Consider the following 144,179-nt stretch of genomic DNA (forward strand, 5'->3'; position numbering starts at 1 on the left):
GACAAACCTAAAAGTATGCAACGGAAATTGTTTAAAAAATGTAAAAGTAATAAAAAAGAAAATCAACTGTATCTCGGTCATTTGATGGAAGATCGCGATGTCCTTTGCCACACGGATTACGCCCTCAAATACAAACTGGTTTGTGTATTTAAAAGGACGAAACTTCTTACAGGACTCGAGATAAATTGAAGTTTTCGTATACAGAAAAGTGCGAATATCTCAGTCCTATTCTACTTGATCCTTGCGGGTTCTGTTTGAAATGAAGACCTTTCGTGAGACTTATCCACAGGCCAAAGGACTTTCAAATCATCCTTGCGGCTCACAAGTTATCCTTGGCCATAAAACTGAAAAATTACAAGTTTTGAATCCTTAGATAACTCCATGTTTTTTTAATGCCATCCGATAGAGTTAGTCCTTGTGACTCTAACAATACGTGTCCTTTGAAAATCCGTCAGGATATGGCCGAGATATAGCTTGTTTTCGAAAAAATACCATTTTTACACCCTCAAAGTATGCAATAAAAATTTATTTTAGCGCCAATATCAAATTTGAAAGTCAATGTGAACGTCAAAAATTTGCTCAGTCAACAGACGAAATACCAGGCGAACATAAATCAGTAGCAGGCAACAATTGCACCTGTGGAGTGGTGTCATCTGTCGGTACATCATGTAACTACAAATGACGTTGTCGCCATCTATCGTTCCACCGTGCAATGTCAATCGGAGTTTCCATATATCGTTTGATCGAGCAACGACAATTTAAGCCGACGCCATCTATCGTTCGATCGTGCAATGATAATCGCTAGGCGGCATCTTTCGCTTGATCGCGAATGACAATTTAAATTAACGCCACCTGTCATTCGAGCGCGCAATGACAATTAAAAGGCTCCATCTGTCGTTTGATCACGCAATGATAATGTATGCCGACGCCTATCTTTCGATCGCGCAATGTCAATCGGAAGTCGCCATCTATCGTTTGGTCGCGCAATGACAATTTAAACTGGCGTCATCTATCATTCGATCATGCAATGACAATCGGAAAAGAGGCATCTATCGTTTGATCGCCCAATAACAATTAAAATAAAAGCCATCTGTCGTTCGATCGCGCAATGACAATCTGAGTGTTCCATCTATTGATTGAATGTGTAATGACAATTGAAGCGCCATCTAACTTTCGATCGCGAAATGACGATCTCAATTGGCGCACCCTAAAAGTATACAACAAAAAATCTATATTTGAAAGTGGCGCCTGCCCGCTAATTTCAAATTTAAAAGAATTTCAGTGCGCTAAATTTTTATAAGGGAGAGGTTGCAAAAATCGAACGGACCTTTTTGAAGATATTACAATACTTACGATCATATAGGAGCTCGTAATCATTTAATAAGCACACACTTTTATATATCGCTTTCAATATAATTGTTTCAATTGAATTTGTCGAATTTTATTGTATATAATTGTTTGCCTTGTCGGTTATTCATAATAGTTGTTGGTATCTGATATCTGTAGTATACGAGTATATATGTATGTATATATATATAAGTACTATATAATTGGTATTTGTATATAATATTTTCTCTTTTGCTCAAGCAAACAATACAAAAGAAATATTATTATACATACTATGTAATTAAAAGTTGTTGCTTTCGCTTTTCGTCCTCAGCTCAAATATTCGTAGCATTCAATATGTAAAATACAATTTGCCAAATAGTAAATTTTATGTATACACATCTGTACATATCTGTATGTATATTTTTTGTATGTGTGTGTTGTTGAGTAGTACCCTTTGCATTTTGGAACACGTTTTAAACAAATTTTTTGCATCAAGGGTATTCCATGGCTTAAAGAATGATGATAATTTATGGTAATTATGAGAAATTGTCAAGTGTCTTGCACAATTTTTGATTTGTTTGATAAAATTAGCTAAATGTGTCTTACAACACTAGATCTAAGAGGATTAAAAACACTGAACATAGTGTTGATAAATAAAGTAAAGTTGCACAATTGACAAAGAAATACGATTTGGAATACCCTTAAACTACATACTTATAAATAGAGAAGTACACCAAATAAGTTTGTGTATGTGTGTATGTATATATGTTTGTGTGTGTGTGTATATACAGCTGCAATTGTTTGTTTATAAATATTTCATAGATGAGTTTAACAATTGGTTTCTTTCTTTTGCTAGTTAGTTTAATTAGTTGTTCCGCAAGGTTTTAGTATAAGACTTTAGTTAAGAATCTTAAAATATATATATTTTTAAGTAATATATATTAATTTACTCAGTTTGGATGGGTTGTTCTTTGTTTTTAATCTTTTTTGTTTTCTTTTTTTTTGAAAATTTAAAGCTTTCGTTAGTTATACTTTGGTTGTAGTTGTTCATTTAGTTGTTTGTTCATTCTTTGGTCGAAATTCCATACAGTTACTTAACAATTTAAAGAGAGTTTTATTGTATTGTAGTATTGGAGAGAAAGAACAGCGGTTAAGCGACAGTTTGTGTAAGTATGTGCAGCATAATATCTATGAACTATGCAAATGAAGTTAAAGGAGGGAGAACCCATTGAATTGACTCGTTCGAAATGCAAACACTTTGCGTTGCAGCATTTGCAATTGAGATGACAGATGATAGATAAGGTTAAAGTTAAAGATACAAGATATAGATAGGGATAAAGATACTAGGTTAAACTTCTAGTTAAACATAAGTACATATAGTTTATATAGGTTTCATATATTTAGATATACATAGAATAGAAACGGGATATATATACTTGTATGTATGTATGCACTCGTTTATGGTTTATTTGAGCTTTTAGCAACTAAATTTCTTTTTCTTTTTGTTTTTTTTTTGTGTTTGCTTTTTTCTTTGCACTATATAAACATTGAGAAACATTGAGATGCAATTGTTACATAACTTATGAATTAAAAATTGTTCACTATATAACGCAATTAACTTGTGTGTCGTTAGCTGGGAGACGGTTACGAGTATAACATATACATTACATATTTGCAGTTGTTGCATTTGCCAAGTACTCTACTAGTCAGAGTAATAACATAATTTGTGGTGACGCAGCGTGACAGAAGCTAAATGATGTGTCATAGCTGACAGCTACGTGTCAAGCTAGCTGCAAATGGCGTGTCGTAGCTGTCAGCTGCTTGTTGAGAAATTTGCTTTGATCAAGATTTATGGAGGGAAAGTGAAAGAGTCGGAAAATATATTCTTTATACTACTTATTAAAATCTCACGCTGCGTTCACGTATACTTAATATGCATAATTACAGAGCCACTAAGAAGAGACTTGAAGTCAGACAGATTGGACAGCGAAAAAGAGAAAGAGAGGGAGAAGGGGAAGGGGGATGTTAAAGCTTATTTTCTGTCTCGATGTTAAGCATTGCGTGGCTTTAGAGTTTTAGAGTGTAATCACGTTGTAAATAGTTTGCAAATTTGTTGGACAGTATTGTTCGCTTCATCTTTTTCTTTTTTTTGTTGTTGTTGGTATTCTTCTACTTCTTTTCAACTCTCTACTTTTATAGTAACTCTTCTTCCACTCTTGCTTTGCTACTCTCTACTTACTTACTCACTGACTTACTTAATGTCTCTCACGCACACTCGCACACACCCCCTCACACACACTCTCGCACACTCGCTCGCACACACACCCCTCTCTTATGCTCTACACCTGCTCGGCGCTCTCGTCCAACACCATCGAGTGCAGATCCATCGCTGAGCGCGTCTTCCGCGGCGGCTTCGGCATCAGATAATGACTCGTGCTCGCTCCCACAAACACCGAATTCTGTCGAGGCCTCGACACGTTCGAGACGTGCGAGGCGTAACCTGAAATAAACATATAGAAGGAAGAAGACTTGAATGACCCAATTGTGTTTTGGTAGGAGACAACATACAAGATGTCTTCCATCCACGTCATCATGACGTGAAAAGAATTTATCCTTTCAGTTTGCCGTATACGCGCAACTGATTTTCTACAAGAAACGTCATGTATAAATTCAGCCAAAGGCAAATTTCAATTTCCCTCGACTGCTGGCAGAATTTGTACTTGACGTTTCTAGCAGAAAATCTGTGCTTAGATTCTAGTGCGTAGTTCGGAATATGCAAAATAAAAATACGCTAAAAAATATATGCAGTACTCGAGTTTCTTTCTAGACAAAATCTCAAGCAGCGTTCTGCGTTGTCAAGCAGTCAAATGAGCGGAAATTTGAACAAGCGTTTATGCGCAGCACTTAACATGATAATTGTCCAGATGTGTAAAAATGATTCCTTTTAACTAATATGCTTATATTAACCCTTTCATGCTCAAATTAAAATGGGGACATATAGAAAATATTATTTCCATAAATGATTAAAAGGAACCCCAAGTATCTTTCATTCCGATTTTCGATACTCTAAGACCCTTGGTATGTCATTACTGCAATATTGCCTTTTAGGCAACATTTCTCCATCCATAAACATAAATAAATACGAAAATGTAAATGTTAAATGTAAAGTCAATGTACATATATGCAACAATGGGCATGAAAGGGTTAAACGTTCTACATATTTGGCATATTCAGTCTAATAATCTATGTTATACTTTTGTTAATAATTGAGTGGCATTATCATAATATAATAATAGGATTCGTGGATCATAGTTTTCAGAGTCTGTGCTTGATTTATTTATTTATATTTTACTCAATTATTTACTCGTATATCGATTACTAGACTGAATATGTCAAATAGAACTTTTAATATAAGCATATTGGTTTAATAATGTTCGATGATTATGATTGGGATAAGCGTGCACGCATAAACATTGCACTTCATCAGCATAAATGTTGAACGAGTGTTGACACACACACACACACACACACACACACACACACACACACACACACACACACACACACACACACACACACACAGACGCTTACGCACACACATGCGTGTTGGGTCATAAACACAGGAACATGCCTCTTAATTCTTTTTGTAGGCAAGCTGAGCTTCCATTTTCATTACAATTTGCCACTCCTCCGCCTTCTTCTCTCCTCTCTCTCTCTCACTCCCCTCTTTCACATGAATGAGTGTACATATGTGTGTGCGTGTGTTTGTGTGAGTTGTGTGCGCGTTTCCACAAGATTTAATTGCAGAGCCAAAGTCAGAATGAAAGTCGCTGCGTGGCAGCAGCATCAGCATCCATCCATTCACTTCTCTCTCTCTCTCTCTCTCTCTCTCTCCTCTTCTACTCGAACATTCCCAAAGTGAACCAACAAATGGCATTAAAATTGTATTGTTATTTGCCTTTCCCTCCACTCCCCTCTTTCACTCTACACAATCCAACACATGCGACGCCTGCAGCCATCGCTTCTCATCTCTCATCTCTCATCTCTCATCTCACGTAGTGTCGTGCGGTTTAATTGTCTGGCAACTCATTAAAAGTCCGACTAAATGCTGCACTTAAAGCGAGGCACGAGGCACGCCCCAACTAGTTGCCATTAAACATATTTATAAGCATTTTACATGTCTTTCCCTACGTGATGTCGCTCATCGACTCTTTCCCCCTTTCTCACACACTCTCTCCTTTTCTCTTTCTTTCTTTGGCTGTCTTTCTTTCATTTGCAAAGTGCAACTTGGACTGAAACTGAAAAGCATTAAGATTGTAGTGATAATGCAAAAAGAGTGTTTATACCCGTTACCTATAGAGTAGAAGGGTATTATAACAGCCAGGAAAGAGGAGGCTTCTCTTCTTCATTGGAATAAAGTATATAAATTCTTGATCAGTTTGTCCGCATTAGCACCTAGATCTTAGAACTAGAATTTGAATGCGATCGGATAAAAATTTTCAGAATTTGTTTAAGAAATAATTTTGTATAAAACTCCTACTTCAATTGAAGTTTCTGCGTTATATTATTTGGTATATTTTAAGTATAATACCGCACTGTTTTTGAACTCTGATCTTTCTATTAGTAGTAGTATTTATAGTATTTCATGTCTCGAAAAGTAAAATATATGTTTAAATACTCCAAGTTTAATAAATTTCAAGTTAATTAGCAAACCCAAAAAGATCATCTCTAACTAACTCGCAATTACAAGTTTAAATTACTTAAAGTAACTCTACGAAAATGAGTGAAAATTGATGCCAAAGATACACACATTTCGCTTAATTGTTTCATAGTTGAAATTAGTTGCTTAACTTTTCTAGAATTTCGTTGAGAACTACGTGCAGTCAATGTGTTGCGAATAGCGCGTATTTCCAGCTCAAACTTTAGTTTGCAGCGCAGCGCAACGCAACAAAAAGTTGACAACTCTTTGGATGGCGCTCAAAAGTATGCAACACAAATTGCCGAACAAGCTGCGCATTAACACCCACCCACACACACCCACACACATACACATAGACACACAGACAGCAACTGACATGTGAAGATGTTGTTCGACATTTTCGTTCTCTTTTTTTTCTGTTTGGTATTCGTCCGCATTTTAATTGCATTTGCATTTTACACGAATTGCTGGTGAAGCGCGTAAGCAAAGTAAAAGAGAAGGAGACAGAGACGGAGACGGAGGGGAAAAAAGAAATTGGAAGGAAAGAAGCTTACCCTTCGCATAGAGGCTGGGATTATAGGCCGCAAATTGACACGTTGGCATATTCAAATTGTGGTTGTGGACCATGCCCATCGACATGCGGGAGACGGAGGCGCGCTAAACGAGAACGAAACGGAAAAAGAGAGCAGAGAAAAGGGGAAAGAGGAAAGAAATAGCAATTAATTGAAATATTCAATTCAACGAGAAAGAGATGAATATCTCTCAGTATATCAACATCTATATTATAGATGCCATTATAGCCTATATTTTAATAGTTTTAAAATACATAGAGAGAAAAAATGGTATAATGAAAAATAGATTGGAAATCTTGATTGAGGATTTTTTCGATCTTCAAAACAAATCTTGAAAATCTTAAATCAAGATTTGTATGCCAAATTTGCATGTTAAGATTAAAAACATCCTATTTTTTTCTTTCTGTGTATAATAAAATATTTTCAAATATGTAATTTAATAACATCAAAATAAAATTAAATTTTTCCTAAAAATTCTACATTTTTAAATTTTCACAAAGTTTTAAAATTATAAAAATTCAAATTTCTCTTTTAATTCATAATTACAAAAAATTTGTTATTCAATAAATCTAAAATTATATAATATTTCAAATCTGTGAAACTATTTTTGGTATACAATTCTTGTATTCAAAATTGCAATAATTCAATAAATGTAGAATCTTCAAATACTTTAATGTAAATGCATATTTCATTCTTTCTACGATTATTTGAAAATTGGAATATAAATCTTTTACAATTTAATACACCAAAAATGTAAGTTTAACTTTGTAACATAACTTTAAATTATATAAGATTCTATTACTATAAGTATTCAGTTCTAACGCTCTCTAATTTCCTCAACATTTGCTGAATACTCTAATTCCAGAATTCTGTAATTTCACAATTCGTTAATTCAAAATGTGAATAAATGAATTCTACAACATTCTAGAATTGTCTAAAATGTAATAATTCGTATGTAACACATGGGCTGAAAAGTCCCGGGCCTAACAAAGAAAACACGCTTTTTTTGGATCAAAATTGGCGTTACTCATTAATTTAATCTTTATCAAGAGCATCGCAATCATTCCAGAGCCGCTGTAACATTTCAATATAAATTTTTTAGAACGATTTTTTTTTTGCCTCAAAATAGGCTTCAATTTCAGTGATAACCTCTTCATTCCTACGAAATTTTTTACCGGCGAATATTTTTTCAGGACTGCGAACCTCCAGAAGTCGCTGGGAGCCTAATCCGGCGAATACGGTGGATGTGGGAGCAATTCGAAGTTAAATTCATGTAGTTTTGTCACTGTCATTGAATCATGAACACATTCTTGTTGATGGTCAAAAGTGAGCAAACGCGGCAGCCACTTTGAAGAGAGCTTTCTCATAGTCAAATGTTCATGCAATATTAGGCCAACATGTTCTTTTAATATCTTTACGATGTTAGTTAACTCATGCAAATTTAAATTTCGATCATTCAAAACGATTTTTTGGATTTTTTTGATGTTTTCTGGTGTGACCTCCCCATTTGGACGTCCACTGGGGTCTGCATCATCGGTGTCTCTACGACCACGTTTGATTTCAGCAAACCAACGTTTAATTGTTGTTTCTGATGGAGAGGAGTCCCCATAACACTATTCAAGCCAAAACTGTGCTTGAACGGTATTTTTTTCCATCAAGAAGCAGTGTAAGATTAGAACACGAAATTGCTTTTGATCCATTGTTTTGAATATAGCAAAAGTAGTGTCACTCTTAGCTCAATAACTTACAAACTAATGAATAGAATATCATGAAATTTTAGCAGCTGTCTTCTGAAGGATTGTATTAACTGAAAAAAAGGTGATTGCAATAAAAATAGCGCCACCTATGTGTAAGGCCCGGGACTTTTCAGCCCACGTGTTAATTCTATTCATATTCTTTGAAGCTGCTTTTAGCTTCCCAATTGTGTTTTGGTAGCAGACAACATACAAGATATCTTGTATCTATATCTTAAGAATTCTCACCTGATGTGCGGAGACGGCTTCCATGTCGACGAGGGGGCAGGAGCTGCGATGCTGCTGCTGAAACTTTGGCTGATAAGGCTCGAGCATTCGTATTTTGCCCCAGCGATTGAAGAAGAGCATAATGGCACCGACCCAGAGGATGAGGACGAGACCCACAATCAGGACTTCTTCGGTGCGTACTATGATCTTGGGACCTGCAAGCAGTAAGAAAGTAAAAACAAAATAATGATGACAAACCGCACAACAACAAACAATATTTATTTGTGGATATTTATTTTACATTTTCGTTGGTTTTTAAATCGTCGCGCACGTACGACGCATAAATAAATCAAGAGATTCGGATTGGAATTCAATTATCGCAGGGCTTCAGACACGTTCATTCAGCTGCTGCTGTTGCTGTGGCTGATGCTGTGGCTGCTTTCTAGTCAGCTCGACACGAGCGAGTAAAAGCGGCAATTGGATTACGGTTAAGGCCATAAACATTCAATTATCTGCATTAGTTGCATGTGTACCAATAAATCCTCGCGGCTTTACGTACATTTAAGCCTTCGAATTTATTACGCTCACTGAAATTCACTTTCTCGTTTTTTGCGTTCACTTTGTCGTGGGAGTTGCCACATTAACTGTAATTGCACACATAGTTGTGACGATCTGGCAACACTGCGTGTCCAGTTGGCGGCTCCTCAGCTGTTGATATCGATAACACTCCGAATCTTATTAATCGATTATGAGCAGTTATTATTTTGTTAAATATACGGACTTAAAAGAACTTCGAATTTCTTCATTTTTAACCCTTTCGATACAAGTTCTGTTCACTTTTCTTTTTATATTTACTTTATATAAATTGTTAAAGTTCTTAAGTTTAATTCGAATATAACAAGATCTCATTTAAATTTTGTTAAATTTGTAATTTATCACGATACTAATCAAAAATATTGGCATTTACACCAAAATGCTTTTAGTGATGTGTTAAAAGTTATGCTAAATGTTTCTCAAATTCAAATCTGTTTGTTTTAACATAGAAAACACATTTTTGATAATTAACAATTGACGGACATAAATAATATAAACTCATTGAGAAGCGGAGCGTTAATAATTCTCAATTATTTTGTGCAGCAGACTCAGATCCAACTGCCTTTAATATTATTTTCAAGAGATCAAATACGAACACACTGCGACAGTCAATTTAACGAACCGCAGTAATCAGCTTATGGTCACACAAAAAAAAGAGAAGGAAACTCACAAACGAATGCGATAATTTGAGTGCAGCAGCAGTTAAACGGTTTGCCCAAAAGCTGGCCACACCTCAGCCCCATTAAGTTGGCTGCGGCTAATAATAGTTTGAGGTTAAGTGGCAGCAGAATGTGCCTGTTTGATTTTACACAAAAGTGGCACTCGATGAGCATTCGAAGGGGAAATCTCAGGGTCAGGTTGACTGAGGTTGACTCTCACCTGTTTCGATAGCTGTGCCATTGACGGTAATTGTGGCACCTGTGGTGTCCTGGCTGAGTTGAGAGTCCTCTTGGCTGGTCAGTTCACCGATGTAATCATCGGATGTCTTGTTGCCACCACGTGCAACATTTGGCGGCGACATGGCAGCTGTCTCTTCGACCTCAACCAGAAAGTTCGTACCGCTGCCGCCCTTCCATCCCGAGCCCCATTCTGCAAGTGAATTTTGATGAGACGAGTCCATCAATCGTGTGGTTATGCGTGTGGTTATGCCACAAGTTTATACTCACCTTCCGAGATGCCCGTCGAAGTGCTGACCTCCTCAGCGAATGCTGCCAGCTTAGCAACTGCAAAGACAGAAAGTAATAGAGAGAGAGAGAGACAGAGAATTAGAGCGAGAGGCAGCAAGACAAAACGATCAACTTCAACGTGTGGCAAGTGGCAAATGTTGACTTGGCCACTTTTGATTTGCTTTGCTTTGCTTTCATCTTGGCCAACAGCCAAATGGCGAGAAAATATAAAAGTTTGTCTGCCTAGCTTTTCTTTTCTCTTTTTGGGCTTTGCCAACTCTGTCATCTTGACTGCAAGTTGCAACAACAGTTGAGAGCGATACATCAGCTAAGATAGTTGCATCTTGACAGACACACACACACACACATCGAGTGTCATCTCTTGAATAGTCAAGAGTGTGCTTCAAAAAGTGGGCACACTTGGCCAATATATCGTTGACCAAGTTTATGCCCATATTTGATTTTATTCTCACAGCACATTTGCCTTGCTTTTCATATAAAGTTGCAGCTATATGTTTTGATAGACTTTTTCTTGCAAATTAAACAAAAACTCTGACCACTTATGAATGAAATTTTCAATGGAAGAGCATAATAATAGAGTAGAAAATATGATTAAGAAGGGAAGAGCACACTCGACCGTGACATACTCGCTACTCATTTTCAATAAAAGCAATAAATATACCAAATTAATATACGGAGAAAATATTTAAGAAAAAACCGACGCCAATATTTGGTTTATGACATTAAGATCGGCAAAATATTTGACATAAGCAAATCAATGCGGTAATATTCTTAAAATATACCAAAAAATACCTTTCAGTATATTTTTGTATTTTTTGTATATTTTAATACCCTTCAGTATATTTTTGTATTTTTTGTATATTGTAAGAATATTAACACATTGGTAAATATACCAAAAAATACCATTCAGTATATTTTTGTATTTTTGGTATATTTGAAGAATATTACTGCATATTTCGAATGTTTAATATACTATATGCCAAAAATACCCTTCAGTATATTTTTGTATTTTTTGTATATTTTAAGAATATCACCACATTGGTAAATATACCAAAATATACCATTCAGTATATTTTTGTATTTTGGTATATTTTAAGAATATTACTGCATATTTCGAATGTTTAATATACTATATACCAAAAATACCCTTCAGTATATTTTTGTATTTTTGGTATATTTTAAGAATATTACCGCATATATACTGACGGTATTTTGACGGTATATAAAAACATTCGAAATACATTCAACTAAAATTAAATTCATATACAAAAATATAGTTAAGGGTACTTTTTGGTATTTATAAATACTACTCTTTGGAATATAACTCTACATTAAAAATACATTGAACTAAATAGATTATTATATATTATTTGATGACCCAACAATAAAATGTTAAAATTACACTTGCTATACACTTGGTCGAAGTTGGTCTTTCTGTATGATTATACAATTATATTCTTTGAAAGTATATTATTAGAAATGACTTGAAGTAAATACTGCAAATGTTTCTCTCTATTCAAATTGCATTTGTATAATAGAGAGAAACATTTGCAGTATTTACTTTAGCATTTCTTGCAAATTTCTTGTTGTAATTTATAATGCCATCAAATTTCAAAGCTACCAAAATAAATTAAACTCTAACAACTGCAATTTATTTGCCAATTCAATTACTTTTTCAACTGCAGTCGAGTGTGTGTGCTTGACTAATTGATACCCGATACTCAACAAGTTGCAGCACTCGAATTTTGTTGGAGTCTGATTCTGTTTCCGTTTCCTTGCCCCTTCACATTCCCATTCCCATTTGCAACAGCAATTTTATTTTAGCCATTTCCAATTGCACTTTCAATTACAATCAAACGCAATTTGGCTTGTAATCTGAGGTAAGCATTTGAGCTCTGCAGCATGTGGCATGCAACCTGTGTGTGTGTTTGTGTGTGTGTTTGTGTGTGGCATAGAGAGTGCTTCATCAAAATTGTAGCGAGTGAGTGCCACGTGCCACACATGCTACACATGCCACACACACTAACTGGCATTTCACATGTGCAACATTAAGTTGCATGTGGCGTGGCTGCAAAATAAGCAAAATAACAACTCAAGTGACTCTCATGACTATATCAGAGAGTTCTCGTGCTCAAACTTGCAAAGTGCTTGTGTCAAGACACCAGCAGCAAATGTACAAGGAGTTTAAGACAAGGCAAATACCCTGTAAATGGTGGCGAGTAAAAAATGTTAAGGATTGTATAACTATATTTATTTATAACGAATATAACACTTTGGAAAACGTTTCATTTAAACATGCTTTGAAAAGCTATCAACAGATATAACAATCAACAAATTGATTTATTTAGAAACATACCTCAATCATATCATATTTTATAATATAATATATAACTCAAATTTGTAGTTTTATGACCATATAAATGAATAAACAAGAAAAGAAGAGAATCAAGTAATCTACAAGCGAATAGATAACTAAAGAGATTGTTGCAGATATATAAATAAAACGAATAGTTTATTTATAGTTACTTTAGTAATTAAGAGATGCAGTGTCAAAAGTTTTATAATTGGATATACAATATGATGATGATATGAAGATGATACAAGCGAGTAGAAAGTATAACAATGGAAAACAAATAATTAAATAGTGGATATAGAGTTAGAGTGCACGGCAGTGAAAATAACATAAACTGAAACAATTTTAAAAATAAGTGAATGTTATTCTAAAAGCTCTAGATAAGCACTATATTTAGAGCTAAGATTGATTTTAGGAACTTGATCTGTTTTCCGATAAAATATATAATTTCGTTCATTTTTTGGTTATGCGTTGGTTAATTTTTGCAATTATCACAATAGAAAACAAAACAAAGAAAATTCCAAAACCATTCTTAGCTCTAATTAAAGTACTTATCTAGAGCTATAAAAATAAACTTTTCTTATTTTCAAAATTGTTTCACTTTATGTTGTTTTCAATGCAAATTCCGTCATGGAATTACCCATATACAATATGATATGATCTGATAATGAAACAACAATACAAATTTTAATAGACATACAAAGCTCTAATTAAATAGTGAATAGAGAGTTAAATATATTGGAAGAAAAATAGTTAGATCGATATAAGAACAAGTAAGAAAACTAAAGTATTCTAAAAATATACCACAACAAATACTGAAATATACCGAAGGATATATTTGGTATATTGATAGAGTTCTACATTAAAAATATACCAAAGAGTACGAACAGACGGACATTGCTAAATCGTCTCGGCTTCTAAAGCTGATCAAGAATATATAGTATATAGGATATGGGGTCGAAGATGCTTGGATTACATTCAATAGCTGATTTTGCTTGCAATCCAACTTATAGTCGAGCATACCCTTGATGTTATTGAGGCCCTTTGTGGATACATGTTAAACTTGAGGCGCAACTTTTGGCACTTTGTTTAGTGCATTAAAAGTTACAGCGCAGTTTGGCAAAATGAGCAAGAAAAACGAGAGAGCGAGAGAGAGAGAGAGAGAGAGAGAGAGAGAGAGAGGGGAGAGGGGAGGCGTGGCAGTGCTAAGTGGCGCAGTGTTGTGATGATGATTTATGAGGCAACCACAAGAACAGCAACAGCAACAGCAGCGAAATGCCATCAATTTCAGTGGCGGGGCTGAAACTGCAAAATGAAGTCAAAGGCAGACTTGGCCTTTGAATTTGACTCGCTCTCGCTCTTGCTCTCAGCGTTTCATTGACCTTGTCCAGTTATACAATATATATATATAAATACACTGAAGAAAATAAAGATCTAAAATTAAGATTTCAAGGAAGAATTTTGATGTCCTATATTAATCACTCCTCTACTTAAGGAAATTCTTTAATAGATTTCTTTATTTTTGGTTTTCTTTTGAGAAATTGACATTTTTAAATATAATGTTTTTTGTTATACCCGCTACCCATAGGGTAGAAGGGTATTATAACTTTGTGCCGACAGGAAATGTATGTAACAGGTAGAAGGAGGCATCTCCGACCCTATAAAGTATATATATTCTTGATCAGCGTCAACAGCCGAGACGATATAGCCATGTCCGTCTGTCCGTCTGTGTGTCCGTCCGTCTGTCCGTATTAACGCCTAGATCTCAGAGACTATAAGAGATAGAGCTATAATTTTTTTCGACAGCATTTGTTATGTTTGCACGCAGATCAAGTTTGTTTCAAATTTTTGCCACGCCCACTTCTGCCCTCGCAAATCAAAAAAATCGAATAACAAGCGTAATTTTAAAGCTAGAGTTGCGAATTTTGGTAAATACAATAATATCTATAGTAGTTATGATTCCTGAAAATGGTTGCGATCAGATAAAAATTGTCGAAGTTATTAAAGAAATACTTTTGTATTACTGGGGGTCTTAGTTGATTTGGCTGACAATCAATATACCAAGCCGTCTATGGTATATTTTGAATGGTGTACTATATCGATATACCAAACATATCATTTGGTATATTTTTAGTATTTTTTTAGTATTTTCGGTATATTTTGAAAATGATACCGCAATATTTTGCCTTTATTAAAAATGGGTAGCGGGTATCTCACAGTCGAGCACACTCGACTGTAACTTTCTTACTTGTTTATTTTTGGTTTTCTTTTGAGAAATTGACTTTATTAAATATAATGTTCTTTGTTTTTATTTTGTTTTTAAAGTGGTCTTATTTTAAGAGCGCAATTCTTAAGAGGAATGTTTTTGATTTCAGAAATTGTTTTTATCAGTGTATAGATATATTAGTTTGCCTTTAAGTAGTCCCCATATACATATGTGCGGTAGTGAGTATTTAATTTATTTATTTACTTGCTGCTCATTTGGTTAATTTGCTTAATTTGCTTAATCTACGCACAAAATGAGCTAATTAACATGCACAAATTATGCGCAATTCCCTCACGGCACTCGGCACTCGGAACTGGGCTAAGAAGGATTTGGCCAAGCGGCAGACAAGATAGCACACACACACACACATACATTCACATGCACACATGGTCATAGCATTAGCATTAGTTTCGTGGAAAAACCTCTTCAGGCACAATGAAAAATTCCTCGTAATTTATGAATGAAAATGCGCATAAAAATGCAAAGTGTAAACGAAAAAAAGCCAGAGCACAAAAGGCCAACTAAAAAAAAAAAACACAAGACAGACAGCGAGAACAAGTGCAAGATAAGATAGAGAAAGAAAGAGAGAGAGAGAGAGAGAGAGAGAGAGAGAGAGAGAGAGAGAGAGAGAGAGAGAGAGAGAGAGGTCAGAGAAAGTGCAGCTAAGAAGAACAGAACAGAAGCAGCAGGAGCTCGGAAAGTGCAGTAAAAGTGAAAATCATTTGATAAGTTGAGGCCAAAATAAAGGGTGAACCGGAACGGAAGTGCAGGTATGAGTGTGTGTGTGTGTTGTTGTTGTTTGAGTTGTTGTTGTGGTGTGTGTCACCAAGGGTAAACCTGGCAATTAAATGCTCGTTAAGTCAAAAACCAGCAGCAAAACAGCAGCAGCATGTTGAGCTCCTTTCTAATTACTTAACGCAATTGCAGAGCAGCCAAAAGTAATGACAAAAACAAAAACAAGTACAGCAAATGGTTAAACGAAACAAAAAGCCACCAGAGAACGATGTTGCGACTTGGGCTGTAAAATGCCGCACAGAAGCAATCAGAAATGCAGCAGCAAACAAAAAATAACAAAAATGAATAAACTAGAAAGTTCCACAACTAACAAGAAGGAAAACACTTTAAAAATTTACGAAATTGATGCTGCATAAAAGTTGGCTTCAATTGAGAAATATATACATAAAAATCAAAATAATTGATTAAATTAAAAGTGCCTTCTAATGAGTGTAAAATTCATTCGATTTTTTTTCAGAATGTTTAGCTCATAACTTAACAAGTAAGAAAGTTACGGTCGAGTGTGCTCGACTGTGAGATACCCGCACCCATTTTTAATAAAGGCAAAATATTGCGGTATTATTTTCAAAATATACTGAAAATACTAAAAATATACCAAATGGTATGTATTCATAGTACCAGATTATCGGCCAAAGCAACTAAGAGCCGTAGTAAGTAGGCGTTTTTGCCCATACAAAAGTATTTATTTAATAACTTCCACATCTATTACACATTATCTGAGCGCAACCAAATTTTCAGGAATGTAGTTATGATTCCTGAAAATTTGGTATAGTAATTATTGTATATACAAAAATTCGCAACTATAGCTTTAAAATTACGCTTGTTATTCGATTTTTTTGGATTTGCGGGGGCGGAAGTGGGCGTGGCAAAAATTTGAAACAAACTTGATCTGCGTGCTAACATAACAAATGCTGTGAAAAAAAATTATATCTCTATCTCTTATAGTCTCTGAGATCCAGTGTTTCATACGGACGGACGGACAGACGGACATGGCAAGTTATAATACCCTTCTACCCTATGGGTAGCGGGTATAAGAATTTCAGAAGTTATTTAAGAAATACTTCCCAGTGGCAATTTCGACTACTGCAGTCAGGTCTTATATCTACATTGATAATCTGGTATATTTTGACATCTAAAGTATATTTCCATCGGAGTACTTCTTCGATATACCAAACATAAAATTTGGCATTTTCTAGTATTTATGTGGTATATTAATTAGTATATTTTTAAAATAATACCGCAATGTTTTGCTTTCTCACAATAAACTGTAGATTTCTTACTTGTTACTTGCTTTTGAATAATGTTGAAAACAAAAAGTATATTGTAATGTGTTTAGTTTTGATAAAGCTTGATTTGTACAAACTAAATAATAATAAGTCTAAATAAATGTCACAACTTATGAGGCAAATCTTCAATAATATGTTCGAATTTATCTAAAATTTAAAAACACAAAATAATGTAGATAGTAAACAAAAATGCTGGCAATAAAGTTTTAATCTATAAAGTGATAAGGGTTTAATTCTAAGGGATCTTGGATTAAACTATAAATAAATATCACAACTTGGCACTGGGGCAACAATTTTGTTTATCGAATTATTTATGTGAAATTTGCAGAGTATTATTTTTGTTTATGAAGATAAGTTGAGTTATGAAGTTAAGAGATTATCCCCAACTACAAAATTTGTTTAGAAATGTACAAAATGAAGAGTGGAGAGCTTAGTGTTGGTGAAGCTTGAGCTTTATATAGTTTTAAAGTAGAAATAAATGTCAAAATGTTGGTTTATCAGAGAATCATAGTTAAATGTTCAGAATAGTTAGCTAAGTTCAACAAGCTGTATTTAGTTCACATCAATACAAAGTTTCAATACATTTTGAATGCAGACTTAAAGAATAAGCCATAAGTAAGTAACAAATTACAGGGTATTTCAACGTATAAGTATATCTATATAGAGAGGAAAAGCAATTACATTTTTGCGCAATTCAGAAATGACAAATGAATTGTGACTCGGGCGAATCATTCACATTCATATTCACAAGTGGCTGTCACACGTGCATAAAAACTTATTATTTCCCTCTCCTTCGCAATGGACACACACACACACACATACCTACACATATACGCATACACTAACCCCAACTGCCGCGGTGTCTTAATCGAAATGTATCGATACAAAAGGTATCGACTACAGATTGTCGTTTCAATTATGAGTAAATGTACTCGAGAGGCAGACAAAAGCGAGGGAATCCATTGCCGTTTAATAATTCATAAAGAACGCAGACACAAACATGGATACACACACACACACATGCACACATATACACGCATGACAGACACACATAGGAAGGGAAAGTAAGAAATAATATTGATTTTCTATGTATTGCTGCAATACTCGGGACTTTACTTTACTTGCGAGCACTCTCGCCTCGGCTCAGCTCTGAAACTTTCAACATCAAGCAAACAAATACAATACAACAAACACACATACACACAGTCGCACACAACTTATGTGTTGTTAATTCCACATGACACATGCAAAAGTTACCAAACTGGGAAAAGAACAACCAGAAACATGAAAGGAAATTGTCAATCAACGATCAAACCGAACTCCAAATGCACTTCAAAGTGTGATCAAAGTTAATAATCGAATTGGTATACAAATAAATTGATGGAGAATGAATAATAAAAGATTAGAATAATAATAAATAATAATGAAAATACAGTAGAGTATTTATGTAAGTAAAGACAACAATAACTTGCATTAATTTCAGCTGCACTTGCAATAATAATTATAACAAAATAAATGTATTCAAGTCAAATGCGAACTTGCAAAAATAATTCATGAAATCACAAAGTTGTCTCTTTAGTTGCTGCACAAACTATAATATTTTGAATTGATTGAAGTTGTAAGTGAAATCAAGAATATTATTCTTAAAATATACCTATTTGATATACCGCAAATATACAGAAACATACCGAATGCTAAATTTGGTTTATAAGTATTATTATTATTACAAAATATTTTTCTACTCTATAGATTGCAGGTATAAATTCAACAAATATTAAGCTTTTCTTAAATTGCTGCACAATTTTTAAGGTATTTTTATAGAAAAATTGATCGAATTTAGCAAGGCAACTTCCAGTAAGTTTATTTAAGAATAAAATATATAAGAATTGCCTACTATATAACTTCAACCCTTTTCATAGGCTGCCTCAATAATTGAGTTACTTTAAGTGAGGTTGTGAGGTTTTAAATAATTCTTATCTGTAAAGTTAAAAATGGATGTGTGGATTATTCATTTAATAAATAAATAAATAAAGTAAAGGTATTTCGTCAAGTGTTACTTGTTACTTCCAAAGTCGCACATGCTCCGTTGTTCCCTCTCTCATATGCCGTATTACCTTTCACATTGATTTAAGATGATTTCGTGTATGCCGAAAATGTGAGTGAATAAGCAGATATTAGTCGAACAGTTGTAACAGAGTATTGAGTGCTAAGTCAGTTGGCCATCAAAGAGTCTTTCACCTGTCTCTCCCACTCCCCACTACCCACTCCCCTCCACCCCACACACCATTTGATTGAAGTCCTCTGCGAGTCACAGCTGGGTAGAAGCAAAAGAAAAAAAAGTGTTGCATACCCAAAAGGCGCGCGCCGCTTTTACTTTAATGGGACAGCCAAAAAAAAGTAAAATAAAAAGCAGCAGCTGCGTTGAAGCATCGTAAAACGAATCGACTCGACTAAGTGGTCACCCAGTGGGAATGGGCGTGGCATGCGCCCACGTTGGCTTAATTAAAGTTGCTGTTTGCTGTTCGCTGCTGCTCATAAATTGAATTTCGCTAAACACAACTGTACTTGGAAAAGAGCATTGAACAGCATTGAAGAGCGTTTAAGCACCTGGATTAATGCAGCGTCTCTCTGGCAAATCCCGAAGGCTATGGCACATGCCACAAGCCACATGCCACATGTACTGACAGCACTTGCCACGCAGCCACTTGTCGCATTTAACTGCGTTTTGATGAGCCGCAGCGATGTCAAGGCAAATTAACAGCTAAATAGTTGCGCCCCGTTTATCCAGCTTAGCTCGCTGCCACATCATATGTGGCACATATGTGCGCATTTCGCTCTTGATTTTAGCCACACAGTCAAGGCATTTCCCAATGCGGAAATACCATCGCATCGGGGCATTTCCGATTCTCGATTCCCGATTTCCCCGTCGCAGTCGCAGTCGCCAAAAACTTGCCAGCAAATCGCTGGAATCGCCCGTCCGGATCAACAAGTGGACAGCGAATAAAGATGGCAATGATGACAGCAGAAAGAGAGAGTGAGAGAGAGAGCGCGAAAGAGAGATAGCTAGAGAGTGTGCTCAACAGTTACCTGATGAGGTTTTATGGCCGCAAGGAGTTGCCCTAACTATGGACTAAGGACATTCCGCAAATGCATTTCGTAAACAAAGCTGCAGGCAAATCACAAAAGATTTTCGCGGCAACGCGACAAGCAAATGTTTTATGGATTTGTTTTTGCATTTCGCGCGTCCCTTTTTTTCAGGAAGTGAGCCACAAAAAAATAAAATTGAAAGGAAAAAAATGTAAATAAACAAACAATCAATCGAGCTGCCCAGATGTGCACCAAGCAAATTCTCTCTCTCTCTCTCCCTCTCTCACTTTCGCTCACTCTCCCTCTTTGTTGCAACCGCAACGTTTCCCTTTCGCTTAGAAACACGTCCTGGCAGGATCGCTCTGCACTTGTCCCTTGTCCCAAAAAAAAAAGTTACATATAAAGTCTCAATAAAAACGAAATTTCTTCCCATTTACTTTTTGCATTTGTTTTTCTAGCGCTCTGGGCACGTTCCTTGAGTGTCCTGCGTCCTGCGACCTGTATCCTGTGTGTGTATCAAGTGGCCTTCTTTTGCATCTGTGATTCCTGCTTCAAGTGTGCGTCCGTCCGTCTGTCCATCCGTCTGTCCGTCTGTCCGCCTGGCTACCCAGCACAAATTACCACGAAAAGGGTGTGACACATTTGCTTACAGTGGGCGTTCTGCAGCAAGTTGTTGTTGATGTTATTCATTCGAGCAGCTTCGAGCAGCTTCTTTTTGCCCATCATATTATATTTAGGTGTCTCATTTAATGCTATTTATTGCGTTTTTTCTTTTCTTTTTTTCAATGATATGCAACTATTCCAACACAAAGTTTACTAGGTACCTTACTTTCTAATTCTCTTGACTTCTTGTAAAAAAAAAACCATATCCATAACATGATAATAATTATGTGGTTTATAATTTGAAATATTTGTTGAATTTGTTATCATTTTTAAAGTGTTTAATGAAGCTAAATGCATTATGAAATTGTTGACACGAACTCCACGAATACTTTAAAGTACTTTATGTTTCATTTTAAGGCTTCTATTACGTTTCTTTTGCATGCTTTGAGAAATGTTCATAAATGAAATGTGTATAATATTATATAAGATATAATAATATAATATAAATCAAATGTGCAAAATATTATATAACAGCCGAGACGATATAGCCATGTCCGTCTGTCCGTCTGTGTGTCTGTGTGTCTGTCCGTCCGTCCGTATGAAATACTGGATCTCAGAGACTATAAGAGATAGAGCTATAATTTTTTTCGACAGCATTTGTTATGTTTGCACGCAGATCAAGTTAGTTTCAAATTGTTGCCACGCCCACTTCCGCCCCCGCAAATCAAAAAAATCGAATAACAAGCGTAATTTTAAAGCTAGAGTTGCGAATATACAATAATTACTATAGTAGTTATGATTCCTGAAAATTTGGTTGCGATCAGATAAAAATTGTGGAAGTTATTAAAGAAATACTTTTGTATGGGCAAAAACGCCTACTTACTAGGGGTCTTAGTTGCTTTGGTTGTTAATCTGGTATATTGTGCCGTGGTATATTTTGAATGCGGTACTATATCGATATATCAAATATACCATTTGGTATATTTTTAGCATTTATATTCATTTTATTCAAAATGGGTCGAGTACACTCGAATGTAGCTTTCTTACTTGTTTAACCTTTGATTCGTTGTCAATCACAATAATTGATTACTTTATGGTAATCTGATTAATTACTCTCAAATTTGATTCTTTAGATTTTTCAAAATTTAAAGAGTATCTCACAGCTGGTTGCTCGCAGCTTTGTTTCAATTGCTACCCCTGAGTTGAGCTTGTGTCAATGGCATTTCAATTTGTTGGTTCGTGCTTTTGGCTTCAAGGCTGTCAGTGCAACAGTCGCAACATGAACTTGCGGCTGACGTTGCACTGCAGCTCGCTGCACCAAATTGGTTTTCGCCTGCTGGCTGCCAAAGGGGGGAGTAAGAACAGGTCAGTTGAGGGGGCAGTTGAGCAGCGAGACATTGGATTCAGCTGGCGTTACTAATTGACAGGCAATGGCAAAGGGGCAGTAGATAGAGAGAGAGAGAGAGAGAGAGCGAGAGAGAGAGAGGGGATGATAAGAAGAGAGATAGCAAAAGCAGTTGTTGCTGCATTAGTTGAAGCCCTGTCGTTTAAGCAAAACCATTGGCAAGTCTTTGTAACTAAATGCGACTACCAAATACCCATTGAATGAAAGAGCAAAAGAAAAAAACAAATTCAATCAATAAAGAAAATTAAAAAGCATACTAAATCCAAACAAAAGCTTACTTTCGAGTGTGCTTTTCTGCGACTAAAATATATCGATTATATATAATATATAATTGTAAAAATGAATGCCATAGCAGCTAATCAATTAGTTTGAAAAATAACTAAAAAGCGTGAAATACTTTTTTACTATGATATACCACAATTACCTTCGTTCCATATACCAAATATTATACTATAGTAAATAAATATGAATTTGCGCTAGATACAAAAAAAAGGGTAAACTTTAAAAGACTTTGTTGATGAAAAAAGGTGAACAAAAATAATTGTTGAGATAGGTATAAATTTCCTCACCAAACTGATAGAAATTTGATTCAGTATTTTAAGGTACTTGTGGTATTAAGTTGATCTTTAAATATGCAAATTCAGTATTTTAAGGGTACTTCTGGTATTAAGTTGAACCAAGTAATAACACACACAAATAAATGCAGTGCGTAGTCGAGAACTAAGCTAGAAATTTGATTTAGTATTTTAAGGTACTTGTGGTATTAAGTTCATCTTTAAATATGTGCATATAGTATGTGAATACGTAGTAACAAATTCAGTATTTTAAGGGTACTTGTGGTATTAAGTTGAACCAAAAAAAAAACAAATTTTCTTCATATTACTTCCCACAAATAAATGCAGTGCGTAGTCTAGAACTAAGCTAGAAATTTGATTCAGTATTTTAAGGTACTTGTGGTATTAAGTTGAACCAAGTAATAACAAATTTTCATCAGATTACTTCCCACAAATAAATGCATAGCATAGTCGAGACCTAAGCTAGAAATTTGATTCAGTATTTTAAGGGTACTTGTGGTATTAAGTTGAGCCTTAAATATGTGCATATGTGAATATGTAGTAACAAATTTTCTTCATATAGTATTACTTGCAACAAATAAATGCATTGCATTGAGAAGAACTAAGCTGCTTACATTGTTTACAAGTTATTTGGCTTTGGCTCATTTTGAGTTGGCTTTAACTGAATGGGAATTGAAGTTTTGCGATAGTCTCAAAGCGTTCACATTGAGCTGCTTCCGTTTCAGCTCGTCCCTTGCTATTGGAGGAGGGGGGGACACAAAGTCAAATCACGTTTCTGGGCAGCACACAAAGCAAACAATTGTGAAATATCGGAAAATGTGCAATTGCAACTGCAGATGTTTGGATAACGTGAGAAGAGAACTCGGACACAGTTGAGCAGCGGAGTGGAGAGTGGAGAAGCGATGAAGGGGGATTCCCTCGACGATTATGCGACTATGCTGTGCACTCCACACAAACACAAACACACACATAGAGAAATGGAGAGAAACGCGATAGTAAAAACCCGGAATGAAGCTGAAAATTCGGAATAACATTTTGTGGGATTTCGAAATATGTGTGCATAAAAATTTAAAAATTGTCAACCACACGATGAGTTTGCCTCATAAATTGAAAATGCGTTAAAGAGCGAGAAAGAGAGACGGGAGGAGGAAGAGGAAGAGGAAAAGCGTGTAAGTCGGGAGGGGGAAATACCATTTGGCCTGGGAAAAATGTTGCGATTGCGTGTGAAAATGCAACAAGAGCGACAACTGCGGCGCGTTGCACGTTGCACATTCCGCATTCCACATCAAATGTGCCACTGTCGGGGAATCGAAGTTGCAGTTGCATTTGCAGCCAAGGAGTCACTCGAGAGAGAGAGAGAGAGAAAGAGACCTTTTGACACCATACAAGGACAACACAAAGGGGCAGTAACAAGCCATCATCAGCGACGTCGAGTGTGGGAAAGTAACGCCTTAACCCTTCACTCTTCACTCTTCTTTCTCTGCCAATTGCCATATACTCTTAGTACTAGACTAACTGTTGTGTTCTTCTCTCTGGGTGTGTTTGTGTTTACCCACACTTCTGACAGGACAGCCAACGTTAGTTTGTCCAGTTTGCTAGTTTGCTAGTTGCGAGCGAAGGGTTTTTGCCACAGACAAGGATTTATTGCCTTCCTAGAAGCAAAGTGGCTAAAAGCAGCCTATGCCAACAATGCCAACTGCTCAAAGATTCTCTTCCTCTTCTTCTCAGTCTTAGTCTCCACTCCATTATTGCAAGTTTGCTTTTCATTTACAGTTAAGACTTCAAGACGCCAAGCTCTGGCAACTTTAAAGCAGTTTAAGCTGAGCTTTAGAGGAGAAACTTTAACACATAAAGCTCATTTAATTAAGTTGTGTAAGCTTTATAAAGCAAATTTCATTGAGCTTTATGTGATAATGCTGCAATTTGGATTACAAAGCTTGCAGAGTTTTCAAAGTTTGGCTCTTGTCAAAGTTTAGTTAACATAAATATTTCAGCAAGCAGCTTTGAAAGCTCTATTCGAAATTTAAGACGTAAAACAAGACTAAAGCGAAAGTTCTCTCATTGAAGTGCTTTGTTATTAACGTAGAAATAAAAATTCTTTAAATTGTTTGAAGTACATTCTAATAAATTTGTCAATTCAATATTTAGAAATTGTATATCGATAAAGCACCTTTAAGAACTGTATTGGAAGGTTTAAATTGAGTTTCTAAATGTAAATATTGTTCTGCCTTTTCTGACTTTGTAAAGCGACAGTTCTCTTTGAGCTAAAAGCTAATTGAAGTGCATTATTATTAAGAATTTAAATATATCTAACCAAAGAGCTAATATTAAATACTTTGAAATTTTAAAAAGGTCTTCAACAACTTATTTCTTAAATCCATTGAATGTTTCCTACAAATCTTTAATCTTAATCCAAGCTTATTATGGTGTCAATTGCAAACGAATTTTTGGATTGCAAAACAAGAAATTCCGTGATTAGCATAGCTTAAGTTAATGGCATTAAATTTGTGTGTTAATAAACTTTGAAGCTGATTGCTGAGCTGAGATCATGTTAATGAAAGGATTTCGAAATGAATAAAATGTAATCATGTGATTTAAAATCTGTGTGTGATTCGGAGTTTTCCAAAATGTAAAGCTGTGAAGGATTTAATGGGACGTATGATCATGTGATTAGTTTCATTTGAGCTGGAGTTATGCAAGGTTTAGTAGTTGAGTGCTCACGATTTCGATTTCGTTTTCGTTTTCATTCTCATTCTGAATTTCATTGTCTTTGGTATTTCGTGTAAATTGTTGTTCAGCCTTGAGGCTGAGTCGCAGTGATAAGTACGTGTAGTTTATTTTGGGCTAAATGCAAAGGGAGAATGAGATGTTCTTCTCCATTCAGAGATTCAAGTGAAAATAGCTGTCAATAAAATCAAAAGTTGTTTGCTTTCGAAAACTCTGATCGCAGCTGTTACTTCGTCCTCATCCTCGTCCTCGTCCATTGTCCTGTTCCTGGTCGTGCACCTTGTGCGCCGTCTGCGGCGTCAACGGCGTTTGCACAACAATGGCCCAACAATATCGTTTGGCCCAATGGGCCAAGGTTAGGCGCAGTGTTTGAGCGCCGATCACTCTCGCTCTCTGTTCTCTACGCTCTCTACTCTCTCTCTTAGCTCAATTTATGAGCAATATCAAAAAAGAGTATTCGGAAATATTGACAATAAAAGTAATGAAAGCAATTTCCATGTGGGAGCTGAAGGGTTACTTTTTGCATTTTGGGTTTTTAAACTCAACTCAACTTTTCAAAATATTCAAAATGTAAAAATGTGAAAATGCAAAAATCCATAATGCATAATCCCAAAAAAATAAAAGTAAAATTGCAGTTTCTACAAATGTAATCAAGGTCAAATAGAGGACACACAACGATAGCGATAGCAGGTAGCAAAAGCGTGTGTTGTTGCTTTAAGCCAAAAACAGCCGCGAAAATGTCCCGAACCCGAGTAAGCCATAAAATGCGACGCGGATTAGCATGCGCAGGTAACGGTTGAACACGGTTGAAAACAGTTTTCCGTATTTCTAGGAATTCGCGAAAATTCAGCGACTATCTCTCTCTCAACTACCTGCTATCTAGCTAAGTCTGAGACTATATAAGAGGCAGACTACAGAAGTGGCAGGCAACAGTCGCAAGGACAACAGCAAACCGAGCAGATCGACGCGTGAAAGTGAAGAAGAAGTTGAAAGAAGAAGTTTTGAAAGAAACGTGTTCTAAATTGTAATAACGAAACATAATATTCTAAGATGGGTTGTTGTGCGAGCAACTTAAAGATGGATATGCAGCGCAGCCTGGACGGCAGCATTTATGCCTCGAAGCGCAGTCGCAGTGGCAGCAACAGCAGCAACGGAAGTGGCAGCGCCAGCGTAGCAAGTGGCAGCCCCAATGGCAGCAACAGCAGCGGATTGGGCAGCGCCTGCAGCACACCACAACGCAGCAGCAATCGCAGTATTTGGAGTCGCAGTGCTAATCAAACGCGTCCCATTCCCATTTGCGATGATTTCGCCGAGCAACCAACTCAAGTTCTTGATCGCTCTTATGGCTATCACACTTGCAGCACAAGCACAAGCAGCAGTGCGTGTTCTACACCCAGCAAGCGGCAGCTGCGTTGCACCCAAGAGATGGACAACTACAACAGTCAGAACAACAGTTGTGAGGACGAGGAGGAGCAGGAGGAGGGGGAAGTGCCTGCTGTGGGCAATCTGGAGTGGGAGATGCATATGATGCAGCAGGCACAGCCCATCATGTGCAAGACATCGTCACCGCTTTGTCAGCGTCGTCTACAGTCTCCGCCAGTCGGTGGCAATCGACAACAGCAGCTGCAACATGATCCCAACTCGCGTTCGTACCACAAGTGGCGCAACTATTTGCAGTGCACACCGGTTCACATGCTCCACAATGTGAGTCACATTCCCGAGGCAATTGCGGGTCAGTTTTGTCCCATCGATTTTCCCGCCTTCAGCGATTTGGAGGAGATGGAAAGTGCCGCCAAGCGTTACAAGGTCGACAGGGGACATCATCAGGATCAGCATGAAAGCAGAGACTATCAACAGCTTCGCATGCAACAGCAGTTGACACACACGATTAGCACAGATCTGTGAAGAACTGAAGCAAAGCACTCAAAACTCGACGACTTCGCTTGGCCTGAAGACGTTTTGTGAAGTTTTGTGGTGTCAAACTGCGCTGGCAACAGGTGTGTCAGGCAGTCAATCAATCAATTAGCCAGTCAATCGGTCGCTCAATCATTGTACATAGTCAACAGAGAACAACTTCTGCTGTTCAGCAAAATTGCCAAGCAACAATCAAAAACAACAACAATTCATTCCTTTCGTATTCTAAGCATACCAATTTTTTTCTTTTTTTTTTCTAAATATATTTTTAAAATTTAAAATCAAATTTTAAAAGTTTATAATATCAAATAAAATGCGCAACATGTTGCCAATCAAAAATGCAATCTAAAATCGTTTTCTTTCCTTGGTCAAGTTAACAATCATTGGCAGCTACTGCAGTTGGGTTAAAGGTCACTTCTTTGCAAATTTTCCTTCTTTGGATTTTGCATTTTCATATTTTATGCATTCGCGGAATTTCCACGGCTGCATTTGTCCCTAATCCTTTTTCTACATTGCATTATGCTGTGATCATTTCGTTGCCTTTCTTTCACTTCATCTACCTGCTTTCGTTGGTTACTCTATTGGTCTCTGTCTTTCACGTAGGCTTAGAGTATCTAACTGTCTTTGTCTAATCTTTAATCTCTAGAAATTTACTCGCAAGCTGTGATCATAAGTCTTACTTTATCACTTTTCTTGCATTCCTTTCTTTTCTTTTATTTTGCTACAATTTGTGTCTCTTTTCTTTCTTTGCAATTCTCTATTTCACATAAAGCACTTGTTGTGGTCTCCCTCTAACACTTGCTAATTGCAAATGTGACACACTATAGATGTCTCCTTCGCCAAAGTCAATAAAATTCAATTGATTTGTTTGCTCTAATCAAACTAAGGCAATGATTACTTCATTATTTTGGGGGGGGAATCGTAAAAGATTTTTAATGTGATTAGCTGGCAAAGGAAATCTAAAATAGTTTTCCACAACCGCAAACAAAATCAGCAATCACAATCAGCCAAAGAAATTGTCAAGCGTCGTCGCAACAGCGAAAGTTCAAGGTAATTGTAAAGCTAACAACTTGCTGCAACTTGCAACTAACAATAATTTCATATTTGATGATTTGATTGCTCTGCACAAAGCCAGACAAAGTGCTGTGAAAAGTGTTGTGCGGTACAAAAGGGGAAGGGGAAGCGGGTGTCAGGGGAATTGCACCGCAAACTGACCAATGAGAAAAATCAATGCGCATTATGAATAATGCCAGCACATAACCAGAAAAAGAGCTCGACCACAGTGTGATCGACTCACAGATACTACGTAATTATTTAAATGGGAATTTAAATGTGGAAAATCGATTCATAATAAGAAGTTCAATGTTCGAAATTGTGAGAGACAACTTTTTGCAAAAAATATTAAACAGCAAAATCTAGAGAAAAGAGAAAATCAATTTGCAAAGCAAGAAATTCATTTTAATTAGCTAAAAAAAATGAATAACAATAAAAGAAGTACTACAAAAATTATAAGAGACTTCGAAGAAATACCAAATTTAAAAAAAAAAACCAAGTTTAGTACTAAACAAGTAAGAAAGTTACAGTCGAGTGTGCTCGACTATGAGATACCCGCTACCCATTTTTAATAAGGGCAAAATATTGGTATTATTTTCAAAATATACCGAAAATACTAAAAATTATAGCTCTATCTCTTATAGTCTCTGAGATCTAGGTGTTCATACGGACAGACGGACAGACGGACAGACACACAAACGGACAGACGGACATGGCTATATCGTCTCGGCTGTTGACGCTGATCAAGAATATATATACTTTATAGGGTCGGAGATGCCTCCTTCTGCCTGTTACATACATTTCCTGCCGGCACAAAGTTATAATACCCTTCTACCCTATGGGTAGCGGGTATAATCAATGCGCATTATGAATAATGCCAGCACATAACCAGAGAAAGAGATTGAATACAGTGTGATCGACTCACAGATACTACGTAATTATTTAAATGGGAATTTAAATGTGGAAAACCCGATTCATAATAAGAAGTTCAAAGTTCGAAATAGTGAGGGGCAACTTTTTGAAAAAACAAATTTAACCGCATAATCTAGAAAAAAAGAAAATGAATTTGCAAAGCAAGAAATTCATTTTAATTAGCTAAAAAAAATTAATAACAATAAAAGAAGTACTACAAAAATTATAAGAGAGTTCGAAGAAATACTAAATTTCAGAAAAAATACCAAGTTTAGTATTATAAAATACTGTATAGACTAAGGCAAGTTTAAGAAATTTAAGTTTCAGCAAAGTACGAAGTGAATATGAACGTTGGAGAAGTAAAAATCGTATAGAAATTTGCTGTTCCGAGAAACAAATACTAAATTCAGTATAATAAAATACTATATACTACTGCTTATATGAAAATATTTAACGCAATGTTATGACAATGAATGAACAACTTTTATACAGCAAACTCAGTACTTTAGGGTATTGGGAAAAAGGGCTGCACACAAATGGATGGCACGCTGACCACAGAGCGTATGCGTAATATTAAATCAAAACTATATATAAAATGTACATAAATGCGCAATAATTAATTATGACAGTAATGCCCAAAAATAAGCCGTAGATTTATGTGTGCAATTTGCAATTTGCAATTTACACAAAATATACGACGACGCAAATACATTTTGTGTGGAAAATGTGACACAACACAAAGCAAACTTGCAACAAGAATGACGCTGACAATTCGCCTTTGATTGTCCATAATTTAAAGCCTGGAATATTGATTTTAGCAAATGCCTTTCGGCTCAACTCGCAACTCGCTCCCAACAATTGCCTTTTGCGCTACCTGTTAACCGAATCGAAACCTTAAGGGCATGTCAAGTGTCTGTGGGCGATTTCGACTTTCCGACTTTCCGACTTCTTGGCCTCGTCAAGCGTTATCGATGGCCCAATGCTGACAGGCTGCCCTGCCCCTCCCCTGCTCCTGTTGCTGTCGCTGCCCTCAACTCAATTGGCATACGGCAAAGCTCTTCACTCGTCGCTCTCCTCTCTCCTCCGTCTGTTTTAGCCATGACTTTGTGGTAAGCAAAAAGCAGTTGGCATTTTTCGATGCCAATGTGTTGGCCATAATTGTGAGTTCGTCATTCAGTCAATCCGTCAGTCAAACCAACACCCGTCTCTAAGCCTGCCTAACCAACCAGCTGTCTCTCCTCATTCCTCCTCTTTCCCTTCCCCCTCCCCACTAGACACCTCTTCAATTGTGCGACCTGTGCAGAGGTGGAAAGTCGCGTTCTAGGTTACAACATGGGGTCAGGTCATAATGCAATTTCAGTCGCGTGGCAGCTGGATACACTGAGAGAAAAGCTATGCAACATTTATGTATATACTAATTATACTAGAAATTGAATTTCACATGAATTCAATTTATATTTCGTTTTCAATACATTAAAGAAGAAGCAAAAATAATTACGACAATTAAAAAAAAAGATTGGACATACTTTTACAAGATTCTCGATAAAAAAAAAACAAGTCTGAAGCAACTACGAATCTTTGTTTTTTATTCTTTTTAAATGCATTTATTTAGATAATTGTATATAGGATTTTTAGACAGACCTCAAGCTTGCAGTTTTAGAGTTTCAAGTGAAGTTTTTTGATGACATACAGAATTTAATAAATATTAAACTCACTGTTTGAGGCTATAAATTATTTAAAAGCAATACGATATTACTTACATTAACATTTGTACAAATTGGCAAATTACCTGCAATTAAATCGAAAGAAATCAATTTAATATTATATACAATTTAATATGAGCAGTCTTAATAATAAACTATGAGCATTAAATAATGAACTCTTTGAAGCAGCTCGTAAGTTTAATATAAAGTAAAGAGTGAAGATCTGACGAATTTTGTAAAAATTTGGTTATTAGTTTAATAAATGTTGTAATTTAAATATAATTCTAATTTTGATTCTTCTTTAGATTTAAATTCCAATAAAATTGTAGTTCATCTTTGCAATAGTAAACAAGTAAGACAGCTACAGTCGAGTGTACTCGACTGTGAGATACCCGCTACCCATTTTTAATAAAGGCAAAATATTGCTGTAGTATTTTCAAAATATACCGAATATATTGCAAAAATACTAAAAATATACCAAATGGTATGTTTGGTATATCGATATAATACCACATTCAAAATATACCATAGACGGCACAATATACCAGATTCTCAGCCAAAGCAACTAAGACCCCTAGTAAATAGGCGTTTTTGCCCATACAAAAGTATTTCTTTAATAACTTCGACAATTTTCTGATCGCATCCAAATTTTCAGGAATCATAACTACTATAGTAATTATTCTACATACAAAAATTCGTTACTCTAGCTTTAAAATTACACATGTTGTTCGATTTTTTTGATTTGCGGGGGCGGAAGTGGGCGTGGCAAAAATTGGAAACAAACTTGATCTGCGTGCAAACATAACAAATGCTCTCGAAAAAAATTATAGCTCTATCTCTTATAGTCTCTGAGATCTAGGTGTTCATATGGACAGACGGACAGACGGACATGGCTAGTTCGTCTCGGCTGTTGACGCTGATCAAGAATATATATACTTTATAGGGTCGAAGATGCCTTCTTCTACCTGTTACATACATTTCCTGCCGGCACAAAGTTATAATACCCTTCTACCCTATGAGTGGAGGGTATAAAAAGCAAGACATTGTATTTAAAGTATAGCAGATTATTAAGAAAAGCCTAAAATACTAAAATATAACTAAACTTTTTGAAACTTTAACTGTTTGTATCTTCTCGGGATCTACTCGTGAGCGTGGCTCACCTTTAAATCTACAGCTAATTATTCTTAATTATGAATTTAAAAGTTAGTAATACATCTGTAAAGTATCAAGTGAATTTCTTCGAGTGTCGCTCAACTTAATCGTGTCTATACACATTGCACTTTGGGAGCCATCAACGAGCGCAGTCCTCAACTGAAGGTAACTTGCAGTGCCACTTGACCACACCTCCTCCCGCCCCTCGGCGTTGGTTGGGCATCGAAACAATTACGAGCATTTTCAGTGGGCAAATTGCAGCACATTTGCACCTGTGACGTGGCACAGAGCGAGAGAGAATGAGAGAGAGAGAACGGGAGAGAAAGCAGAGGACACTGCCTCGATTATTGTAAAACTTTTGCGTTGCGACAGAGCGAAAATAAAGTTTGTTTTTTTTTTTTTTTGTTTTTTTTTTCTGTATTATTAAAGTGCAGAGTGCAGAAAGATGGCGGGCGGTGGCTAATAATATGAAATAATAATTTTCAGTTGGCGAAAACGCACAATTTAACAATTTTATGTGAGGCAACTTTTTGTGCGCCGGACAGCAAATTGTTTATGCGAGTGTGACACAAAAGTTTCGTCCTTTCTCTGTGTGTGTGAGTGTGTGTATGTGTGTGTGTCTGTCCATTTCCAGCAGTCACACACTCATAAAAATGATATAGAATTATTAACTTTCTGGGGTCTCGAATTGGGCGATAAAAACAACAACAACAAAAAACTGCCCTGAGGCCTTTCATTGTTGGCCCAACAGATGTGTGGACGTAAGTGAAAGGGGGCGAGTGTGTGTGAGGAGGGGGCGTGGCACAGCACTTGGTGCTGGGCAAAAGGTCTGTGAACAGTAATAAATAGTAAATCGAGCTATTTTCTATGGAATTTATGCGAAAAATGCGACACATGAAATGGAAATAAAAGGTTCAGTCTAAAAAGGACATAGAGAGAGAGAGAGAGAGAGAGAGAGAGAGAGAGAGAGAGAGATAGAGACAGGAAGAGGGAGAGGGATGCCCCTCAAATTTAAGGGGCGGTAGGTGTTTCGTCCTTTGATATTCACGGCTGTTTTGCATTATGCAAATGCCATAAATACAAAATATGATTATGAATTAAATACAAGTTGCGCCTTTAAAGCAGTTGTAATTGTAGAAGATAGCAGCAAAGAAAAACGATTAAAAATGCATTAAAAATGTAATTGAGCATTAAAGTGGAAAATGCAAAACCAAAAGCAAAATGCCGAGAGATAAATCACAATAGAAATGGGCAAGAAAAAAAGCTAAATTAATTCCCATTTGGGAGACGGATTTGTGAAGATAACATTTAATATTATAATACGACAGTTGATTTATGGCCAGCAAACTCAGAGAGCACTTTATTCTCTAGCTTAGTTAAATCATTTATGGGAGAGATAAGTTTAGCACAACATTTTCAAGTTCAAATGGAATACCGCAAGCGAATCAATAATTAATAAGTAAAAAAATTGAATAATATTAGAACAAGCAAAAAAGTTTGGTATTATTCTTAAAATATACTGAATTAATATACCAACAACATTAAAGTATACTCAAGACTATATTTGGTATATCAATATACTACTACATTTATAGCGAGTATAATAAAAATATAACCGAAAACTACAAAAATATACTGAAATATAAAATATACTGAAGAGTAGAATGTTATAAAGTCACACCGTATTTTAATTACGCTGACTAAATTAAATTCAGTTAAATCAAATCTAATTTCTGATATCGTTGAAAAAAATCAATAATGAAAAATATCTAATGATACTCTAAAAGTATTTTTTAAAATGTAGTAGTATATTAATATACCAAAAGCGTTAATATTGTGAACCGAGTGTAGAGAACACACGTGGCAAAACAATAATCAAATAAATACAAGTACAGCGAGCACATTTAAACTATGTGGCATAAATATTTATGCTTTGAAATAGTTTAAGTTGATTGAACAACGAATAAATAATGATATCTCTCTATCCGACTGCGATATGGCGATATGGGGAAAATTGTGGAGTGCGCTCGCTTGACTCTTTTCCCTACATAATACATGACTATTTCGACTGGTTTGCCATGAACTTTAAACTGGCTGTTGACTTGCGAGGCGAGAGGCGAGAGAGAGCGAATGAAAAGGGGAGGGGGCTCAGAGTGTGGTTGGTCTATCTATTAGTTGGGGCTCTATGCATAATTCAGGCACTCTAATGGTAGCCGCGGGCACCTGAAAACATTGAGCTAGCTACACATAAAAAGCAAGAAGGCTACAGTCGCGTATGCTCGACTGTGAGATACCTGCTACACATTTTCAATAATTTGAAAACAATGCAGTAATATTCTAGTATACAATAAAAACTGAATAATTCGGAAATATACCGAATGCTATAATTGGTATATTGATATACTATTAAAACAATTCCAAAACAAAACTGAAAAATACTGAAAGATACCGAATGCTAATTGGTATATTGATATACTATTAAAACAATTGAACACAAAGCAGTATTATTCTTCAAATATATAAAAAAAAAATAGGATAACTTTAAAATACTCAAGTGTACTAACATTCGGTACATACTTGGTATATCGATGTATGTACTATTTAAACAATTGCAAAACAATGTAGTATTATTCTTAAAATATACTAAAATAAGAAACTGAAAAATACTGAAAGATACCGAATGCTATGCTTGGTATATCGATATACTATTACATTTAAAACATACCAGATTATTAAGGACAGCCACTACAACGCGACTTTTTGCGGACGGACAGACAGACAAACGTCATAGATGTTGACGCTGATCAAAAATATATATACTTTATGGGGGAGATGCTTTCTTTTGCCTGTTATCAGATAAAATACCCTTCTACCCAATGGCAAGAGGTTATAAAAAGGCAGCTAAAAAAAGAGTAAATGGTGCGACATTTTAAAAGGGCAGCTAGAGAAAGAGAGAGGGAGAGAGCAAGAGAGAGAGAGAGAGAGAGATGTGTAGGTAGTCAACAGCTAAGCTGGGCAGGACAATCAATTTGAGGCAGGCAGGAAAAAATGTGAAATAATTGTTGCAACTGCTGCCGAGCTGAGCTGAACTGAGCTGAGATGAGCTTAGCAAGTTGCGAGTAACAGCTACTTAGTAGTTGCAAGATATATGTGGATGTAGATGAATTTAATCTGCTCTAATTACTAAATGCAACACTTGAAACTTCAAGTGTATCGCGTATCGCGTAGGGTACGAAACGGATTTAAATGCTTAAATCCCACATGAATGTCGCGTGCGCTCGCACATTTTGTGGCCAAGATTAAGGCTGTGCCCAATGATAACCGCAAGCGAAGAGATAGAGCAAAGGACAAAGCCACAGAGATTAACCAGTCAGACCCACATATGATGATTATATGCATCTGTATCTGTGTGTATTTAGATCTCTAGGTTTATAGCACTTGCCACTTGGCGGCACAAGCGACACTTGAGTTTTATGGAAAAACGTTGCCTGGGATTGAGTTTTAATTCGCTCATCGCGTGAGGCGTTGTGAGGGGATTGTGTCGTTTCACGGGATTATGTCTCATGTTGCGGTTTTATATATACATTCTCTATCTCGCTACCTTTTAGCGCCCTGATGAATTTATGGCCCAGCCTTAAAGCCGTATATTTCGCATTCGTAGTCGTCTCGTTTCCTTTTAATTCCATCGCTCAGACTCCATTTTGCTGTGAGTGAGTGAGTGAGAAAAATGGCTAAACAAAAGCCCCAAAAGGGAAGCTGCTGGAATTCGATGCGTGTAAACACGCAGAGGGAGAGAGAACTAAAAACGTTGGGCAGCCGGAGAGTGAAAGGGAATTCTCCTTTCCCAAAAAAGCAAAAACCAAACAAACCGAAACCGAAACGTTTTGTGTTTAATCAAATTCAATTATGAAAAATACACAAAAAAAATGTTTGGAAGAAAGTCAGAGCACAAAATGTACACAGAGAAAACAAAAGCCGTGTTCCCAAATGGGAAAGGGCTGCAGAAAATTAAATGTAAAACTAATTTTAGGTAACAGTGCACCTTTCTTGTTATCATTTCGTTATTATTTTAATAAAAAAAAAAAAAAAAAAAAACTAATTTTGCACAGCACTTAAACAACACGAAGAACTCCCTAAAAAGTTAGACGAGCACTTTCACTTGCACATTCGTTTTGTAATATTATGACTCGAGAATAGTTTGAGGCTAATTTGCAAATTAACCAGTTATTTCATTGATAATGTACAGATCAAGATCAAAAAATACTTTAACTTTCTAGCAAAATAATTAATTGATTATTAGGTTTTGACTGTGGTACAGATAGTGCGAGAGTGTGCTCGACTGTGAGATACCCGCTACCCATTTTGAATAAAAGCAAAACAGGACGGTATTTTTCATAAAATATACTAATTTAATATACCTCAAAAATACTGAAATGTCAAATCGGGTATAATTTGCACATTTCGGTATATTTTAATATACTATATCAATATACCAAATATCACCTTCGGTATATTTTTAGTATTTTTTGGTATATTAATTTGGTATATTTTAAAATTAATACCGCACTGTTTTGCTATTTTAGTATTTTTGTGGTATATTAATTTGGTATATTATAAAATTAATACCGCACTGTTTTGTCATTTTAGTATTTTTGTGGTATATTAATTTGGTATATTATAAAATTAATACCGCACTGTTTGACATTTTAGTTTTTTTGTGGTATATTAATTTGGTATATTTTAAAATTAATACCGCACTGTTTTGCTATTATTTGAAATAGATGGCGGGTATCTAACAGTCGAGCACACTCAACAGTAGCTTTCTTTCTTGTTTTTCGACTTTTCTTAATTAAATTAACTAAATTTAATAAATGTACTTACACTTAAAGAAGTGTTAAGTTATGTAATGTTGTAATGAATTAAAAATGGCAACTATTTTAAAGGGTATCTGTGGATCGTGTTGAATAACTAGAAGCACTTTGTTTAAGCTTGTTGTTCTGTTCAACTCAAGTGACAACATTGCCGCAGAGTATTCTCGAATCAAATTTGCGTTAAGCTGCTGTTGTTTTTCGCCCAGTGTATTGGTAGGCGAGCCTATGTATGTGTGTGTGTGTGTGTGTGTGTGTTGTTATCTGTTAGCAAGTGTGTCAAAATCACATTAGATGCTGTTAACTTTAGCCACTGGCTTTTTTTGCCATCACTTTTGTCGTTTTGTTTGTTTGCCGCTGCTGCGTGCAAATTGATTGATTGCTATTGATGCGTGATTTGTCCTTAACCCTGACACACAAACACACACACATACATTGTAGTTGATGCTGTGTGTGTGTGTGTGTGTTTATTATGAAGCTGACTTTGGCTTTATCTCTGCTTTTCTTTGCCTTTATCTTGGCTGCGATTTCAGGGTCGCTCCACCAACAAAAACAGTTTCGGGTGAACAAATAACTTAGGGTGTACATTATTAACTTTTGCTTACAGTTGACTTTGCTTTGTGTAAACTTTGTTATCACGGCCACTTATCATTTATCCAAGGCCAAGCTAATCGACCGACCGACCGACCCACAGAGGCGACTTTCAACTTTGAGTTTGTACAATATTAGTAATTGATTAAACCAAATGCTGGCGACTTCTAATTGCGCTTTACAGCTGAGAGGCTTCTCAAGTGTGTTCCTCTATTCTACTTCTCTTTCTCTTTCTCTATTTTTCTATAGTCATCTCTCTTCATTTGCTTTCTTCTTTAGTTGTCGCGCAATCCCCATTTGAATTTCAACTCGGGTTTCTTTCATGTTGCCCAAACAACTTGGACAGCAAATTTCAAGGCTACGCTCCTAAGGGAACTCACACCTAGCCAACACACATAACTATATGTGTGTGTCTATATCTACATATATATTTATACATATATACATATACATATCTGTATGTCTATACCTGTAGCGCAAGCTTGCAAGAAACTTTGATTTTGCATACTTTATCTCTATTCGCTCGAGGGCCCAAAGACAAGCGAGAACTGCGCATTTGATCGACGAGCACATACTCTGCATTTAGTTTACAGAGGCGATAATACAATTTTTTCCCAATTTAACTTGGCATTAATTGTAAGCTAATTCTAATTAGTTTCAATACTAATGTTTTGAAATTTTATTTAATTGTCGAATCTGAACAAAAATTTAAAACACACTCTAAGAATCCATGGATGAAAATTGTGAAAACCTCGTTAATAATTTTTTGAAATCTTGTAACAATACATTTACTTCATATAAGCCATAAAATTCAAACTAAAGAGTTGAATTGAATTCAAATGCAGCGTACTGATCCATGCAAAAACGTTCAAATATACTGAATACTATATTTGGTATAAAAAACGAATTGAATTCAAATTATGCTCACTAATCTATGCAAAACTAGTAAACAAGTCTTAACCAATCGATTCAAGCTAAGCCTATTATTTTAAAGCTACCCTCTTGCGACACTTTGAGGTTTACAGGGTATACAGCCAACTGAAACTTGTCCAAAAATTCGCTTTGTCAGCTTTGCGCCAGTAGCCACAAAGCGCAGAGCGTCGAGCTGAACCTTTTGTGGCCTAACTAACTAGGGAGCTGACACATTGACACTTACACACACACACACAGACACAAGCTAAAACACACACACAGAGAGCGATACTTCTCTGGCAATTTGACAATCGCTTTGGTATCTGCTTTTTTTGGCCAATTGTTGCGCATGAGAAACTGCATCGCATCAATAAACAACCATTTTTGCTTGGCATTTGCAAAAAAAGAAAAAAGAACCAAATAAATAAATAAATAAAAAACGGAGGGAGGGAGTGCTTAAAATATATAATATAGTATTCCCGGAATGCCAGACGGACGATTGTCGCTGCCATTTGCAATTGCAATTGCTATTGATGCGTTTTTTATGCGCCTACTCTAGCGGTTGCAACACAAATGCTGAAAGGGTTATAGTAGCGGGTTATAGTAGCGGCAGTAAAAGGGTTAAAAAACAAGAAAAGCCAAAAACACACACAAAAAAACAAAAAAATGAATTCGTACATAATAAACAATTTTTCATGGCCCTTTTTATGGCATTTTATGTCTACACACATGTTGGCCTGGCCCATGGGTCATAAACACGAGCTGTAAACGCTTTAGATGCTGTCGCGGCACTTTCGTTCAATTCCATTCCATTCCATTCCATTTCGTTCCGCAGGCCAAATGCCTTTGACATTCCGACATGCCAACTAGAGATGGCAAAGGTTCAAAAGTGCAGTTAAGTAAATAGAGATGGTAAAATAGGAATATCGAATAGTGAAAGGAAAGGATAAATAAAGAGAGAGAGAGAGAGAGTGCATTTATGTAGAAGACAGAAACAGCGCAAAGGATGCTTAGAAGATAATCATAATATAAACAGATTTGAACACTTGCTCGAGATCAACTCGAAAAACTGTCTTGTAATATAGTGCATCAAAAGATATAAGATCCATCTTTTGGTATATGTTTTTTCCTCACTTTAAATAGTGTCACACGCGACATTTTTGTCAATGCATTGACTTTACTTATAATATATTTAACGAGAGAAGAGCTTCACAACTAATGTTGGAAAATGCCAAACAAATATATAAAACTAATTCAAAATTAAGTTTATATTATTTAAGTTGGAATAACTATATTATTGATAAGTTCCAGAAAATGAATAGAAATATTTCTGTTATTTAAATTTTTGTTAATTTTACTTAATTCGAATTTAAATTCAAATTAAAATTTGAAATACTTGTTTCATATTACTATTTTTTTGGATCAATACATAAAGAGGTATGAATGCATTCAAGCACTCACGACTCACGCTCATCACTATTAGGATAACAACTACTGGGGGTTAATAATTGCTTATTAATTGAAAAGATTCTATAGAAGTGGTTATTAATAAGAACACTTAAACTAACACTTTATAAATTTCAAATATTTGGATTATATTACAATTCCTTTAAAATAATATACAAAGAGAAATGCATGTTTTTAAGTACTCACGACTCACGATACACGCTCATCACTATTAGGATAACAACTACTGGGGGTTAATGATTGTTTATTCATTTAAAAGATTCTATAGAAGTGGTCATTAATAAGATTTGTGTACACTTTATAAATTTCAAATATTTGGTTTATATTACAATTATTTTAAAATAATATATAAAGATAAGTACTCACGACTAACGCTCATCACTATTAAGATAGCGTGTGAGGGTGGGAAGTGTGAGAAAGAGAAAGAGCATGCAAATGGCAGCAAGTGGCTTTAAAATTGAGTCACAGGCGGCGCTGCTGCTGTTGAATTCAGCTGGGACACAAACCAAATGAAAAGGCATTGGCTGACAATTGCACCTGTGTGTTGATGTTTTTGTTGCAACTTTAGGCATGCCATAACACACACCTCAACAAAGCCCACACACATACACAAAGATTCCTCTCTACCTCCCTCGCATTTCAGCGGTCGAGTTTAATTGAAAAACTTTTGCAGCCATGTAATGCCATTCGCAAAGGGAACACAAAATAAAAAAAAAGATGTCAAAAGAGAAAGAGAAGCAGACAGGCAGGGAGCAAATCGAATGCGAGTTGGCTGAATTATTTGCGCTGTCATCGCGGTCAGCGGTCAGTCGAAATCAATTAGAAATTATTTGCTCGACATATTGCGAAATAATGCAATAATTATTATAAGGGCAGGCGGCAAAATGCAACTTCAATGCATGAAAGCATTTGAAATGCCGCAACAACCAACACAACCCAACAACATGCAACAGTCATGCAAGCCACGCATCATGCCGCATGCCGCATGCACTCGCTGCATGTAACATGCAACTTAATTAAAAAGTTCAAAGTTCAAAGAGAGAGAGAGAGAGAGATACAGGCGGGCAGAGCAGAAGAGAACACACACAACGCCAGAGGGGATTGAATTGATAAGTGCTCCATGATGGACGAGAAAAATGGAATTAAGTGCGAATTATGAGCCCGACCATCGCAGCAATTAGAGATGGGCACAGCGCGTGTCACGAGCTGAAAACGATAGGTAGATGGTAGTCAAAAGGCTGAGCATTCGAAAGTGTAGCAAAGAATGTTGACTGTACACTATAAAAATTCCAAAAACACACTTTTAAAATTACAGCCATGAATCAAATTAGAGATGTGCGTGAGTCACGAACCGCCAACAATAGCTTAAAGTAGTTGAAAGTTGGAAGTTGATTAATAAACTTTAAGACGTATATATTAAATCTATAGAATCATACTGTAAGAATACAATACAAATTTTAATGTTAATTACTAAAACTAGAGGTGAGCGTGAGTCACGAGCAGCTAAAAACAGCTGATAGTAGTTGAAATTAAATGAACGCTAGAGGGCTCCACAAAGAGACGGCCACCAATCGGTGATTTTCTACAAAGTTATCGGTTGTATCGATAATAAAAAGTCGTCGATACTTCTGATCAACAAACAACACACTTTTCATGTAACTCTAGCATTCTTTAATAAAGAATATTAAGATTAGTTAACTGCTAATCGTGCCTGCTAAATTTACAGACTTCTTGTATACTTTGAACTTATAAACTTGTTTGTAATAAACTATAACCTATTTGTAATAAAACTGTTAAATACTGTAAGCGAATGTATTAAGAAGTCAAAGGATATTTTCAGTGTTGGCAAACACACAATATTTGAAAATAAGAATAAAAACCATACGATATCTGTTGGCCTCGCTGTGAACTTTGATGACATGCCACGTATGTTATGTAGTGTGAATTTTGAGTAACTTCTTCGCTTTTGTGTATATTACATTCCTTTTGCCACATCCTCTGCATGTCAGCTAACTGCAGCTGCTGTTCAACACTGGCTTTACCACTCAACAGAAGTGCCCATCACTGGCAGAAAGCAGCAAGCAACAACAAAATAAAATAGCCTTGTGCTGCACTCACAGTCCATTTGATAGCAACATGAGAGTGCAGACTGGATAAAACGGCACTAGAGATGCCCTACACACACATCAACACACACACACACACACACATAGTCCGAAGGTCGGAGAAAATATGCAAAATACTTTACTTTGTGGTGGGACTGAAGTTCTTTAATTAGAAGCATCAAATTGATTAGATAATATTTAACAAAATTTCAACACGAAAGTTAAACAAAATCCAGAAAGAGCTAGAGAGAGAGGAAAGGGTGTTCGTTGGGGCTTGCGGCTGCTGCAGTTTTTCCGCATGTGTGTTTTCCTTTATCTAGCATGTATGTATGTGTTGGGATTTGCAAATGAATTTTCAGCTGGGACCGTTCCCAAGTTGGCACCAACAACTCGTCGTGTGGCAAGTTGAATGATGTTGACGGCTGCCTCTGCCTCTGTTACAGTTGCTACTTTTCACTTCACACATGCCACAGACATTGCAGCAAACCGCAACAATTCCCCCCCCCCCCCCACCCACGTCGAGTTGAGTTACGAGTTAACGATTTGCAACCTAATTATAGCGCATCCATAAAAATGACAAAATTGAAACATCGAATGCGAGTGCGAGTGCGAATGCGAAATGCAATTAAACTGCGCTCATCACAGCATTCGATTTCGATTCCCATGTGAAATTCGATATTTTTGACAGCTGACCATCTATTAAAGAACTGTCTGTCTGTCGATTTAAATCACGCTAAAAAGCAATTAAAAAAAGAGAAATCATTGATATTAAATTTGTAGTCAGAGTAACATTTGCACTTTAACGTTTTAGTAAGATTCCATAAATATTAAGCAAAGTTTTTTTTAGTTGACAAAGAGCTAAGTGAGTTTTTTTTATAGTGCTTCGCTTAGCTCAATGATAAATGGTTAAAAGTCGCTTAACACATTTTCGTTTTAATGCATTGAATGAGAAATGACTTTGCTGCTTCTTGTTGCGGCACATTCGACACAATTTGAGGCAAGCATAGAGATGAGTTTTTTTAGTGGCAGGATACAATTTCAAAATGTCATTTTCAATTGTCAAGCGAAATTGAGTCAACGTTAAAAGCAACTAAGTATAAAGATTGTAGCTTTCAACTAAAAATATATGCACTTGCTTTTAACACTATATGAATAAAGTTTGTTATTCAAAATTAATGATTTAGATTTCGCTATATTTGTATGTTATTTTAAAAGTATGGAAACTAATAAGCGATATAAATAAAGTTATTTATGTTTTATGTTTCTGCTCTTCATTTTGTATTAAAAATTCGTAAACTTATTCAAATAAAAGAAAACATTTCTTTGTCTTTAAAAAAAAGTGTTTGCGTTCGTTCCTCTTTAAATAAACTTAATGTCTTCTAGCTTGTATTAATTTATTTGAACTTGAAACAACGTTTTTGAAAGTAAATATTCACAATTCTTGCATAAATAATATACTAAATTCTTAAATAAATGAAAGCCAAATAAACTATAATAAAAACCAACTTTTATTTATATGATAAAGTGATAAAAGTTAAATTAGAGAAATTCGCAATTTTTGTAATTCGCTGCTGAAAGTTCGTGACCTTTGTGAGTTCTTATTTCTGAATTAAATGGATACCATTAAGCAGCATCTATCTGCAGTTATCTGTATTGCATATTAATTTTAATGATTCTAGGAAATATCATGCAATAAGCCGTCAACTTCTTTCACTCACACGAGCGCATCATCAACGTAAATGTAACTAGCAGAAAAAAAACGTTGCCTACTTTTGCGCGCACAATAAATATTCCTGTTGAAAATGGCTGAGAGCTGCTTTTGAGCAATTACTGCTTCGCTGCTTGCTGCTGAGTGGCATTTCGACTTTAATTGGGCATATCGAGTTGAGCATATCGAAACATGCACTTTGTGCACACACAAGCTGCTCATATATACAACACAACGGGCCATAATAATAATAATAATAATAATCTTGATGTTGATGTTGATGATGACGCTGATGACGATGTTGTTGATGGCAGGGCGGGGCATTTGCTGACACGCAAAAGCCACGTTCATGTCGCCTGATTGACATACAAAGCTGCTTGTTAAAGTGTAGGCGGATGCAGCAGAAGAGAAAAGAGACGAGAAGAGAAGAGAAGAGAAGAGAAGAGCGTGAATATGGCTTAAACTCTGCTGTCCTTTTCCCCTCTTGATGTGCTCTTGGCATCCGCTTTGCTGTCATTGCAACGTCACGAAAAGCTTCATCATCATTGCCATCATCGTGCTGTGTGGGGCGTTAATAGCTCGACTGCAATTCATTAACAATTTCCAGTCATGTCTTAAGTGGCGCCCCAAATGTCCTTGGCCAAACACGCTTGTGTCGGTGTCGGTGTCGGTGTCTGTGTCTGTGCCTTGTGCCTAGCCGCAATTACAACTTGAGCATGTTTTCTTGCGGCTGCCAAAATGACAGGCCATTAGGCCAAGTCAGCGAGGCAACGAAAATCACAATGCAACAACCAACAACCCAACAACATGTGTGTCATATAAAATTGTGAGAGCAATCACGCAAAATGCCAAACAACACACAAATCCCACTTAGCCAACAATATAGATTTAAATGCAAAGCCGCGACAGATTTGCTGAGAAACCCAAAAACTAAATGACACCCGCCATAAAAACATGTCGCTGCAAAAACGCAAAACCAGCATAAGGTGTCATAAAAGCTACCGCAAGGGACGCAATAACTTTCGACCAATTCTACCTGACCGAGGGTTACCTGCTTCATCTGGCGTTACCCAAAAAAAAAGGCTTACCTACGCATAATATTCGTATTACCTAAGTTTCAGAATATAAATAGGCCGCGTTTGACGTAGCATAATCACAGTAAGCAATCAGCATTCAAGTGAAGCAGACACACGTCGAGAAAAGTGCAACAAGTTGATAAGTGACAGAAAGTTCTCAAAGTGAAGCATCGAAATTGACTTCAGTTAACAGCAAAAATAGTGCAACGAATTCAAGTTAACAGCAACTGCAGTTAAGTGCAGAGGCAAATAAATCTGTGACTATATTTAACAGTCGAAGAGTGCAAGATATTAAATTGCAACTAACAGCAATAAAGTGCTCCATTCAAGTTAACAGCAACTGCAGTTAAGTGCAACAATTGCTGCTAAAAGTGATTTCAGTTAATAGCAAGACTGCAACTAACAACAATTAAGTGTTGCCAACAGCAAATAAGCAACTGCAGCTAACTACGATAAGTGCAAGGCAACTGCAAAGAGTGCTAGTAATTGAACTGTAACTAACTGCAATCAAGTTAAGAGCAAGGCAACTAACTGCAAAGAGTGCTAGTAATTGAACTGCAACTAACTGCAATCAAGTTAAGAGCAAGGCATCTAACTGCAAACTAAAGTGACTACACAGAAGGCAAGTTAACAACGCTTAAGAGTCACAAAAGCAGCTTCAACTTAAGAGCCACAAAACCAGCTTCAACTTAAGAGCCACAAAAGCAGCTTCAACTTAACGGCAACAAATTCATCGTAAGCCAACAATCAAAATGGGCAGCTCAACCTCAAGTTCCAATGGCAGCTCCGACTGCAGCTCATCGGCAACATCATCAACCACGGGCAGCAGCAGCAGCTCGATGCCAAGCAACTGCAACTGCTGCGTGGCGCCACGCTTCGGCTTCAAGCGTCTGCTGCAGAAGTTGCAGAAGTTGCGACGCTCAATCAAGCGTCATTTGCGGCCACGCAAGAATCGCTGCGGCTTTCAGCGTCGCTATGGGGCACGCACAGCGCTGTTGCGTCCGATGCCCCGTTGCAGCTCCTTTGGCAGCTGCGGCACTCTGCTGACGCCCACAAAGCGTGCCAAGGCCACGCCCACCGACACTCATTATGCACAATGGAAGTGCACATTCGAGCATGCAAGGGGCAGCAAGAAGTATGGCGCAACAGCAGCTGCAACTGCGCCACACGACATCAGCGAAGCGCTCTCCGGCCAAACGACACCACGAGGCTTCCCCTCGCACACCGATGCCCGACGCTGTTCGCAACAGTTGCAACAGTTGCAGCAACAGCAGCAACAACAACTCCAGCCTGTGGTCGAGCAGCCACTCTATGAGCAGGCCCAGGTGCGTCGTCGTCTCAGCTTCCGTCTGCCACTGAGCCGCAACAGCAGCAGCAGCGGCAGCAGTGGCATCGGTGGCAGCAGCAGCGGCGGCGGCGGCGGCACCGTGCGTCGGTTGACCGCACGCCAGAGGGCGGCACAGGCCAAACTGGAGGCGCAGCTGCAGCGAGAGCTGCGCGATTTGGAGGATTACTACGGCGGATTTCACTATGCACGCCGCAACGAGCGACGCATTTGAACTGGACACAGAAAGCAAAACGGAAGCACAGCGGAGCAGCAACAGCGAAGAAGAAGAAGATGGAAGCAACATCCACATTGTGATAGCTTTTCAGCTAACATACTCTTTAAACAACAACGACAACTGTTTTAGTTAGAATTCAATTCAGTCTTTAAGTCCATCTACATACTACGTCAATCTACTACGTCAATCAATTAATGTTTATTCCCTATTCGAACACACACATTGTGATAGCTCATAAAATTAACCTTAAGTATTGTTTAAGTTAGAATTATTTAAGTTTAAGTTAGAATTCTTTCAATAAATATATTTACATCAATCAATTAATCAATCTATTTTGTCGATTACACCCAAATTCAAACTCAGCATAACATACTCTTGTTTTAGTTAGAATTCAATTCCGTCTTTAAGTCAATCTACTTCGACAATCAATCAATCAATCAGTGATAGCTCATAAAATTAACCTTAATTTATAGTATTTTAAGTTTAAGTTAGAAGTTAATCTATTCTTATAATAAACATACATCAATCAATCAATCAATTTATGTTTTTTTTTCCCCAATTCGAACACATATATTGTGATAGCTCCTTAGCTATATACCTTAAGTTAGAATATTTAAAGTTTAAATTAGAAGTTAGTATATTCATATAATAAACATATTTACATCAATCAATCAATCAATTTTATTTCTTTGACTCACATTTGAAACTAGCATACTCTTTAAACAAAAACGACAACTGTTTTAGTTAGAATTCAATTCAGTCTTTAAGTCAATCGACTACGACAATCAATCAATCAATAACCTTAAGTTAAAATATTTAAAGTTTAAGTTAGAAGTATATATATATTCTTATAATAAACATATTTACATCAATCAATCAATCAATTTTATTTCTTAGACTCACATTTGAATCTAGCATACTTTTTAAGCAACAATTCAATTCAGTCTTTAAGTCAATCTACTACGTCAATCAATTAATGTTTTTTCCCTATTCGTACACACACATTGTGATAGCTCATAAAATTATCTTTAAATATTTTGTAAGGTAGAATTTTTTAAGTTTAAGTTAGAATATTTTCAATAAACATATTTACATCAATCAATCAATCAATCTATTTTGTCTTTTACACCCACGTCAATCAATCAATCAATTTATGTTTATCTACCAACTCGAACACACACATTGTGATAGCTCATAAAAATATCATTAAGTATTGTTTAAGTTAGAATTATATTAATAAATATATTTACATCAAGCAATCAATCAATCAATCGCTTTGTCATTTCAGCTTTTAAATTTATGCATGAATCAATCAATTAATAGAAAAGCCAAACAGCCAAGAAGTAGCTATAGAGATTGAGAATTTTTTTTTCAGTAAAATTAAACAAACGAAGATAAAATGAAATCAATCAGTCAACAATAATAATCATCTGTGAATAATGATGTTGATGTACGTCAATCAAAATAAGATAAACTAACAAAATTCACACAGCGCGAAGCGTCGCCAAAAAACCGAGAGCGCATCAATAAATAAATTAATGACAATCGTATGAGAATTAATAGTAATAATAGGTAGTAAAAAAGAAGAATGCAAATTACGAAATTTAGCCACATAATAGCTGTCATTGAATACGCTATGCGATTGTTTCTTGTGCTAGAGATGTGCCCCAAAAATGGGGCAGGGTCATTGGCGCTAATTAATCAGCATCAACTTGGCCATGGCAGGCAGCCATAAAAGAGAAAACAACAGACAACCAAAGCGAAATTGCAGCCAAAAACTGAAACTAGAACGCATTTAATATGAACTGTGTATGTGTGTGTGTGTGTGTGTATGTGTGTGTGTGTGTGTCGCGCTTGTGGCACTTTCGTTTGTTCCTAATCTGCAGCTAAAGCGAAGTGTGTCTCTTTGCGATTGTCTTGCGGCAAAGATGTTTTTCCATTCAGCTGACAATTGCGCAGCGCTTGTTCTACACTAAATTTTCAAGTTATAATATAATATAATATAATCAAATTAACTCTTAAGATTAAACTTTTTCAAGAAACTAGTTGGTATACATGATACGTATACGTAATAATTTAATCATAATATGCTCAGCAAGCGAAATTAAAAAGAGGAACACAATGAAAATCGTGTTTTTGTAAGAATATGTAATGTAAAGTTAATGCATGAAGCAGGGAAGTAAAGTATAACAAGTAAGAAAAGTACAGTCGAGTGTACTCGACTGTAAAATACTCACTATCCATTTTCAATGAAAGCTAAACAATGTGGTAATAAAGTAATATACCGAAAAAACAGATGCGGTATTGTTTTTAAAATATACCAAATAATTATACCACAAAAATGCTAAAATATACCACATGCTATGTTTTGGTATATCTATAAAGTACGTACTATACTTAAAATATACCACAAAGTACAAAATATACTAAAGCTGTTCCCACACAAAAGAATTCCTTAAATAACTTTAACAATTTGTATCTGATTGCACCCAAATTTTCAGGAATCATAAAAACTATAGTTATTATTGAAATTGTTGTAAATTCGATTTTTATTCGATTTTTGGGAAACAATTACTAATGCTGTCGAATAACATCTGTAGCTCTATATTTTATAGTCTTTAAACGAACTGTTTACGCCGATCAAGAATATAAAGTATATATTATATAGTCGAAGATGTCTCTCTCTGCCTGTTACATACATTTCATGATGGCACAAATTTATAATACCCTTCTACCCTATGTGTAGCGGGTATAAATTTGAACTGTCTAAATATCAGAGATAATGATTGTAAATGAATGATGGGAATTTATTGATTTAACATTTATAAATTCATTGAAGAGAATTTTGATGTTTTTGCTGCCTCTAAAGTAACGTAAAAGTTGAATATATACTTTTGGGTTGATTCAAATATAATAATAATTATAAAAGCAAAAATTGTGAAGAGGAAGAGTATTAAGAACACGACCTAACACGCACAGTTTTATGCATTTTATTTTTCTTTTGATTTTTCGCGGACTTTTCAATCAGCTAATTTAGCTGCAACAACATTTTTTTTTTCTTTGACTGTAGAATTAATGATGTGTTGTTGTTGTTATTGTTTTTTTTTTGGCAGCTGTCGTTGCTGATTTAAGTTTGATTGAGCAGAAAAAGTGGGAAAAATGCGAATGAAATTCATTCATTAGACAAAAGAGGCAAAAATGCAGAAGGAGAAGGAGAAGAGGCACGAGGCAAATATGTGTTGACGTCTGTCTGGCTACAAAGCAAAAAAAGCAAAAAAGAAGAAAAGAAGAAAAGGGGACACAAGATTTATGAGACTGCCAAGTGGCAAATGGCGAAAAATGCCACAGACATGGCGCACATAATGCAAATGTCTCAATGAAATATATTTTGTGGCACTTGTGGCGCCGCGACACTACAAACTAAATGATCATGATCACCATGACGATGATGATAATGATGATGAGGACAACAAGTTGAATGAACCGCTAAACTGACCAAATTTCTAACCCAAATTGGGTTCAAGTGCAGAACGTGGAGGAGAAAGAGGAAATCAATTAGCTCAAGCTATTTTCGTGGAAATAACTGGTGCAAGGTCAGCGACGACAAAGAGAGAGAGAGAGAGAGAGGAAAAGAGACGGCTGCTTAGACAATTAACTGAATCAATTTGGGGGGAAAGCAAAACATTAAAGGGTCCTACTTAAATCACAGCGACAATGACAATCAAGCGACATGTTTCTCGACGCGCGTCATATCAGCGACATTTATCGACAAATGCCACGCCCCCCGCCACGCCCCCACCCCTGAACATGGCTCAATTGCAAATCGATAGGCAAAAAGCAAAAGCCACACAAAAACGAAGCGCGTCACGTGCGTTTGGCCAAGCAAACAAAATCAACAAATGAAAACTAATAGGCAATTATATAGCAAATGTGTACGAGAAGAAACACAGAAAACATACACAGAGAAAAACACACATACACACACACACACACTCAATGAGTGACGTGAGGTTGCAGACACAGACAGTGTGGCAGTCAAATTTAGCATGCAACATGCGGCGGCTAACCACACGCATACACACAGTGCGGCACACGGGGCGTATGAGTAACGAGTCGCAGTCATTCTACCAAATATTGTACAGCTAATAAGAGCAGCTGAACAAACAGCAAGAAACCGTTTAAGTTGCCGCAATACGAACTGCAGATGCTCTAAATGTGTGCCAAGGATGCTCAATAAAAATAACTATTGGCAAAACAACATATAAAACCCATAAAAATCAGCTCAATTGCTGTTGATAAAAATAAATATTCGAGCGACAGCAGATTCACAAATAGAAAGTAGAGAATAAATATTGCAAATCAGAGATAAAATGTGTGTTGATTAAAAGATTTAAATGACAGAAATGTAAATTCAAATAATATATAAAAAAGAACAAACAAATTTAGTTGATAAACAGATATAGAAATAGATATCAAATAAGGGAATAAATAATGACAAAAATAAAATAAAATGAAGAATGATAAAATTAGAGAAAAAGATTAATTGAAATAAAATATAAAAATTAAAAAGAATGAATATTGAGAAAAGTATATTAAACAAAGAAAAAATGTAGTTGACAAACACATACGTCACTTTGTATAATTGTATATAAAAATGGGCAAAATATAGTAACATAAAAAAAGATACAATTTTCAGAAGTAATAGAGCCGCAATCCATTTTGGAATTATGTTTAAAATGCACCGAAATAATATATCGCAAAAATACAAAATACCAAAGGCTATATTTGGTATATTTGTATGGTATAGTACCCCATTTAAAATAGATCATATTGTCAGCCAAAACAACTAAGACAGACGGACATACCTATATAATACCTTCCGCCTGGAGGATCAGTAAGGAAATAAAAAGAACAAGAGAATGCTTTATAACAAAGTAAAAAAGAGAGAGATATATAGATAAATACTGAATACAAAGAATATTTGATTTATTAATGATTGATCTCGAAAAAATATAGACAACAAAAAGGATCTATTGTATAGATGAGAAGAACTGGATAAATGGCGAAAGTTAAAGCGAGCTACCTCTATAAACTTTTGTAACTTTTAAGAATGCGATGCAAAGCAGAAGACAAAACGTGAATGCTCTCGCTAAAGTACAAGTTAATAAGCTGAGTTTGTGGCGATGTGATTGCGATAACGCATTGATTTACTACGAACGAGCGAGACAAGGAGTGTAATTAACCAAGGCAGACAGAAGGAGCGAAAGGAGCGACTTTCATATGTATGTTAATTGAATATTTATGGAACAATTACAGAGTGCGAGTGACACGTTAATGCTGAGATGCTCAGCTGCAGCAAAGTTAGAGTATTAAGAAGATGTAACAAGACGTGTAAACAGACCAGAAAAACTGCCCAGTGAAAGTGAAGCACAAGAGTAAAAGAGAGAAAGAGCGAGGACAGAGGTAAGGTTGCTGAGATTTTAGCAAGAGAGAACAGCAAACAACAAGGACAACGACATAAGAGAGAGAGAGAGAGAGAGGGAGAGTAGGGAACTGGCAAGATAAACAACGGGGCATACTTTTCAATTTTGTTCATGAATCACACTCCCAGACATCGTGTGTTGTGCTTTCGCCTTCGCCTTCGCCTTCACTCTCCACTCTCCAGCACTCCACTCGCTCGCTTTGCGCCTCTCTCTGCGCTTCTCACAGCGGGTAATGGCAATTACGCAGCACTTAAGCCGCGGCAAAATGATTGCATACGTGTTGTGCAGAGGCGCTTCAGCGAGGCCAGCCCCGAAATTAGCTAATCAAATAAATTTGTCAGTTTATGCGAGTTGGCGCATTTCACGCATTTTAAGTGGATCATCGCATCGCATCGCATCGCATCGCCCTTTGCTCAGCTTTACGATTCTCTTTGAGCCAATATGCACCTCTCGCTCTCTCTCTATATCTCTCTCCCTCTCTCTCTCTCTTCGTCTCTCCTTGGCAATGCTGCTTCATCAACTTGCCACATTCATTCATTAATTCATTTAGAACCCAGCTGCGCTCTTGCGGCTCTATTTTTAGACCGCAACACTTAATCATTAGATAATTTGGAGTTTTCCCAAACCCCACAACACTTGAATCATTTAAAATAGGGTAGCTTAAATTGCAAGACAAACATGGTATAATAGACAGAAAGAAAAATAATAAAGAAAACGAAAAAAAATTATAATAATATAGATACGCAAATAGTAAAAGAAATAGAAAATAAACAAGTAAGAAAGCTACAGTCGAGTGTACTCGACTGTCAGATACCCGCTACCCATTTTAAATAAAAGCAATATATTTTGCGGTATTATTCTCAAAATATACCAAATATACTACAAAAATACTAAAAATATACCAAATAGTATATTTGGTATATCGATACCGCATTCAAAATATACCATAGACGTCACAATATACCAGATTGTCAGCCAAAGCAACTAAGACCCCTAGAAAGTAGGCGTTTTTGCCCATACAAAAGTATTTCTTTAATAACTTCGACAATTTTTATGTGATCGTAACCAAATTTTCAGGAATCATAAATACTATAGTAATTATTGTATATACCAAAATTCGCAACTCTGAATTTTAAAATTACTCTTGTTATTCGATTTTTTTGATTTGCGGGGGCGGAAGTGGGCGTGGCAACAATTTGAAACTAACTTGATCTGCGTGCAAACATAACAAATGCTGTCGAAAAAAGTTATAGCTTTATCTCTTATAGTCTCTGAGATCCAGTGTTTCATACGGACAGACGGACAGACACACAGCGACACAAAAAATATATAAATAACAATAAAAATAGAAGTGCAATTAATAGTAGCAGCAGTGTTAATAAAAGTCAAAGTAAAACAAGTACGTGAAGTAGAAAAAAATAGTAGTAGATCAATATATAGATTAGATGCTTCAAAAACACAAATATTGGTGCCATTTAAGCGAATAGAAGTGAACAAAACACTATTATTCGATAGTATTCCGATAGTGTAGAAAAACTTCATTACTGTAAATTATTTTAAAGCTGCAAAAAATACGCTGTAAAATATTATCATAAGCTGCTAGCTTTACTTTCAAGCTTTTACGCTACTTTACCACGTAATATGAAATAACATTAATAAGACAGCTGCTAAAGAAGTAATACGATAGTTATGCAATATAAATCGAAAATGAAGTCGGTACAACATTCTATATGTTAAAAGGAAGCCATGATCCCGGATTAATTATAATCTGCTCTTCAATTAAACTCATTAAACTAATAGAAAAAGGTTTCAAAGAGTCGACCCAACAGATTTGTCCAAAGGAGGAATTTTGTTGATAATATAAATTTTCTTAAGAATAAGCTTAAGATTGAGTAAGATTTCTAGATATAATATAATTTTGTTTTCTTGTTTGTTCTTCGTGTTTCTTTCTTTTAACATTCAGCTTAAGATTAATTATATAAATATGTATTTACTAATTTGAAATTGCTTATTAAATAACTTTTAATTAAAGTAAATTTAGAAAAACTTTTACATTTACCAAAACTAATAAAAATTAAAAAAAAAACCTTATAGAGGGTATTCAGCTAGCAAAGCATTTGCAATTAGCATCACAAGCGTGCTGAGTTCGTTTTTTAGAACAGCTCATTGAAGCGTGAGGTGTGAGGCGGGGGTCGAAGTCGCAGACTCAATATGTGTGTGTGTGTGTGTGACCACAAAATGAATAGAGGGTGTGTGTATTGTTGTATTGTTTTGTACTTGCTTGAAGGCTTGAAGGCATAAGCTGAAAGTGAGCATTTTGTGGCAAGCGGCGAGCACTTCGATTTATAACCAGCTGAGGTTGCGACCCAGCAGAAACAAACACACACACACACACATGCACACACTCTCACACACAGATAGAGCGACCCTCCCACACACTGTGACGTATTCAATTTGTTGCGGGAAATTTGATTTTGTGCTATTTATTAAAATTTTATTTTCACTTTATCTGCAATTTTCGCACTCAAACTCTCGACATCGATGGCATTGACAACAGCTTCCCTGTCTCTCTTCCTCTCTCTCTCTCTCTCCCTCTCTTTGTCTGTCTGTTTTCTTGCTCATCTCCTCTACTCAATCTCATCCTTGTTTGTGGTTGGCAACAACGTCAGTCGCAGCCGCCGCTATCAACGTTGGCAACGCTATCAACTGCTTTTATTTCCTTTTTGACGCTTCCGGCAATGGCAGAAGCAACGACGATGGCAGCGGCCACTTGCCACATGCCACATGCCTCATGCATATATTACGCCCTGGTTCCCCTTCCCCTTCCCAGTCCTCGTTTGTAGTCTGCTGACGCTGATTGTGTGCAAATGATAGCAATATGGTAACAATCTTTATGCCGCTTTCCACCTTTGTCATTCCCCTCCACTGCCCTCTCTCTCTTTCTGTTTCTGTTTTGCTACTCATTCTCATCATCATCACCTCAGTGAGTTGTTCGAGTTTCTCCCCGAGTTCATTTACAAGTACAACTCAAATTGCCAATCGGAATTTATCAAAGAACTAACCGAAAAAACTTGCAGTAATAAAGAAAAAGGTTTTTTCTACCACATTTCCATGCTAATTTTAAAGCTCTTGCAGCTGGCTGAAGTTGCCAAACTCAAACAGTTGATTTAAAATGCAGCTTACCACAAAACTTTACAAATTAATCTCAAGTTTTGAAATGCCACAACTATGAAAAAGAAAATTGCTATTTTTTGCTACTTAAAAATGCAAAACTTAAATGAGAAAACCAAACTCTTTCTAAACTTTTTATTATAACACATTTTGATTGTATTAATTAACGTATAAAAAATCACATTTAAAAATGTCATCAAAATTTGGCATAAAAATTTCAAGTTTTTTGTGATTTAATCAAATTGAATATTAAATTCTTATTTTTAGATAATAAATTGTTTAAAATCACCAGCTGAATTTTAGTGCATAATAAAAATGGAATATTATATGTTGTGCCAAGTTTATGAAATGAAGAAAGCTTTAAAATGAAAACTTATTTTTAGTGATCGTATAAAAAATAGTTTTGAGAGCTTTTTAAAGCTTTAAATCACTCGCATTTGGAGCTTAAGATCATTTTCATAATAGAATATTACAAAACACGTGTTGTACTTGAACAGTTTAAGTATTAAAGAAAAAAATGAAAAACTTATAAGATATTCCTAAAAACTGTTTAAAAAGATTTTAAAATTTAATGTATTATCAACAAACGGACAGACGGACATCTGCATTTGACTCTGATCAAGAATATAACATATGTATATACTTTATGAGGTGCCTCCTTCTGCTTGTTACATACATGCACACAATGTTATAATACCTTTCTACCTCATGGGTAGCGGGTATAAAGAGACAAATAATTCAATGAATATATGATGCTCTTTAGATTAGCTTACAATATTTAAGGCGTAATTTCATAGGTACAAAACTAAATTTAAAAATATAAACAAGTTGCATTCTTTAGAACAAGTCATAAAATGGATTTTTATACCCGCTACCCATCGGGTAGAAGGGTATTATAACTTTGTGCTGGCAGGAAATGTATGTAACAGGTAGAAGGAGGCATCTCCGACCCTATAAAGTATATATATTCTTGATCAGCGTTAATAGACGATCTAGCCATGTCCATCTGTCCGTCCGTCCGTATGAAACACTGGATCTCAGAGACTATAAGAGATAAAGCCATATTTTTTTTTCGACAGCATTTTTTATGTTTGCACGCAGATCAAGTTTGTTTCAAATTTTTGCCACACCCACTTTCGCCCCCGCAAATCAACAAAATAATAACGAATAACAAGCGTAATTTTAAAGCTACAGTTGCGAATTTTGGTATATACAATAATTACTGTAGTAGTTATGATTCCTGAAAATTTGCGATCAGATAAAAATTGAGGAAGTTATTAAAGAAATACTTTTGTATGGGCAAAAACGCCAAACCATTTGGTATATTTTTAGAATTTTTTGATATTTTCGGTATATTTTGAAAAAAAATACCGCAATATTTTGCTTTTATTCAAAATGGGTAGCGGATATCTCACAGTCGAGCACACTCAACTGTAACTTTCTTACTTGTTTTCTATTACAGTTCAGATTTTATCAACCTTAATATATCTAAATTTGGCACGGAAATGTCAAAAATGAAACATTCATGTATGAATATAAATTGGAATTATCCTATTACAGGGTGTTTGCTAGTCGATCTCATACACAATTCGATTGCGTCAGCTTTATTTGTTGTTGTTACTGTTTTTGTTGTTATCATGATTGTTATTATGAAGATTTTTGCGCTTTTGCGCTGCCCTCGTCGTCTTGGCATATACTTTTATATGCAAAATTTTCTGCAAACAAATCATTTGCATGCATGTGAGGTGTGTGTGTGTGTGTGTGTGTGTGTGTGTGTGTGTGTGTGTGTGTGTGTGTGTGTAGTGACAGAAACAAGTTCATCATGTCATAAATTATTACATGCTGTGTTTTGTATGCGCACTCACAAAAGCAAATTAGATTCTTGCTTCGTTCTTACGTCGCTGTGAAGTTGTCCAAGCTTCAAGTGAAGTCAAGGCAAGGTCTGTTCTTCTTCTTCTTCTTCGTTTTTCATCTTGCAAGCATCTCGAACTGACTTGGAGGAGTCTCATATATGAAGTTGGCGCTTAATTAAATTTTAATGACACTGCACACAACACTAAATCATGCCACAAATCCCGCTGGATTTTAGCTGGCAGCGGCAAATTGAGATAATAAAAGCGCCACATGGACACGCACATAAATTGAGCGAAGTCGCCGCCAAAAAGGCAGTTCCATCACCAGCGGGAGGAGGGGGAGGACTCGCTATTGTCTAAGACCCTTGTCTGCAGCAGCAGTCATGCAGTCAAAGCCCACTTAAGGCATACGCGGCGTATGCGTTACGCAATTAGCTGTAGCCAGGGCCAGAGGGAAGAGGCAAGAGGGAAGAGGCAAGCGTAGCGAAGCGAAGGAAAGTCGTATGACAAAAGGATAAAAAGCATTTGCCGAAAAAATAAATTAGGCAAGCACAACACAACCAGAGGGGGAGGGGGAAGGACGAACAAGGACACGACTTGTACCTAAGCCCTAAGCGCAGCAAGTGCCAATTAAAAAGCTAACAAAAAAGCAAGCGAAAGAAAGAAAGAAAGGACATAAGTAAATGATAATGAAAGGGCATGCTAAATAAGCGTAGACAAGCAGCAATAAAAGTAGGCTGCCCCTCCCCCTCCCCCTCTCTCTATCCATCTCTCTCTCTCATTTCCCCTCCCTGTGAGTAAAGTGTACGCAAGTTTTCTGGATTGAGCATATTAAAAGGCAGGATTTATGCTTGGATTACCGTTGAGGAACTGGCAATAAAGTGCTTAAAGCACAACTTAAGCACACCACAGTGCAGCAAAGCGAATTTTCTTTTTTGCTTTTGCCTTGCAAATACATTTCATAATGTTTCCCCAAACTCACGATTTAGTGCTCCAAATTATCTAATTATAGGGATCAACGAAAATTTCAGAAATGTTAAAGCATTAAAAAGAATAAAAAAGAAAATTGTAAGAAATTTAAATTTGTCAAAAATATTCCAGGATTAAACATTTAATTATACTTAACGTAAGAAACTAAATTCATTACTCTAAATTGACATACGACAAAAATGATTTATGTTTCGACAATCAATTAATTTTCGTTTTGATTTAGGAATCTATGCAAATCAGCTGATAGTCTGTCTGTCTAATTACCACTTGACTAACAGCACACAGAAAGGTTTAAAGTCAACAGATCCGGCAAATGATTAAATTTGAAAGTCATCTTGGCTTACCTGTAAGTGAAAAGAATGAAATATTTTATTAGTTCTAATATTTAAATGATTAAATTTCAGAAAATGGTCGTACATATAAAACAAGTAAGAGGGCTAAAGTCGAGTGTGCTCGACTGCAGTGTACTACAAAAGAGGCTATACTTGGTATATTACTATGATACTACATTTCAAATATACCATAGAGCGCAAAATATACCATATTGTCAGCCAAAATATACCATAGATATCCGTTACTTATTTAGAATAAAAGCAAAGCAGTGTAGTACACAAGAGGCTATATTTTATATATTACTATGATACCACATTTTAAATATACCATAGAGCGCAAAATATACCATATTGTCAGCCAAAATATACCATAGATATCCGTTACTTATTTAGAATAAAAGCAACGCAGTGTACTACAAAAGAGGCTATACTTGGTATATTACTATGATACTACATTTCAAATATACCATAGAGCGCAAAATATACCATATTGTCTGCCAAAATATACCAGATTTTATTGTATTCGATATTTCATCGATTTGCGGAGGCGGAAAACAATTTGAAACAAAATTGAGTCACGTTTTGTTGTTGTAAACTTTACAACAAACTATTTGCAAAAGCTACATAAATGAGCTATGTAAATGCTCTGCATCCGCATTGATGACATCATTGTGGGCGTTGAGACATTAATCGCATCGAGCAGCCATTAACTGCAAAAGGCCATTAAAACTGTTAACATTTAACGATTCGGATTGCAGTCGAAAAAGAAGAAAAGACAACGAGAAAAAAACGAAATCGAAGCGAATGAAAGTGCCTTCGGCTCATCAATTTCGAAGAGCATTTATCATTGCAGAGCTGCAACAACAGCTGCAAGTGCGATTGCTTAAGCATATACGCACACACCCACACACAGTCATATTGTTGGGTTTGCTTTAGGAAACGCGCTGTTAAGAACAAAGAAATTGAAAGAAAATGTGTAGCATACTTAGCAGCGCGCTTGAGCAAGCAAAGTGGCATTGAAATAACAATAACAATAACAATATAACAGCAAAAAAAAGCAACAAAACAAACACAAGCAGCTGCAAATACTTTGTACGCTGGGCCAAAACGTTTGCCAACTTGTAGAAGGAGGCGTGCCATGACAAAGGGGGCGTCAAGGCGCAAGCATTTTTCTTCAAGGCAAAATGTAAATGACGCCATAATTGCAGCCATCAAATGAAGCAGCAGCAGCAACAACAGCGTGTTGAAAAGAACAGCAGGTCAGAATCCCAGCGACTTTCTAATCCCATCGTTAGGCTCCGTTTTCTCCTCCCTCCCTTACACTCCCTCACTATCTCTGCTGCCAATGAATGCGTGCAACTGAGCGTTGCAAATCGCGCCGCATCCCAAAAACACACAGAAAACTTGCCTCATTGCCCCATTACATTACCAATCCTTCCACATTTCCTTCTCCCCCTCCCACCCACCTTCTTCCTTTAGCTCTCCACTTCGTAAAGTTTTCTTTCCCTTTTTTTTTTGGGGGAGCTCAGTTTTCTGGGTTTGCGTTTTAGATTTGCCGTCGGACCGCGCAACTTTTGCGGTTTTTCGGGTTTCGTTTTTCACTTGCCACCTGCCCACTATACTTCGCCTCCTTCTCCCCTCCCCCAAACCTTCTTTCGTGGTTAGTTGGCTGTTGTTTGATTGTTTACCCAAAGGATATTAAGTCAATTGCAGCCAGCCATCAAACCCGCTCCCGCCCCCCAAAAAGTATGCTACGCATATTTAATTTTATGATTTCTTTTGCGCCCCTGAAAATAAAGGCAATCTGAACAGCACATTTAAAAGACAATCTCGTGAACACTTTGCGCGGATGGCAAAGTCGCCTAGCAGTTACCCTCAGAACAGGGTTGAAGTGAGGGGAAGAAAGTGTATCAGCTCTCCTATAAGTCCATATTTCATAAATATACTGAAAATGTACCACAAAAGTACTAAAATATACCGAATGCGTTTTTGTACTACATTCAAAAAATACCACATTTGGTATATTGATAAAGTACTTCATTCAACATATACCATATACTAAAAATATACCACAAAAGTACTAAAATATACCGAATGCGCTTTTGGTATATTTATATAGTACTACATTCAAATAATACCATATACCGCAAAAGTACTAAAATATACCAACGGCTTTATTTGGTATATTGATAAAGTACTTCATTCAGCATATACCATATACTAAAAATATACCACAAAAGTATTAAAATATACCGAATGCGTTTTTGGTATATTTATATAGTCCTACATTCAAAAAATACCATATACCGCAAAAGTACTAAAATATTCAAAAGATTTTATTTGGTATATTGATAAAGTCATTCAACATATACCATATACTAAAAATATACCGAAAAAATACTAAAATATTCCAAAGATTCTATTTGGTATATTGATAAAGTACTTCATTCAATATACTATGGTGTATATTATAAATGTATACTAAAAATGTACCGCAAAAGTAATAAAATAAACCAAAGGCTTTATTTGGTATATTGATATAGTACTACATTCGACCATAAGTTAGCTATGCTGTGAGGTATAATTAATAGATTCAACATAAATTAGAAACTCAATAGATTCTGCTTACAATCCAAATTCAAATTAATTATATATTTAATCATTCGTAGATTAAACTTACATTTCATTTTAAATCAAAAGTCAAATTTTAACGAATTACCTGGCTATGCGGAATTAGTAATATATAACAAATAAATAAGTTACTCGCAATGAAAATTTATTATATAACTTAACATATATTGAAGAGTAGATATCAAATCTTAAGTTGAGATCTTTTGGTAACTTTTGACATCATATTCAAGATTTTATTTTTTAAAATTTTGAATGAAACTAGAATTTGCTAGCAACTAAAGATTTGTGATTGTGATTTGCCCAAATCAAGTATTCATTGCTTTCCAGGAGTTATATTAAAACTAAATAGTTTGTATCACAGAACTGACTTCAGAATTATTCTAAAAGTGTCGCTAAATTTTGCATTCAACTACTCAATTTTGTATTGCATTTTTCAATTACAATTTTTCAATCTCAACAATGTCTCAACGCACCGAACAAGAATTGCGGCAACAACTGGCTCAGTTGGGCTGGACAATTGGAAAGGAGAAACAATACGATGAGATCATTCCAGTGCGACAATTGGCAAGAGTCGTTATTCTCCGAGAGCAATCTTCAATGGAGCAACAACCTCAACCAGTCACAGCTGCCAAGTGCGGAAAACGGAAAAGCAAGAAGCACAGACAACGCCGATAACTTGGCTTGACCCAGAAAACCAACTAAAGAATTTTTCTTAACTAAATTGGATATAAAATTTGTAACAAATTTATATAAGCTGTGAACTGTTTTTCGACTGTGCGATTTATACAATGAAAATACACTTTTGATAATATTAAATATGATATTCGAAAATGGGTTTTTTAAACCCGCTACCCATAGGGAAGAAGGCTATTACGAGACGATCAAGCCATGTCCGTCTGTCTGTCCGTCCGTCCATATGAAACACTGGATCTCAGAGACTACGAGAGATAGAGTTATAATTTTTTTTCGACAGTATTTGTTATGTTTGCACGCAGATCAAGTTTGTTTCAAATTTTTGCCACGCCCACTTCCGCCCCCGCAAATCTTTCTTACTTGTTTTTTATAAAAACGATCAAATTAGTTTCAAGAGAAAGTAAATGAATATTCATTTTACAACAACCACAAAAATTACTAAACTGTGAACATAAAATTTATATGTTATGTTTGTTTTATATATTAAAATGTAATAAAACTACTACTAAATGAACAAATATTAATAAATTTATTCATTCTTCATATTTTCATTTAAAGACTCTTAAATTTGGTATTAAAATTTGTGTACCAGTTGAAAAGTCTTTGCATATTTAAAATAGTATGTTAATTCACAACAACAAAAAAAAAGCGGGCCCCCAGTTAATGTCAAACTTTTCACCTTTGCGTGTAGTTTTTGACTCAAGTGGAATTTTTAGCAGATCCAAAACGAAAAAAAAAGAAACGAGAAACAAACTCAAAGTGCTGTTGATAAGTCCCGCAACTTAATGTAGAGTTTGCAGTTTTCTGACGGGGAATAAAGGTAAGAGTTGTTGTATTGCTTTTCGAGACGCTTGACCCGAATGTGCCTGATTATCCTTTATCCTTTATCCTTGGCATCCTTTTTTTTTTTTTTTGTTTTGCCTTTGTCTGTGCGCTCTTTTTAGGCTATTGTTCGAAAAGGTTTCGCTTGTTTGTTTGCTTCGCTTTTATCGCCACATCGCTTATCGCCCGCCGAAAAATTGATTTCTAAGCATGTCGTTACCACCATCACAGCAACAACAACAGCAATCACAGCATGTGTGTTCATGTGTGTGTGTGTGTGTGTGTGTGTAGAGTAATTATAAGGCCACTTTTGACTTTATGCCTTGTGGTAGACCTTGTAATTTGTTTAGTTGAAACTCAATGCAAATTAGAGGCCAAGTTCTAGCTGTTGTGGCAAGCGGCATGTGGCATGTGGCATGCGGCATGCGGCATGTGGCAAGTGGCATGTTTACCTTTTCACTTGATATGCATAACTCATATATAAACAACAAAACACAAAACAACAAAACAAAACACACAACTGAAATTCTGCCCACACGCTTTTCGGCCTTTTGCTTCGCTTCACATTTTGTCTAAATTTAATTGATGAATGGCCCCCGCACAGTGCACAGTGCACAGTGGCTGCCGCCTGTTAGCGCACACACTCAGTTGATCAAATTGCTATATAATTCGAGGCAAACCTGTTGTCGTAAATAATTACATTTAACGTCGACTCATTCCATGAACTGCTAAATAATTACTCGATGCTGTTTCATTTTGTCATCGCTGCTCAAGTTGCAGACAACAAAGATTTGAATTAAATGCGAATGCAAATTTTATTCATCAAATTATAAATCAGAAATTCGTAGTCTTCATCTTTAAAATGTATTATTTATTAATCAACAAAACACCTAAAAGATTTTTTAATTTTTTTCAAATCCGTTTCTGTAAATTTAAATTTTGAATTTCAATTCAATGCAACAAAAAGTAATGTTTATGCTAAATCTTTTAAGTCTTCAGTCTTTTTCTAATTTATTGATTGTGCTAAATCTTGTAAATCTTAATTGAAATATTCAGTATTTTTTTTTTAAATTGTTCGAAATCTTCAGCGTTGTTTTTATTATTGTGCTCATTTTTTTAAATCTTCGGTATTTATTTTTTGTATGATTATGCTAAATGATTGAAATCTTAAATATATTTGAAATCTTCAGTATTTTTTACCTGAATCTGCTAAATATTTGAAATTATTAGTATTTTCGTTATTTAATGATTATGCTAAATCTTCCAAATCTTCAGTATTTTTTTATTCAAATAAATCTTCAAGTAAGTTAATAAATCTTTCAGCTAATCAAACTTCAATCGCTTTCAGCAATAACTAGCAAGTGTTAATACTTTTAGCGCTCAGTGTGCTAAAGGAATATTTACAAATGAAATATGAAAAGGAATTTAGTTTGTTTGCCGAGTAGTAAATAAACAATTCCTCAAATGTGAATGTGAATTAAAATGTTGCCAGCACTGATTTTAATTGGAAATCAAGAAATTGTATTAACAGCAGCAGCAACAACAACAACAACAACATCAGGACAAATATTTTCTCGTTCTTTTCCATGCAGCTGCAAGTTGGATTCGTTAAAAATGAAAAATGAGAAATGGGAAATTGGTTCAGCAAAATAAACAGACAGATTCTTGTGCTCATGTGTAGTTTTCCATGCAAGTCACAAAACAAAAAAAAAAACAAAAAACGTTCTATGAAAGTTCGTTGCTTTGCCGCAGCGACCTCAAAATGTATCTGTATCTGTATCTGCAGAGTTGTGTATCTGTATCTACAGTTGTAGCCAGTGACTTAGCTCTATATGTATTTCTGGTATTTGAATTTTCGTTCTCCGCATCTGCAGTTGAAGTTGCACACACAAATGTGTTTTTCATTCCGCAAATGTACGACAAACTTTCCAAGTGTTGCATTCTCTTTTGCCTCTTGTGTGCATTTTGCTTGGTTATGGAGAAACTGACTATTTTATCCCGCAAATGATGGCTGAAAATCATAAACGACATAAATTCCATTTTACCATCCACTTTTATCGAGACTCATTTATGAACATGCAGATTTATGTGAGACCAAAAGGCCATATTTTTAAATCATCGAGAAGTTTAATTAGCATACACAAATCATATTTCACAATAGTGAATAACAGTTGAAATAAGCTAAGAGAATAATACAGCAACTTTTATCAATTTAAAATGAATATGGAAATTTTGTGTTCGTTGATAAACAAACTGAAAATACATTAATTGAATCACATTATGATATCAAAATGCAGAATAATTTTTGTACAAGATACAACAAAATAACAAAAAGTTGCTTTAATTAGTATACTTAATACATGTGATATTGCTGAAAATATATAATACTATAAATAACAATAAAACAAGTATGAAAACTGCAGTAAGTGCGCTTCGCAAAATATAAAAGCAAAACAGTGCGATATTATCAGTAAAATATACCACATTAATATACTAAACAAATACTGAAATATACCGAAATGTATATTTGGTAGTTTGATATTGTTTGATCATATATTGATTGATTGATACATATATGTATAAACTTTGCGAGGTCGGCAATGATTTGTTCAGTACTGAAATATACCAAAATGTATATTTGGTATATTGATATATATATTTATATACTTTACGGATCGAAGATGCCTTCCTTAGCCTGTTGGCAAAAAGTTATAATACCCTTCAACCTTATTTTGTAGCGAATGTAGAAAAGCTGTGAGGAGAACTAAAATAAAATGCACCCAATTCAAAATAAATTAAATGAATGAAGGACAATGAAAACTTTAATCGGATCAAAATATACAACAAGATTTATGTGAATCGATAAACAATTTGAATGTGATGTTGGTTACAATATAACAAACAAACAAAAATAACAAGTTTATTTCAAATACTTTGATAAAAATTGAAAATAATTGAAAAATAATTGAAAAGTACTTAATACAAATTTGAAAAACATACTAAAATATCAATACTAAATTAAAAATACTAAAAACCAAAGTCGAAAATCATAGTATCGAAATATGCAAAGCATAAAGGAAAACTAATCGCAATAAGAGTAACAACAATTTTAATATTATTGCATTCGCAACTTGAAGTAGACTTAGGCTTCACAAAATACTGAAAGTAATTGAAAGTAAAAATACTAAAATACTTAAAAATACTAAATAATTGAAATTGAAACTGGGAAGAAGTACAAGGAGTCAAAGTGGAATATCGAAAATCATATTATTGAAATATGCAAAACATAAGGAACATACGAGGGCTGCTATTTAAGTTTCTGGCCTAGGTCACTTCTAGCCATATTATGACCAATTGGCTATTTCCCAAAGAAAGTTTGGACTTTTATCGATAAAAGCTCCATACAACTTTTTCATGTGCGACCACGTTTGATATCGATAAACGATTAATCAAAAACTTACCTCGGCAGAAAAATCGAATTTACTCGTGAACACTTTCGAGCAATAATTTTTCACAACTTTCGACTTGGATTATTACGTCAAGAGTGGACCGATGAACTTAAATCTTTGAAAGGCGATGAAGTGCCACATCCTATAGCCCTGTGAAAAACTGGTTTAATGGATTAATGGAAGACGAAGGTTGTGAAGGTCGTCCATAATCAGACGTTGTGCCAGAAAACATTGATGCCGTGCGTGAACTGATAATGCTAGATCGTCGTGTGACATATCTTGAGATAGAGGCATCCTTTGACATTTCTTCCACCAGAATACATTCCATATTGCATAAACACGTGGTCGTAAAAAAGGATTGTTCTCGTTGGATCCCGCACAATTTGACAATTGCTCAAAAAAAGGCTTGTGTGGATTGGTTCAAAGAAATTTGGAAAAAAAATACATTCCCTGTGCTTCAAAAGACATTTATAAGATCGTCACAGGTGACGAATCATGGATATATAGAGCCCAAAACAAAACAGCACATCGATTTTCGATGTCAGATGATGCTGTTAAAGCGTTCAAAAACCATGTTTTGGAGGTGCCTCAATCATAGTGGAAAAGTGCTTCGAAAATTGGTTTGAGCGCATTCAAAAGTATATAAATCTTGCTGGAGAATACTGTGACAAACAATAAATTCATTTTTTTTTAAATAGCAGCCCTCGTATTATATGATATTTTTCAATTTGCAAAGTAAAGTGCTCTTTGTCTTCAAGCTAAAGCCCCAGTAAAACAAATAAGCGTCCTGCACACATAAGTAGTATCATTTGAAAGCTGTTGACAGACAAGAATTTTTGCATATTGCACCCAGTGATAAACAAAATTGTGAAGGATGTGTTCTTGTTGCACGTTCCGCATGACAATTTTCAACTGAAGAGTGTGCTCAGCAGTTGTTGGCAACACACAAAACAGACAGAGACAGAGACAGAAACAGAGACAGAGAGATAAGAGGTGCATTGCATTGTGTGCAGATAAATCTGGGCTTACATTTGTGGCATCCATTAGAAGTCGCTGCAGGGTTCTCTCTTGACCAAATTCGCACTGACCAACAATGCAATTGTGGGCCAGGTCCACAGGCAATTGGTAGTAATTACAAAGATACAAAGCTAAGGGACAACAGCAGTCGAGAAAGGGAAATGGAAATGGAAATGAGTTCAGTTCAGTTCAGTTTATAATTGTGAGTGTGTGAATGCAGAGTCATGAGTGTGCCAGTGAATGAATGTGAATGTGAGTGTGAGTCCGGTTTCATTTGGTTAATTATGCATTGAGCCGCTTACAAAATTAATCCCCAAGCAACGCTACCAGAGAGCTCCCCAGAGACAGTTCGTAATAAAGGCGAAAATGAATACTCGAAAAAAATACTATCATAAAACTACAAATGGAATGTGCTCGACTCGCTTTACATCCGATTCTATATAAAATAGAATAACATAATAATGTTTCCAATATTATTTTTTCTTAAACTAATTAATTTGCCTACGTGGAAAAGTTCAATGTTATTTCAGGTTTCATTTCATAAATATTTATATGTATTTTGAAAATAAATAAATTACTCTTTACATTATTTACCATTCAATTTGAGCTTGTTATTGATTGTAATACAAATTCACATTTAATTTTTTGTCTATACATTTGTTAAATAAATGGAAGAGACTACCTCCTAATACTTTTACATTATTTAACTTTATTAATATTATAAACATTGCTGAAGTAATTTACGTACATAAGAGTCTACGACTATATTTACTCTATTATTGCTAGAAATGCTCAGTTGATAAAATTTTGAATTTTTTATTTCGTTAAAGCTGTTATAATATTATTATAAATTCCCTACACCATTAATGCATTAAGATAAGCAAATATAACTACGCCTACGTATTCTGAATACCAACTTTAATAGATGCAACTAGCAAAGTCGCTGCTGTAGAGGCTTGTAAACTCATTGACGGACAGGCAGACGGATAGCAGTATATATAGAATAATTTTCAGTGTGCTGCTAACTTATGCTACCTTTTATGACTTTTATATGCCGGGTACAAACAAAACATAACTTCATTTCGTTTGTTTTTGGCCCAATTTCAATTTGAAGTGCTGTTTGCCGGCCGCAGCTCAATATAAACTGGGCGCAGCAACAGCGAAGCTCACTTGTTACCTGTTAGTTGTTAACTGTTTAGCTGTTAACCTCTTGTTACCTGAACTGACCTCAGAAGAACACAGCTGGTCATTAAAGGCTGTCGCCAGCTCGTTGCTCTTAATGTGTCTCAGTCTCAGTCCACTTTCACTCTCTTCCTCTCTCGCTCTCTCTCTTTCTGTAGTGTGTGTTTATGGGGCGTGGTCAGCATTTAAGTTCGTCAAACTTGTTGTTGTGGCCGCATGCTGTGCAAGTGTTCATTCAGTCCACAGAAATTAAAGTGGGTGGCAAACGAACTGGAACTGTACTAAGCCGCTTATCGTCACACACACACACACACACGCACACACACACACTCACATATTTTGCTTTCAATGCGTTTTTAATTATCACAATTCTTGTTGCCGTTAGTTTCTGCCACTCATCAACATAATTTCGGTAGCTTGAAGGGCATTAAATGATTTGGCAAACGGGGTTTTAATTAAAATTGAGCTGGGAATACGTGACAACACATTTGGGATGAAAAGTGTGAGTCTCTTACTTAAATACCCGGCAGCTACTTTTTTACTATTACACTATTACATCGTAGTCTATAACAAAAAGTAGCGAAAGTTAGAATGTTCAGAATAGTTATAGAAATTCAGTACAACAAAGTTTCAGCTATTTGAAAATTTTGCACTAATACAAACTGACTTGTTGATGACTAAAACATATTGTAAGAAAATGCAATTGAGTTGAAATTAATCAATTAATAAGAATGAAAGTGAAAACTGAATTCACTAATATAAAAAGAGTAAAGTTTGCAGTACAGAAAAAGCAACATTTAGTTAATAGTAATTAAAAAGAAACGAAGGAAGAAATATTATAGTTAATAAAACCAAAATGGCAAATTAATTAAAATCCAGAAAATACAAATAATACAAATAATATCAAACAAAATATCGGAGATATCTTAAACAAGTTGACAGCGACACACAAAGAAACCCTTTTCACACTTCGAAATTAATATAAGTACAATAATAATAATAATAGAATTAGAATTTCTATGACTAAATTAAGGCATTGGCAGACACTTGACAAAGTCCGTAGTACAAAGCAGTAACTAACTAACTAACTAACTAACTATAGTTAGTGTGTTCAATTAGCGAAAGCAATTCGTGCCTCACTCTCTCAGTTGCCATTCATATTCAGTCAAGGTTATTTTTCTCTCTCTCTCTCTCTCTCTCTCTCTGCAGCAGCTTTAAGTCTTTTGAGTTGCCTCAACTTTGATTATTGAATTAATTTTTACATGTCAGACACATGAGAATGTGTGTGTGTGTGAGTCGTGTGTGTATTGAGTTGTCTGGCACTTGGCAATTTAATTTGCACGACAAACGTTAAAGGCAACACGGCAGCAACATTATCGTTGTCGGATTTGTCAACAGCAGAACAGCAGCAAAAAAGAAAGGGTTAAAATGTCTTTAGCGCTAATGAAATTAAAACGCGTGAACAGATTTTGCACAGCGACAACAAGCCAACAGGCAAAAGGACGATAAAGGTAACGAGAGAGGAGAGATGAGAATTCGAGTCGAGTCGAGGCAACGCGCAAAATGTGCACTTTAAGTAATTATGCGAGAATATTGCAAACTCTGCATAAATAACAGCAAAAAAAAAAGAATGTGCTGGGGGAAAAATGCGGATAAAAATAGCCAAATGAAAAGTAAATGAAAAGCTGAAATTAAATGAAAAGCCGCAACTAAAGTAAACTAAAGCAGTTAATGATTTAACGATAATTATGTTGGCATTCAAAGGAAAATGCGTAATTGAAGCACACACCAACACATAAACACATAAAGCACAAAATCAAATGAAACTCATCGAGAAAGTGAAGCAATTTCATTAGAAAACATTTCACAACAAGTTGGCCAAGTGCACTCGAGTGTCGCTTAACTTTTTGCCATCAGCTTTTTCACATGAAATACTTTTTGTGCAAAGTTGCAAGACAAAACGAGAGTAAACGAGGAGAGGGTTGCTCAATAAATATATCAATAATCAGCTTGCTACGATTATCTATAGCTTGTCAAAGATGGTTCACAAAAATATATTATATTTTATTTAGCTTCAATGGTTTTTAGATACTAAATTCTCTTTACCCATGTTTATTTTCAACAGTATTTACTAGACTATCAAAATGTATAAATTCTGTATACATTTAATACCATATAATAATACAATTTTTAAATGCTAGACTTGCTAAATTGTTAAATTCGGTAATAAAATGTAATACCATTTATAGAAAAAGTTAAAATCTAACAAGAACAAAAATACTAGACTCTCAGAATTCTTAAATTCAGTATTTAATTTTAATACCATATACAGTATTCAGTATTTATTTTTAATACCATATATAGTATTTTTTGTAGAAAATTGTATTTGATTTGATTGTTGATAATTTTAATAAATATGCCAGGTTTTGATAAATAATACATGATTATCTGAACGAACAGCAAAAAACTCTGTTGACTAGTATAAAATTGTTTAAAAAAAAAGTTTCAAACGATTCGGGAATGTTTTTATACCCGCTACCCATAGGGTAGAAGGGTATTATAACTTTGTGCCGACAGAAAATGTATGTAACAGGTAGAAGGAGGCATCTCCAACCCTATAAAGTATATATATTCTTGATCAGCGTCAACAGCCGAGACGTAGCCATATCCGTCTGTCCGTCCGTCCGTATGAAACACTGGATTTCAGAGACTATAAGAGATAGAGGTATAATTTTTTTCGACAGCATTTGTTATGTTTGCACGCAGATCAAGTTTGTTTCAAATTTTTGCCATGCCCACTTCCGCCCCCGCAAATCAAACAAAAATCGAATAACAAGCGTAACTTTAGAGCTACAGCTGTGAATTTTGGTATATACAATAATAACTATAGTAGTTATGATTCCTGAAAATTTGATTGCGATCAGAATTGTGGAAGTTATTAAATAAATACTTTTGTATGGGCAAAAACGCCTACTTACTAGAGGTCTGAGTTGCTTTGGCTGACAATCTGGTATATTGTGCCGTCTATGGTATATTTTGAATGCAGTACTATATCGATATACCATTTCGTATATTTTTAGTATTTTTTGTAGTATATTCGGTATATTTTGTATATTAAAGTATATTTCTTTTATTCAAAATGGGTAGAGGGTATCTCACAGTCGAGTACACTCGACTGTAGCTTGCTTACTTGTTAGCTCTAACTCAAGTAAGCATTCAAATGCTCAAACAGTATTACTTTGACAACTTAATCTTTGAAGCGCACTTAAATAAAAAATGGACGCCGAAAACGAGTTTTACATACTTTTATTACATTTAAATAACTTTTTTTTATCTCCTAATACAATTTGATTAGTTGGCCATCCGTCCTTCAGTCCTAAAGGAACCGTCTGAAGGAACTACAGAATTGGCAATTGGTATTTTACTATTCAAACAAACTTTAAATTGCATTGGCTAATATATGTTTTAGCATTACGATTTTCAAACCTAGAGCCCTATTTTTTCGAATCTACATCAATTAAATGTTCGTGCTTGACCCAAGCACTTAATGGTCATAACAATTGCATGCACTACAAAGTGTAGCATATTATTTGGGGTACATTAGTTAATTAGCTGCAGTCGCAATGCGTTAAATTCGATTCGATTTACATCTATTCGAAGTGTGAGTTGTCTTGCTAAGAAATTGCTGCTGATGATAATGGTGAACAATAATTAGAAATCATTAATTGAAGTATTTAGTTGTTGCTCCTTTCACTCACGCATTTTTTTTTTGTTTTTTTGCGAGATTGCTGCCTTTGCGTGTTTTGATTGAGGTAGACAGCTGATTGGGGAGGTGTTGCCATGCATGTGTGTGTGTGTGTGTGTGTGTGTGCGTGTGTGTGTGTGTGAACTTAACTCATAAATAAGTGAATGCATTGAGAGGCCAAAAGCGAAATCGAATACAAGAGAAACTTCAAACGCTTGCACGCAAAGGATTCAAGTCGAAGCTCTTCAACGTTGCATGAATGCCGAGGGGAAGGGCAACAAGCAAGCAAGCAAGAAAGGAAGGAAGGAAGGAAGCAACAAAAACCAAAAAAAAATAAAATAAAAATAATATTCGTTGCGGTGCTCCAACATTTCATTTTTATTTTTAATGTGTTTTATTATTTTCTGATGTCGTTTCTTTTATTTTATTTATTTTTTTTTGTGTTTGGTACAAATGAAATGCACGAAGCGTTCAAATTTCACAATGCAAAAATTTTACAACAAACAAAAACAAACAAAGCCCGCGGCATACCACACTACACACACACACACACGCACACACACAGAGAGAGCAGCAGGTGTCCCTGTGTATATATATATGTATTTGTGTGGGTGTGACAGCACGCAAAAATTCGTATTGTTTTAGCCGATGGCATTTACGAGCACAATACGCAGAAGAAAGCAAGCAAGCGACAGAGAGAGAGAGAGAGAGAGAGAGTGAGAGCGGGACGGACGACTAGAGCAGGGCAAGGGCAAAGTTAGATAGAAAACCAGAGAGAGAGAGAGAGAGGGAAAGAACGTAGGTATTCAGGTCGCATTCGATTGACAAAAACGACAGCTAAACTTTAAAATGGAACGAACCAACTTTAATCAGTTTTCGCCTCACACAATGAAAAGCCGTCGGAAAATGCAAAGAAAAATCTTCGAAATAAGCAAAAGAGTGATAAAGTGCAATATGGAATAATATAATATAATTTTACACATCAACAATATATTAAACAACATATAAATGAACTCCCTTCTTTTAGTTATCTTATTATTTTGTATAATAATTAAAATGTAAATAAATAAATAATTTTACAAATTTTGTTTGGATAAGCCTTACAAGTTAATGAGAAATTTTAGACTCTAATTTTAGCGCAACAATTGAAAAATTCGCACATAATAAACGACGATAAAATATATGAATATTATACATAAATATAATACAATAAAATACAGTGTATAAATATATATTTCTTCGTTATTTAAATGATAAGAAAATATATAAATAAATAATATATATATGTATATATATATTTCTTCGTTATTTTCTTATCATTTAAAACAAAACATTTGAACTCTTTAAATGGAAAGAAAACATTTCATCGCACTCTTAAATCAAATTCTCAAGAAATCATATTTAGCTTAAAATCATTAATTTTCGCATTTGATTACGATTCAACTCGCTTCGAATATATGTGAAACAATTAATCTAATGTGATGAAACAAAGTTAAAAAATTACAACAAAGAACTGGCGAACTTAAAGTCTCTGCACTTGCGATGTAGGAGGATGAAAGTAACGTCGAAATAAGTATAAGAAAACAGTCATAAAACACATTTTGCATGTGTGCGAAATGATTCAAAAAATGAGATATGTAAGTGCTACTGGGGCAGGCAGCAGCATTATGTGGCATGCCTCGCAGTGGCATGAGCTGCGTTTATATAGTACAACAAAAATAAAAGAAATGTATTTTCTGCGGCTTTTGTTACTGTAATTGTTGTTGTTGTTGTAGAAAGTCGACATATTTCATATGCAGGACGAAGAAGGAAAAAACAGTTGACAAATTTGGAAAAATTGCAACTGCGACAGCAACACACACACGCAGTCACAATTTAATGCCTGCTACAAATGCTGACGATGATTAAGCACAACAATCACGATGATGACGATAATCATCTCGATTAAGAAAGATGTTGAGGGAAAAAACGCTCGCAATTTTCGCAAACAGCAGCGCAAAATGTTGTTTATCGTTTATTTGTACACAAAATATAAAAAAAGTCCAAGTAAGAAAGCTACAGTCGAGTATGCTCGACTGCGAGATACCCGATGCCGATTTTTTAAAAAAGCAAAATAGTATTATATAGTATTATTCTTAAAATATACTAAATAATATGCATATATTATATTATATTATACCAAATATTATAGCGAAAAAAATACAAAAAAAAATATCACAGGTCACATTTTATATGTCGTTGAAGTAAGACGAAACAATATTTTCGTCGTCGAAAATTTTAATTTCCGGGGTAAAAGTGGGCGTGGCAAAAATTCGAAACAAAAATGATCCGCGTGCAAGCGTTACAAGTGCTGTCGAAAAAAAAATTAAAGCTCTATCTCTTATAGTTTCTGAAATCTAGGTGTTCATGCGGATGGACGGACAGACAGACGGACATGGCTGAATATACTTTATGGGATCGAAGATTTCTCCTTTTGGCTGTTACATACATTTTCTGCAGGCACAAAATTATAATACCCTTCTACCCTATTCCGTAGCGGGTATAAAAAAAAACAAAATGGAAAGAGGCAAAAGCAATGTTCGTACGATTCGTATGTTTACAAAATATACAAATCCCTCCCCTCTCTCTTTCTCTTTCTCTTTCTCTCGGTATCTCTGCACCATGTTTCATGCTCAGCCTTTTCGAGTTTGATTGATTTTTTTCTCTGTGGTTCTAATGTACAATTTTAATATTTGCACAAAATATTTGAACATTCATCCGCACGTTATTTATTTGTTATTGCCACCTTGTTTCATGCTCGCCACTGCCGCCGCCGCACGTGGCGTATACTTAATGTTGCTCAATAAATTTCTCAGTTTTAAATGCGGACAAAACAGTGCTCAATAAGTTTGTTTGGCATTGCATTGCATCTATTTTTTGACACTCTTCTCTACAATTGTCTTCCTTCCATTCACCATGAATGACACTAGCTGAAAAGCTCATCAAATATTCTATGATTGTGGACTTTACGACTTGGCTTTTAGAAATCTTCTGCAGACGTCAAAGTGCTGTCAGCATTTGGCAGTTAGTACAATAATTTTGCCAGCTAAAGGTGCAGGGATTAATGAAAACATTATTGACTCAATTGCGAATTGATTAATTACCTGAAAACATTTTTTAGGAATATTATTATACATTATTATAAGCATACAAAATTTCTCTTCCTACAAGAGTTCTATTTCTAAGCATTAGAATTCGAAAATAGAATCTTAACTCAAGCTAGTTTTTCCTCGCCAAAATAACTCAACAAAGACAATCACTTGTAATGTTGTAAACTCTTGCAATTTAATTGAATATAAGCAGCTAAACATTCAAATGTTTTTTAAAAACTTCTAAATACAGATGGGAATTATAAAAAAACACTCAATGAATTCAAAATTCGTTTTTTCGCAATTAATTTAAAGAAAGTATAAAGTGAACAGATTTTAGAATACTTGCATTTAATCACTACGATAATAGATTAATCACAGCGCATTTCAGCCAATGTCATTGCGGAACAAATTGAATAGCTATTTAATAGTCGAAGCATATGAATTTAATTGTGCACATTTAAATAAAAATACTTTTGGTGATTTAAACAAATGCTACAGCCAGTGTCATTTGGGAGGCTGTGTGTGGAATGAAATGGAGCAAAAGCCCGATAGATTTTTGTAGAATGCTTTGTCCATGCTGGCTGCCCTTGCGGGAGTTGGTTTGCAGCAAAACGAAAAGTAAAGTAAAAGGTAACCCAAGCTGCTATCACAGCTATCACAGGCCATCAAGCTGTCCAGATAAAAAGCCCGACTGTATTTTGTGTTTCTGGTTAAAAACAAAGTCCTGTGAATCACAGCTAGACAGACAGACAGACAGACAGAGAGTGAGAGGAAGAGGAAGACAGAGAGATGGGGTCAGGGGCAACAGCAGGTGATGGCAATGTTACGACAATGTATACTTGCAACGCGTTGTGCTCTGTTCTGTGGCAGCTGGCAGCGCGTCGTGGGAGTCAGTATTAACTGGCTTACGGCGGCAGTGACAGGCCGGAGGGACATAAGAGAAATAGCTGGATAACAGGATAACACGAATAAGGGAGAAGAACAATGCTTTCGCTTCTACTACTACTATATTTATTTCACTTGCGACATTCAAAATTACATTGCTCGAACTCGAAAAACACAAAACTGAGATTTGACCCGACTGCGTGTTTTTTTTTTATACCCGATACCCATACGGTAGAAAGGTATTATAACTTTGTGCCTCCATGAAATGTATGTTACAATCAGAAGGAGGCATCTCTGACCCTATAAAGTATATATAGTCTTGATCAGCATCAATAGCCGAGACGATCTAGCCATGTCCGTCTGTCCGTCTGTGTGTCTGTGTGTCTGTGTGTCTGTATGTCTGTGTGTCTGTCCGTCTGTCCGTCTGTCCGTATGAAACACTGGATCTCAGAGACTATAAGAGATAGAGCTATAATTTTTTTTCGACAGCATTTGTTATGTTTGCACGCAGATCAAGTTTGTTTCAAATTTTTGCCACGCCCACTTCCGCCCCCGCAAATCAAAAAAATCGAATAACAAGTGTAATTTTAAAGCTAGAGCTACGAATTTTGGTATATACAATAATTACTGTAGTAGTTATGATTCCTGAAAATTTGGTTGCGATCAGATAAAAATTGTCGAAGTTATTTAGGAAATACTTTTGTATGGGAAAAACGCCTACTTACTAGGGGTCTTAGTTACTTTGGCTGACAATCTGGTATATTGAGCCGTCTATGGTATATTTTGAATGCGGTACTATATTGATATACCAAACATATCATTTGGTATATTTTTAGTATTTTTTAAAAAGTATTTTCGGTATATTTTCAAAATGATACCGCAATATTTTGCCTTTATTAAAAATGGGTAGCGGGTATCTCACAGTCGAGCACACTCGACTGTAACTTTCTTACTTGTTTTTTTTTATACCCGATACCCATACGGTAGAAAGGTATTATAACTTTGTGCCTCCATGAAATGTATGTAACAAGCAGAAGGAGGCATCTCCAACCTTATAAAGCCATGTCCGTCTGTTCTCATTTTGCACTCAATGGTATTTTTAATGTGGTACTATATCAATATACCATATATAGAATTTGGTATAATTTTACGGTATATTATTTTGGTATAGTACTAAATGAATACCACACTGCTTTGCTTTCTTTTTGAGTGTAGAACTTTATTAATATACCAAATATGGCATTTGGTATATTTTTAGTGTATTTGTAGTACATTAATTTAGCACGGTTTTAAAGTGCTATATCAATATACCAAATATAGACTATGGTATGTTTTTAGTAGTTTCTTGCACTCTATGGTATTTTTTTAAGTGGTACAACTTTTGGTATATTTTTATGGTATATTAGTTTGGTATAGTACTAAATGAATACCACACTGCTTTGCTTTCTTTTTGAATGTATCACTTTATTAATATACTATATCAATATACCAAATATGACAAGACTATGGTATGTTTTTAGTAGTTTGTAGCACTCTATGGTATTTTTTTTAAAGTGGTACTATATCCATATACCATATATAGCATTTGGTATATTTTTATGGTATATTATTTTGGTATAGTTCTAAAGGAATACCACACTGTTTTGCTTTCTCTTTGAATGTAGCACTTTATTAATATACCAAATATGACATTTGGTATATTTTTAGTATATTTGTAGTATATTAACACGGTTTTACTTTCTATGGTAAATAGTACTACATCAATATAACAAATATAGACTATGGTATGTTTTTAGTAGTTTGGCGCTATATTAATTTGGTATATTTTTTTAATTTACAAGCGCACTTTTATGCTTTTACTAAAAATGGGTAGCGGGTATCTAACAGTCGAGCACACTCGAGTGTAGCTTTCCTACTTATTTGTTATCTGTGTTGTCTGCGTTTGGTTTCTTTGTTCCGACCGTTGGTTTCTTATGCAGCCGATTAGTCGGCACTCCATTTAACTGTCATTTGCAGGCACAACTCGAGACAGTTAAGCCAACTGCAGTAACGACGATTACGACGACGTCGTCGTCGTCTTCGTCTGCGTCACCAGAGACGTCAGTTGTTGCTTGCACAACTCCCGTTCTCCCTTTACCCGCCCAGGGGGTTAATCGCCTTGGGTTATTTATATATACAGAAATCCGTCAGAAAACCTGAGGAAAACCTGCAGAGAACCTTCAACTGCAGCCCAAAAGAAAACTTTAACTCAAAACTCGACAACAACAAAAATTCATATTTCTTCAATTTAATTCAATGGGCAGAAAAGGGAGTGGGGAGTGTAGCGGGGGGAGGCAAGGTAGAGAAGTGTGTCGCAACAAATACATAAATCACATACATAATTCAACATCTCAAATAACTTTCTTTATTTTGTTTTTACTCTGATTTGCACACAACAAGAGCAGAGCGAAAACAAATTATTGAATTATAATCCGATCCGAGAACAAAAAGAAACCTCACAAGGTATCCCCAACCTTCCCCCTTTCCCCTTCTCCCTCCCTTTCCCCCTCCCCTCTTATCCCACACTCTCTCTGGTTGCCCTCATCAAACACACATAAAAACATGGACTTTATACAGGTGCTGAGCAATTTTTTTATAGGATTTTCCAATCTATTTGCTTTGGCGTTTCACCTGCTCGCCATAAAGTCCAAATACATTAATAGTAGAGAGATCCTTGGTTATTGTCTCTATATAAACAAGCAACGCATTAAAAGATAGTATATTAAAAAACGCTTTTAAATCGTGCTCAACAAGCGCACCGACTAACTTATACTCTTATACTTATCTGTCTCTACGGGTTTAAGTTGATTTGACATATTTTGCACTCTATGGTATATTTTGAATATACCAAATATAGACTTTGGTATATTTTTTAGTATTTTTCTGTATACTGATTTGGTATATTTTTAAATTAAAACATGATTTTAATTTACAATGGATCGCGGGTATCCCAGAGTCGAGCACACTCGACTTTAAGTTTCTTTCTTGCTTCTATTTGATTTGATTTTATTTTGCCTAGCATTTGTGATTTCTTTGTGCAGAATTTAGGAAAAATATTTATTGGCTATTTGTAATAAAGAAAGAAACCAAAAAATCATCATTTTAAATACTGTCATAAAAAGAACTCTGGAAAATAAAGTAAATTGTGTAAATTTATGTGTTTTGAAAAATAAGATTTGCTTTGAACTACAGAAATACATAAAAAATATAAAGACATCTACAATTTCCAATTCAAAATGTTGAAAATAATTTTAAAATACACTAAGCATTATACAATTATAATTTAATATGTTTTAGTATAATAAAATACTAAGTATAACTATAATATTTATAAATAACAAAAAAATACGTTGACATCTCTTAGATTAATGGCAAAAATTTCTGAGTGGAAAATATTTCAAAAATATTACGAAAATTATGAAGAAACTTTGTTAGAGACGCCTCGAACGAATCGAACATTTTCTGTCTTCAAGTCAACCTCACTAACAAGCTTTATAATTGCAGGGTATGCCAATAAAATAGCCCAAAAAGCTGTCAAAATTTCTATATTTTTCGTTTTTGCCATCTGTTAAATAATTGAGTTCATTTTGACACCTGCTGTGCATTTGGTAAAAGTTTTCGATGCTTTGCCTCAATTAATGTTTAAATAAATACTCGTAAATTCACAATATTTACGATTATCGCTAGCCGAATAAAAAAGAGTCTTAATAAGTCTATTAAATGTGCATTTATTGTATTGAACAGATTTATGACGAGTCAAAAAATATAGTAAACCAGCTACACTAGTTGCCTTTAGTACATTTTGATTTCCCTTGCTTTTTGCCAACTATTTGCTACTACTAAACTACCGTTAAATCACTTAGCTTAGCTGACAGTTAAAACCCTTATGCGATGCTAAATCTCAATCTCTGAGACTTTGCTTCGAGTTGCATAACAACTGGCAAGTGAACGACGAGATCAGCGTGGAAAAAGTTAAGGATACAAGTATTTCGAAAAGTTTGCTGTAATTGAATGAAGGCAAAATGACCCTTCACACATCGTTAACGTCATCAGCAGCATCTTACACATCATCATCATCATCATCATGGTGGAAAAACTTGGCCAGCAAACCCGTTTGGTCAATCAAAAGTCAGCTTATGGTTCAAGCGAACTCTTTTTATTTTTTGACTATGAGACGTCGAAGCGAGTCCGGACAAAGTTTTTCGGTATTCACACTTTGCCACAGATTATCTTTAGACAATTCGCTTGTCTCTCATTGTTTGTAGTCCAAAGATTGAGAATTGAAAGTTGCAACAGCTTGCGATACTCGAAATATGCAATATTTTGTGGGCATATTAATAGCATTTGCCTTTTACACATAAACGGAAAGCAGCAGTGATGCCAGCATAACGAAATAGCTATAAAAGCTAGAATATTTAGGAAACCAAAATTCTATATCGTTATTATTATTTGTTCCCAAGTTTATATTTTTAAGATTGAATTGAAATTGCTTCTTTAGAGATGCAATATGATACACAAAGTGATGAAAAGTAATTCTTTAGAGATGCAAAATTGATCAATAATGAAACATAACGACATTCTATATTCTCAACAAAACCCTTTCTTTTTATTTGAATGAAAAGTTATAAAATTACAATTATCCCAGTATACAATATTATTAAAGTGAATACTTTCAACGCTAGGTGGAAAATTCCAATCCAGTTAAAAAATTGAATCACACATCCGTTATAATATTTTTTAAATATATAATTTAAATATATTTAAAAACATATTTCTGCCAAATTTAATTCCATCAATTAAATTTCCTTATCAAAAAACCGCTGAACTACTTTCAATATAGCTAAATTAAAATTTAGCCCGAAAATAGCTAAATTGTAATGCACTATGCTGCAGCTGTTGGTTCAATTGAACGGTGAGAAAGTGAATATTGGTAAAGTGAATACTTTCAAGACTAGCTGACAAATTCCAATCCAGTTAAAAAATTGAATCAAACGTATTAAATAATATATTTAAAAAGTATTTTTTATATGATTTAAATATATTTAAAAACATATTTCTCCATCTAATTTAATTCCTTCAATTAAATTTCCTTATCAAAAAAAAGGCTGAACTACTTTCAATATAGCTAAATTAAAATTTAGCCCGAAATTAGCTAAATTGCAATGCACTATGCTGCAGCTGTTGGTTCAATTGAACGGTGAGAAAGTGAATATTGGTAAAGTGAATACTTTCAAGACTAACCAATTGCTGGCAAATTCCAATCCAGTTAAAAAATTGAATCACACATCCGTAATATTCGGCACAAAAAAATATTTTTCAAATATATTATTTAAAAACATATTTCTCAGTCTAATTTAATTTCTTCAATTAAATTTCCTTATCAAAAAAAGGCTGAACTACTTTCAATATAGCTGAATTAAAATTTAGCCCGAAAATAGCTAAATTGTAATGCACTATGCTGCAGCTGTTGGTTCAATTGAACGGTGAGAAATTGAATATTGGTAAAGTGAATACTTTCAATGCTAGTTGGCAAATTCCAATCCAGTTAAAAAATTAAATCACACGTAATATTCGGCACAAAAATATATTTTTTAAATATATTATTTAAATATATTTATAAAACTTATTTCTGCCTAATTTAATTCCATCAATTAAATTTCCTTATCAAAAAAGGCTGAACTACTTTCAATATAGCTAAATTTTAAATATAGCCTAAAAATAGCTAAATTGTAATGCACTATGCTGCAGCTGTTGGTTCAATTGAACGGCGAGAAAGTGAATATTGGTAAAGTGAATGCTTTCAAGGCTAGTTGGCAAATTCCAATCCAGTTAAAAAATTGAATCACACGTATTAAATAATATATTTAAAAAGTATTTTTTATATTATTTAAATATATTTAAAAACATATTTCGCCATCTGTCTAATTTAGTTCCTTCAATTAAATTTCCTTATCAAAAAAAGGCTGAACTACTTTCAATATAGCTAAATTAAAATTTAGCCCGAAAATAGCTAAATTGTAATGCACTATGCTGCAGCTGTTGGTTCAATTGAACGGTGAGAAAGTGATGTTAAAGCGGAAACCCCACAAAAGGCAACACAGATTTGTGTTGTAAGTACAGCAAGATCTGCTTCTTCTTGCTGTCGCACATAAATTAAGTATACGCACTGTATGTAATGCGGTGCGCCGCATTCGACTTACCTCGTGTAAACAAGCAGAGCCGTATGAAGCAATCCAGCCAACGGAGTTGCGTGCTGGCGACGCCCAGGGATTTGTAGTTGTAGTTGTTGTAATGTGAATATCTACTGCGGCTGCTCAACGCCATTGCAACGCGATTTACATTGTTTTCTATTTGTATACTTATTTTGAGCACCAACACAATTACACACTTGAACAAAAATATGAAAACAAAATAAAGTGGCAAGAGTCACAGCACATACACAATTAATTAACAAACAAATGTTCGCGTTCCTGTTGTGTCACTTGTCACATTAATTTTGCAAATGCGCTCTGCAATTAGCAAACAACAATAACAACAACAACGACTGCGACTGCGACTTTTGCGCGCCAAAAAAAGGAATAGAACTCACAAACACTTGCGTTTTATCTGCTTGCGTGCGTCTGCTTGCGCTGCTGTTGAATGGCAGCATGCAACTGAGCACTGTGCCACCAATTGGACGCGCAAATGGCTTTGGCGCGCGCCACACAAAAAAAAAACCCGAAAGGAAAAAAAACACACACACACGGAAAGCACAACATGTCGACCACGAACAAACCCGAGTAACCGTAAAACGGCACAAACTCGATATGGTAACACCGCGGCTGTTAAGACGTACACACGCGCACTGTGGGGGCGAACACAACACTTGTGTGGCCAATTAGAATGTTTCACCATAATTTACACGTTATTTACAAAGCACCGCAATTAAAATTAAAGAATTATATGAACCGCAAATTACACGCACTTCACTTCACTTCACTTCGCGTTTCACGTAAGGAGCAAAAACATGGCAGGGAGCGATGTTAAGTTGGCGACGGCAACTGTTACGCCGCCGTTGAGCCACTGTTCTTTGCATGGCTAGGGTGGCAACGTTATGTGCATTAACAGTGCACAACTGTTGCGTCACCGTTGTGCCGCTGCTGAGTATTTTGTTTACTTTGCCCGCGGTGGCAACATTCGGCCGCTGTTGCGCCACCGTTGCGCCGCTGTTGACAATCAGAGATCCATACGTTTTTTTTTTTTTTTACTATATTGTGTACTTTTTGCATTTGGATGTGATTGCAACAATGCGTACGCTACTTAGTGGCAACAATTGCCTGACGTGTCTACATCCCATGGAGACTGGAAGTGAAGGCACAAACATGAACGCGGAGCTGCAAGAGTTGCTGCAGCGTCATCTCGATTGGCAGCCGGATGAATTGAGTTGCGAATTGTTGCCGCAACGACTGTGCAACGCGTGCCACCAGCTGCTGCTGAGCTACGAGCAGTTCCAGCAGCAGGCACGCAACAGTCGCCAGCAGCTGTTGGCCATGCTGCAATCGCAAAGGGAGAACAAACAACAAACTGCCAGCTTTGAAATCGTTTACGAGGAGCACAAAACGGATGACCTGATGCTGGACAAGACAGCGCTGGAAACAGAGGATGATAACGCTGCTGCGGCTGCCGACAATGCTCCTCAACCAGATCCATTTGATGAACCACCTGCTGCCCCAGAGCAGGTGCAGCAGCGACGCTACAAAGGCCTCAAGAACAGCTTCAAGTGTCAGCAGTGTGGTCACTGCTTTGCCCACAATCTGACGCTGCAGGCGCACATACGTAAGGTGCACGAGGGCAGCAAACGGCCGTTTCAATGTGATCGCTGTGACAAATGCTATAGCTTCATGGGCGGCCTCTACACACACATCAAGGAGATTCATGGCAGCCAGAAGCGATCGTATCCCTGCGATTATCCCGGCTGTGAACGCATCTACATCAGTTGCATTGCCATGCAGAAGCACAAACGGCTGAAGCACAGTGCCAGCTTGCCACCGGGTGCGGCACGCAAATATGTGTGCGAACAATGCGGCGCCACGTTCAATCAGACGGCGAATCTTAAGTACCACCGACGCACCAAGCATCCAACGGCAGCGGAGGCGGCAGCAAACGCTCGCGATAGTGAGCGACACTTTTGTGAGCTGTGTCAAAAGCATTTCCATTCCCGCTACACCCTCAAGTATCACAATATGCAACAGCATGCGGCGGCAAGCTCCGATCCCGATGAGCTGCAGCAGCTGCACGAGTGTCAGGTGTGTGGCCGTCGCATGGCCAAGCGCTTTATGCTCGTCCAGCACATGCTGATGCACAGCAACGACAAGATGCCCTGCGAACATTGTGGCCGGCTGTTTGCCCGCAAATTCGAACTGGAGGCGCACATTCGTGCGGTTCATCTGAAGCTGAAACCCTTCGATTGCAAGTATTGCGCCGAATCGTTTGCATCGCGTAAAACGTTGCGACACCATGAGTATATACACACCGGGGAGAAGCCGTACGTTTGCCAGGTGTGTGGCCAGGCATTCCGACAGCAGACGTGCCTCAAGAATCACGGCAAGGTGCACGACAAGCTGCTCAACAAATGAGCTCGAAGCTCAAAACCAATTTGTGTATAATAAATCAAATGTTTTAATTTGCAAGTCAACTGTTTGTAGATTTCTCTGGCTGCTGCAGCTGTTGCTGCTCCTTGGCTATGTACGCGGGCAGATCGTCCAGCGGCTTAAAGTACAAGTGAACCGCTTGGGAGCCAGCCATCATGGCCAGCATTGCGCTGCCCAAGAATTTCATGTATTGTCCCCACGAGACGCCAGCGGGCATCGTTAAGCTGTGTCTCTAATTGTCTATTCCTGCTGCTGTTTTGCTTGTTGCTGCAGTTGCTCTATATGCGCCTGATCCTCCACGTAGTTCTTTGCCTGGCGACGTTTGAATGTGCGATCTAAAAACAAGCATATTTTAGAATAGTTGCCCAAAGCAGTTTTCGCTTCTTGTCACTTACAGAAATTCGTTTCGCCCACCGTCCAGTTGATCATGGAGAACTCGAGTGCGGCGCCCAGCACAAAGAAGATGGGCAGGAAGCGATAGATGCCAAAGCGTCGCTTGCCGGGCCAATTGTCGAGGAAGCGTCGCACCAAATTGCTGTGCAAACTCATTGGGCGATTATGTAAGCGTGGGGCGGCTTTTCAGTTTCGCTGCCCAGGGCGCTGTGTAAACGCTGTGTCTGCTGCCACAGGTTTGAGGCAGTGAATTGCCGCAAACTTCGGTGTTAATAAAGCAACTTGTGCTTAACAATTTAATACACGAATTTAACAATAAGAGCAAAGCCACATTCCCATGCTCAGCTCAGCTGTTTTGCTTAACAGTCGTCCGTTAAACACCTCCACAACTTTTCTCGCTCCACCTGTTAACAGATGTTAACTTTACATTTGGCGTGCGCTCCGTTTTGCGTCAGTTGCGTATAAAGAGTGCTCGCTTACGCCAACAGCTGTTAACTTCACCTTACATGCCTACATTGATTGATACAATTTATTTAACTTTGTCAAAGACGTTAATGAGCTGAAGGCGTCACTCCCGTTAATAGTCATATTTTGAAAATGTATCGCTAGATAGTTTAAACTTCTGCCTTGAATATTTTTCGCTAGATACTTAGAACAGTTATTTTAATCGTTTTCCTTGCTTAACGGGTGCTCCGTTTTGCGTTAGCTGCGCAAATTTGCTTCTCCTTTACGTTATTTTGTGTCTAACAACAGCTGTCAGCCTTACGTTAGCGTAGTGTATCAACTTTTGTGTTAAACACGTAAACACATCTATTTATTTATTTTTATTGGCGAAAAATTGGATGCCATCGATCTGCAGATTTATGCATACTTAGCCAACATACAAAGAACGAACAACAATTATGATACACAGTCTGTTCATTGTAAACAGCAGCGGGTAAGCAATCCAATCGGACATACAATATGCCGTCTTATCACTGCACTGTGAAAAAGCATTGAAAACAAAATCTCCCCCACTCTTTCTCTATCGCGCTGTCTCACTCTCGCACCCACAGCGAGGTCTTTCTGGAGAAGCATTGGCGTTCCGTTGTGTCGCGCTCCGTTTGCGAATACTTTCTCGACGCCCAGCGAGCCGCTCCATACGTAAGCCACGTTTGCAACAAACAAAACATGTCGAAACATGTCAGCAAAAACCGAGCAGCTTCAAATTTGACTAATTCTTTCATGCAGGATGTGCCGCCCGTGATTGCCACGCCTCATTATTACCTGATCACCGTGCAGAGGGACAGCGTCTCCTTGGTGGCCGCCTGCAAACAGGAAGTTCCGCCATTGTTCGTGATTGAGTTTTTGCATCGCGTCGTTGACACATTCCAGGATTATTTCGGCGACTGTTCCGAGTCGGTGATTAAAGATAACTATGTGGTTGTCTATGAGCTGCTTGACGAGATGCTCGACAATGGTTTCCCCCTCGCCACCGAGAGCAACATACTCAAGGAGCTAATCAAACCGCCAAACATATTGCGCACCATCGCCAACACTGTGACCGGCAAAAGCAAGTCTGTCTTAAGGTTCAACTGGAGCAATCTTCTCGAGCTTAATTCTGGTTTTTCATTTGCAGTGTGAGCACCACATTGCCCTCGGGTCAATTGTCGGCGATTCCTTGGCGACGCAGCGGAGTGCGGTACAACAACAATGAGGCCTACTTCGATGTGATCGAGGAGGTGGACGCCATCATCGATAAATCGGGATCAACGGTGTTTGCCGAGATTCAGGGACATGTAAGTAAAAGCAGAAATACTTTAATAATGTATTAAGACTTATAAATTAAGAAATGGAAATTCATTTTGTGATATTTACTCCAAAATAACTCAAATATCTTTGGGAGTAGTAAAAATATAGAATATATTTAAAAAATTAGATTCATTCTAAAAAATATTTCTTTATTCTACTCATTATTTTATAATTTCATTCTTCTTGTTAGTTATGTTGAAATTTCGAACATAATATAATACTTAATGATTATTTCTCTACACTTTTAGATCGATTGCTGCATTAAGCTGTCGGGTATGCCCGACTTGACGCTGTCGTTTATGAATCCGCGTCTCTTCGACGACGTCTCCTTCCATCCGTGCGTGCGCTTCAAGCGCTGGGAAGCTGAACGTCTGCTCTCGTTTATACCGCCCGACGGCAACTTCCGATTGATGTCGTATCAATCGTATCAGCCATCGGTGGTGACCATTCCCATCTACATACGGCACAACTTCTCGATTAAGACGGGCGAACAGGGACGCCTCGATCTAACGATTGGACCGAGGAACACGCTGGGACGCACTGTGGACAAGGTGAAGCTGGAGCTGACGATGCCCAAGTGTGTGCTCAACTGTCTGCTGACACCGAATCAGGGCAAATACACGTTCGATTCGGTGAGCAAAACGCTCTCCTGGGATGTGGGACGCATCGATGTCTCCAAGTTGCCCAACATACGTGGATCGGTAAAGCATTGATATATACTCTATATGTTATTTGATTAACTAATTATTTTCACATTGTTCAAGGTGTCGATAATGCCGGGCAGCACAAACATCGATGCGAATCCATCGATCAATGTGCAATTCCAAATCTCACAGCTTGCCGTCTCGGGGCTCAAAGTGAATCGCCTCGATATGTATGGCGAGAAGTACAAGCCCTTTAAGGGCGTCAAGTATTTAACCAAAGCTGGCAAATTCCAGGTGCGCATGTAGCCACGCCCAGCCTGCCAGTTTACTAAGCTTTAATTAAGTGTACAACAAGAAAAAGAACAAAGGCAACTTTTTAAGTTTTCATTTTTCCAACATACGAATTGTACTGTGTGTGTGTCTCACTAATCTCTGTAAACTAATGTTATATTATTATAATCCATCTTTTTTTTTTTGACATCAAAAATGCTTGTTTAATTCTATTTCAAGCTAAACTTGGGGGGACTTATTTTCATAAATGTTTGTTTAACTCTTTTTCAAGCTACATTTTGGGGGAAAGCTTTAAATATTTATATTCGAATTTTTCGCAAGCCGAATAGATTTGTTCAAAATACTTAAAAGTTCTCTTTAATTGAACATGCTCGCCTTACAGATACAGATATAAGATATATATAAGAAATTGTGGATATAAGACAACGACCGCTAGATGGCGCTAACACTACGTGCATTGCTTTCTTAGTAGCTTTTTTGTTTAATAACTTTGCCATTTTCATGAAATGTGCACATAAACTTAATATATTTGAAGAATACATTTTTCATATTTTATTAATTGATAATAGTGTATATAATCTCTATATAAATAAAAGTAAACGCTTTCATTAATTATTTTGAGAACAATTTGTGGCCCTTAAACAACGACCGATAGATGGCGTTAGTATAATTTACACTGTTCAACAGTTTTTGTTTAACTTTGTGATTTGCCTTTCTAATTTTACACTATCAAATATCTTTTATAGTAGATACATATATTCCACATATAAATAATAAAATTTAATGCGGTATTTTGTGTTTCTAATTTATCAACAATTTATAAAATTGTTGTTTTGAATTCCTGATGTTTAACAACAAATTCTTAGACCTTCAACAGAAAAGAACTAAAGATATTAAGTTTACTCAAACCTAGTAACTTTTGCACAGTTACGGGGTATGCAAGCTGCCGCTCTCTTACACACTCTATGTGTGTGTGTGTGTGTGTGTGTGTGTGTGTGTTGCAGCGTCGCCATATTTAAAACTGGCTGCAGAATCTTGTTCGCCACTTGACTGGAAATCAAGTTGCAACTTCGCCAGTCGCCAGTCGCTTAGCAACAAACCTACAAATGAAACAAACAAAAAAAAATGCTTGTAAGAAAACTTCAGTCGAGTGTACTCGACTATGAGATACCCGCTACCGATTAACAGTTAAAATTATATACTACAAAAAAACTTAAATATATAATATATCAAAGAGTATATATAGTATATGTTATATGGATGAAGTACTATGTACATTTGAAAATACTAAAATATACCATGGGGTATATTTGGTATATTGACATAGTACTGCATTTAAAATTAACCATAACGTACCAAAATATACTAGATTATCAGCCAACGCAACTAAGACCGGATTACAGTGGGAATTTTTATCCAATCGCAACTCTAGCTTCAAAATTACACTTGCTGTTCGATTTTTATCAATTTCCGGGGCGAAAGTGGGCGTGGCAAAAATTTGAAACAAATTTAATCTGCGTGTAAGCTTTGTAAATGTTGTTGAACAAAAATTATAGCTCTATCTCTTATAGTCTGTAAGATCTTGGTGTATATACGGACGGACGGACAGACGGACAGACGGACATGGCTATATCTTGGTTTTATAATGCCGGAGATATCTCCTTCTGCTTATAATACCCTTCTAACCTAAGGTTAGCCGGTATCAAAAAAAAGCAAGCAATAAATTGAAATGAAAATGCAAAACTTGATTTTGATTTTCTGCTGCCTCTGCTGACTCTCTTGCACACATATCGAATACATACTGTATGTGTTACGTGTGTGTATGTTTTTGTGTTTATCTGCACTTTGTGCAGTTTTTGTTTTTTTCTTTTGCTGCTTGCCAACCGGTTTCTTTCCGATTTTTGGATTCTAGCGAATGCGGCGTGGAACGGTAGCCAACAAGCGCCACCAAAAAAGCGAGGATACGCCTTGTTGCCAGCTAGACAAGACCTGCCACACACACACACACACACACGCTCGATGGTTAACTTTTCGTCTGAGCTGTGCTTTTAACTTGGCCAAAATCGCGAGCGTGGGAAAGCAAAGTCGCAGCAAATAGCCGAGTTTAGGCTTTTGTTGTGGCATGTGGCATGTGGCATGCCACATGCTGAGCCCTAGACTCATTAGCCCCGACCCCAAGTTCGTTGCCTAAGTCTTTTGTTTCTCTCACATTTCAACGGCGTTTTTCGTTCAATTAACGTTCACAGTTTTGCTTTGTTAATCGTTTTAAGAAAATTCGTTAAATATTTATAACAATTGTGCGCGCGAGAAATGCTTGTCATTGCTGCAATTGTTAACATTTAGCAATAAATACTTACATCTTATATACCATATAATATATTTATATATACACTCCCGTCTCTGGCAACTTCAACTTATTTACATATGACAATCACAGCGCTTAATGGCAATTTAACTTAAAGTCGAAACTGGTTTAAGCTCCCCACTCTCCTTCTCTCTCTCTCTCTCTCTCTCTCTCTGTCGCCTCCTCTCTTTCTGCTGCCTTCTTCCTCTCTCCTTTAGAACACCTTTAAGCACCTCATTCTCTTCACTTTGAGTACAGTCAAAGGATTGTTCTGGCAACTCGCAGCAAACAAGGCGCCGCTTCTCTCTCACTCTCTCTCTGTCTTGCTCTCTCTTTCTCTACTCCTCTCACTGTTGCCCTAACTGCACCTAACCCAATTCTGAACCAGTTCAACACCTTTGCCTTCCACTTTTTTGTCATCATTTGTTTTTTCTGCACCTTATTTTTAGCAAGCAACAAGCAGCAAGTTGAAATTGAGTTAAGAGCTGCGTCTTAAATCATTTGCAAATCATTTCAACTCTGGCAATTTGTTAAAATATATAAGGTTGTTAAGATTGAGATATATCTTCTATATATCTTCTTCACGCTCATTGCTGTTTCTTTTATTACATAGTAATTTTAGTTTACAGATGCAAATGCATGGAATAATGATAAACTACTTCAGAGCATAACTAAATATGATATCGTATATATGATATATACCAAAAAGTTTAAGTTCTTACAAAAATCCAAGTTTACACAAAAATCTGTTCATTTATTTTTCAAATATTTATAGGGTATTATAACTTTGTGCCGGCAGGAAATGTATGTAACAGGTAGAAGGAGGCATCTCCGACCCTATAAAGTATATATTCTTGATCAGCGTCAACAGCCGAGACGATATAGCCATGTCCTTCTGTGTGTCTGTCCGTCCGTCCGTATTAAACACTGGATCTCAGAGACTATAAGAGATAGAGCTATAATTTTTTTCGACAGCATTTGTTATATTTGCACGCAGATCAAGTTTGTTTAAAATTTTTGCCACGCCCCCTTCCGCCCCTGCAAATTAAAAAGTTCGAATAACAAGCGTAATTTTAAAGCTATTGTTACGAATTTTGGTATATACAGTAATAACTATAGTAGATATGATTCCTGAAAATTTGGTTGCGATCAGATAAAAATTGTGGAAGTCATTAAAGAAATACTTTTGTATGGGCAAAAACTCCTACTTACTAGGGGTCTGAGTTGCTTTGGCTGACAATCTGGTATATTGTGCCGCCTTTGGTATACTTTGAATGCGGTACTACCACATATACCATTTGGTATATTTTTAGTATATTGTAGTATATTCGGTATAATTTGAGAAAAATACCGCAAAATATATTTCTTTTATTCAAAATGGGTAGCGGGTATCTCACAGTCGAGTACACTCGACTGTAGCTTTCTTACTTGTTTTTCAAATATTTTATATTTACATTATATTATTATACAAAATTTTCATTCTTAAATGTTAATTCCGAAGATAGCTAAACTTATACATTTGAATTATTAACCATAGTTTGTAAAATTTCAAATGATTGTCTGAAAGAATGTCAAACAAAATTGTATTTTGAAATTGTTCTATTATAACCCTGAATCGCGTTTCACGTTCAGCTGATAAGTCGTAAGAAATCTCATAGATTTCAATGATCAACAAATGCAAATGAATTATTTACCAGAGCAGCGCAACACTTTGCGCAAATCAAGAGCATCGTGCCTGATTAAAAACTGAGTAAATAAGTGTATAACATAGTAAACTAATGAAATGTTTGCTGAACGACTTGTACACAGACTGTTTGCAGGCACTGTGCTCTGTGTGTTTGATGAGCCACACTTGCAACACAACAGAAACGCTGTGCAACAAGTGCAGCAGGTGCAACTTGATTAGTTTGCCAATTAACGTGTCTCCACCTCAGAGTTAAGCTCCCAATGGAATTCCGCTTGGCTACGCTCCAGTTTCATAATGTGCTCAGCAAACTTCAGACTCTTTGTGGAGTGCTAAGTGATTTCCAACCAAAGGCACACTTTGCCACGCCCTTTTTACACAACACCACACAAGTTGCACATTTGTTTGAAATCAAATAGTCAAAAGCATTTTAAGCATTTCAGATACTTGCAATACTCTTGAGCGAGCTTCATCTAAATAAATTCTACTTTTAGTAAAATTAATGTATAATGCTTTGAATATAATAATACTAGAAAAATAAAAAAAAAACAATGTATTATTGAACGTATAATTAAGAATTTAAATTTTTGAATTCTTTCTATAAAAACTGCGAAAAAAAAACAAATCAAGTAAAAAAGTTACAGCTACAAAAAAACATAAACTAAAATAATTAGAAAAAATAAATTAAATGTTATTCTTATAGCTCTGAAGTTGCACTATATTTAGAGATAAGATTTAGAGTTTAAATAATAAATAATATTATATTAAATCCTTCAGTTTTTCGTTTTTGTTTTTCATACGAATTTGTTCATTTTTGCATTTATTTTTAAGCCGAAAAATAATTCCCAAAATCATTCCTAACTTCAATTAAAGATGCATATTTATTCAATCTGTTATATTATGTACTCCATGGTATATTTTGAATGTAGTACAATATCAATATACCAACTATATACCATGACATATTTTTAGTATTTTTGTGGTATATCAATTCGGTATATTTCGAACGTAGCATTTTAAAAAATATACTAAATATACCAGTCGGTATATTTTAGTATTTTTTGTGGTATATTAATTTGGTATAGTTTTAATTGTAATAATGGCATATTATAGTATTTTGTGGTATATTAATTTGGTATATTTCGAACGTAGCATTTTTGAAATATATACTAAATATACCAACCGGTATATTTTAGTATTTTTTGCGGTATATTAATTTGGTATATTTTTAATTGTAATACTGTTTGACACTTAAACAACATGGGAAACATTAGTATACCAAATATATTTATATATTTCAGTATTTTTCTGGTATAATCATTTTTAATGTAGTACTTTAGCAGTATACCAAATATAGGCTTATGTATATGTACTCTATAGTATATTTCGAATGTAGTACAATATCAATATACCAACAATAGATAATGACATATTTTCAGTATTTTTGTGGTATATTAATTTGGTATATTTCGAACGTAGCATTTTTAAAAATATACTAAATACACCAGTCGGTATCTTTTAGTATTTTTTGCGGTATATTAATTTGGTATATTTTTAATTGTAATACTGTTTGACACTTAAACAACATAGGAAACATTAGTACACCAAATATGAAATACATAAGGTTTATTACAATACAAAAGTATGCGTCACATAAATAAAAACGTAATGAAATACACATAATAGAAATGCACATTCTTAAATTAACAAATATAAGATAAATCAAAATGCATCAAACATCAATTGGTGTCTTAAAATTCCTAGTACATTAATTTTTAGCTAGTTAAATATTAGATGATGAGATTAAAGTAGTCCTAACGCAGACTCTGATGGAAAACGCTCTTCTTGACATTGCTGTTCACACTGGCCACCTTCTTGGCCGCCATTGGATCGGGTGCAAAGCAATTCCATAGACGCAGCGTTTCATCCGCGCCAGCACTAATCACTGTGCTGCCATCCGGGGACATGGCCATTTGGAGCACACGCGACGTGTGTCCGGTTAGATCCGCCTGCTTCACCATCGTTGGATACTTCCAGATAGTCAGTTGATTGTTGGCAAACCCGTGTGCCGAGATCAGCTCCTTGTAGTGGGGCGAGAAGAGCAGCGAGCACACTTGCGATTTGGAGTCGACAGACTTAATAAGCGAACCATTGTGCACATTCCAAAACTTAATGCAACGATCCGCAGTGCCACCTCCCGAAGCCAGAGTATTCGTTTGCCAAGGACACCAGGCTAAAGCGCGCACAGCCGCCTGATGCTCCGTGAATTTATGGAGTGGCTCCTGTGCAGTGCCCACTCCACTGCTGCCCAGCGGCCAGACATTAACCAGATTATCGTTGCCACCACTGGCCAAATACTTGAAGTCGGTGGACCACTTGAGCCCGCACACTTCCCGGGCATGGCCATTCAATGAAGATAGTTTGTGCTCTCGTGAGCGCACATCATGATGGATAATGGTGCCGTCACGGCTGCCCGACGACACTAGATACGAGTTCCATGCTAAGGAGCCAACTCGACCACCATGACCGTCCATCACACGCAGACGCTTTACTTTGGAGCAGTCCCACAACTCGACGGCACCAGTGCTGTGGCCAATAGCCAGTATTTGACCTTCCTGGACCCAGGAGAGCGCGCATGCGTAGTCGCCCTCCTCGTACTCGTTGAGCTGCTCAATATTTCCAGTGGCAGCATTCCACAGATATACACAATTACCCAAAGCGACGGCCACAATATTATCGCCGCTCCAGTCCATCAGATTGAGATAGTAGTCGTTGATAAAATCTGGAGCATCAAGTATGCGCTCCGAGGTGGTTGGAATGTAACGTGATCCGCTCTTGGTCGATATGGGCGTCTTCAGAGAATAGACAACCTTTAGAGGATTTGTGTGCGATTCAGGCGCAGCAGGTGCTTTCTTCTGATAGCACAAAATGCGTCCACTCTTGGCGTTGTCTCCACTCACTTGCGCTGCTTCTGTAATAAGCTTCTGGTGATCACTCTTGGCCGCCGATGCCTGTACATTGTTATCGTTGTTGTTCTCCTCGTCTGACTTTTCATCCATTTTCACCAGATAGTGCGCGAGCTCAAAGTTGGTTGCCGCTCGATTTGGAATGAAACGATCGCCGCCTCCAGGTGTCTTGAATGGCGTTGTCATGGATCTTTTTGCTTTGGCTTCAGAGTTCTTGCCGGGCGTCTTTGTCGACGCCTGGACGCCGGAGAAACTAGTGTTATAGGAGACGGAGAGCACAGAACGTGTGGTGTTTGCACTTCCATTCATGGACGCCTCCAGCTTCTTCTTCCAGCGGGGCGCAGGACCACGCGTGTCCCCGTCCATCAATAGGGCATTTTGCAGGTCACTCACAAAGTTAAATTGCGACATTTTTGAAGTTTTTGTATGTTTTACTTTACTAAATTACTTTACTATATTTTTACTACAATATATTAAAATCACAATTTTTACGTTATTTGCTGTTTATTATTTGACTCGTTTGTAGGATGTGTTGCTTGTTTGAAGCGTCGAGAGAAAAGTGATTTCGATATATTTCAGTATTTTTGTGGTATATCAATTCGGTATATTTCGAACGTAGCATTTTTAAAAATATACTAAATACACCAGTTGGTATATTTTAGTATTTTTGCGGTATATTAATTTGGTATATTTAATACTATAATAATTTAATACTATAATATATAATACTGTTTGACACTTAAACAACATGGGAAACATTAGTATACCAACTATATTGATATATTTCAGTATTTTTGTGGTATATTCATTTGGTATATTTTTAATGTAGTACTTTATCAATATACCAACTATAGATAAGGGTATATTTTTAGTATTTTGTGGTATATTAATTTGGTATATTTCGAACGTAGCATTTTAAAAATATACTAAATATACCAGTTAGTATATTTGAGTATTTTTTGCGGTATACTAATTTTTAAATGTAATACTGTTTGACACTTAAACAACATGGGAAACATTAGTATACCAACTATATTGATATATTTCAGTATTTTTGTGGTATATTCATTTGGTATATTTCGAATGTAGTACAATATCAATATACCAACTATAGATAAGGGTATATTTTTAGTATTTTGTGGTATATTCATTTGGTATATTTCGAACGTAATATTTTAAAAATATACTAAATACACCAGTTGGCATATTTTAGTATTTTTTGTGGTATATTAATTTGGTATATTTTTAATTGTAATACTGTTTGACAATTGAACAACATGGGACACATTAGTATACCAAATATATTGATATATTTCAGTATTTTTGTGGTATATTCATTTGGTATATTTTTAATGTAGTACTTTATCAATATACCAACTATGGATTATGGCATATTTTTAGTATTTTGTGGTATATTAATTTGGTATATTTCGAACGTACCATTTTAAAAATATACTAAATACACCACTTGGTATATTTTAGTATTTTGTGGTATATTAATTCGGTATATTTCGAGCATAGCATTTTAAAAATATATTAAATGCACCCGTTGGTACATTTTAGTATTTTTTGTGGTACATTAATTTGGTATATTTTTAATGTAGTACTTTAAATATACCAAATATAGCCTTACATATATGTACTCTATAGTATATTTCGAATGTAGTACAATATCAATATACCAACTATAGACCCAGACATATTTTTAGTATTTTGTGGTATATTAATTTGGTATATTTTTAATTGTAATACTGTTTGACACTTGAATAACATGGGACACATTAGTATACCACATATATTGATATATTTCAGTATTTTTGTGGTATAATCATTTTTAATGTAGTACTTTATCAGTATACCAAATATAGCCTTATGTATATGTTTAGTATTTTAATAATAATAACGCACTTCTTGCTTTTAATCAAAATAGGTAGCAGGTATCTCACAGTCGAGCACACTTGTTCTTAAATATCAACTTCTTCATAGAACATAAATTTACTTTCAAATCAAGTTGCGTATTTTCCGAACTCTAAGCAAAGTTTCATTGAAGTCTTGTGTGGCAACTATTGAATGGATTGTCAGGGTCAGACGCCCCTGGAGTGCACTCCAACAAGTTCCACCACCTTGCCTCCCCTTCCACTCCCCTTGCTTCCCTTCTCCAGCCTTCTCTTGCGACACCTTCATGCCATCTGCAATCGTGCTCTTATCTTTGATATGTTCGCTGAGAGTCTCGGCTTGTTAGGGCATATTTGAAAAATCAACAGCGAAATCAACAGGCAACATGCATTTGTCATTAGCAGGCAACGTTTGTATTTGCTTTGCTTTTCCCTCACTCTCTGCTCTCTGTGGTTTTCCCACATCATTTGCTGTAGTTTCTGTTGTTTGTCCAATGAATCGTGCAATTGCAATTGCAATTGCAATTTTCTGTTCAATATTATTAATAATTTATGCAACTTGTTCGCTGACACTGTGCAAATGTTTGAACTGCAAAATTGTTGTTTGCGTTGTTGAAACAAGATGCAAGCAACAAAAGAAACGAAAAAAAATGTGCACTAAGCTGCAAGTTTGAACGCTGAAACTGAAACCTGAAGCTGCTGGCCAAAATCCAAAGTCTAATAAGCGTCTGGCCGGCTAATTAGAAACGCTGATTGGCCTCAAATAACATATAGTAGAGGAGGGCAAATGGACGGACAAAGAGACACACGACAGATGGACAGATGGCAGACGGGGCATTTGAGATCCACACGCTAAATTGCAACGGCAGACGTTGACGCCTCTGTTTAGCTGACTGCCCACTTATACCCTGGAAATGTGCGAGCTGGCTATGACAGACAGAGAATTGAATTCAATCACAGTAATCACAATTTTAGTAATGTTAAATTATAGACTGAGAATTGAATTCAATCACAATAATAATTTTAGTAATGTATATGCATAAATCATGTATCATAATTTGAAATAAATAATGATATATATTATATACAATATAAATATAAATATTAAAAAAAAAAATATATATATATACCCTGGAAATGTGTGAGCTGGTTATGACAGCTGAGTTTGAATTCAATCACAATTTTTTTCTTTTATGTTCTTTATTTATTCACAATCTATCTATCTAAAGATAATGAGTAAATTCTATGACGAAGAGAATGGCAGAAAAGAATTCAATCACAATAATCACAATTTTAGTATTGTTTTTAGTATTAAATAAGATATATAAACTCCTAAACTTCGTATATCCATAATTTGAAATGAATATAGAATATATATAAATATAAATAATAATATAGATATGCCCTGTAGTGATATATAAACATAGAACATAGAACAATAAATTTTTCCGCTTAATTATTGATATAAAAAACTAAAAACTAAACTATTTAAATTTAATTTTAAAATAATGTATGCTTATAGATAAGTATAAACTACTACTATACATAATAAATAAGTACTCGCATCTTATAGTCTTCATTCAATCAATCTTAAAAGTTTCCCACAGAGCTGTGAATTTTAAAATAGCATCACTATTTAAATGTCGATATACCAAATATAGCCTTTGGCATATTTGTGTATTTTGTATATTTGAGTATTTTTAGTATATTAATTCGATATATTTTAAGAAAAATATTTCACTGTACTACGTTTATTGACAGCGGACAATAGCGGGAATAGCTTTCGGTATAATTGAGTATTTTTGACATATATTTGGTATATTTGAGTGTGTTTAGTATATTAATTTGATATATTTTTAGAATAATGCCGCATTTTTATTAAATTTGGTATGTTTAAGAATTTTTGGCATATTAATTCGGTATATTTTAAGAAAAATGGCTCACTATATCTTTTTTACTTGTTTCTTTTCTTTCTTCTAATGTTTATATGTAGACAACATTTTTAAAGCGTATGACTTAATATGCAATTTAATTTTTTTTTAATAAATTTCAGCGCAAAGGATTACAATAAAAAAAATTTCCAAATTTTATTGAAATTGCCCAATGAAAATAAAATGAATTAAAAAACTCGTAAAGGGTCTAATAAATTCTTAAATTCTTATTGTATTTTTTCATTTACCTACCCAGGGTATGTTGCTGGCATATTTTAGTATTTGTCGCTGCTGCACTTATTAAAAACGATTGAAACTTCCGCAAAATAAAGACAACAAACGTAGCAAAATTCTCAATTTTACAAGAGATCAAAACAATAGCAAATGCCCAAAGTAGAACAGCTATGAATAGGTGAAAAGTGGAAGTTATATAAAGCTATGCAGATCGTATATAGCACAGCTTGAAACAGTTGGGAAATGAGCGCAAATCGAAACATTGTTTGGAAGGGTAAAAGTTATTGTTTAACAAAAGGGAAGAGGCGGGACTTAAAGGGGGAAGAGGGAGAGGTAGGACTGTATGTGAGAGAAAGAGAGAGAGAGAGAGAGGAACGTGAATCAGAGGAAGCTGGAGCAAGGGTTCGCTTTATTGTGAGCTCATTAAACGCAATCGGAACAACAAACATGTCAAATGTGGCATAAACAAAAAAGGCTCAAAGATTCACACGCTCCCACACACACACACAAACACGCACACTCACACACGCTGTGATTCACACTCACGCACTTGTGAATAAACGAAAAACAAAAAAAAACGAAAAGAAGTAATTGAAAAATGTGGATTTTGCATACAAAGTCAACGATGATAAACAATTAACAAATTGAACAAAACAAAACCAAAAATCGAGGCGAAAAAAAGAGAGAGAGAGGAAAAGAGAGTGAAAGAGGAAGAGAGCTATGCTAATCAATATGTTTAAAATAGATTGATATATAAGTGTTAGGCTTAGATGTGCGACACGATAATGATAATGATAATTTGTCGTCGCCAAATCGCCAAATATGATAAGTAAATGCAAATATCAAGATGTCAACATGGAACGGGGAAAAGACAGCTAGAACTATGCTAAAAACTTGGCACATTTAATTACCATTTGGTTAATTGATTTATTGCCACAACAAACACACAAAAAAAGGGAGAAAAACAACTCGAACGTGAATTACAACAAAATTCAACAAATGGAAAAATTCACACGATTCACATTTAACACAGCTGGACGCATCGCAGTTACAACTCTATAATTTACAGATCGTAAACTTTGACAATCACTATAATCAAATAAACTCAGATTGTCATCATTACGATCTGAGAAGATTTTAATATTATACGGAGAGAGAAAGGCTGAGGAAAAAATATAAATAATTTAAAAATATCAAATTCAAATATATAAGGAAATATAAATATTGAATTGGAAATGAAATATTAATTTTAGATAATTCAAAAATTAATTCCAAAGTATAATAAGTAAGTAATAAATAAAATATGCCCATTAATATGCTGTATTTGGTATATTAATGCAATGCAACACACAAAATATGACATAACAGTGCGGTATTATACCACAAATATACTGGAAAATATACCAACATTTATATTTGGTATATTTATAAAGTACAACACAAAAAATATAGCATAACAGTGCGGTATTGTACTACAAATATACTGGAAAATATACCAACAGCTATATTTGGTATATTGAAACAGTACTACATTCAAAATATACCACATGAATATACTGAATTTGGTCTATTAATACAATGCAACACACAAAATATAGCATAACAGTGCGGTATTATACCACAAATATACTACTAAATGTACCAACAGCTGTATTTGGTATATTTATATAGTACTACATTCAAAAAAATACCATAGAATGCAAAATATACCAGATTGCCAGCCAAAGCAACAAATTAATTAAGCGTTTTATTATTATTATTGCCTGACCTTTAATTAGAATAAAAATTATAAAATATTAAGAAATTGTACAAATACAATTAAATACATAAAAATAAAACCAGTAAAGAAAAAAAATTGTAAGTACCTCATTGACATTTGTATGGAATAATTTAAGTAGGAAATGCTGCCGAAAAATGTATTTACAAAAATATTCGAATATATTGGAAATTTTTGTTCGCCTTGAGAAAGTGATCGGGAGAACTTCCGGGACTTACAGACAAAGGGCGTTACGTCAAAGGAAGCGTTGACTGTTCTTGTTTTAGGGAAGTTCAGAATACAATAGCAACAACAACAACAAAGATCACCGATTGAAATCAAGTCAAAAAAAAACACTTCAAGCAGCCCCCAAAAATAAACGAATGAATAATAATTTCAAAAGCTAAAGAGAACTCCCTTTCTCTCCCCCCTCTTCCCCTGTTGACCTTGAGTGGTTAAAAGGTTAATTCGTCACGAAATGAAATGTGCCGCCAAATGGCGTAAATAAATTGTAATTTTAATTCAATCTAAACAAATTGGCAAAGCGCAAAACACAGAGAAGAAAGAAAGAAAACGCTAAACGCGTGTTGCATAAACGCGAATCAACGCAACGTGGCGACCTCTGGCGGCGGCGGTCACAAGTTGCATAACCTCTGATAGCCCCAAACACTCAGATACTATATACTGATATAACATATATATAGTAGGCACATACTATATAGTATGAACGTGGCTAGCTCTCCCTTAATTTTCGACACAATTTAGTTATTTAAAAGCTTTGCGAAAAAATTCTGTAGGCTGAACGCCAATGGTTGGGTATAATGGACTTGAAGTAGCTTTTGTTCTATAATGAAGAATCGCAAAGAAAAGAAAACTCAATTCACAAGTTTGAGTTAATTTTAATATTACAACTTAGGTTGAAAAAATTTTGGCTTAAGATTGTTTTGATCTTAAAAAGAATAATCTTGAAATAAGTTTTTTAGGTTAAAATAATTTTTAATCAAGATTTGTATGCTAAATTTGCACTTTTTAAATAATATTTTAAATGTAGTTGATATTAAACACTTTTTATTACATTTATATATTTACTAATATTGTAATTAATTTTAGTTTAATTTGTATTATATCTATTCCTAACTGCAATTAAATATCTCTTTTCCTATAGCATTTTTTCTACAGGGTATTCTTCTGCTTTCACGCTTACTCGCTTGCTTCCCTCGTTTTTTGGGCTGGTCTTTTGTGTTTTTTTTATCGTTTGACTTGTCAGATTTATTGTTATGGTTTTTTAGTCGTCAGCTTTTGTTTATTGTCTTTGTTCGTTTGTTGTTTTTTTTTTTATGTTTACGCTCTTTATAAAACTCAAGCTCAATTTGATCAGCTATCAAGCTATCCAGTTTCCCAGTTCGCAATAATGCCACCCCATTCAATTTTCATTTGCAATTCAATTCGAATCAAAAACTATTCTCTAAATTTAACAGTGGGGTTCAGTTAGTTGTGTGCATAATCAATCAAAAAAGTATACCCTGTAAATTCTGGCAAATTATGAAAGAAAATATACGATAGCGAATCGTAGAAATGCACTTAAATGCCAAAGGAGTGTGCACTATAAATTTGACATCTCTAGCTTTAAAACTTACCGAGTTTTATCGCATCAAAGTGACGGACTGACAGCCAGACGGATTGCATGATTGAAGCAGTCACCCCACACTTTTCCCCTTTTAGTTTTGGGGGGAGCTGTCGCATAACGCATGACGCAACAGTGTATAAGATAGTGTATATGCACACACACATGACGCAAGCAAAGCGCGCTGCCAATTGAAAGTGTGGCAATTGGCATGTCAACCTGATATCGTTCATTTTGTTGCAAGGTAGCACAAACAGAAGCTTGAGGCAACAACAAGCTGAGGCGATGTTTGCGACGTCTGGTCAAGCAAATTAGCATATCAAATTGAATTAAACGCACTCGCACACACACACACAATTGTCCAGGCGTGCCCTCAATAAATAAATAACATAAATAAATAAATAAAGAAAAGCGAAATTCAAGTGGATTACAGAACTGGGAACGCGCCTATGACATAAAATCGCACTTGCCTTCGCCTTCGCCTCCGCCGCAAACAATTTTATTACAGGTCAACAGCAAGTTACAATTTGCAATTGGAATGTGAGAAATGTGTGGCCACAAATTGAGCAATTGTTGCATTTGATAGCCCACTGCCATAAATATTGAAATATTGCCCATCATTTATGCTCATCATCGATCGATATGACCAGCAAATTATCGATTATTGATATTTATAGCAACGTTTTGCATTCATTATTTACTTTGCAGATGTCAACAGATCAACGTTTAGAAATCTGTTTTAGGACAATTGAAACTGTAATCGATCGATCTGCACTAAGTAATGGGATATAAGACAGACTATTTTTCGATTATATGATTTTTGTTTTTAAAATAAAATTATAAAATTACATAAAGCAACATTTTCTCATCTGTTTTTGTTATGTAAATATAAACATTTTCAAAATAAGGAATTGGAAATTTCTAAGCAGAATTAGCTTTTCTAGTAAAAAGTTTTGTTTGAAAAAAGAAGTTTTGTTTATCATCAAATTATCAAAAAATATAATGTTATAGTGTCTAGATATAATCTAACATTTTTTGCACATACATCTGCTCTGTTCGCGTGACACAATGGTAACTTTTCTACTATTTTAACAAGTCCGTTATAGATAACTCACTCTTAATATCAGCTTAAGCGATCAAGATTAAAACAAATCAATTCATAGAAATGTTCTTTAAATCTTTAATAATCTTAACATCGTCTTGATTTAAGGTCATATAAATATTTAATTACTTAACATTACTGATGAACACACACTGTTAATGTTATGTTAGCTTTCTTAAGTCGCTGTTAATGTTAATCTCAGCTCGCTCTGTTAATGCCAGCTAAAACTTAAACATAAACATTCTTCAAATTTTTCACAATCTTAGCATCATCTTGGTTTAAAATTGTATTTATATTTTTCATTGCCGTTAAGCACTCACTGTTAATGTTATGTTTGCTGTTAATATTAATGTCAACTCGCTCAGTAAATGTTATGTTAGCTTGAATAACCCGCTGTTAAAGTTAATGTATATATCAACTGTTAAGCTTAAGTTATTGAGATGAAAAGAAATAAATTTTTAATAACGATCTTGAAATCTTTATTATTCTTAACATATTTCATTTATTTCATTATTAATCTTCCAGTGTAAATGCTTTGTTAAACCACTTTTAATATCTCAAATTGAAAAGCTTCATTAATATTTCCAAGTGTAGTTCGGAGAGATCACTCATAGTTCGCATATTGGATCGTGTTTACATGGACTTTCAGATGGCATTACGTAAGTGCACTTGAGCTTGTTCGTGCTGTAAGCAAGGCATACTTGCAGTCTAACTCAGCGACGAATGACAAACGAGAAGCGAAAACTCTCAACTGAGAATTGGCAACCAAAAACCTTACGACTCCAGAAAAGTCCAGAGTAAACAAATAATGGGCGAGTCACAATAATGGCACGAGTGTCGCAGTTGTAATCCGATATGCTAGACCATGATGTGGATTTCAGATTGAAGATTGAACCAGATAAAGCTCTTGCTTGGCTTCTTCTTCCCTCCCTTCCCTTCCCTTCCCTTCCCCTCCCTCTCTCACTCTCTGTTATTGACTCACTGTGTTTTTGGCGCTTTCAATTGAGTCAGCCAAAAGACACGTGACACGTGTTGCCAACGACGGACGATTGCATCTGTTCGCTCCACTTGCAACTGGCAACTGGCAACTGCTGAAGCTGCAGTGCACAGTAAACTCACGCTACGATGCACTTTTCATTTACTTCATTTAAGTTCAAATGCAAACTTCAATATCAAGAAAGAACGAAATTAAATGTTAATAAGTTGACTTCAATTTTTGATCGTAAATTATAAATTTTGATTCCATTAATCTTCAAATTTGAATTCCTCTATCCTTATTTTATAATATTAATTCACGTTCAACTCAGATTTTTCATCTTTAGTATTTAAAAATAATAAATTAGAAACCTCAAGTTATTAACTAAAGCTCTAGTTTCAATTCAGTTTCAATTAAGTTTAGAATTTAATCAGTTAACAAGTAAAGTTCACGTGTTTCCTATTACAGTCGAAACTCGCTAGCATTGTACACTTAATTTATGTTTTCCCTATTTCAAGCTCATCTCAAATTGTACAGCCATAATTCATCTCTTTCTCAGTGTTTACTGTAGCTGGTAAACTTTACTACACACAATTTTGTTGATTTGTTTAGAGTGGCAAGTCGCAAGCAACCTTTGTAGTTTATTCCGTGAATGTGTTGTTTGCTTTGAAATTTATGGCTATTTGGATAGTTTGAATACTCTAACAAATCGAGAATATCGATATCATTATGGATTTGGAGAAAAAATATGAACTCGACTGTGAGATAAAAGCCAAACATTAGAATATGCTACTGTTAGAATATGTCAATTTAATATAATCAAAATATACTAAAGAATATGCCGAAATGTATATTTGGTATATCAATATACTACAATATTGCAATTATATACCATGTCAAGCAATTGAATAAGGAAAATTTTGAATGCCAGAATATGTGAACTAAATTTAATAAACATATATATACCAAAATGTATATTTAGTATATCAATATAATACTAAATTGAAAAATATCATGACAAGCTATTGAGTAATATGAACTCAACTATAAGAATATGCCAATTTCTATATTCAATTACTAATATACTAAGAAAATATACTGAAATGTATAATTGGTATATAAATATACTATAATATTGCAATTATACCATGACAAACAATTGAATAACGAAAATCGCGAATGTCAGAATATGTGAATTAAATTTAATAAACATATACTTAAAAATAATATACCAAAATGTATATTTGGTATATCAATATACTACTAAATTGAAAAATACCATGACAAACTATTGAGCTATGTGAACTCAACTATATGAATATGCTAATTTATATATTCAATTACTAATATACTAAAAAAATATACCAAAATGTATATTTGGTATATCAATATACTACTAAATTGAAAAATACCATGACAAACTATTGAGCAATGTGAACTCAACTATATGAATATGCTAATTTATATATTCAATTACTAATATACTAAAAAAATATACTGAAATGTGTATTTGGTATATCAATATACTAGTAGATTGAAAAATAGCATGACAAGCTATTGAGTAATGTGAACTCAACTATAAGAATATGCCAATTTCTATATTCAATTACTAATATACTAAGAAAATATACTGAAATGTGTATTTGGTATATCAATATACTAGTAGATTGAAAAATACCATGACAAGCTATTGAGTAATGTGAACTCAACTATAAGAATATGTCAATTAATATATTCAATTACCAATATACTAAAAAAAATATACTGAAATGTGTATTTGGTATATCAATATACTACTATATTAAAAATATACTGCTCCAATCAATTGGGAAAATGCTTTTCCACACCTACATTAAAGTTTTCCCCACTAACATTCCATTCGTTAGAAGAATTTCTTAAGACTTTTCCCCTCCAGCTATAATTTTGTTTGTAGAGTATTCAAAGTGCGACCATTGCGTGTAAGTTTTAAACCTTTCATTCCTTTATGGTTTGTTGATGCTAGAGTTCAACTGAATTTCGTTGTTGGGTTCACTTGTTGTGTATTTGCTTTTGCGCATGCGCGACTCCGATGGGAAAAGCTAAAAAAAGATATATAAAGAACATAGGGTGGAAAGTACTATGGAAAGGGGAACGAAGAGAGATTGAAAGATTAGATAAGAAATGATTTTCGTGTTTGGTTTTGTGGTTTTTATCGTACTTGTTGTTGTTCTGCTTTATTCAAAAATCGTTTTTAAAAAATAATATGCATTTAAAAATCTTACAAATGTTAGCAATCATCGATAAATCGATTAAAAATATATATAGATTTATATATATATATATATATATACTTAGATCAAGCTGGCTTGTAAATATGCGCACACTTACATATCTTCTTTCTGTATCTGTATAAATATTTATTCATGTCTCAGTATTTTTTTATTATGTTATTTATTATTTTTCTTCTTTTTATAGATATTGCTTTTGAGTCTTTCATTTTGCTTTCTTTTTTTTTTTTGTATAGCTAAACATTTATTATGTATACAAAAATATATACGCATATTTCTGCATTGTTACAATTTACAAATATATATTTGCATTATTATTATCATTAGCATTATAAAAATATTTCAAGTAGTTTTCTTTTTTCGTCTTTATTTCAAAAAAAAAAAAAATTGCGCTAAACTAAAATGCCTAAGAACTAAACAAATAAATGCTAGAAGAAATATGACAAAATTGAAAAGTATAATTAAAATGAACTATAAATTGCTGGCGAAAATAGTTTTGCATTTTTTTTTGTATATATATATAACGTAATTAAATTGCAATTAAATAATTATTGCTTATATAAATTGGAAATCAAATACAAAAAAAAAAAAATATAGTATTGTATATGGAAATTTGTATTGTTATCATTATTGTTGCTGTTGTTGTTGTTTGTTTTTTCTTGTTTTGTTTTTTCTTGTTACAAATCGTTTTGTAATTATTTCATTTGTTTACAAACTGCTTAATCAATGATCACAACTCTTAGCATAAATATTAATCGCATGTGGCATTTTTGCATTATAAATATATGTATGTATATAGTATATAAATGTATCTAGATACAATTGTATCTGCATCTACAGTTGCATCTTTTCATCAGGATGTGTATAAAAAATATGTATTAGCAAAAAATTCTTATTCTTCTTCTGTCTTTTAATTGCTTGCTGTCTTTTATTGCATACGAAAAAAAAATAATAAAATAATCATAAAGTATTTATCAAATTCTTATTGTTGTCTTTTATTGTTGTTTTTTGCCTTAGTTCCTGTTTTTGAATTCCAGCAGCGTCTGTTTAATTGATTGTCTTATTTCTTATATAGACAGCTGCCAGTCCAGGGCCTGGTGGGGATTTGTTTTTTATGTTTCTTATGTGTGAATTGTGCGTGTTTATATATGTGCTCATGTGTGTGTGTGTGTGGCTAGTATTGTTGTAGTTGCATTTCGAAAATGTTTTCAAGTGTTTTGCAATCTGGCGGCAAAACACTCAAAACAGAAGCGTTTACCATGGAATTCGTTGATATGTGTGTTCAATTAGCTCGTCATTAGCTCAAAAGGCCACGCCCCCTTCTCCCATCTCCCACCTCCTCGTTCTTCTTCCATCTCCTTCTCTTTCTCATTCCATTTCATTTCGACTACGTGCAACTGCAAAGAAAAGAACAAGAAAAACATAATTGATTGAGATTAATTAATGCGAAAACAATTTTCAATGAAGCATATTTAATTAATTATTCATGAATTGTTCATCGGAAACTTTTGTGACACACTCCACACACACATCCATTAAGCATTAAAAAATTGTAGTCGGAAATTTAAACAAAATAAAACCTTTGCTGTAAAGTATTTTCACCTAAGTTTTTAACTGCTTCTTTTACCAGATACAAATACTTAAATTTGCCGTAATTAACATAAAGAATTATATACATATATATTATCTCCTTTCAAGCTGGTTTGCTTAAATTTACTATATCTATCATAAAGCATGAGCTGCAGCAAGTTTCAATGAGTTAGGGACACTGAAAGCTGAGTTCGCTGAGCTCAGTTGGAGGAAATAAAAAACATGTTAGAAAGCTACAGACGAGTGTGCTCGACTGTGAGATACCCAGAATACTCATTCTATATAAAAGCAAGACATTGTGGTATTATTATTATTAAAATATACCATAAATACTAAAAATATACGGAATATTTGTTATATTGAGCACTGCATTTGAAATAAAAGAAAAACAGTGCGATATTATTCTTAAAATATACCGAAATAATATACTTCAATGTATTTGGTATATCGTTAAAGTATTACACTTGAAATATGTTATACAGATCGAAAAACACCTGATGCACAGAATACTAAAAAAATACTTAAATATACCAATGGCTATATTTGGTACAAAATATACCATATATGCAGAGTACTAAAAAATACTAAAATAGTCAGAAGGTTGTATTAGTACAAAATATACCACATTATCAAAAAAAAAAACCATAATACTAAAAAATACTAAAATATACTGAAGGTTGTATTTGGTCTAATATATTAAAAAGGTACATAAGAGTACAAAATATACCAGATATACAGAATACTAAAAAAATACTGAAATATTCAGGAGGTTGTATTGGTACAAAATATACCACATTATCAAAAATACCATAATACTAAAAAAATACTAAAAATATACGGAAGGCTGTATTTGGTATAATATATTAAAAAGGTACATAAGAGTACAAAATATACCAGATATACAGAATACTAAAAACATACTGAAATATTCAGGAGGTTGTATTGGTACAAAATATGCCACATTATGAAAAATACCATAACACAAAAAAATATAAAAATACCATAATACTAAAAAATACTAAAAATATACTGAAGGCTGTATTTGGTATAATATATTAAAAAGAAACATAAGAGTACAAAATATACCAAATATACAGAATACTAAAAAAATACTGAAATATTCCAGCTATATTTGGTACAAAATATACCAGATATACAGAATACTAAAAAAATACTGAAATATTCAGGAGGTTGTATTGGTACAAAATATACCACCCTATCAAAAATACCTCCACCACAAAGTTATAATACCCTTCTACACTATGGGTAGCGGGTATCACAAAGTGTTACACGCCCATAAACGCTGCATTTATGAGCTGTAACAGCAGCTGTATATCATTTGAAGATGTTTATTTATCACCTTGGCAATAATTTCAGGCATGCAAAATGTCTAAAAAATCCATAAAAAATAATAATTTTGTTGTACTTATACTTCCACTTTGGGGAAGCAAGTGAAAGCATGTAAGTGCAACTTAAAATTATATAAAGAGCGAGTATTTTGGCGACGTATGCGTAATATTACGTATACGTCAGCTGCTTTCTTTCTTGTGACTTTTCGCGCTAAACTTTGACACAATTATTAATGCCAATTAACTTGGCTATATTTTGCGCTGTTGTTGTCTTTGGCTAATTGAAAGTAATTAATGCAATTAAAAATGCTATAGAAATGAGCAAATAAACTGACTTTTTTGCTCTTTCCTCGCTGTTCTCTGTTCACACACACACACACACACACATAATGTGCGTGTCTACAACAATAACAATAACAAAATAATACAGCGAATACATTTGCAGCAACTTGAAAACACAATCGAATGCTTTTCATTAACGTTTTCAATTTCATTTTCGTTTTTCGCGTGTCGCTTAGTTTTTGTTTTTGTTTTTGTTTTCTTTGGAGGCTGTTTTTGTCATTTCCCATTCATAGAACAAACTGCTCGCGACAGTTTTGTAGCTGAGTTTTCATTCCCATTCATTGATACCTACATACTATACAATAAATTGGCGGTCACAGTTCTCGCGTGAATGTTTAAAAAAAACAACAAAATATGTGGGTGTATGTTGTGTGTATTGTGGCGAGGCTGTAACTGCCACAGAGGTTGCCCCTTCTCTGCGGCGTAACATAAATTGTCGCTGTTGTTTAAGCTATACCCTAACAAAGCGCACAGAGAAGGGTTGCTTGGTGGCTTGCTGAGACAAATATAGGAAAATTATAAAGCTAAAAATAAACTAAACAACTATTTACTATTTACTAAGCTAATAAATTTCTCACTAATCCTCTGCTAACTTTTCTGCCTTTTTCGATTATTTCTTGAAATTTTTCTGCTTTATATAAAACCCAATATTTTGGCTGCAGTAAATGCTAAACAGCTAAACTTTGGCTTATATTTAGATTAAGCCTTAGACTTCATATTCTGAAAGTTTCAGCAGAATTGCATTGAAAGTGTTTAAGAAATTGTTGTTTATAACTTTATACAAAAACCCAATATCTTGGCTGCAGTAAATGCTTAATAGCTAAACTTTGGCTTATATTTAGATTAAGCTTTAGACTTTATATTCTAAAAATTTCAGCATAGTTGCATTGAAAGTGTTTAAGAAATTGTTGTTTATAACATTATACTAAAACCCAATATCTTGGCTGCAGTAAATGCTAAACAGCTAAACGTTGGCTTTTATTTAGATTAAGCTTTAGACTTTATATTCTGAAAATTTCAGCAGAGTTGCATTGAAAGTGTTTAAGAAATTGTTGCTTATATAGAGAAGGAAATTATACCCGAGCAGAAATGTAAAAGAGAGTGTAAAATTATATGTAATAAGCAGTGTTTACTTATTATCGATATATATTTGCACTTATAGATACAAATATATTTTAATAATTTCCACAATTGTTTTTACAGGGTATGCTGCAGTTCGAACAGGCCGAACAAGTGCAATGCCTCTCACTTTAATTGCGAATTAAGTACATCAAGCTGCAATTGGGGTGTAAAAGTATGTGTGTGTGTGTGTGTGTGTGTGTGCAAAGTGATCTGAAATGAATGTGTGTTAATTACAACACTTTATCACTTGTTGCCACATGTGGCAGGCAGACACTCATCAGCATCTTATCAACGTTCAGCACTTGCTTTTTAGGCTGTTGTTACGTCGCCTTCACTCACTCAAATAAAAAGAGAGAAGCGCAGAGAGAGAGAGAGAGAGAAGACTCGATAAGATAAGGAACTGGCACGTCGAAGTAACTTACGACAAACGGAAGAGGGCGAAGTACTATATGTTGCCTAACTTCTAATTGGCATTGTATGTACGCACTACAACAACAACTACAACAACAACAACTACAAACAAACCTTAGGCGAAGACATAGAGCAAAGGGAACGAAGCAGAGGCAAAGACGTTGACATGGTAAACATGCAGACACTTGAGCAAGTGGAAATTGCTGATTAGAAATAAAAATGAAAAAAAAAAACGAAAAAAACGAAAAAAGAACATCAAATGGGAATTTTGAACTAAATGCTAGTTTATGATAGTCGACTTTGGCTACTCTGCAATCAGAGTAGTGTTATAAAAGATTATGGAAGTTGTCAAGGAATGCATAGCATATCTTTTAATATACAATCTACATAATAATATGCGTTAAAAGAAGCTATTAAACATATATTTACACATATAATAAGAAAGGGTATTAATTAATCGTTAAGAACTCCTAAAACTATAGGTTATACTTAAACAAAAATGTAAATCTCCATCTTACAGGGTATTGACAAGTCGCATTGATATATTTGCGTTATTATTTTGCATTTTACATATGGTCAACTAAGTCAATACCCTGTAATAACCAAAATGTCTATGCAATAATTCGTGCAGAGCCTTCAAAAAATATCGTGTTCTGTATTTTCTCTTAATTATCTGACGTCCGCTTCTTCTTCTTCTTCTGTCTTGTTGGCAAAGAGTCGCCCTCGCAAAATGCCCTGAACTTGTGCCGTCGCTCTCGTTGTTGTTGTTGTTGTTGTTATTTGTGTTGTTGCTGGTCAAACCAGTTTGCATGCAGATCCAATCCACTTACAAAAACAAAAACAACAATAAAAGAGCAGAAAAGAAGTAGAAGAAACTCTGGAATGTTGCTTGAAGACGTACAAGCGAGACGGACACATGCATGCATACATACACACACACATAGTCAAGCTGAACTCAAGACGCTACGCATGCGTCGCCGTCGACGGCGCAGTCGCTGCTAGTGTGTGTGTGTCTCGCTTACGCGCATGCACAAAACACAATAAAAAGATGTAACAAAGCGAGCTGCTTGCGTTACGCTTAAATGAGCGCGTAAGACCAGCAGTTTGGCTCTCTCTCTCTCTCTCTCTCGCTCTCGCTCTCTTCTTGCTCTCTAAGCTGCTGCTGCGGACGGTGGAAGAAAAGCGCGTGGTTCTAGTACGAAAGCTTTTTTTTTACATGTGTATTCCATTTATTGTTTGTCGATGTGTGGGTGTGTGGTTTTTTTGATTTTTATTAATTACTGTTTGTTTTGTTTGTTGTTCGTTGCAGTTGTTAAAGTAAACAAAAAAAATATAATTAAACATAATACAAACTAAGCGTTATAAATGTATTTATAAATTGATGACAAAAAAAAGCAGATCGTTATTTTGTATAAAATAAAGTTAATTGCATATTAGATTTATAGTTGGCTTTCAATTATGAACTAAAACTTTAAGCTAATTATGTCTTTTGCATGCGCACTCTCTCTCTCTCTCTCTCTCTCGATCTCTCTACAAGTAGTTAGTGTATGTATATGGATGTGTGTGTGTGTGTGGGTGAGAGTTGTGTTGGGGGAGGGGGGAAATAGTTTAACTTACGGTCGCCTAGCACTGAGCCTAGGTCCGACTCTCGTCGACGTTCTCATTCCCATTCCATTTCCATTTCGTTTCGTCTTCTTCTTTAACTCCTGCCATCGTCGCCGTCGTCATTGCTCTCTTCAGTTCTCTGTCATCGTCGTCGTTTCATCTCGCTTCCACTCGCACTCCACAACATTATGTTCGCTTAGGCATCAAAGGGTTGCTTGTGTGCACTCTGCCCATCGCCGCCCATTTCACGCGATAGATCCGATATCACCTCCTTGTAGATCAACGGATCGATATTCTTGCCCAGCTGATAGAGCAGGAACCAATCGCCAATATTGCATTTGTTCGCCACCGTTTCCACTTCATCGCTTTCCGCCAAACGCGAACGGGCGCGCAACAGGAGATGACGGAGCTTGGGTCCAACGACAACAGCGATGCGATAGACGAGCGAGATGCCCGACAATATGCTCAGGATGATGAACCAGAACCACAAGAACACATAGATCTTCTCGTTAACGATGTTCAACGGCAACACGCAGAGACCATCGAATTTCTGCACACTTCCAGATGGACCATATTTGTGGAACGTACATTTGGTGACCTTGGGAAATACCTTAGCCATGGGATCGATACGATCGTCGGGCTCCATTTCCGTAAACTTGAGCACATCGCTGCCGTATGTGCTGAATTCGCCATCCAAAAAGAAATCGACGAAATAGATCTGAGCGATCACGTTGACGAAATTGAGGGCTTCGCAGACAAAGAAACGGAATGCATAGAAATTGTGACGATTCAGATTGCCAATGAAATAATCGACCAATATCTTTTTGCGATCATTCTTGCACTCATCGTTCACAATCGGACTGTTGAGATCCATCACAAGCATCTTCAAGCGGCCGCCTTCCCACGATTTCCACAGATAGCGCGGCACATAGAACAAGATGGCTTGGAAGAAGAGCACAAAGCACACCCATTGATAGTATTTGTGATATTTGACCTTATCCTGTCCATCCACATGTGATCCCACGCCGGGTTGCACAACATCGCGACCGGTGATGCCAGTGAGACGCTCCGGTACGGTGAATGTCGAATAGATCCAGCAATATGTGTCCATAACTCCGAGGGGAATTTCGTCGACAATGCAATCGATCGGATCACCGATGTATTGGCGCGAAGTGACGAGCAGCGAGAAGGCGATCAGGATGATCACCGTTGCCTTGTAGTGCATGCGAAAGACATTGTTATCGATGCAGACCTGATCGATTTTCAGCAGCCCCTTAACGGAGCCGAATACATCAAACATTTTCGTTGGCTTTTTACAAAAAGATTTGTCGTCGAGTTTTTAAAGTTGAATTAAGTTGTTGGAGTTTTCTTCTTTTTTTTTGTTGCTTAGTTTTTTTTGTTAATAGTCTTGTATTTTGTTGCTTTACGATGGGTTTTTAATCACACGTCACTTGTCCAACATAACGCTTGAGTGTGCGCCTTGTTAATGCAGCTCTATAGCAACAGCAACAGCATCAGAGCAGCTGTGGCCAAATGCAGCACACAATCCAATAATTGTTCGCTCTTCGGTTGTTCGTTGGTCGCTGGCTGGTGGCTCTCTCGACGCACAACTCTGCTACCGCAGCTCTTCGTTTTGTACTGATCTAAACGAATAAGCGTGGAACAGCAATTGCTCAATCCTCAACTTGGCGCGAGACAATGAGAAACGAAACACATACACTCTCACTCACTCACTTGCTCGCTTGCTCGCTCTCTCGGTCCCTCGCTCAACCACTCACAGCAAACGACAATAACAACAACAAGACGTTGGTTCACAAGTAGTTTTGAGTGCAATGCGTGTGTAATGATGCTGTTGCGCTGCCGCTGCTGCTGCTGCTGCTGCGGCTTTGCTGGTTGTTCGACAAAATGTAACAGAACGCAAAAAAAAAAACGCAAAAAAAATTGTAACCCAACAAACAACAACAATGCGTTTGTTGTTTGTGTGTTGCGTGGTTCTTTTTAATGGTCGTGGGTGCTGTATAGATTTGAAACGCCGTCACAGCAGCGGGCACTAAGCGCACTCTTCGAATAGAAAATTCAAACTGAGCCCAAGTAAACGCGCAGCTAGCTGGTCGCGAGTGTTACTCCTGAGTGTGTGTATGGGTGAGAGAGAGCGAGAGAGCGGCACTTAAGACCCAACTGAGTCGTTTCTATTCCATATTATCGCGCGCGCACAAGTTGCGAGAGAGCGCAACAGAGAGTACCTGAGTACGTGTGCGTATGCGTGTGCATGTGTGTGGCTCCAGGTAAACTTGCTTTTTTGGGGTGGATCTTGTTGAGTGAGACACACACACACACACATACAGGCAGGCACAAATGGACACGCACATACACAAGCATAGTCTTTGTGTCTGCAGTCAGACCTGTTTGTCTGTATTGTTGTTGCTCTTGCTGCTGCTGCGCTGCTTATGCTGGCAGAGCGCGCAAACTGTTGCCCATAAACATGATTTAGTGGACGCAGCGCAGCAGCCCGCTATCGAGTTCAATCCTCAAACGCGTCTCTTGAGTGAGCACTGTGAGAGAGAGATAGAGAGAGAGAGAGAGAGAGAGAGCGGGGGTCAAGTGGCAGTTGGCTGCTTGTGTTGCTGGGGCAGTTGTGGAGTCAAGAAGAAGCAAGGGGCAAAGGGGATTCAGTAGCAACAGCAATTCATGACTCAGTGATGCCATGCTTAAAGTGTCGCCATTTTTTCTTTGGGCCAACTCGCCGTATTTGGACTTGGCCAACACAAACGAGACACACACACACAACACACTTAAGAAGTGCTGCATTTTTTTCGAGCTCTGCATCTGGCAACGCCTGCAAGATCAGTCCGGCAACATTGTTTGCGGCTTATGCGCGTAATTTGGACATGTAGAGCATAAAATATGACAAGCTGGCAACGCTGTTTGGTTAGAACATTGGTGATTTATGACTGCAATTGATTGCAGCGTAATAATGTGTTTTTATAACGCAGTTGGAGCAGTCTGGCAACACCGGTTTGTTTGGTAAAATGACTTAGTGGCAACGCTGTATGCTACTTTTACTGCAACAACTCGGCTTAAACCGCTTCTTTGATTATTTCGTAGTTCGTTGTAGCAACAGTCTGGCAACGCTTGCCTCTTAAGTGGCAAATAGTTTAGCATTTCGCCGATATTAAGATAAAGATGCTCTATTCAGGTGTGTGTGGGTGTAGACTCAATATGCAGCCAGTCTGGCAACGCTGCGGCAGCTGCAGCAGCACCCAATGCACAGCCAAAGCATCAATGTATGTGTTTGCTGTGTTTATGTAACTCTCAGGCAGCGAAGAAACTAGCAAAGCCAAGACCGAAAACGAAGTTGAAGACCAAGACGAAGAGACATGGATGAAGACAAGAGTAAAGGCAAAAACCAAGACGAAGACGAAGACCAAGACGAAATACGAAATACGAAGAGTTCTCGGAATTCGTCAATTGAGTGTTTGCAATGAAATGGAATGAAGTCGACTCGAAGTCGACTCGAGTGGAATCCCAGTCCACAATGCACAAAAGAAACAAGTTACTGCGAGATACAAAACCTACACACACATACATATATGTACATATATATTTGTATCTGTATCTGTTGGCTACGTGCTGCAGTGTCTTCAGATACAAAAGCGACTTGAACATTTTTCATTTGCTTTGCTTTCACTGCATTTTACATTTCTGTGTGTGTTGTACTTTAATGTTTGTCTACCAAATGCTCATTTACCTGTTGATCACTTCCAAAGCCATTACAAAAACGACCTCAACTATCCCAGCTACCTGCCTGACTGTGTGTATCTTTCAGATACATTTTCGAAACGAAACGCTTAATCAATGGAGTTTCCCTTTTCGCCCTCATACATTACAACACAGCTATTGATCCTGTTTTTTTTTGTTTTCTTACCTGTTCTTGTTCTCATTCTCATTTTCTTTTCTCACATTTCAAATTCTCTCAATTCCTTTTGTGGGATTGCTCTGTCCATAAATAACGCTTATAGCATTATCTTAATTATAAATTTAATACCAAATACTATTCTAAAAAAAAAACACAGTGGCAACGTTATCGCTATCCGTAACATTGCGACAATCTTACAAAGTGCCTCAAGAGACTCAAGTGCTGCTTGTTTCGTAATGCGACGATTTCACATGCTCCTCTTGATTGTACTATATTAATTATATTCCGTATTCCCCAGAGAATGACCAATATAAATACTAAATATGTTTGTAGTGACAAGTTCAAGCTTATCGCCACAAAACTCAGTTGCACAACCCAGCTGTGACATTGTACAAGCATTTGCTTGATCGAAAGACAATAGTTTGAAATCAGTTGACTACAAAATCAAATAATTAGTTAAAAATATGCATACATATATGCAATACATTTTTGAAATACTTTAATCTTTAAAGAATCAATATTACATGTAACTAAAATTTTGTAAATAATTCGACAAAGATAGATAGATATGATATATAAGATTTGAATTGTGATATCCATAAACAATAAAATATTTTGTAAAAATAATATGCAACCTAAATTATAAAAAAAAACTTCCAGCAAGAACTTTACGCTTAAATCTTCAAGCAATTTAATTTTTTTTCAAAATGATATAGAAATAATTTTCGAAATACTTTTGGCAAAATCTTCACAATACATTTTTGAAATACTTTAATCTTTATAGAATCAAATATTTTGTTATATTACATGCAACTAATATGTAAATAATTCGACAATGATAGATAGATATATAAGATTTGAATTGTGATATCCTTACAATAAAATATTTTGTAAAAATAATATGCAACCACAATTATCAAAAAGCTTTCAGCAAGATCCTAACGCTTAAATTTTCAAGCAATTTAATTTGTTTTCGAAATAATATAGAAATAATTTTCGAAATACTTTTGGCAAAATTTTCACAGTTAAGTCGTTAAGCAATCTTAAGGAATATAAAACTATAATATGCTAAATCATTTACTCTACAATCATTTTTAAACTATTATATTTAATTATATATAGAACTATAGAAAACATAGAACTATAAAATGCTATAACTTCATGATTATAATCACTATTAATAAAATTGTAAGCGAAACTAAATAAATTATCGAACTGATATCGATATCAGCGCGCAAATCGTATCGAATTGCATAAGCTCGGACACAAAATATACTATATACATTTGATTTAATAGGCCTACTTCAATTCGCACGCTCATAAATCCATTAGATACGCGAACATTGCCAAATTTATGGGGCCTATAAATAGCCAGACAGACTTATAGCACTTCACATGTATAGAAGATATATGTACACATCTATCTACACACATAATTGATCATATCGTTTATCAGATCGCAGCTTGTTGTTGTGATCGTGGGTAGGCGTCTTTCATTTTGTGTATTTTTGGCATAAATCAAATCACATCAAATCAAATTAAATCAAATCAACGCCTTGGCGCGACGACTCAATCGCTTCAGAAGCCGCATCAAAAGCAAAGCAAACAACCAAAATAGAAAACAAAAAAAAGAATCCACAAATCTCAGATCTCAGATCTCCCCTCGAAGTATGAAGATAAGAAGCTCGAGCCGCTGCATAAATATTTAAACAAATTGGCTAAAAACGATCTCAGAGCGAGCTGTCACTCAAAGAGATATTATAACAGCAGCCTTAAAATATGTTTCACGTTACGCATATACCCTGTAACCTCAGTGAACTTGGATATCAATAAAGGTAGCGTTATGAAATTTTGTCTACAGTTCGTATAATGTTATTTCAATAGTATTTTCTAATACTTAATTCCTAAAGTCATACTCGGCTATTTATTGAACTAGCGTTATGAAATTTTGTCTGCAGTTCGAATAAAGATTTTTAAAAAGTTTGTCTGTTCATAAAGTTGATTAACTACCCTGCAATGTCACTAAAATTGCTTATAACCTCATTGAACTCGGTTATTAATCAAGTTAGAGTTATGAAATTTTGTCTACAGTTCTTATAATGATTTTTCAATAGTATTTTCTAATACTTAATTCATAAAGTCATACCAAACCTCAGCGAACTCGGCTATCTATTGAACTAGCGTTATGAAATTTTGTCTGCAGTTCGAATAATGATTTGATGATGAAAAGATTTGTCTGTTCATAAAGTAGATTAACTACCCTGCAATGTCACTAAAATTGCTTATAACCTCAGTGAACTCGGTTATAAATCAAGTTAGAGTTATGAAATTTTGTCTGCAGTTCATATAATGATTTTTCAATAGTATTTTCTAATACTTAATTCTTAAAGTCATACCAAACCTCAGCGAACTCGGCTATCTATTGAACTAGCGTTATGAAATTTTGTCTGCAGTTCGAATAATGATTTTTAAAAGGTTTGTCTGTTCATAAAGTTGATTAACTACCCTACAATGTCACTAAAATTGCTTATAACCTCATTGAACTCGGTTATTAATCAAGTTAGAGTTATGAAATTTGATATGCAACTTGCGTAAAGACTTTTAGAGTGATATTTAACAAAGCTGTTTGATTCCCCACTTAATTGCCTCAATCAGCAAGTTGAACATTATTAGATAATCATTTATTTTATAAGAAATTTTGTGTAAGAGATTTTATTTTTTTTCCTCTTAATAAGTTGATTCATAACAATATATATTCAGTAAAGAACTGTTTCTGCAAGTTGTAAATACCCGATAAGTGGTCTTGCGTTTTACAGGGTATGTAGTTGATCAGACACGCTTCACTTAGGCTTACCTACTTTATGTTTACTTGTCGAAGAGATTGTGAGACTCTGATTGCGTTTTCAGCACATGTTAATTTAAGCATGAATCAATCGTTTGGCAACAGAGCGAAAGAGTCAGACACACAGAAAGAGAGAGAGAGAGAGAGAGAGAGAAAGAGAGATAGACAATCAAATAGGGGGAATCTCTGCAATAATACGATGCTTGGCGAATTTCGATTGCTTCGTCATTGCAAATTCACCGAATTTTCATCTTCGTCATCGAATCTGGTTTCTCTTTTAAAGCTTCGCTCTGTGGAATTCAATCACTTCCTCCAACTGAACGCGGATAGCAACAACATGCAAGATACATTACTTATAGTGTTATTTATTTTCATAAATTATCTCTTTTTGTCACTTTTGTTTTTCAGTTGGCGCCACGACATAAAAAATATGTGGCGAATATTATTTTTATCACTTCGTATCGGGTTTGTTTGAATTGATAAATTTTGATGACGGCACAATTCAATAAAGAAGTTGGCGAGCTAAGAAAGTCAATGAAGATCAGTGAGATTCTAAAGAGTATTGTATTAAGATGTAGTTAAAAACAAAAAAAAAACTTAAATAAAGTATGTATAGTTATTAAAATATAAGAAAAATCTATTTGGAAATGTTCTTACTAACAATACATTTAAGCAGTTGAATCATTCAAATTTTCTTCAACTTCTTCTTCAACTTATCATTAATTCTTATATATATTATATTATAAAAGTGCAATACGTGATAAAGAACATGCTTAAGGAATATGTTATATAGATAATGGTTTATTCTTTGATTATTTAATCCATTTTATGGCTTAAGTCTGTTGAGTGTTGCTTCGTATTCCTTTGTTCTTTTATATATATAAAAATTTTACATTTATTCCCTGACTAACCTCATTGAACTCAGTCACTATTGAAGCTATAGGCTCAAAATTGATTATACAGTAAACTGTTTAGAACTCCTACTCCTTTTCATATTCATTCTTTTATATATACTACACTGACTAACCTCATTGAACTCAGCAGCTATGAAAGCTGTAGGCTCCAAATTTTGTACATAGCTAGCTGTTTAATAATACAATATAATTCAAAAGTCATTTAAGTGAAATATGTATTATTTTTCTTGAAATTTTTTTTTACTAAACTCATTTACAGCCATAATATTAAAGCTCGTCACTTGGAATTTGACATACACATATTTTATGACTCTAACTACAAATTCTGAAAACTTCAACAAAAAATAAATGAAAAAAACTGCTCTTGTAGTCTATGCAAGTCGAGCACACTCGACTGCGAATGAATCATATTTGATTTGCTGTTTGGTTCATTGCGCAAATGTTTCAGCAAATATCGAAAAGACTTTCACTTTTTGTTTTTGCAGTTCTGACTTGTTGCAACTGCAGCAATTTGTGATTACACGTTCTCTGCGCCATTGTTTAGCTAATTGTAATTGTATCTCAAGCTGAGGTGCGACGTTTTTATTTTTTTTTAAATCGCATTTGTTGCTGGGTTTTTGAATCGTTTCTTTTTGTTAAGCTAAGTTGTTTCGTCATTTTTTTGTGCGAGCCTTGCATGATTGGTTCGCATTTCGATTTCTTTTGTGGTCGACAGTATTCAAATTTCGCCTGCAAGTAATTCAATGCGTTGCGTCGACGACAAAGACAGCGCTAGGAAGTGGAAAGGGAGCATGGAACTTTTAACTTGCGCATGTTGCAAGTCGTCGTCGTCGTTGAGTATCAATCAATGAACTTTGTCACCCAAATGTAATTGACTTTCCCCCCTGCCAGCAATTGCAACACACATTGAAATCAAAGAGAGAGACCAAAAGAATGGAGAGGGAAATTAACTAACTAGACCTTATCTATAGCGCATTTCAGGGCAACAAGTCAGCCAACTAAAATTGTACAAATTACTAACAGCAAAGCAAAACCAAACCAAACAAAAACAAAAGCAAAAGGAAAAAAAAAAACAAAAATACCATATTTAATGCGTAACAGGCTTTCCTATCTATAGCCACGGACATGGACAATCTTATCCGGCCGCAGACTTCGAAACACACAAAAATTGGTAAGCTTAATAATACGCTCGACCGCTTACCTATTTAGTAAAAGAATGCCCGGAGTTATATAAGCGAGAAACCTAGCTATAGATACAGTCAGTCACAGATAAAGATACAGATTAAATTATGCATAGCAAGGTGAGAGGGAAAACACTCAAACACACACACAACAAACACGCAGTTCCATTGTGATAAGTTAAAATGACTTTGTGACAAAAAAAAAAAAGATACTAGGCACCTGTGTGTTGTGGATAGACAGACAGACAGATAGTTGGAAGATAGCTATCTATCTAGAAGACAAGACACTGATTCAGTTGCATATTTATAGAAAACAGCACAAATTATGACTCGAAACAGTTTCAAGATACAGTTGACAATAAAAATATTAAGAAAACAGACAGCAACGGCAAATTAAAGCATGGCATGCACTGTCAAAGATAAACACCGATGAAGAGTTGCAGATACAGTTCTATCTTTGGCATACAGATACAGATTGAAGTGAAGATATAAATTCAAGAAGCTCCCGTTATAAATTCACATATAACGAAATAAGAGCAGCTACACAGAAAGAACAAAATGTGCTAAGATCAAGAATAAAATCATCAAAATTTTAATTGAAGATTTTTTCAAACCTAAAATTTTATTTCAAGGTTTTTCCTTTAAATTGAAAAAATCTTAAGTGTACAATATAGATTTTTTCTCTCTACACAGATAAAAAAGAAGAAACTATGCTAAACAATATTAATTTAACTTTCAAAATTTAAAGACACAACTTTCGACAGCTCAAAAATATAGAATAAATAATATAAAAAAAAAATAGAAAATAAGATATACAATAGATAAAAATACTATTCCAAATATCATAATACAAAATAGGAAATTATGGTCTAAAAATGTGAACGTTTAGTTTAAACTTAAATTGAAATAAATATGCAATGAACTTTAGTAATAACTTCTCGATAGGTAAATAAATATAAAGAACAGACTCTCAAATATTTACAGTTGTGATCATTCAAATAGCAGTGCTTACAAATTTGTATATTATTACATAAAATGCTTTAAACAAATTTACAAAGGAAGTACTCAATTTAATTCCAAAGCTGATGCAGATCTTAAAAATTGTGTAATTATTAAAAAGAAACATTAAGGTCTCAATACAAGTTACAAAACTTACACCTCAGCTCAGCTCGGTAAATTAATGAATTTCAGTCTGAAGATACGACAAAAGATACTCAAAGAGATACAGATAACAAGTCACTGGAGATAAGTCTAGGAAGGTCTGTAATGGATTGTATTGTATGCTAGAGTGTCGTCTCTCATTGTGAGTTGTGTTGTTGCGTTGTTTATCGTGGTGTCAATCATCTGGGAACACACAGTGTCAAATATTGACTTATCACGATTAGTTGAGGACACGCACTTGGATTGACGTAGTTGAGTTGTAAATGTCGCATAATACTCATACTTGGGATTCACGATAAGATTCTCCCGAATGCTACTCACACATTTTGACTGAGAATTCTATTTTCCACCTTATTCTGATATTGCTAATGAGTTCCGCTAAATTAAAACGGGGCAGATACAAGAAGCATTTTTTTAGACCCGGTGCCTAGTACGGTTTTTACCGACTAAAAATGAATCAGTCATGACGCAAAAACTGATTTAAAACTGAAAAGATACTAACTACACATACTAGTCACGTTCCCCCTTTCATTTTCTTGCTGACCGAGTCATGTTCTAAGCCCAACACTGATCTCTGTCAATATTGTTGTCCGATTCGATTTCAACTGATAAAGTACAAATTGTCAGAACGAGGTCAGAGAGCGCTTCAAGCGAAATGTTTGCGCTCTTTAAGTCGAGTGTTTTGTCCCCAAAACTTGAACCATTTTCTGTTAGCTTGTGTGTTAAATCCGTTGCCTAAAGCTATAAATCTTTCACTGCTTAGTGGCGATCTTATTTTATTTGTTTGTGTGCATAACTGAACCAGTTTTTGTTTGCCAAAGCTAAAAAGCAAAATCTAACAGCAATTCTTTGTTGCTTAAATAAAAGTGTTTTGTTTTTTTCGCTTTCCTTTGTTCAAATCTCTTTTTTTCTTGAAGTTAACTTTGCAATTTTAGCTTTATACAATTATTTTTGAGAATAATTCTTCATTAAAGACTGATATAATTTGGTTTATTCAGTGTTTTATTGATGTACAAAAATATTACTATCGATAACTATTGTTGCCAGATGCATATCTAACAAAGACATTTTCTTAACCATGCTTAGAGAATTAACTCTTAAATTTGTTTTTTGGCTCTCGTATTTCAATTGTCACTAAGATAAGCTCCAACAACCGTGCGACCTTCCCAACCTTACCATCAACCATCTATTCGCAAGTTTGCAATTTTAACTTCTTAAATTTATTTTTTCAATTAAAAACAGTTTTAAACTTAAATTTGTTATCTAGCTCTCTTATTGCAGCTGTCAGCTAAGAAAATCCCCAAACAGCCTTCCTACCCTCCCAACCCTACCGTCAACCAGCTGCGAACTTTAAAATAGCAGTGCCTAAGACCTAAGCGGTAAAAATTGAAAAATTCTTTAATAATCTCAACTTGGAGTCAAAATTTTGTTATATTATGAGACCAATGTATTTTTATTTTATTTCAACATTTCTTACATTTTGGGTGATTCAATATAATATAATATATTTCAATATCTAACTGCTAACCTCAAAAAAACACTGATCTGTGCCAAGAAGTGTTACATTTATCCCCGGTGCAGTCTCATTAGTTGAGAAAACTAACATTAAACACAATTTATAACCCCAGCCTCCTAGACCTTACCGACCACCTTTACTTTGCACTCAATTGAAAAAAAAGCTCATTTGGTGGAAGCAGGACAAGCGACACTCTATTGAGAGAGAGTAGAATGCGAGCAGATTTAAGTAGAATTTTCTAGCTTCTACTCTCTGCCAATTGTAGAACTTCCTAGTTTCTTCTCTCTGGCACTACCAATCGAATCTCAACTGCAGAGCAGCCAAATATAATAAACTCAATTAATGTGCTTAACTCTTTTTTTTTATTGTCTCTTGTAGTATTATCTTATCGTTGTCGCATTTTGGCGCTCACGTTAGCTTTTTTTCTATATTTCTTTTGGGGCAGATCGGCACTTAGCGGAGATAGGGTTGAGTTTGATGATAAGGCTTTTCATTACTCGCACTCACACGATCGTTTCGACTGACTGGCCAACTGACGTAACTGTGCATAGCCTTGCAGTGTGCGGACAACAGCAACGATACGAGGAGCTTCACGCACGTAAATCCCAAAAAAAAGCCAAAAAGCGAACAATCGAAATACAAATACAGAAGCCCACGGACACGGAGGTCTGATATCAGACCGAAAGAAACGTTCTAAACATGCTTAGCACATTCGCTTCGGTTAAGCAATATCTGAAGTTCGATTTATCGCGTGTGATTATCGATAATATTGTGTTTAAGCTCCACTACCGTTGGACCTTTGTGTTGCTGCTGGTGGCAACCCTGTTGATTACCTCGCGTCAATACATTGGCGAGCACATACAGTGCATATCCGATAATGTGGTCGCGCCGGTGATAAACACCTTCTGCTTCTTCACGCCCACGTTTACAGTGGTAAGTATTCATTTCGTTAGATAAGGTTTTTCCTACTTCAACTTTGTGGCGACTACTTTACAACTTATTTCTTGTGTTCAAGTGTTGTGGAATTTTACTACAAAATGTTAACCAATTTTTCGATCTTTAATAAATACAAGTATTGATGGGTTTTGATCAAAACATTTGGTATTTACCTTGATATCACTTAACATTAATATCATTTTGCTTCCTGCCACATTCTACAATTATTTCTATTATATAGAGATCTTCTATTTAATATTGATATTGATTTGTAGCAGCGGTACCACCTAGGAGGTCTGGTAGTGCTTTCTGCTTCTTTCTTCCCATTCTCCGTATTAATTTTTCATTCTATTCTCTCTCTTCTCTTATAACTACATAGCTTTCTACTTCATTCTTCCCTCCCTCTGCGCTTTTCATTCATTCTCTTCTCTTATCTGTTCAACAAATTTAAAACGTTGTTTGATTTTGAGTTGGCCAACCCTTCAGAACTTCCAATAAAGCCTTGTTCTATTCAATTAATAATCACAGCGCTTTCAATGTGCTCCACTTTTCAATGTCATTCATAATTCACTCCATCATAAAGATCGTATATATTTCGCTATTACTATTGATTTCATAACAAATGGTACCACTAAGGAGGTCGCATGAGTTTTTCCCCAAAGGTTTCTCCCAAATGAATAACCCTTTTCTTATCTGCTCAACAGGTGCGTCATGTGAACAACACAGCCCTCGAATCGGGCAGCATCTTTCAACCTGGCATCGGACCCTACAATCGCAATGAGGATAAAATCAAGCGACACGCCTACTACCAGTGGGTGCCATTCGTGCTCTTCGCCCAAGCTTTGTGCTTCTACATGCCACACATGCTGTGGAAGAAATGGGAGGGTGGTCGCATCAAGGCACTTGTCTATGGATTGCGTATGGTTGGATTAACGAAATATCTGAAGCATGACAGCATGCGAATTGGCAAACTGAATATACCATCGATGGCGGAGGCTGAGGAGCGTGTGATCAACATACGTCGCACGATGATTGATCGCATGCGATTGAATCAATCGTGGGGCGCACATTTGGTCTTTGCCGAGCTGCTCAACTTGTTCAATTTGTTATTGCAAATCTATTGGACGCATCGATTTTTGGGCCGTGAATTTCTCACTTTGGGCATCAAAGTGCTGCGAGAACGTTGGGTCGACAAAATGGATGCACTCGATGTTGTGTTCCCCAAAGTGACCAAGTGCACCTTCTACAAGTATGGTGCCTCAGGTTCGTTGCAGGAACACGACACTCTCTGTGTGATGGCTTTGAACATTATGAACGAGAAGATCTATACCATTCTGTGGTTCTGGTATGCTTTTCTGCTGACCGTCACCGTGCTCGGACTTTTGTGGCGTCTCTTCACTGTCTTCTTCTACAAGAAGTAAGTTTAATTTGAGATTTTTCTATCTATCCGTCTGTCTGTCTGTCTGTCTGTCTGTCTGCTCATATAAACTCTTACAACTCTAAAACTATTAAAATTTGGAAAAATATTTTGATGTAAATTTGACAAGCTTTGGAATGTCTGAAAGTTACTTTCGAGTGTGCTCGACTGTGACATACCCGTCACTCATTTTGAATACCAACAAAACAAAACAACACTTACTTAAGTAAACCAACAAGTAACCTTAGTACAACGACATACCAAAACATTTAAAATATTATATACCAAACAAACATACCCAATATATACTTTGGTATCCCAACAAGTAAATTTAGTATTACGACATACCAAAACATTTAAAATATACCGAACAAATATATCCTAAATATACTTTAATATCCCAACAAGTAAATTTAGTATTACGACATACCAAAACATTTAAAATATACCAAACAAATATACCCAAAATATACTTTAGTATCCCAACAAGTAAATTTAGTATAACGACATACCATAACGTTTAAAATATACCATATGTTATAACATATAATATTATTTTAAACAGCTTCCTAGTAGTTAAAGCACTCAAACTCAAATTAAGAAGTCTTAAGTGTAGGACCCTAAAAGCAAAAATTTGCTAACATATTTAGTAACTAACCATTTCAATCTTTCTTTGCTTTCTTTCACTTTTAGCGTCACCTTTTCAAAATGGTCGTTATACTGGGCAAAGCCGGGCAAAATAGATGAATCCGATCTGAAGTCGGTTATACAGAAATGCAATTTCTCCAATTGGATGTTCCTGTTCTTTTTGCGCACAAATCTGTCGGAATTCCTCTTCCAAAAGGTCATCTACCATCTGGCCAGCGAGTTCCCCAACGATCCGATACACGATAACGATATCAACGATTACAAGGCACGCGAAAGGGAAGCAGCTGGAAGTTCCGGAAGTACGGCAAAATATCCTCTACTCGAATCACTGGACACCGTGGATGCCCCGTTGTTGCATCATCGCGGCGGAGCGTCTGTTGCACCAAAATCACCCACAGATGGCGCCACGTTGCCTGCCTAATCGACATTTAATTTTATGTACATTAAATTAAGCTTTAAGCAATTAATTATGGATTTCTTTACACATTTTTTCTACAATACAATTTTTTTTTTTTTGTAAATGGTTTTTTCCCCCAAATAAATTTATTTTTAAGTTCTTTGGCTTTGTTTTCAAAACGGGTTTACACCAAAAAAAAAAAAAAAAGCAAACAAACAAAGATTGAAATACTTAAAAGTATTCAAATCAAGAGAGAAATAAAATGGCTGCGGGCCAGTTTAGAAATTGAAAAGAAACGTTAAAAGCAAACCGGCTGAGGCGATTCACCTTATCATGTGGGTGTGGCTCCATGTGGGCCAAATGAGCACCCCCATTTTATTTCATTTTTTTTCTTCTTTTTTTTTTGTCGACATTTACTTATCGGTATCGCTGCTTGACTTTGCATTCAACGCTCTTGACTGTGCTTTAACTGTGGCTTGACTGTGGTTTGACCCACTTTCCGTTGACACCGACAGCGACAACGACAATGAGGCGTGGCTCACTGTGGTTTTTGAATCCGAGATCAAAGATTTGGTCAGATTTGGTGTCGAGCATCTGATGCTTGAAGCAAATGGAGGTAATGATTGAAATTACAATTACTGATAACACAAATGCAATACAGTCCTTACTATACCCAAATCGTGTTCAAAAAGTAATAATCAACTAAATAATTATTAGTTCATCCAACCTTTGAATAATACTTGAAGTGCGCTCTTCAACTTCTTCATCAAACTTCAGATTATAAGCTTAACGATGCAAAATCTTAAATTCAAAACTTAAGCTGAGATACCCGCTGTCCATTTCTCAAAAAAGCAAATAAGTGCGGTATTAATTTAAAATATACCAAATTAATATACTGTAAAATACTAAAAATATACCAAAGACCATATTTAGTATCTTAGTGAAGTACTACATTCGAAGTTAAAGAAAAATAGTACTGTATTATTCTTAAAATCTACCAAATTAATTTAACTAAATTTAAAATATACCAAATTAATATACTGCATAAATACTAAAATATACCGAAGATCATATTTGGTATATCAATGAAGTACTACACTCGAAGTTAAAGAAAAATAGTACGGTATTATTCTTAAAATCTACCAAATTAATTTAATTAAATTTAAAATATACCAAATTAATATACTGCATAAATACTAAAATATACCGAAGATCATATTTGGTATATCAATGAAGTACTACATTCAAAGTTAAAGAAAAATAGTACGGAATTATTCTTAAAATCTACCAAATTAATTAAATTAAATTTAAAATATACCAAATTAATATACTGTATAAATACTAAAATATACCGAAGATCATATTTGGTATCTTGATGAAGTACTACATTCGAAGTTAAAGAAAAATAGTACGGTATTATTCTTAAAATCTGCCAAATTAATGTATCGCCAAACAACTAAAATATACCAAAGGCCTTATTTTGTATATCGAATAAGTATTATATTCGAAATATACCGTAGAGCTCAAAATATACCAGATTGTAAGTCAAACCAGTTAAAACCCCATTTAAAGCTGGTCACATTTCGACACTTTAACTTAAAGTTGGCAAGCAACAAGCAACAAAAAAATTGAGCAAAAACTTGAAAATCATCCATTAAATTCATTCGGTAGCCATATTTGTATACATGTAATTGCCAGTTAGTTATGACACCTGATCAGCGTGCCTTATTCGAGCACGTCTCTACTTATAATCGTTAGATACCCTATGATGAAGCACAATGTGAAAGTCTAGCTTAGAACTTTAATAAGTTTTTAATGAAATAAAAAAAAAATGAGTTCAAAATTGAAGAAAGACTTCTGATTCTTCACTTTAGAAAACATGTTAGTATTTTCTTTACATTTATACTTATATACTTTAAAAGAATAAATTTCGTGAAAATAATAAAAATGTTTTCTAAAATATCATATTTTTGTATTTTCTTGAAATTTAGTCTTATATACTATAAAAAAAATAAATGTCATGAAAATAATAAAAAAAAAGTTTTGCATTCATTGTAATTTTAAAGAAAAATCTACCCAACTTTAAATTTAGTATATATTTTATTGACTGACAGCATCTAGACATATCAAAAGTAAAAAAAAAATTTAAGAAAAATAAATACAGAAAAACTTAAAAACTAAAAAATCGATTTCGTTTCTGATTCTTTTTTAGGTATTTGCCAATTATTATGATGTTTGCCAACTCGCGCGTCTATTTTGCGGTCAATGCCGACGAGTTGTATTCACTTTTGACTCGCTTGCTGTCCAAATACACAACGCACTCGCGTCGCGTTCCGCCTCCTCTGCCACGCCCCCTGCACCACTCTACTACCAGTGTTGTCCACGCCTCTTGTCTCCTTCTTGAGGCCTGACACTCGACATGTGTTTGCTGTCGTTTTAAGTAGTTGAGTTAATAGCAAAAAAAAAAAAAGGAAAATAAAGTGTACGAGAGTGGAGGAGGTGAATTAGAAGATTCGACTGGCAAATACTCTATAAATCAATTCGAAAACCATATTTAAAAGTTTGCTTTAAAGAGTATGCGAGTCTTTCCATTATTTACATTTTGTTTTAGACTTTCGAAATGAAATCAATGCAAAAAGTGGAAGGGGCAACAAAAAAAAAAAAAACAAATGAAAACTGTGATCAGGTTTATTGTGGGATTGTTGGTTTTGTGGCCTGTTGTTGGCTTGTTCGATTGTGGAATTGTTGGATTGTTGGATTGAAATCAGGCAAGTAAAGTAAATTTGTCACATAGGCGAAATACATACAAAAACTTCTGAATATCGTGCACGTTTCTTTTATCGTTTTGCATATCAAGTGCCACATTTTCTTCTTTATTTTATTCCTGGAGCTCTGACAAAGCAGAAACAACAAAATGCCAAACGAAATGAAAAGACAGCAAAGAACAACAACAGCAACGTTAACCAAAAAAAAAGAAACACACAATAAATAATTGTATGGCGCGAGCATTGTTTTCTTTTCTTATTGTTTCGATTCGTTTTTAGAGTTCGTTCTCTCTCTCTCTCTCTCACTCGCGCAATGGTGAATGACCGTTAACATTTTCGACTTGGTCTCTAGACGAAGAAGAAGAAGCAGCAGAACAAGCTTACCTGGTATGACAGGTTCTTCTGGCCCCTATTGAGTTGTCTTTAACGATTCACGGCTAGCCCCCCAAATAAAGAGTCGCGCGGGTATTCAAAGATGATCAAGAACAGTGGGGAGCGAAGAATTGTAACAAGCCTGACAGCTGTTATAAAGTGAGCGACTTGCAGATGCCCTGTAAATAGAGAAAAATAATGTTAATGAGAGTAGGAATGATAATGATTCGTTTTTTGTGATAATGATAATGATAACGATAACGATAATGATAATGATAATGATAATGATAATGATAATGATAATGATAATGATAATGATAATGATAATGATAATGATAATGATAATGATAATGATAATGATAATGATAATGATAATGATAATGATAATGATAATGATAATGATAATGATAATGATAATGATAATGATAATGATAATGATAATGATAATGATAATGATAATGATAATGATAATGATAATGATAATGATAATGATAATGATAATGATAATGATAATGATAATGATAATGATAATGATAATGATAATGATAATGATAATGATAATGATAATGATAATGATAATGATAATGATAATGATAATGATAATGATAATGATAATGATAGTGCTAATGCTAATGCTAATGCTAATGCTAATGCTAATGCTAATGCTAATGCTAATGCTAATGCTAACACTACCGGTAATGCTAACAATAATGATAGTGCTAATGCAAATGCTAATGCTAGCGGTAATGCTAATGCTAATGCTAATAATAGTAATGATCATAATAATATTAATAATAATAACAAAAGTAATAATAATAAAAACGGTAATAGTAATAATAATAAAAATAAAAATAGTAATCGTAATAACGAAAATGATCATTATAATCACAAAAATAATATTAATTATAATAAGGAACACATTCTTTACCCCATCACAACATCCTTGGGACATTCCAACAAACTGCAAATTGCTTCAATTATCAAAATTTATGCGACAATTAACACTTTGAACTGCGCCAAGCAAGCGGAACGAGCTTCGAGATGGGGTTGCGACTGGGAATCGTTGGGGGCTGAGAATACGTCTGGGAATAGGGGGAGCTTGGAGTGGACCTGGTGGAAACCTGTGTCTATGTTTGACTCGGTTTGGTCTGGTCATTCGTTGCCAATAAATTTATGCAATTGGAACACTTGTTGCATGCGCCTCGTGAGAGTCTGCCAATTTTCTTAGCATGCAAATTTATTTCAATTGCATTTAATTTGTGCGGATTAGCAAATGTTTACTCGCTTCTCGTCCCTTCCCCCTAAAAAATAAGAAGAGCGAATTGGGGGTGCGGCTGTGGCAATCGGAAAGAAGCAGGAACTACATTTTCGGATCAATTTGCATGTCGAGCGCATTTTATTGCGATTTATATGCAATTTCAATGAATGAACGACCCCAATTTGGAGCCACGTGATGGCTTGTTGCATGCACCACGTAAAGAGGTGGCAGCCTAGCCACGTATTTGAATTGTGGTGAAATTTTAGGAAATAAAACTTTCAAAGTTATTTAAATTATTTTGTATACTTCACATAATGTAATTTTGGGAATTTAAGAACACTGAATTCAATATATTTTTGATTTTTTAATTTTTTTATTGTGGGGGTTTAAAATACTTGTAATATGAAATCTTTATAGAAAGTTTTGTCAATATTGCAAATATCCGATTTCATAACGGATACTTTTTGATAAATCTAAATGTTGTGGGGATGAACAAGGCGATTCTACAAACAATTCAAGATTAACAGAGTTATAATTAGAAGTTTCTAGCTCGAAAAATCGAAACAGTCTTATTCTGAATGATTCTAATTTCTTCCATTTTTTGGATTTATCTTATCTTAAACCTTAAATCCTTAAAAAAACACCCGAAAGCTGATTTTCTTTATCATTAAATTGCACATTATTTTCTTGGATTGTACGTAGAATTTTCTAGTTCGTCCCCAAATCTTATTCCTTTACTTTTAACTCACTCCAATAATTAAAATGTTATTCCGAATGATTTAGATTTTTAGATTTTTCTTATCTTAAACCTTAAGTCCTTAAAAAACACCCGAATGGGAAATCTTATTCCTTTACTTTTGACTCACTCCAATAACTAAAATGTTATTCCGAATGATTTAGATTTTTAGATTTATCTCATCTTAAACCTTAAGTCCTTAAAAAACACCCGATTGCACCCGATTTTCTATACCATTTATTTGCACATTATTTTCTTGAGTTCAAGGAAGAATTTTCTAGTTGGTCCCCAATTCTTTTCTTTTACTTTTGTCTAATAATCGAAATATTTTTCTGAATGATTCTCCTTATAGATTTAGCTTTTTATATTTATTACATCTTAAACCTTAAATCCCTATTCTTCCTCTTTTATTTTGACAAACCATAAGAAGGTTTATTTGGTTTGTGCTTTAAATATCGTTCCTAAAAATGTGAAAATCCAATTTATTTCATATGGAATATATTAGCTGTCAGCGTCATGCGTTTTGCTCTTTGTCTAAGCAGAGAGTCTGGGAATTTGTTGTTGTGGCTTTGTTTCCGCGATTGCGTCTTTGTCTTTGTTGTGTCTTTGTTCCGGGTTGGAACAAGGAAGCACTTCCGTGAGGACCAGGACGAATGATGAAATCGCAACGCTGCGTAGGTCAGTTTTGGCTTGCTTCGTCACAAAACTCACTCAACCAAAATCGCGAGTACAGTACGCAGACAAAGGAAATTCCGCTCAGAGACAGAGAGAGAGCGAACAAAAGTGCGACTCTCTTTTAGGATCGAGCGGTGTGAGGGTTGCAACCCCTGTTGAATGATGATGACGTCGCAGCAGCCCTGTGCAAAAACGATGTACGGCGCAAATCCGGAATCGAAACACGCAAAAACCAGGAATTGAAATTGAAATTCGAACAACGAACTTCGAACTGAGAACTCCGAATTCGAGAGACGTCACAGAAAATAAATTGCGAGCGATTTCCGGGAAACGTAGAAATGCATTTCGAGTATTTTTGTTTTTGTTTTTGGGTGAAATCAAAGCGAGGCCAAGGGTTGCGTTTAACATCGGGGGTTGTTTACGTCGATGCGTTTCGTCTGGCCATGTGCGTGTGTGTGTGTGTTTGTGTGTTTGTGCAGCATGTGGCACGTTCTAATGGCGTTTTTATTGCCCGGAAATTTTACGATATCTGTTTTTGTTTTTCCCTTCTGTATGTTGTGCTATGCGACTTCTCCAGAGTTTTCCATTGCTTTCCGTCTGTTCTCTGTTCTTCGTCTGCTATTTCTGTTTACTCTGTCTGCATTTCTATTTTTACACCTTTTACATCTCACTCTCTCTCTTTCTCTCTCTCTTCCTCTTCTCTGCTCATTCTGCCTCTGTCTGCTTTGTTTTGCTTTTCAGTTCGCATTGCATTTGCCGCTGTTGCTGCCCACTTGGCAATGACCTTGAGCACATGCTGCTGCTGCTGTTGTTTGCTGTTGCTTCCTCTTCTACATCTTCCCTCCTCCCTCTGGCCCCTTCTCTCCCAACTCTTTCACCCCCTCAGCACTCCTCCTTGTCATCTATTTCGGCTCAGCTCATCGCTCATCGCATTTTGTCTGGCGTATCAGCTAAATGTTATTGACCTCTCGCCTTAGACAAATCTAGAAGAATTTTAGCTAGACCAAGAGCATGATAGACTTACAGATACCCTGTCAACAAAAAATATAACTTAGAGGGGATCTAAAATTAAAGTAAAGTACCCTATTAAAACACATATCACAACGACCTCTCGCCCTTGACAAATCTAGAAGAATTTAAGCTAGTCTAGCAGCATGATAGACTTACGGATACCCTATCAACAAAACATATATAACTTACAAAGGATCTAAAATTAAAGTAAAGTACCCTATAAAAACACATATCACAACGACCTCTCGCCCTTGACAAATCAAGAAGGATTTTAGCTACTCTAGCAGCATGATAGACTTGCAGATACCCTGTCCACAAAAAAACCTTAACTAGGAATTTTATTAAAAGTAAACTACCCTTTAAAAACATATACAACCAAGAAACACGTTTCCAAAATAAAAGTTCCTTTTGCTATGGCAAACTTTTAAATATGATAAACTACATGACACCCTACAAAATACATAATCATGTTAAGAAGCTGTCGGCAACCTTGTAAACAAAATTCATAATCTTTGCTTTCAAAAGTAATGTTTAAATGTAATGTCAAAGTACTTTTACTAACATTTAAATGATCAACTTAAAAATACCCTGTAGACAAACATGATAAAGAAGTTCCATAAATATTATCTTCTTTTATAAACATTTAAATGATCAACTTCAAAATAAGAGCAACAAATATTTTCCTTTATTACAAACCAATCCTAAATATAGAATGGAATACTAATAATAATAATTAGAAACCAATTCTATTACTTTGAAACTTTTGCTGTAGTATCTATATAGATTATCATTGCCAGTTTTATAGAGTAAGCTCTGATTAGCATGCACTCGTAATGGGAACAGTTGTAAATCTGGGACTATCAGCTTGTTAGTCGCAGTTACTACAAATTATAGCTCGGCATTTGAAACGGAATCGTCAACACGCTCTGCCAATGACGTAAATTCTAATGATTATAGACTATAAACCCAATCAAAAAACGCAAACTAAGCACGACTCTACAGAGTCAAGAGTTATGTTCAAGGTGTAATGTATTAAAAAAAAAATATATAAAAAAACAAATAAATAAAATGTCATTTTTTAAAATGGAACACAGACTTTTTAGAAATACATTTTAACTAAAATTTGCATTACTGAAAATAAAAATAAATTTTCCATGTACATAAATAAATCAAGACAATCTATATTAACGTCTTCGATATATTTCAACGGATTTTTCACTCTACGCAGAGTTTTGTCTATATTTATTATTGAAATAAAACTATTTGAATTTTGATCCTAAGTACTCACAGACTTTTTAGAAATATATATAACCTAAAATTCGTATTACTGAAACTTTTCATTTAACAAAATAAAAAATACTAAAACCACTTTAATTTATACTAAAGTCTTCAGTATTTTAGAACACATTTTTCACTTTACACAGAGTTTGAACTTGTATCCTAAGTCAGTCTTTGAAGAAATGCAAATTACTTAAAATTAGTATTACTAAAAATAAAAAATAATAATTTCCCAAAATAGATAAATACTAAAATCACTACAATCTAAACTTCCGATTTTTCAGTGTATTTAATGGTTTTGTCAACTTTGCTCTCGATCAATAAAAGTTGCAGTCTGTGGCATATTAAGAGGGCATTGCTCAGTGGCAAAGAACACGATGTTTTTATGCTGATGAGACAATGTCATAAAAGTCAATTGAGACCAAGAAGAGGAGGATCCATCATATAAGTGCCACAGTGTGCGTGTGTGTGTGTGAATACACTCAGATTAGTCAAGAGCTGGGTGATAAGAGACTGTGTCGATTAGAACCACAAATTTCCACTATATATAGTACATCAATGATCACCACAGAGGCGTCTCAGTGTTTGCTATGTTTTCTTATATGTTTTTTCATCTCTTCGTTTTTTTTTTGGGTGGCAATGTCCGCCCAGGCGGTAAAGTCTCAAATTAGCGCCGCATGACAATGATATAGCGACTCAAGGCGTTTTCAATTTAGACAATTACGCAACGCAAGCTTGACAAAAAAAAAAAAAAAACAACTGTAAATGGAATTGGTACGGCGCATTAGACGTGGAATTGGGACAACGTGGGCGGCGATTCTAACCTCAAAAGCCGCAACTCAGACTAAAGATCCAATTCCCCCGACTTGTGTTCAATTCGATACACTTTGATTGTAGACACTCGGCAAAAGTATCGATTACGAGTTTTGTCAAAAGATGCATCGCTACCAGTATTTATATAATAGCTGTAAGTTAAGGTGATGCAATGTGGCTTAACTTAACGATACTTTCAGTTCCAAAGTTTCGTTAAGATATATTTATTTCAATTTTTGTTTAAAATATGCAGATATCAGATGTGCTTAAAACTTAACGAAGCTTTTTTAAGAAATGTTTTGTTGAGTTGCTTATACAATGTGGCTTAACTTAACGATACTTTCAGTTCCAAAGTTTCGTTAAGATATATTTATTTCAATTTTTGTTTAAAATATGCAGATATCAGATGTGCTTAAAACTTAACGAAACTTTTTTAAGAAATGTTTCGTTGAGTTGCTTATACAATGTGGCTTAACTTAACGAGACTTTCAATTCCAAAGTTTCGTTAAGATATATTTATTTCAATTATTGTTTAAAATATGCATGGGATAGTTGTCAGATGTGCTTAAAACTTAACGAAACTTTTTAAAGAAATGTTTCGTTGAGTTGCTTATACAAAAACGGATTTCTCTTTATTCATTTCTATGGTAACTATTTCACATAACTACTCAAGGTGCTTTAAACTTAACGAAGCACTCACAAGGGAATTTTCGTCAAGTGAGATTAAGAGTAAAGTATATTCTCATAATGATCAAGCGATCTAATCGATAGCAATTGATATGCTAACTTTTAATTTTAATCGAAGCAACTGTACTAAACTTCATCTGTAAGCTTAGTTCGGGTAGCTGGGTTAGTGATGAGACCCAAGATACGTAGAGTATAGAACGAAATAAAAAACAGGTTGCCACAAGTGGCGACACATCGCGACCTTAATCGTTGTCGGCAAAGCCGCAGCCGCAGCCGCAAAACGATCAGCGCGAATTGAGCTGGATTAAATGGTTTTTCGCTTAATGAAATGTCAATATCAATTTTTCGTTTTTTTTACTATTTGTATTTATATCATTTGCAAAACCATTTGATCGAGGGTCATTTGCCGATTGCAAAGTGAATTCAAGGCGATAGAGACGATCGATAAAACTGCATACAATGACAACTTTCAAAACACACACACACACAGAGACGCTGAATGTGTGTCAGAAGAGGCAAGTTATCAATCTGTCGATTAACAAATAATCTTTTTGCCGCAAACCTATCGAATATCCACCACACCTATCCCCCCTCCCCCTCCCCCTCCCCAACCACGACATGGCTGAGTACGTAACACGCGCTCTGTCAAGCCAAGCGCTGTTTCATTCCCAAGCCATTCCAGTTCACTCGATTCCAATTCCATTAAGTTTACTTTTCGTTTTCTTGTGTGTGTGAGAAACTTTACTTTTGTTCAACTTAAACATCTAACAGCTTAGCTTAGGAGCTCTCAAAAAAAAAAAAAAAAAGAATACAATTAGTTGTTGTATAAAATAAAACGTGTGTGCGTGTGTGTGTGTATTTTGTTTACAAAAAGCTATGTTTGTTAGCTGGCCGCTCTCTCAATCTGTTGCTCTCTCGCTCAGCAGTAGCGTTGCCAGATCGCTGCGATTAGTGTAAACGCCACACCCCATAGTCCAGCAGCTGTTGTTGTTGTTGTTGTGGTGGTTGCCGCATTGCAGCCATCGGTGTCACAAGTGTAGATGCAGCTGCGATAATCCATGCGATCGCCCTTGTTGCGCACATAATCACAATAGTTGCCCAAATCTTTGGAGCTGCAGAAACGTTTCGCCCCAATGCCGCCCTCAAAGCGTCCCACATGCTTCACACAAAACGTTGCGCCATGCACATTGGAACAATTCTGCGGCTGGATGTCGGGCTGATCGAAGCGATCAAAATATTCGCCGCACTGGAAAGGATTCTTCGTATCGCTGGCATCGCACACATAGCAATCAATTGCCGTTGCGAAGCTTATGCAGCAGCACAGCAGCAGCGCAGCCAGCAGCAGTGACGTCGACAGAGACGTTGACATTTCGTTCTTGTTGTTGTTGTGTTGTTACGTTGACTTTCTTTTGTGGATTTGACGTTGTAACGTTGATTGCACAATGGTTGCGTTGCTTTTGCCTGGTGGTGGATTTGGCAATGGTTCGCTTAGGTGGGTTGGCGGGGTGATGACGCACTGCTCACACTCGCACTCTCGCACACACACACACACACTCTCAAAGAGACGTCGAGAGATTCGTTTTGTCGTTTGTCGTTTGTCAGCGTCGTCAGCAAATGCCAAGCTGTTACTGAAGCGTTGTTTCAACTTCGTTTCCAATCGTTTCCAAACCCAAAGCGAGAGAGCGCGCTTGACTACCTGTACTCTGTGTGTGTGTGTGTGTGTGTGAAACTCTAGCACGCTCTCTGACGCTAGCTTGCTTGCTCTCTCGCTCTCTTCGGTGGTCGCTCTCTTGCTAGCCCTAGAACTAGTCTGTCTGACAGTCAGCTGTGTGTTTAGCCCAGGTACGCATCCTGTTATTGTCTGTGTCCCAGAGTTATCGTTAATCGTTCATCGTTTATCGCTTGTACTAAAAACAATCAAAACTTGTTGTTGCGTAGCAACAGGTCTACAGCGTTTTTAGCTCAAACATGTCTGCTGTTGCCCTCCCCACTTCCCGCTAGGCTCCTACTTGCAGACTGTGTCCGCCATGCTGGTTCGAATTCTTATTGGAATTTCATCATTGGGCGCCCAAGAGCAAACGAGGGCATTCAACTTGGAGTTGATTTTTTAGTGTGTGTGTGTGTGTGTGTGTGTGTGTGTGTGTGTGTGTATTTCTGTGGACAGAACAATACAAACAAAGCGAAAGCAGCTTTTTATACCCGCAGCAAGAACAAGTAAAGGGGTAGCCACTAAAAATCTATCTATCCATCTGTCTTTCTGTCTGTCCGCCAGTTTAAACACCTCGATCTCGGCAACTAGTTGAGCTACAGACACCAAAATTGGTGACTAGACTCCTGCAGTTCCTATGTCATTTTAGTTAATTTTAGCATCCACACAAATCATGCATTAAATAATAAATTTGTTTATTAGACGAGATTTACAAAATAAAAAAAAACTTAACTATTTTTTCATATACATATATTTTATAATATATATGTAGTTGGCAAAAAATTAGATCAAAAAATCTTAATTTAAATTTTTTTTCGATTTTAAAAAGAGCAATCTTGAAATAAAATGTTTAGGTTGGAACAATATTAAATCCAGATTTTAAGTCTAAATTTGCATTTTAAAATAAAAAAAATCTTATTTTAAGATTTAAGTCTTGATTTCTATACAAATAATCTATTTGACAAATTTTTGCTAAACTTTTTAATAGAAAAACGCATAAAAAACTTTTTTCGAAAATCAAGGGCAATGTTTTAAACGTAGTCTGGTCTCACTTAATATGGTATTTTCGCATTTCTTTAGTAAAGCAACTGCAGATTTCTATCTTGTTTATTACTCTATAAACAATAAGACGAGAAAATCTTCTAGATTCCGTAGTTTCATAGTTCTTATTTCTTTCCTATTTCTACAAACAATTTGATATGACAAATTCAAAGTAATCTGGTCACACTTAATACACCTAACAGGTATTTCCCGGTCAGGCAATCGCACAACCGCAACTTTCTTACATGTTTTATGCTTCTGCTTTTGGCTTTTGTGGTCGCTTCTTGGCAACGAGTTGTGTCGCTTCGCTTCGTGTCGAGTCGAGTCGATTGTCAACGATCTTCCCTCTGCAGCTCTCTCACTGTTTGTTTGTTGGCCAGGCCAAGCCTCAAAAAGCCCACACGTACATCGTAGCGTAATTGAAACGATCCGAACATCAGACATCAAGCATCAAGTTGTCTTTCGGTTTTGCTTTATATGGTTTATGCCCCATTTCGGCATCGTTTGCGTCCTCGTTTTGTGGCATGATCACAGCACAATGCCACAAAACTGTCACCACAATGTTGAGAGTCTTTCCAGTCGTTGTAAAGCGGTTTCTGTTTCTCCCCCCACTCAAGTGTTCCTTGTCCCTTGTTCTCAACTCATTTCGTGTGGAAACTCAATAGGCGCATCGATATCACCAAATCATCTAATACTACACTTAAGTAACTCGACTCTCAGTGGGTCTGGACTGTTGAAATTTGGTATGGCGACTACATAACAATTATATTAACTGATAACACAATAACAAAATATATCCCTAGACAGCATCAATGTGCAACAAATTACATTTTATGTTTTATGGGTTCAAAGCATAATTCTCTAGAAACATTCAATTATTTCCAGCAACACTTGAGAGCTCTAAAAATAGCTGCATTAGAGTCAAGTTCATGGAAAGTGCACGGCTTCGGCGATAAAAAAAAAAAAACATAAGCAGGAAGTTATATCATGCCCCCTTCGAACAAAATATTACCATGAAATACATAAAAATTGCAATAAAACTGAAATTTGCTGATTAGAATAAATATTTCTCATATTTGCGTTGAAAGTCATTAAGAAGTAATCAAGAAAAATGAAATGTGTTATAAAGTGAGAATGATTTTGAAATGTTATTTATTTAAATATATTTGAAATATAAGCGAGATATATGTATATGAAGTTGTTTTCCATAATCAGTATTTGCAACTTGCTGATTATGTAAAATATTAAAAAAAAAAAAAAAAATGCATGGAAATATAAATCGAGTAAACAAAATTTGCTGATGATAATGAAAAGTAATTGTAGTTTTAATTATAAAGCAACATTATATGGAAATCTGATCCCTGATCAATAAATTTATACATACAAGTTCAGCTTTGTTAAAACATTTAATGGAAATAATTTAAATCAAATGTGGATTAATAAAATGTGAATAGGTAAAATGAGCAAGTAGGAAGGCTACAAGCGAGTGTACTCGACTGTGAGATACCCGGAAAAAGACTGTAGTATATTGAAAGTCATATTTGGTATATCGATAAAATGCTACTTTCGAAACATGATATATAACTCAAAATGTAGCAGATTTACTAAATAATATACCGCAAAATCACTACAATATACCGAAGACCATATTTGGTATATCGCAATACATATATATATCATAAAGATCAAAATATATCATATTACCAGCCTTAAATTACTTCTACAATTATCTTTTTACTCTATGAATTAAAATGTTGGATCAAATATCATTTCAAATATCGCTTTAAGTGTTTTTTCAATACTATAGCTTATCCTTTAATATATCTATATAGTATATACTAATTTAATACTGCCTTATACCATACATGGCTGCTGGTTGGTTTTTTTTTAGTACCATTCGTTCCCTATGAATAAAAATGTTAGATCAAATGTCATTTCGAAGTGGAATTTCAGTATTTGATCTTATGCTTTCATAGATCTATTTAGTATATACTGATTCAATACTATTTAATACTGCACATAGATCTTAGCATTTTTTTAGTATATACCAAATACCATTCGTTCCCTATGAATAAAAATGTTAGATCAAATGTCATTTCTAACATGGTTTTAAGTTGAATTTCAATATTTTATCTTATGCTTTCATAGATCTATTTAGTATATACTGATTCAATACTATTTAATAGTGCACATGGCTCTTAGCATTTTGTTTTTAGTATTTACCAAATACGAAGCGAAAGAAACAATAAATCTGCAAAATGTCCTCTGCCTACGTGACTAATGCAACGATCTGCAGTTGCCACACATGACTTGCAGTGTGTGTGTGTGTGTGTGTGTGTACGTGCCACATCCATCTGTGGCATGCAGCCCTTTTATGTGTGTCTGGCACACATGGTGGCAGCGCCTCGCTTGCAGCGTTGCAGTTGCACTTTGATCTTCACATTTGGCGACGGCATTAATTGAAAAACGAGCCCATTTCAACTTGCCACGTCGCCACACACAAACACAAACACACACACACACACACACACAGCGAGAATACATAAAAAAGGAAGCTGCGGAAGCAAAGCAGCAAAAGGAAGTTGTAATAAAGGAGCAGCTGCTCTCTCTCTCTCTCTCTCTCGAGTGCAATTTATCAGAGAGAGAGAGAGAGAGAGAGCGAACGCACAAAGAGAGAGCCTTGAGTGAAATGCAGTTTGAGTGCATTGCAGGATGAGCGCACAAAGGAATGCCAGATAGGGATGGCGTGTGAGTGAGTGAGCAAGCGATACGCACTCATAAATCAATGTCACGTATGCATTGCGTTTCGTTTCCACCCGCGCGCACGTAGCACCCACAAAGTTATCGAAATGTTTATCGGCTTGACGTGAGACGCGAGTGAAAGGCCAAAAGAAACAACTCGACAACAATCAAAAAGTCGAGCTCAAGATCGTATGGAGCATGTAATGACAGGGCACTCGAATATTATTTTAAGCTTACGAAAGTGCGCGTCGTTTATTATAGGACCATTAAAAAAAGGCCAAGACCGAAAGCAACAAACCCCGAAAAAAAACACCTTAAATTAAATGAAATAAAATGAATTGTATACAAAAAAAAATACAGAGCAACACACGAGCTCGCTGCATGACTTTGCTGGAAGCCAGTTAAAAAAAAAAAAAGGGAAGCTCGACTTGTTTTGGGAACCAAAACCTTATAAATAACACGACAACGACAACGACTGCGACTGTGTGTAACTGTAACTTGAGCGTCACCATATTGCATGACTGATGAACCGGGTTTTTTATTATTTTTTTTATTTTGGTAATTCAAAACAGCGATAGCGTCGTTTAAACTTTTAAATAATGTCCCATATCAACTTTTCAGGCATTGATCTACTAGCTAAACCAATTTTATTGACAGTACCAAGAGACTAAAAACCAAAACAAAACTATGCATCGTTATATCATTTGTCATTTGGTTGGTCTGGCGTTACTTCCGTTCTTTTTAAATAGATAAGCATAGAACACATCGCAAGTAGACTTCGCTAAAATTGAAAGAGAATTCAGTTCTTAAGTTTCTAAATAATTTATAGAGTATTTTAAAGCCGCATATGGCAAAGTATAAAATTTTTGAGAAGTATTTTCGGTTATTTTCCACAAGAGAAATCCTAAAGTAATTTATTTAAATAAAGACTACAATCGGTGTGCCAATTAAATTGAGTTAAAACAATCTTTATTGAGTTGTCTTAAACCGAAAACTAAAAACAAAAGTTAGGATTTGTGGTTAAGAGTTTGCATACAAATTTAAATTGAATAATTGAAGACTTTTTTTTGTAAATTAAAGAAAATTAAAAAAATATTGTTAAAAATAGAAAATATAAAAAAAAATTGTTTAGATTAGAGTTCTAATATTCTTTATGTTAGTTTATCGATAGTAAACTGATGTACGAAAACACTAAAAACAAAAATTAAGATTTGTGGTTTAAAGTAATTTAACACTTTTTTTTGTAAATTAAACAAAATTAAAATAAAAATAGTTAAAAATAGAAAATATAAAAATAAATTGTTTAGATTAGAGTTCTAATATTCTTTATGTT

The 144,179-nt window shown here is 35.3% G+C and overlaps 11 protein-coding genes across 11 annotated transcripts; 5 read left to right on the forward strand and 6 right to left on the reverse strand.

The window, feature by feature from the left end:
- Window positions 1-2,318: 2,318 nt before the first annotated feature.
- On the reverse strand, window positions 2,319-82,627 carry LOC117573381 (uncharacterized). The gene is made up of 6 exons (XM_034256582.2): window positions 82,086-82,627; window positions 10,322-10,378; window positions 10,035-10,244; window positions 8,583-8,776; window positions 6,583-6,685; window positions 2,319-3,829 (listed from the first exon to the last, which is right to left on the reverse strand). The coding sequence occupies exons 1-6, from the start codon at window positions 82,207-82,209 to the stop codon at window positions 3,669-3,671; spliced, it is 849 nt and encodes a 282-aa protein (XP_034112473.1). The 5' UTR covers window positions 82,210-82,627; the 3' UTR covers window positions 2,319-3,668.
- Window positions 25,963-27,626, forward strand: LOC117573390 (uncharacterized). Its single transcript, XM_034256594.2, has 2 exons — window positions 25,963-26,191; window positions 26,272-27,626. Exon 2 carries the CDS (start codon window positions 26,490-26,492, stop codon window positions 27,342-27,344), a length of 855 nt encoding a protein of 284 aa, XP_034112485.1. The 5' UTR covers window positions 25,963-26,191; window positions 26,272-26,489; the 3' UTR covers window positions 27,345-27,626.
- Window positions 45,645-46,608, forward strand: LOC117564415 (protein nullo). Its single transcript, XM_034243150.2, has one exon. The coding sequence runs from the start codon at window positions 45,653-45,655 to the stop codon at window positions 46,457-46,459; it is 807 nt and encodes a 268-aa protein (XP_034099041.1). The 5' UTR covers window positions 45,645-45,652; the 3' UTR covers window positions 46,460-46,608.
- A 426-nt stretch (window positions 82,628-83,053) lies between the features above and the next one.
- LOC117577558 (zinc finger protein 93) lies at window positions 83,054-84,843 on the forward strand. The gene has a single exon (XM_034262393.2). The coding sequence runs from the start codon at window positions 83,172-83,174 to the stop codon at window positions 84,498-84,500; it is 1,329 nt and encodes a 442-aa protein (XP_034118284.1). The 5' UTR covers window positions 83,054-83,171; the 3' UTR covers window positions 84,501-84,843.
- LOC117577561 (protein BRAWNIN) lies at window positions 84,539-84,732 on the reverse strand. The gene has a single exon (XM_034262395.2). The coding sequence runs from the start codon at window positions 84,730-84,732 to the stop codon at window positions 84,556-84,558; it is 177 nt and encodes a 58-aa protein (XP_034118286.1). The 3' UTR covers window positions 84,539-84,555.
- LOC117577560 (small integral membrane protein 4) lies at window positions 84,539-85,279 on the reverse strand. Its single transcript, XM_034262394.2, has 2 exons — window positions 84,911-85,279; window positions 84,539-84,850 (listed from the first exon to the last, which is right to left on the reverse strand). The coding sequence occupies exons 1-2, from the start codon at window positions 85,062-85,064 to the stop codon at window positions 84,756-84,758; spliced, it is 249 nt and encodes an 82-aa protein (XP_034118285.1). The 5' UTR covers window positions 85,065-85,279; the 3' UTR covers window positions 84,539-84,755.
- A 394-nt stretch (window positions 85,280-85,673) lies between these two features.
- On the forward strand, window positions 85,674-87,812 carry LOC117577629 (AP-3 complex subunit mu-2). The gene is made up of 6 exons (XM_034262495.2): window positions 85,674-85,845; window positions 85,964-86,051; window positions 86,139-86,464; window positions 86,527-86,686; window positions 86,948-87,400; window positions 87,464-87,812. Exons 1-6 carry the CDS (start codon window positions 85,811-85,813, stop codon window positions 87,647-87,649), a joined length of 1,248 nt encoding a protein of 415 aa, XP_034118386.1. The 5' UTR covers window positions 85,674-85,810; the 3' UTR covers window positions 87,650-87,812.
- A 5,489-nt stretch (window positions 87,813-93,301) lies between these two features.
- LOC117577884 (cell division cycle protein 20 homolog) lies at window positions 93,302-95,130 on the reverse strand. The gene has a single exon (XM_034262861.2). It carries the CDS (start codon window positions 95,037-95,039, stop codon window positions 93,477-93,479), a length of 1,563 nt encoding a protein of 520 aa, XP_034118752.1. The 5' UTR covers window positions 95,040-95,130; the 3' UTR covers window positions 93,302-93,476.
- Window positions 95,131-106,627: 11,497 nt separating this feature from the next.
- On the reverse strand, window positions 106,628-114,896 carry LOC127565102 (innexin inx2). The gene is made up of 2 exons (XM_052002223.1): window positions 112,845-114,896; window positions 106,628-107,810 (listed from the first exon to the last, which is right to left on the reverse strand). Exon 1 carries the CDS (start codon window positions 114,130-114,132, stop codon window positions 113,029-113,031), a length of 1,104 nt encoding a protein of 367 aa, XP_051858183.1. The 5' UTR covers window positions 114,133-114,896; the 3' UTR covers window positions 106,628-107,810; window positions 112,845-113,028.
- A 10,011-nt stretch (window positions 114,897-124,907) lies between these two features.
- LOC127565972 (innexin inx7) lies at window positions 124,908-127,920 on the forward strand. The gene is made up of 3 exons (XM_052006985.1): window positions 124,908-125,295; window positions 126,003-126,715; window positions 127,409-127,920. Exons 1-3 carry the CDS (start codon window positions 125,062-125,064, stop codon window positions 127,782-127,784), a joined length of 1,323 nt encoding a protein of 440 aa, XP_051862945.1. The 5' UTR covers window positions 124,908-125,061; the 3' UTR covers window positions 127,785-127,920.
- Window positions 127,921-138,054: 10,134 nt separating this feature from the next.
- On the reverse strand, window positions 138,055-138,980 carry LOC127565468 (uncharacterized). The gene has a single exon (XM_052004106.1). It carries the CDS (start codon window positions 138,722-138,724, stop codon window positions 138,275-138,277), a length of 450 nt encoding a protein of 149 aa, XP_051860066.1. The 5' UTR covers window positions 138,725-138,980; the 3' UTR covers window positions 138,055-138,274.
- Window positions 138,981-144,179: the final 5,199 nt, after the last annotated feature.

This window comes from Drosophila albomicans, chromosome X (assembly GCF_009650485.2).
Source record: "Drosophila albomicans strain 15112-1751.03 chromosome X, ASM965048v2, whole genome shotgun sequence".
Lineage (NCBI taxonomy): Eukaryota > Metazoa > Arthropoda > Insecta > Diptera > Drosophilidae > Drosophila > Drosophila albomicans.

Excerpts from the sequence above, each read along its gene's own strand:
- LOC117573390 (XM_034256594.2), top strand. The coding sequence starts at position 26,490 with ATGGGTTGTTGTGCGAGCAACTTAAAGATGGATATGCAGCGCAGCCTG.
- LOC127565102 (XM_052002223.1), bottom strand. The coding sequence starts at position 114,132 with ATGTTTGATGTATTCGGCTCCGTTAAGGGGCTGCTGAAAATCGATCAG.
- LOC117577629 (XM_034262495.2), top strand. The coding sequence starts at position 85,811 with ATGATACACAGTCTGTTCATTGTAAACAGCAGCGG. Across the intron at positions 85,846-85,963 it reads TTCATTGTAAACAGCAGCGG|CGAGGTCTTTCTGGAGAAGC; the intron begins GTAAGCAATCCA and ends TCGCACCCACAG. Across the intron at positions 86,687-86,947 it reads TTGCCGAGATTCAGGGACAT|ATCGATTGCTGCATTAAGCT; the intron begins GTAAGTAAAAGC and ends CTACACTTTTAG.
- LOC117573381 (XM_034256582.2), bottom strand. The coding sequence starts at position 82,209 with ATGGCGTTGAGCAGCCGCAGTAGATATTCACATTACAACAACTACAAC. Across the intron at positions 8,777-10,034 it reads TGGCACAGCTATCGAAACAG|GTCCCAAGATCATAGTACGC; the intron begins GTGAGAGTCAAC and ends TACTGCTTGCAG. Across the intron at positions 3,830-6,582 it reads TCCCAGCCTCTATGCGAAGG|GTTACGCCTCGCACGTCTCG; the intron begins GTAAGCTTCTTT and ends TGTTTATTTCAG.
- LOC117577560 (XM_034262394.2), bottom strand. The coding sequence starts at position 85,064 with ATGAGTTTGCACAGCAATTTGGTGCGACGCTTCCTCGACAATTGGCCC. Across the intron at positions 84,851-84,910 it reads GGTGGGCGAAACGAATTTCT|ATCGCACATTCAAACGTCGC; the intron begins GTAAGTGACAAG and ends GCTTGTTTTTAG.
- LOC117577884 (XM_034262861.2), bottom strand. The coding sequence starts at position 95,039 with ATGTCGCAATTTAACTTTGTGAGTGACCTGCAAAATGCCCTATTGATG.
- LOC117564415 (XM_034243150.2), top strand. The coding sequence starts at position 45,653 with ATGGGCAGCTCAACCTCAAGTTCCAATGGCAGCTCCGACTGCAGCTCA.
- LOC117577561 (XM_034262395.2), bottom strand. The coding sequence starts at position 84,732 with ATGCCCGCTGGCGTCTCGTGGGGACAATACATGAAATTCTTGGGCAGC.
- LOC127565972 (XM_052006985.1), top strand. The coding sequence starts at position 125,062 with ATGCTTAGCACATTCGCTTCGGTTAAGCAATATCTGAAGTTCGATTTA. Across the intron at positions 125,296-126,002 it reads TCACGCCCACGTTTACAGTG|GTGCGTCATGTGAACAACAC; the intron begins GTAAGTATTCAT and ends TCTGCTCAACAG. Across the intron at positions 126,716-127,408 it reads ACTGTCTTCTTCTACAAGAA|CGTCACCTTTTCAAAATGGT; the intron begins GTAAGTTTAATT and ends TTTCACTTTTAG.
- LOC127565468 (XM_052004106.1), bottom strand. The coding sequence starts at position 138,724 with ATGTCAACGTCTCTGTCGACGTCACTGCTGCTGGCTGCGCTGCTGCTG.
- LOC117577558 (XM_034262393.2), top strand. The coding sequence starts at position 83,172 with ATGCGTACGCTACTTAGTGGCAACAATTGCCTGACGTGTCTACATCCC.